The following is a 144,179-nucleotide window of genomic DNA, read 5'->3' on the forward strand; positions in this document are numbered from 1 at the left end:
AAAAATGGCTATCTTATATGCATTACAAATATAATAGAAACTAAATTAAGTATATATCACATATACTTAATATGAAAAAATCTACACATACATCACATGTATATAGAGAAAACAATTGACACTACAAAAGTCAATATCCAACTATGCAATTTTTAAATTATAATCCATCAACTAGATCTTATGCATACTAAATTTATATTAGTGAATCACATGCTACACTATATATCTCATCTTCTCTTTAATCCACCATAACATATGAGGACACTCAGGCATATCATACTAATTTATGTTATCATTTTAAAAGATACTATTGTAGGAGCATCCAAGGTGTAAGATCCATCTTGCATCACCCAAAAATAGTGTCCAATATTTCAATAAGTATATTTGGGGCATATTTACTATAATACCCATCCTTTTTTCCATCATGTTATATATATATGACCCTACTAGACCCTTTTGCAAACATGTTTGTTGGTACTTACTAGTATTAAGAGGGGAGGGGGGTGAATCAATATCATCTAAAAAAATGGTTATTCTCTTAACCATTTCAAACACACTAAACAACAACCACTTAAACACCAACACACCTATAAATGAAGTAAAGTAGAAGCATGTAGAATCACATGTAAAAACATTCACAATGGATGCACATATTTATATGTAGAGATGCTCGATGAGAGGATGAAAACCATAGTGGGGATAATATAACCACTAGATTTTTACTGAATGTAAAAGGTTTCCTAGTTAAGAGCTACAACTTATTCCTTCTAGGAACACATCTAGTTAAGAATGGCTACAACTATTAGGATTACAATAAGCCTATCAAGGCTACCTTGTTAGAGGATTTTAGCACTCCTTATGAGAGGCGCCTTGTTAGATGATTTATCATATGCTTGATACTAAAGCATGCTCAATCAAGAGCTTACAAAATGATTACAATGGTTAGAGAGAAATCAAATCTGATCTAGAAAGTGTAGCACATCTTCCTAATAGATTTTTAGTGTATACTTTTAGAAGATAACTTTATCTCCTCTGGCTGCTTGGGAGAATGTTGTAATAGTCTTTGTATCGCTTCTCTACTTTGTATTAGCTTACCCCTATCTATTGTGTACAGCACTACTTTTGGGTGATATAGCCTTTCATATTGGTCCTTTGTTCAATAACTCATGTTCTTCGTTCTCTTCTTACTTCAAACTAGTTTAGTGCATCATCTAACATTTCAAGTTTCTCTTCACAAATTCTCACGCATCTCCATGCACATGCAAAATTGCATACACACTAGCTCTTGCACCCAACAATTTTTAGATTTATGAAGTCTTTTAATTCTAGGTATCAAAACCCTAGAAAATTATCCCACTCAAACTAGTGAATTCAAAATTTTGATTCCACCACTTAGTGGTTCATGAACAAATCGTGACACCGACATCATAGGGTCTAGACTGGTATATCTTCTAGTTTGATCTATCTCTATATTTAGCTCTTTTTTCCTTTATATTTTCCATCATTCTATCAAAATACTAATCCATTTGAATGTTTGACATGCCTGCATCTTCCATGTCACAATGATGACTCTTCATGTTGACTGTAACAATCCTCATCTTGTCTTCATCACCTCTACAGACCGGTGTAGATTTCTACCAATACATGAGATGGTATACTCTTCTTGACTAGTTGCCAATTAATTACAACACTTAGGTGTGTAAAGTATTTACAACATGAACTGCCCTTCATAATGCCAATGCGACTAGTAGGGTCAACAATGTTAACTCTTAGTGATATTTGAAATGTAATACTTGATATAAGTATACTCTTCTTAACTAGTTGCCAATTAATTACAACACTTAGGTGTGTAAAGTATTTACAACATGAACTGCCCTTCATAATGCCAATGGGATTGGTAGGGTCAACAATGTTAACTCTTAGTGATATTTGAAATGTAATACTTGATATATATAGTAGTTGATTTAATTAGATAGTGATGATTGCTTAATTACAATGATGATATTTTACATGTGCAAGATTTGACCAATAAAAATCCACAAAGCCCGAAAAATACTTGCATGTAAAAACCTATCATAGAGAAGAAAAAGACAAGAAGAGGCAAGGGTTTTCTCTGAAAAATATGCAAATTTTATTCTTAGAAATGAAAAAGATAAGACATAATTACAAAAGATCAATCCTTATAGAAGGAGATCAAAACCTGAAATAGATTAACCAAAAGGTAAATGCTATTTAATAATTACTAATTAATTATTAAATGTGAATGCATAAGTGCATAAAGATAAATCTTAAGAAGGGAGAAAAGGTAATTTAATAAATGAAGTTAAATTAACTTTTTTCTCTAACACCCCCCTTTAAGATGAGCAACAATGCAAGGAAACTATAACGTTGAAAGAAAAATTGGGTCTCGACAACATGGCCTAATGAGGTATACAATCACAATCAAATCTCTATGAAATCGAGAAATAGAGAAAACCCAGTGGGAAAAACCCTACTCCAAAAAGACATAGAAAAGGATGCACACATGAAACATCTTAAGAGAATCTCTCAAGACCGTAAGTATAATGAAAGACCCCATTATAGAAGCTTGAGACACCATAGCCCCCCTAGAATCATAGAACTCCTGTGTCAATAAAAAATACCAATGTGGCTCCAATCTAAAGAAGAAAAAGGAAGTGGAAAAGGATGATAAAACCCATGTATGTAAGGTGCAATTGGAAGTCCTAGCTTATGCTCAAAGGAGAAAGTATGAGAATGTTGAAATGGAATCTCTAATAGAGGTGTGATAATAGGTCTTTTGAATCTATCATCTAAGAGGATATGTGTGTCCTTTGATATATCCTCAACAAATTTAGTAGGTGGCTCAATGACTAGAGTTTTAATAGTAGGTAATGTTGAAGAGTAATCCTATGCAGTAGATGTAATCTGAATAGGAGGTGGAGGTGTAGAAGTCACAACACTGGTCTCAGGAACAACACATAAGTTCAAGTGACCTAACTTTACCTCAGTGGACTCTCGTAAAAAAGGAAAGTGAGTCTTTGATAGTGGAGATGGTGGACAAAGATGTGAGATGGAATATAGGTGGGAAGCATGATCAACAATCCTTGTATCAATAATATTGACTGTCTCACTATCTCTGATGTGCACTGAATCTTGTGCAAACTCAATTATCTTCCTTGTCTCATTGTGTGTAATTTGAAAAATATAGAGAAGGTTAGAGGAAAAATATGGAACACAAAGTACATCATGAAATGTGCCTCATCAATGTCAATAGAACCTTTCCCACATATAGTCATAATAGTGTTGTTCCCCATCAAAATGTGTGGAGTAGGAGAAGCATCAAAGAAGAGAACAAATCTTGAGAAGATGCCATATGGTGTGAAGCACTAGAATCTAGTAACCATCTAGAAGAATGAGGAATATTAGTTTCACATAGTGCATGACACTTTCCTATATCTTAACCATCTAATTGAAATGATGATGATGGAGAAGAAGATTTTTGAGAAGTAGAAGGAATATCAATGTTGCTCTTCTGAAGGAGAGTTGTCAAATCTAAAGCTTGTTTGGCATAGCCATCTAACTTCTTCTCGTAGCAATGTGACACATCATAATTAGGCTTATTACAATAAGAACACTTTGATCTTTTTGGCTTTGGTTTACCCCCCTTAGGAGGAGATGGCCTCGATGAATTATGAGTGCTAGAATCAATCTAAGGCTTTTTAGAATGAGATTTATATGTCTTCTCCTTCATCTCTAAAGATGGCTGAGCTACCAATGCATAAGAAAATGATCGCAAAAAACCTCAAAGGATGGAATGGTAAATCTATTACCCAAAGCATCTTTGGTGGAATAGAAGGTAGAAGCAAAAATTAGAAAGTTTCCATGAAGCTTAGAAATAATAAGATAAAAGTACTTAATGTCAGTCTTGGTCTTCCCACAACTCTCTAATAAAGATCTTTGTTGATTGAAATTCATCAAGAAGTCCTTAATGGAAGGAATAAAATCTAGTAAAATAGAGCTCTACCTTAATTTGAAGTTCCCTAAACTCATTCACTATACTAAAAAAACCTTTAAACTTAGTCCACATAGCTAGAGGGGTATTGCACCCATCAAGATGAAACTATAGACTTTCATATACCTATAAAGCAATCAATCCTATTGCCTCATCAATCTTGTTCATGTGATGCATGACCTCAAAAGGCCTCTATAAAACTAGTTGCACTACATTTAAACAAGACCACAACCCTTTTGATCGAAGTAGCTATGCCATCAAGGTCTTCCATGTGTGATAGTTATGAGGGTCAGAAGTTCTAGACAACAAGAGGTCTTGGCCATTGTTTTAGGAGGTGTTGAATTATTTTTGAAAAAGTTCTAGTTTATTAATGTAAATAATAGAAATAAGAAGAGAGAAAAAATACTTTAGTTTAGAAGCACATGTACCTTTGAGTAATACTGATGAAAAATAGAAGAGAATTTGGATAGGTCTCGATAAGATCTTTCTAACACTTTTTTTGGATCAAAAAATGGAGCTATATCGAAGAAGTTACACCCCTTAGAAAATAAAAGTTATCAATAGACTTCAAGCACAAAAAAGGTGCCAAACTGGAAAAAAATGCCAAAATACCTACTTCATTGTCTCCATCTCAACACTAGCTTTCTAGCACTTCTTTTGGATTGAAAAAATACACATGTATGCTCAAGATATCTCAAAAAAAGTAATTGGGCCCCCGGAAGCACATAAAAAAAATAAAATAAAATCCACATAAAGCATTGGTGAAGTGGTGGTGGAGCTATGGTTGGTAGTCCACAAGTGGTGATAGGAGGCAGATGGAGCCGCTAGCGGTGGTGGCCAACAGGTGGAGGATGGGAGTGGCCAGCAGGGCAGCGACGATGGGAAGAAAATGGTGTCAAAAACTTTGCTGATGGTAGCCAATAAGGTGAGCATGCCAAATTTTTTAAAAGACCGCCGATTTGATTAAACCGTAGCAGTCTGTTTGAAAACACCACATGGTTTTTGTTAAATCACAATGGTTTTAAAAATTATTTTCTCCCTTTTTATTTTTTTATTTTTTTCTTTAAAAAAGCATCTCAATTTGCGTGCAGAGGCCGTACAACCTTATTGTGTAATTTTTTTTGCCTCCTAGGTCACTGTTGTCCAAAATTGACATCTAAAATCAACAAACTTTATATGAAAATGGGGGTTTTGACACCTTCTGAATCCAACCGCAATGTTTGTTTGGACTCAAAGTGCTTTGAAAATTAGAGAACCCCTTTTTCATAAAAAAATACTCAAAAAACACCAAATCTATTCTATCAAACCCTTATTCTTCTTTTTCTCCAAATATCGAAACAAGCTATAATAGATCTGATTTTGATACCATGCAAGATTTGAGGATTACAAATCCACAAAGCTTGAAGAATACCTGCATGTAGAAATTGTTGGAAATCTGATTGAAAAGCTCATTGTTGAACATCAAAGAGGGAGATTGTTGCAAAGAAGTGAGAATGTTTTCAATCATTGTTTTCTCATTGATGTCAAACTTGCTATTTTTAAGAATGAAATTTGCTTATAAGATCCAAGTACTATCACTTAGTTGATTGATGAAAAGGATTTAATCAACAAGATGTAACAAGAGAAACTAAGGGAAAGGTTGAGTTATGATGTTGTAATGAAGTGCAAGGATCAGTTAAGACAATGATTAAATGATGTACCGATAACATACTCAAAGATACAGAGTTTGGTCACACTTAGAAACATTGGAGGAAGAAGTTGTAACAAGGTTGACTACAAAGCTTAAACTAAGATCTTTAGTGGGTGCCGAGCAAGTTAGTTGAAGCGAAGAAAATTCTCAATTGGAGCTAAGTAACAAAAAATTCTAGTTGGTGCCGAGTGATCTTCAGGTCCTGAGCATCAAGAAAAACATAGTTGATGCCAAGTAACACAGTATGTGTTAAGCACCAGTATTTCAATAGTGCTGAGCTGCTGCATTATTTCAAATGATGAAGATTCACCAAATCTAAGCCAACAAAGTGGTTGCCTTGAAATTTGTGACTGAGTTGGAAGATAAGGATGATGACCTAGTGGCATAGAAATCTATGTAAACTATTTTTGGGCGAATTCTAAAGGATTATTCAAGAAGTTTCTAGAGGAAACAGAATACGGGTTGGATGCAATGAATCCTACCTAATCCATGTGAATTGAAATTAAAGAATGGAAGAACTGAGTGGGAAAAGAATTCCAGACTTAAATTTAAGGAGTCATAGACCAAGAAGCAAAGAGCTACTAATACTATTGTTGTTAAAGAGCTAAATCTGTGAAGTGGTTGAAAGGGTGTCAAGGAGGAGACATCTAAGAGAAAGAAGAGCACAGAGGCTTTGCTTCTACAAGTGGTCATGAAGAGATGATTGCACTGGTACATTGAGCATGGAGACTCAAGGAGACTAAGCTTGAAAGGAGGGCAAGCTATCATAGTTGCAGTAATTGAAGGCCAAGCAAGGGTATGAGTTGAGAAGTGATCTAAGATCTGCAAGGTAAGTTGTATGTTGTAGTTAGGTCAAGATTTTGTAATACTCTCTAGCAATTGTATTAGATATGGAAAAATCCTACGGACTAAGGTTGGTTTAATAACCATTTGTAAATCTTTTAACAAGGTGGCATTCCAAGTGAATGTTCTAAAGTCCTCTAACTAGGTCCACTTCTAACAAGATGGTCAAATCCTCTAACAAGATCACATTAAATAGTGTGTTGTAAGCCTTTAACAGGGTAGGCCTTTCACAGGGCATCACTTCAAAAGAGTGAGAATTGAGTAGCATGTTACTGGTGGTTTTTTCCAAATTGAGTTTCCATGTAAATCACTTTGTCATGTGTTGATTTTTTATGTGTTATGCTTGCATGTTGATTTATAGTAACTTGCTAGTTGGATAAGTTAAAGCTTGGATGAATAAATGATTGAATGGGCTCACTATACTTAGTGAAAAGTTTGAATATGAAATTTGGACCTTGAATAACTGATTCACCCCCCCCCCCCCCCACCCCCTTAGTTATTCTAAAAGAATTTCTAACAATTGGTATCAGAGCCATATGCTGATTTAGTTTCAAAGTACTAGAAGTAGGAAGATCAAGATGTCCAAGAGAGAAGTTCCCAAGCTCAATAAAGATAACTTTGTTGCATGGAAGAGTCTGATGAAATTGCATCTTGGATCAATAGTTGACTATGCATAAACCTCAATTGGAATAGAACATGTGAATCCAACAGGACCTCTTACTGTAGATGATTTGAACAAAAAGAAGGAGCACAATCAAGCAATGTTGGGGATTGCCTCTACACTTAACTATGGAAAATATGATGACATCAAAGATTGTGACACTGCATTCAAGATGTGGAAAGCCCTATCAGATATCTATGGAGGAGATCAGAATGTTCAGAGAGTAAAGAGAGAAAGTCTAAGAGGAAATTTTAATGACATAAAAATGGAGGAAGGTGAAAATGGTACTAAATATGCTGCAAGAATGAAAGAAGTGGTAAGTGCAATAAGAAGTCTAGGTGGTCAACTGGAAGAAGAATTTTTTTTTAGCAAATACTTAGGAACTCTGCTCCTTATCTATGCTATTAGAGTTTCAGCCATCCAAGAGTTGAGGTGTGTACAAGGAAACACACTAACCTTTGAAGGAATAGTGGGAAGACTTACTACATTTGAGCTATCCAATTTTGAAAACTATAGACTTGAGAACCTTGAATCTACTTTCAAAGACAAGATGATAATAAAAGACACTAAGGAGGAGACATCAAGCAAGAAGAGAAGAAAAGGAAAACATGCATCCAATGATAGCAGCACAGATGAGGAAGATGTGGAATAGTTAGAAGCACTACTGGCTAGGAGATTTCATAGAGGCAAATGTAAATTCAAAGGTAAGCTCCCTATCATATGTTTCAATTGCAATGAAGTAGGTCATATTGCTACAAGATGAACACAGAAGAAAAAATACAAAGAAGGAAACAAGTACAGGAACAAGAGAGAAGATGATAGCAAAGACTACAAGGAGAAAGACAAGAGATGCTACATTGTTGAAGAAGATTCTGATGAGAATGATGATGAAGTAGTCTATGTGGCCATGAAGGATGAATTAGATAATGAAGAAGATGAAGCAATAGCAATGGTTACCTATGTGAACAAGAATGATAAGTGGATCATAGACAGTGGATGCTCACCTCACATGATAGGAGATAAAAGTAAGTTCATTATCTTTACTCAATATGATGGAGATAGTGTTAGATTTGGTAATGATGCCCTATGTTAAATCAAAGGAAAAGGCTCTATTAAAATCATAGAGAAAATTTTATGTGATAATGTATATTATGTTGAAGTACTAAACTAAAACTTGTTGGGTGTATCACAGTTAGGCTTGTAAAGTTGAATTTGGAAATAAAATTACCAAGATCTATGATACTGATAGAAATTTGATAGGAAAAGGTGAACAAACTAGGAGTAATCTATTTTACCTGGATATGGAAGATGCAACATGTTTTGTTGTTAGACTTGATTATGTGTGTTTGTGGTATAAAAGGTTGTGTCATGTTAACTTTGATAATTTGGTCAGCATCAGCAAGAAGAACAAAGTCAAAGGGTGGCCAAAATTGAAGAAACCTAAAAACACAATGTGCAAACAATGTCAACTAGGGAAGATGACTAAGTCTAGTTTCAAAAGAAAAACATACACTTCCAATGAAGTACTAGAGTTAGTCCATACAAACTTATGTGGTCCAATAGAAGTACAAAGCTACCTAGGAGACAGATACATAATGCTATTTCTAGATGACTATTCCAGGATGATGACTACTATGTTCTTGAAGAAAAAATCTGATGCATTTCAAATGTTTGAGTGGTATTTGGCCAGAGTTGAGAAGGAAACAAGAAAGAACCTAAAGTGCCTAAGGTCAGATAGAGGAGGTGAGTTCACATCAAAAGAGTTTGAAATGGCAAGTTTGATGCAAAAAGTGATGAAGGAATATTCCTTAGATACTCCACTAGAAGAAAAGCATATATGTGTTTGAATACTAACACTAACAAGATTGTGGAGTCCAAGCAATCAAAGGATTATAAATCATTTGTATACTTCTATGAAGGAATGACTTTTGAAGACAATGTTGTAAATCAAGTTGGGAATCAACAAAAAATTTTAGTATATACTAAGTCTTAGCCTATGAATGTTGAGCTGCATTCAGAAGCTGAGCTACAGAATGTAGAGAATACATATTCTGATTCTGAAAATAGTATACATGAGAGGAATTATGAATTGCCAAATGAAGAAGAACAAAATGACTTTGAAGCTGAAGGATCAAACATGGAAAGAAGAATAGAACTAAGGTTAGCCAAGTATATGAGAGAACATCACCTTGCATATCAAATCATTGGTGACAAGGATGCCAAACCAATGACAAGGAATAGACTGAGGAATGAATCATGTCTGCTGAGCAAGGTTGAACCTAAAACAGTGAAAGATGCACTACAAGATGATGACTCGTATAAAGCCATGGAAGAGGAGATAGACCCAATTGAGAAGAACAAAACATGGTCTCTAGTTCCTAGACCAGCTGATAAGAATGTGATTGGTACCTAATGGGTGTTTAGAAACAAACTTGATGAGAATGGTGAGATAACAATAAACAAAGCTAGTTTAGTTTGCAAAGGCTATGCACAAGAAGAAGGACTTGATTATGGGGAAACATTTTCCCCTGGTACAAGAATGGAAGGAGTAAGAACATTACTTGCATATGCTGCATATAAAGGTTTCAAAGTCTACCAAATGGATGTGAAGTCTACTTTTTTGAGTGGTATACTAGAAGAGGAAGTTTACATAGAACAACCATAGGGATTTGTAGATGAGAAAAACAAGGACATGGTCTACTAATTGCACAAAGCACTTTATGGATTGAAGCAAGCACCTAGAGCATGGTATGAGAGATTACATAAATATATTATGAAGATAGGATTTGAAAGAATAGATGACAATAGCAACTTGTACATCAAAGCTAAAAAAGGTAAAGACATTTGATATCAAAAATATTTGTGGATGATATAATATTTGGAGGAAAAGATGTTCTATGCAAAGATTTTGCTGATCAAATGAAGCATGAATTTGACATATCAATCTTTGGAGAAATCAAATTCTTTATTGGATTACAAGTACATCAATTGAAACATGACATATTTGTGATGCAATCCAAATACATCAAGGAGATACTCAAAATATTTGGGTTAGAAGACTCAAAACTAGTCAACACACCAATGGCAACTGGACATGAGCTATCCAAGAATGATGAGTTTGTTGAAGTGAATCAAACATTGTATAGATCAATGATTGGAAAGATGCAATATGTTGTACATAGTAGACTAGACATTACATTAGCTATCAGAATAGTGGCTAGATTTTTTACAAATCCAAGAGAAAATCACTTAATGACAGTCAAGAGAATATTGAGGTACCTAAAAGAAATTGATGACTTTAGCTTGTACTATAAGAGGAGTGAAAAAATTGAACTAAGAGCCTACACTGATGTAGATTGGGGAGGTAACATTGATGATAGAAAAAGAACTAGTGGAGAAGCACTTTTCTTGGGAAAAAGGTTGATTACATGGACAAGCAAAAAACAAAGTTGCACCTCACAATCCACTGCTATAGCTAAATATGTTGCAGCTGCTATAAATTGTACCAATATTGTATGGATCAAACATTTTTTGTAAGGTATGAAGGAAGAGGTAACTGAGCCTATGCTACTTTATTGTGATAAAACAAGTCCTATCAACATATCAAAGAATCTTGTAATGCATGCTAAAACCAAGCATATTGCAATCAAGTATCACTATATAAGAGAGTTAGTGGAAGATAAACAAGTGAAGACGGAATATGTTAGCTCAAAGGAATAGATTGCTGACATCTTCACAAAAGCACTACCTAAAGATGCTTTTGAGTATCTTAGAAATAAGTTAGAGGTGATACCCCTTGCCAAGGCTACTTGAAGCAAAAGCAAGAATGCCCTACATCAAATAAGCTAAATGTTGAAGATATTACACATTGATGAAAAGGTTGTTTACTTTAGGATTCATGCTTAAAGTAGTAGAAGTGTTGAAGTTCCAAATCAGTCACAAGCAAGGTGACAGAGGGAGAAATTGAATGAACCTACAATGCTACACCTACATATTAAGATGCTAATATGTCTTTGGCATTGTTGTCAAAGACAGAAAAATCATAGAAAAATGATCAACATGAGAAGTTGACTGAAATAATCAAAAGTTGATTAGAACAACAGAAGTTGAACAATACAGAGGGAGAAAGACAAAGAACAAGGATACAACAACAAAGAGGGAGAAATAGAAATGAAGCAATCAGAATAGTAGAAAGAGATGTGAAATTAAAATTTATTTTTTGGCATTTGACTTATTGTTCTAACCTAGTTAGCTTGTGGCTAAATAGTGCAGTCTGATGGTTGATCAATTTGATTTGACATCAATGCCAAAGAGGGAGATTGTTGGAAATCTGATTGAAAAGCTCATTGTTTAAGATCAAAGAGGGAGATTATTTCAAAGAAAGGAGAATGTTTTCAATCATTTTTTTGTCATTGATGTCAAACTTGCTATTTGTAGGAATGACATTTGCTTATAAGATCCAAGTACAATCACTTAGTTGATTGATGAAAAGGATTTGATCAACAAGATGTAACAAGAGAACCTAAGGGAAAGGTTGATTTATGATGTTGTAATGAAGTGCAAGGATTAGTGAAGACAATGATTAAATGATGTACTAATAACATACTCAAAGATATAGAGGTTGGTCACACTTAGAAACATTGGAGGAAGATGTTGTAACAAGGTTTACTGCAAAGCTTAAACTAAGATCTTTAGTGGGTGCTGAGCAAGTTAGTTGAAGCTAAGCAAATTCTCAGTTGGAGCTGAGTAATAGAAAATTCTAGTTGGTGCCAAGTGATCTTTAGGTATCGAGCATTAGGAAAAATATAGTTGATGTCGAGTAACACAATATGTGTCGAGCCTTAGTATTTCAATAGTGTCGAGCTATTGCATTATTTCAAATGACAAAGATTTGCCAAATTTGAGCCAACAAAGTGGTTGCCTTAAGATTTGTGAACAAGTTGGAATAAAAGGATGATGAGCTGGTGGCACAAAAATCTATGTAAACTATTTTTGGGAAAATTCTAAAGAATTATTCAAGAAGTTTCTAGAGGAAACAAAATATGGGTTAGATGCAATGAATCCTACCTAATCCATGAAAATTGAAATTAAAGAATGGAAGAATCGAGTGGGAAAAGAACTCCAAGACTTCTATTTAAGGAGTCATAGACCAAGAAGCAAAGAGCTATTGATACTATTGCTATTGAAGAGCCAAATCTGTAAAGTGGTTGAAAGGGTGTCAAGGAGGAGACATCTAGGAGAAGGAAGAGCATAGAGGCTCTACTTCTACAAGTGTTCATTAAGAGATGATTGCACTGGTACATTGAGTATGGAGACTCAAAGAGACTAAGCTTGAAAGGAGGGCAAGCTGTCAGAGTTACAGTAATTGAAGGCTAGGCAAGGCTATGAGCTGAGAAGTGATCTAAGATCTAAAAGATAAGTTGTATGCTGTAGTCAGGTCAAAATTTTTTAATACTCTCTAACAATTGTATTAAATATGGAAAAATATGATGGACTTAAGTTGGTTTAATAACCATTTGTAAATCCTTTAATAGGGTGACATTCCAAGTGAATGTTCTAAAGTCCTCTAACTAGGCCCAGTTCTAACAAGGTGGTTAAATCCTCTAACAAGGTCACATTTAACAATGTGTTGTAAGCCTTTAATAGGGCATCACTTCAAAAGAGTGAAAATTGAGTAGCATGTTACTGGTGGTTTTTCCAAAATTGAGTTTGCACATAAATCACTGTGTCGTGTTGATTTCTTATGTGTTATGCTTGCATGTTGATTTATAGTAACTTGCTGGTTAGATAAGTTAAAGCTTGGATGAATGAATGATTGAATAGGCTCACTATACTGATTCACCCCCCACCCTCCTGCTGCCCCCTCGCCCCCCCCCCCCTTAGTTTTTCTAAAATCATTTCTATCAAAAACCTATCATAGAGAAGAAAAAGACAAGAAGAGGCAACGGTTTGCTCTGAAAAATATTCAAATTATATTCTCAAAAATGAATAAGATAAGTGATAATTACAAAATATCAATCCTTATATCCTTATAGAAGGAGACTGAAATATGAAAAAGGGTAACCTAAAAGTTAAATACTATTTAAGAATTACTAATTAATTATTAAGTGTGAATGCATAGGTGCATAAAGTTAAATCTTAAGAAGGGACAAAAGGTAATTTAATCAATGAAATGAAATTAACCTTTCTCTCTAACAACATGCTCTTGGTTAATGATTAGAATTATCTTCATGATGATGTCATATTATGTGTCTTTAGATCATGATTATAGTTATCCTCATGATAGTTAAATTCATATGTTAGGAAATGATGTTATTCATATTCATGGATTGTTAGACTTTGTACTTACCTCATACTTGCATGTGTATGGTGTATGTGTTTATCTTACATTTATGTTTAACATGTCTAATGTGATTGACGGAGAAATTTTTAGTTACCTACAAGTCAAGATCTAAATGATATACCAACCATCAACGTCCCCAAAGTACTAGGTTGAGTGTGCCCTATCACAATAGCTCAATGGAAAGAGAGGGAGACAATGTTAAGGTACAAATCTCATCCTAATACTAATTATCTCTTAAACCTATGAAGGATGACAAGTATCTGACTGGCTATCCATTCAAACTCATGAGTGTATGCTTGTGCATATTAGTTAATTATGGATTTGATCTATTTTTCTGATGTTGTAATCATGTGGTTTTTGTGGTTTCTTTATTTAATAAATTATGTAATTATTGCATTAAAATAATTGTATGATATTTGGATTATTAAATATTAGTTTAATTAAAAAGAAAAAATTGGAATATAATAATATTTATTCGATTGGGAATTGATTAAATATGGTTATTTAATTTCTAAACCTAAATTAAAAGTCTAAATATAAAAGCTTAGAAAAGTAATTAATTAATAAAGATAAAGTGATGTTTTATGCATAATTACTTAATACTAATAATTAATTAAGAGACACACATAACTAATGTGCTATAAATATTAATTATTATTTAAATAAAAATTAATCTATTATGATCAGGAAGAGGATATACCTCTTCTTAGTTAGCATAAATGAAGCTCCTTTCATGGAATGTCAAAGGCTACAATGCCTCTGACAAAACGTGTTTGATCAAATGAGGTCTTGATCAAATCTAGCCAAATTTGATTTTTCTTCAAGAGTCAAAGTTAAGTGGGGATAGTTTACAAGCCTTTGCTAAAAAGTTTAGGATGTGGAGGAGCTTATTTATAGATGCAAATGGAGCTTTAGGAGGTTCGTGCATCTTTGAAAGGAAGTGTCCTTAAGTGTGCAGATGATAGATTCTGATACACATTAACAGTTGATAAAAGTTCACTCTTTTCAATTGAGGATTGGTTTTTTTGCTTTCAATGTATATGGATCATGTCAATGATTTTTAAAATCCCAGCTTTGGGAAGCTTTATCAGATAAATGCAATAATGTTAAAGAAAACTTATTTTTGCTAGGAGGAGATTTCAATGCTATACTATCTCCAACATAAAAGCTAGGGGGCAAAGGTTGCCTCAGCCAAAGCCATGTGGATTTTGTAGACTTTATAATAGCTAATGGATTGCAAGATGTGGATTTAAATAATGGTATATTTACATGGACTAACTATCAAAAAGATTTTACAAATATTATTGAAATCAAGCTGAAGTGATGTCATTAAGTGGATCATATCACTTTCCTATATGTCTACGGGTTTGGGATGATGCAAACTCAAAGAGAGCCCCCTTTTGGTTTGAAAAAATGTGGCTAAGGGAGGATGAGTTTTTAGATTTAGTCCGAGACTAGATTTTATTTTCTTCAAGAAACTACATTTTGTGAAGAGTCAATTAAAGATATGGAACGAAGTTGTTTTCAAAAATATTTTTGATGAAAGGTTTAAACTTGAAAACAACTGGTAGATGTAAATGAATCAATTATGAAAGGTGGTATGGATGAAACCATATAAATTCAAGAAGTGAATTTGAAAAATTAGTATAATGAGGTTTTACATAGAAAGGAATCCTTTTGGAGACAAAAATCATGAGAGCTTTGGCTTAGAGAAGGAGATTGAAACAGAAAGTTTTTTCACAACTCAGTCAAAGGAAGAAGAGTAGTAAATAAGACATTGAATATCAAAGACAAAAAAGGTAGGCTTTTAGAGGAGGCAAAATCTATCAACAAGGAAGTTATAAGCTTATACTCTGATATCTTTACTAAAAACATTTGGGACAAGAATGATACAGATGATCTCTTCGATGGAATCCCCAACCTAGTCGATGAGGAGAAAAATGCCATGCTTATGAAACCTATTTTAGTGGAGGAGGTTTAAAATGTTATAATTCAGCTTGGGGAGTGATAAAGCTCCAAGGTCAAATGGTTTTTTGGCACTATTGTTTCAAAAGGCATGGAATGTAGTTGGAAAGGACTTATCAAAAGTGGTGGAAGAATCTCAAAAAGGGGGTTTTGTGTTTAAATATTTCAACAACATATTCCTAACATTAATACCAAAAAAAGGTGCCAAGGACTCATCTAAGGACTTCTGACCAATAGCCCTCTACAATACTACTTACAAAGTTATTGCCAAGGTTATTGCAAATAGATTGAAACTAGTTCTACCAACTATTATTTTAGGGGAACATAGTGGTTTTCCTCTAGGTAGATCTATCTATGAAGGGGTTATTATAGTGCCTCGAAGCAATTTGTTCTTTAAAATTGGATAGAGAAATGGGAATGATGACTAAACTAGATATAAAGAAAGTGTATGATAATTTCAACAAATCCTTCCTTCTTCAAGTCCTAGATTGGTTTGGTTTTTCCCTTGAATGGTGCATTGGATTTGTAGTTGTATTTCAACACCCAAGCTCTACATCTTGATCAATGGTAGTCTTCAACACTTCTTCTAGACTTCTATAGGTATTAGATAAGGTGGACCTTTATCCCCTTTTCTTTTTATTATCATGGTGGAGGTGTTGGGGCAGTCCATTAAAAAGATCATTTGAACAAGGATTGGAAAGGTTTAACAATTTCTAGGGGAATAGACTCAGTCACACATTTGCAATTTGTAGATGATACCTAGAGAAGTATAACAATACTTCAGGTCAGGTCATAAACTAGACTAAATCTGATTTATTTTTCTTTAATACCCCTCGACCAACCCAAAAGCACATTGGTAAAATTTTGGGTATGAATTTGTGCACTTTGCCTAATAAGTATCTTAGGATCCCTCTTTTCACAAGGGAAAATAGAGCCATCAGTGGAAATATTTGATAGACACTTGTATTTAAAGGCTTGATAGTTGGAAGGGGAAGTGGTTGACTTATTTTGGCAGAATTTTACTATTACAATTGGTTATCTCAGCCATTTTAGTCCTTACAATGAGCTACCTTAAGATTCCCCTCAAAGTTTTGAGATATATAGAACAAAGGATGAGGAAATTTGTTTGGAATGGAGCGCAAGAGAAGGAGAAGATTCCCCTTATTGCATGGCATATGATATGTAAATCAAAGAGGTAAGGGGGAGTGAGCTTGAGAAAATGGTACTTAGAAAAAAAAAAGCACATGGAGCCAAGTTGGTTTGGGATATGTATGCTAACCCTTCTTAATTATGGGTGTAGATCCTTCAAGCTAAATATCTTGATTCTAGGGAGGCCTCTAGAATACTAATGGGTAGAAATCCCCAAAAAGTTTAACTGTTTGGAATTTTATTCTTGATTGTAGATAGGTTATAACATAACACCTATCTTGGCAAATAGGGAATGGCAGAAAGACCTCCTTTTGGGAAGACTCAGGGAATGGAGAACTAGTACTAGCTAATTTAGATGAGATCCAAGAGGTTAAACAAATTTTAGTAAGAGAATGGGGGGATAAAGTAGTAGACTGCATGGAAAGAAAGGAATCTCCTTTAGGCCCTTAATGAGGGTGGAAGGAATGGACTCCCTTCATATTATGAGAGGATTAGAAAAGAGTGATTTAGAATATATTTAGTGAAAGGAGTGTAGTGATCATTATGGAGAAAGAAGATAAGGTTATATGGTGTGTAGTGAAGAAAAGTGACAGATACTCAGCAAAAGTGGAGTACCATTTGTTAGGTAGAGTAGAAAGCATAGAGGATTGACCCTCAAAATTATGTTGGGATAAGGATGGCCTATAGAAGGCAGGGGATTTTGCTTGGTTAGTAATACAAGGAAAAATTTTAACTTTTGAAAGAAGGGAGAAATATGGATTTATAGGACCAACCCGATGTATTTTTTGCCTGAAGGAGGTGGAAGATGTAGATCATTTATTAGTTCAATATGAATTTGCACAGGTATGTTGGTAAAATTTGAGATATCATATGAATTGGTACAAACCATTACCAAATAAGATATGGCATTTGTTTCAAGGTTGGCCAAAAGGCTTCAGGATTTTGACCTTTTCAAAATTATGGATTATCATTCCTCCAATAGTTATATGGGAGGCATAGAAGGAGAGAAACAAACAATTTTTTTAGGATATTGTAGAATTAGTGGATAGAATTTGCGATAGAATTTACAAAGCAATAGGAGAAACATTGCAATTAATTACTTCTTGGGGGGAAAGTTAATAGGATTTTCTCTTCATGGGATCGCTTGATGTAGAGAAACTAACCATACGTAAGAATTAATTGGTTTAATTATGGAAAAAAGAAAGTGAACAAAATAAAGGGAAGGGAGAATGTGATTTAGAAACCATTGAATGAAGGTTGGATAAAAATTAATTTTGATGGAGCCTCCAAAGGGAACCTATGAGTTTTGAGAACAAGGGCCATAGCAACAGTAAGATTACTAGATGGAACTAAAAATGTTGTAGAAGCACAAGTAGTTCTCCTAGCTATCTAATTAGGAGCCAAACTGAGGGTTCATAATTTTCATATAGAAGGAGATTCATAGATCATTGTTAATATGTTGAAAAGGAGATAATCACAAGCCTAGTATTTACAAGGTAAAATAGATGATATTATTAAATATTTGGATGAGTTTATGAATTTTAAAATTAGTCACACCTTTAGAGAGGTGAATTTGGAAGTAGATAAATTAGCCAACTTTGTGACAACTTTATCCAATATTGGAGAAATGATGATGGAGAACTTTAGTGATTTTCCTGGACATGAGCTATTACTGTAAGATAATGAAAATATTTATTAAGATGGCAGGAGATGTGTTGAAAGAAAGTAATTATGGGACATCATTAATGACACTGCCTAAAAGGACAAGATGGTGATTTTTGACAATATTGCTACACCCGAAAAAGGTGACAGACAAAGTGTGTGAAGGGAAGAGTGGAGAAAAAGTTAAAAGGACTATAATTACCATCTTCTATGATAGAGTTGGTAATAAAGTAAGGGATTTTTTGAGACAAGAGGAGTAGGATGAAGATGGAGGCCACATTCTCAGTAGATTCAAAAAGACAACTAAAGAATTTTAAAGGACCTATAAGATGAGAGCAAGTGAAAGGATTACTTAAAATAAAAATAGAGGAGATGATCACAATAGTGATGGAGGTTATTGGTGACTAGTTCCAAGAATAAGCAATAAAAAGGCACAAAAACCTAGGGACGTGATTTTAGTCTTCATCGCATGGGCTTTGTAATTTAATAAGAGCACATATGAAGTGGAGTCTGTAGCTGGAGCTTTACTTGCAAAAGACACGATTGATGCCCTGGAATCAATAATGGAGTGGTCAATTTCAAGTATTGGGCAAGATATAAGTGAGTGTTTTGCTAATGAGGATGATGCTCACTTTGACTATGTGCCCTTTCTATGTTGGAAAGATCAAGTTGACAAATCCTTAATGTATAGGAAAGAAGCATAAGCCTAGTAGAGAGTGGTGAGGGAACTGGGGCGTGTGGAATGGTCTAAGAAAGCAACAATCATTAGGCCATGGAGAAATGTCCCTTGTCATAGAAGAAGTAGTGGAGGCTCCTGGTCAAGATTGGGTGGAGACTAAGAGATAAGGAATGGGGGAAGAAGAACACATAGTCTTGAGGATGATAGACATGCGGCGGTGAGAAATGGGAAGAACATTTTGTATGTTTGGAGCTGACAAGAAGGATAAAGCATAGAGGGTAAAGAGCAATCTAGTCAACTATAAAAAATGTGAATGGATACTAGATTTGAATTTTGTAATGTCAGAATTACAAATAGACAACGATGCAACATAGGAGACAGAGCTCGAATTTTGATATTATGTATGAGCTCATATTTCTTTAAAAAAAAATTTCTAGGTGAATTCGAAGTATGTAAGAATTTAGGTCATATATTTCTAGACTAGAGGAAAGGCTTATAGAAGAAAATAAACTAAGAGGGCAGGGAAGGAATATAAGTCTAAAGGGTAGTAGAAGTAGTTGATAGTTGGACTTAATCCTTTGATGTTGTTATGTACATATGTTTTTAATTAATTACAAAAAAACTATTACCGATCCAAAAAAAAAAAAAGTGAGAAAAGAAATAAAGTAATAATTTAATTTAAAAGTGATTAAAATGTGCATGATGAGTTTAATAAATTAAAATATTTAATATTTAATTATAGTTGACTTCCTTTATATAAAATTAAAAGATCAGAAAACCCTAAGAGAAGTTAGGTTTTCTTTATTAGAGTTTCTTGGGTCATTTGAGCACACACAAGTTTTGGAGAGTGAAATTGGTGGATTCAAGTTAAAGAATATTTTGAGAGCTTAGGAATATTTTGGATTGTGAGAATTAACCAAATTGTTCCATAATTTAGCTATTGATTTTTGAGGTGGAATTTGAGAAAACATTGCAAAATTTTAATTGAAAGGACTATCTACCTCATAGTGGCTAGATTCCTTGAACATTGATTTTTGAATGTTATGGATTTGATTTTTGGAACATGATTGATTTTGTAAAAATTAGAAAGGAATTAAGTTCCTTAATGTTTGAAAACTTTGTGAGAGGAATTAGTTAAACCTCGTTGTAAAATTTTAAATTAAAAAATCAACAAATCTGAAAACTTCGTAGAGGAGTTTAGGAAACTATTAAATTAACATGCATTTCAAAACCTTACTTGAAAGTAGAGAATCCAACATTAAAAATTTACAAAAAAATGAATTTTAAATCAACTAAGGTTTCAATTAAAATTTATACTTCATCTCATAAAGTTAGATGAATTTTATTATTTGGAAGATCTTTCAAACAAAATTAAATTTTAATTGCTAGAATTTTTTGCCTATCAAACATTTAGCAAAAAATTTGTAATATATATTTAATTAAAATTGAATCAAGAAATTTTGATTAGGAGTATTACCCAATGTTGATGGCCCTAGCTACATTGCTAGGTAACCTGCACGACTACCTTGACATTGAGAACCAACCAAGGTTGTCATAGTTCCCAATGGGGTCTTATTATTGAAAAAAATTCTTTAAAAATATAGTATACTATTTACTTTATTTAAGATTAATAAGTTTTAATTTACTTAAAAATTAAATTTTAATATTGAAAAAGTATTTTAATTTATTCATTTAAATTCGTTTATAATTATTAAAAATAAATATTAATAATTAATAACTTTATTATTATTATTAATTTTTAATTAGTACTACTAATTAATAATAATAATTTGTTTGCTTTGGGATATTTCTAATTATATATGAATTCATGAAGGACAATATTTCTTATTTGAAAATGTTATAAAGTTTTTTCTTATAGATTTAATCATATTGATTTAATTATTAAGTCACTTATTATCTCAAGTTTACTTAAGCTAAACTTTGGGCATATAATAATCAATTCTTTTATTAATTCATATCATACAACCTAGGTTAGTTACCTATTATGGTTTTCATCTCCTTTATAAGGATTGATCTCTTTGTAATACACTGATTCACTTTTGATTATAGCAATCTCTATTTTTTCTCATCAAGGATGTTTCATCTATGGATCTGGGAATTCTAGCCTCCATAACTTTTGCTTCTCTCTTTTAGTGATAGGTGTTTGCATGCAGGTGATTCTCAAGAGCTATTGAGGTTGATGATACCATTCTTCTATTGGTTCTTATGCTTCCTTGGTTTGATGGAGTAAGCTATGTATTCAATTTTTGTTCCTATGTACTAGGTAGATGCAACGGTTGGGTACCTATGCATTTGGTGAGATGGATCATTTACCATATATACACTCTTCTTTTCATTCCTACTTTGGTAGCAACCTTCCATATTCAATTGATCAACTCTTTGGACTTTGGTGTTTCATGCCATCTGTATCTTCAAGTTCAATTATTTTCCTTTGTTTCCCTCTTGATTCAAGTAGTGTCTTCTGAGAGCACTCATGTAGATTATAATCTTCTCTACCTGGTCAGGCTCTATTTCAGCAAAGGTTCTTTAGATAAGCAATTAATTTTGATAGATATTTGTAGCTACTACATGCTTCAGTGGTGTTCTTCATGATCATCTTTTGTTTCTATCTTCTAGGACATACCCTAGTTTGGAGGCTTCTTAAGTCCTTCACTTGTTCTTTTTAGCATTATTTTCATGTATTTTTGGAGTAGGGGTTTTCCCATGTGGTTTTCTCTATTTCTCCTCTTTCCAAAGATTTGGTTGTGCTTGGGTACCTCATCAAGCTTTGTTGTCAAGACCAAAATTTACTTTCAATAGAAATTTTTAGGTTTTTAGCTACTCCCTAAGTTTATCTTAAGGGGGGATGTTAGAGTAAAAAAAAAAATTCTTAGTAATTAAATCATATTGATTTAAGTATGAAGTCACTTATTATCTCTAGTTTACTAAAGCTAAACTTTGGGAATATAATAATTATTTCTTTTATGAATTATTATCATGTAACCTAGGTTAGTTACATGTTAGGGTTTTGATCTCCTTTATAGGATTGATCTCTTTGTAATGCACTGATTCACTTTTTCTTATAGCAATTTCTCCTTTTTCTTATTGATAAAGTCTCATATGTGGATCTAAGAATTCCAACCTCCATAGCTTTTGCTTCTCTCTTTCTGTGACATGTGTTTTCATGTAGGTGATTCTAGGAATTTGTGGGGTTGATCTTTCATCAACCTCAACATGGTAACACAGAGTCAAATCTTCATGACCCTATTCTATTTATCAGTAGGTTGGCTTGGTTTTTCAGATCTATCATTTTTTTCTTCAAAGGGTTTTAGTTTTCAGAGGAGTTTTGTATTAGATTTGGGAGGGTCATTTTTTGGGGGGCACTTTGAGCACAAATAAACTTCACTGTTGAGCTCAGAGCACTCAAAAAACCCTATTTCCATACAAAATACATCTAGTTCCAATGTTGTTGAAATTTGAGGCAAATTTTCTTTGCACCCAAGTTGTTTTGACCTAAGCACACAAACTGAGACATCGATATTTTGATTTTATTTATCAAAATATTTTTAGGCTTACATCAGTGGAGGAGCCCATGTTAGTGATCTTTTTTGGACCTTGGTTAATGACCTAGAAAGCCCTTCATACTTGTGATCCTCTTCATGCACGTCATTATTTTGGCCTTTTGTGGTTATTTCCCAACACACAACCTTTGGTTGCTACAATGAACCCAAGGTCATCTCATGCATTGGGACTGTTGGGATGCATAAATCAACAAAGATCTGCTTATTTAGGCATGCCAAAGGATGCAAATTTTTCTAGTTTGTGCTTTACTATTTTTTCTAAAGGTCTTTAGTGTTGCTAAAGTAGATCGTGTGGAATCAGTTCACTTTTGGTAAATGGCCATCTATTTTGGTGGTTTTTTAATCTCCCCAATAGTACAATTTTTTTAATTTCACTTTCCAAGGCTATTGTGTAAGCTTTTTCAGCATGCCTGATGCCATGGCATCCAATTAGGCATGTTCCTTACTCTTTGTGGCACCTTTTCCTTGGAACATGCCTTGGATAAGGTGGCTTTTTCCTCAATTTATGGCCCCAAGCCTTGGACTCTCCTCTTCTTGCCTGTGATTTTAGTTTGGGGACATGCCTGCTCATCATTCAAACATCCATGTCAACATTTTTGGAGACCCCACATTTAATGGCATTGTGTGGAGACCCATGCCACATGTTTTCCCCTTTTCCATGCTCTAGCCAAGACTACAGAGTGGCTTCCCATTGGCAATTTTGTTGGTGGTTTGAAAATTAATAAAAGTCATTTATCATATGACATGGTGGCCTCACTAACACTGATGTATCACTAGACCTCAATGTTGATGTACCATCTTTTTTGTGTGTTTGCATTTGACTTTATTTTGACAAGCTTCTCAGACTAGTCAAACCCCAACGCTCAATGTTCTTGGAGGGTTCATTTTCTTGTTGGTGTTGTTTTCAACCTTGGTCTCCACATGTTTATATGGGGAAAGGGACCCTCTTTTAAACCTCAAAAGCTTGCATGAAGGTAGTTCCACTCTCTGGCTAATTTCCCTAAAATCTTGCCCACTAATTTTTTGGGAAGAAGTGATTTATATGCAAGGCCTTGTCCAATCTTAGGCACATGTATGGTTCTTTTGGTCTATAAACTATATTTTTGGTTGTTTGTGTTTTTTTTTAGCTCCACACAATTGGAGCACTTTATATGCAGGCCCTCTACCCAATGACAAACTTTTTCCTTAGTTCAACATTGTACAACAAATTATTGATGGAGGCATTTTGTGGCCCACATCAACCTCAAGTTTTTAGTTTCGCGTTAAATCTTCTCATTGTTCTTTGCACCAATCTAATGGTCCATCCAAATTCATGAGATGAGTTGGCATTTATTTGGGCTTTGGGAGCATTTTGATTGGGAGCCATTGATTTTTTCTAGTCCCTGTTAGATTCTCAGGCTTGTCCTTCGAAAATTGCAGTCTACATTTGGCCATGTCACTTTTTCCTACAATTGGTGGTTTCTTTTGTCACAACATTTTGTGGTTTTTTATTGCATATATTTTTGGCACATGTTAATTGGCCACTAATTTTTTTTGATAATGACTATTTTACTAGCGAGGTTTTTTGGAACTATAATCATTTTTTGGCATCTTAGTTATTTCTAGCAATTGGATTTTTTTGCAATAGGGATCATATTTCATTTTTTTTCTTTGATGGTCGTTTGACCCTCAAATTTGTGCTTGTCACTTACTAACATCAGCATTTCATCAACACTAATGTCACCCCTTCAAACTCTATTTGGACTTACCTTCACATTTTTGCTCATATCTCGAGCATACAGACTCCATTTTTTGCAAATGAGATATTACTAAAAATTTATTTCCAAGCCTATCACACTAATATAGGTAATTTTCATTTTTGATGCCATTTTAATGGCTTTTTCTATTTTCAAAGTCAGGGGTGCAATTTTGTGCTCTAGGAGACATATCTTGAGCATCTGATCTTTGATTTGGGAATTTTTATATCATTGGAAAGCTCTTTCTAATATCTTTCCATTGATGCTAATTGTTTTTCTAGAATCTATTCTAGGAGAATTATATTCATTCTTTTGATTTTTTTTATTCTGGTGGATATCTTGGTTATTTTAGGTTCAATGATTGACTTCATTACTTTAGATGATTCATCATGGGTTGTACTATCTATTGTATTATCCCTATGTCTCTTTTGGTCTATTTAGACATAGTTTGTATGCATTCTTGCAAACACACTAAGATAAAATGTTATATTCCATCTGTGTTTTCATTTCCTTTTTTTTCCTTATTTTTCCTTCTGATTCGAGTAGTGTCATCTAAGGAGACTTGTATAGATTATTTTATTCTTGGGATTCACCATATCTTGTTCCTTATTGTACATGCACTATTCTTATTAAAGTGTCATGCAGGGTTGATATTTTTCCTTTATTTTTCATCTTCCTTTGTCCAATGAGTTTCCCTTCTATGACAGTAGCCTCATTATGTGTTTGAGATTGATCACCTTAATACACACATATGTATTCTTTTGTGAATCTTGATCGTGGTTCCTTGACATGTAGTTATTTTGGCACATTTTTCTAGTTGCTTATCATCTCACCCTTGTTTGAATTAGGGGGGTTCTTCTATTGGTTCTTATGCTTACTTGGTTTGATGGAGTGAGCTATGTATTTAGTTTTTGTTCCTCTGTACTAGAAAAATGTAGCGGTTGGATACCCATGCATTTTAGTGAGATAGATCATTTACCATATAAACACTCTTCTTTTTGTTTTTACTTTGGTTGTAGCCTTCCATGTTTAATTGATTAGCTCTTCAGCCTTTGGTGTTTCATGTCATCTATATCTTTGAGTTTAGTTGTTTTCCTTTATGTTCATCCTTATTCAAGTATTGTCTTCTGAGAGCACTCATGTAGATTATAGTCTTCTCTACCTGGTCAAGTTCTATTTCAATGGAGGTTCTTCTAATAAATAGTTACTTTTGATGGAGATGTATAGCTACAACATGCTACAATGGCATTCTTCATGATCATCTTTTGTTCCCATTTTCTAGGGCATTCCCTAATTTGGAGGCTTCTTCAATCTTTCACTAGTTCTTTTCAGCATTATTTCCATCTCTTTTTGGAGTAGGATTTTTTCAATGTGGTTTTCTCTATTTCTCCTATTTTTAAAGATTTGGTTGTGCTTGGGTACCTCATTCGACTTGTTATGGGGAGCCAAATTTACTTTCAGTTGTAGTTTCTAGGTTTTTAGCTACTCCCTAAGTTTTTTTGGAATTTACAAATGGGAAGATTTACTTCTGAGGGGGGGGGGGGGGGGGTTGGTCAATCAAAAGTAACTAACTTTAACCTTTTAAAACTTTTAGCTGAGACCATTCACATGCATCTATCATATCTAATTAACATAAAAGTAAAGACATGTATGAAAATAGATAACACAAGATTTGGTCACCCAAAAACCCTCCAAAAAGAGAAGGTAAAACTGGGGTGGGGATGACACCCACAAATTATCACTACAACAATATGTAACTATTTAAGGTTACAAAGTTTGACCACTTACAATGGTCTGCCCTGTGAAAGGCCTACCCTATTAAAGGCTTTTCACCCCACTAAAAGTGACCTAGTTAGAGGTTGTACAAACACTCACTGGGAATGCTACCCTGTTAAAGGATTTAGCACCTTGATGAAAGGGTTACAACATGGCTATTAAACCAACCTATCTCCATAGGATTTTCATTCCTAATACAATGGCTAGAGAGTATTAGAATGTGTTGACCTAATAACTTACAATCTTCAATTGCTAATTCCATATCCTTGTCTTGCTCAATCTGATCTGATTCTTCTTGATTTGATATGTCTTTTCTCAAAGTGCTGATGCTTTATTCTAACCAACTAGATTTTGCAATATTTCTCTTCCTTCTCTAAGTCCTTATACCTTTCTAAACTTTGCTATCATTCACCCATACAATTCTCACACACACATATATAAATTATGGGATATCGACCTCCTTTTAAAGGCTTCAAAGGCTTAGGGTTAGGTATGAATCTACAATCAATATTGATCCTTCTTTTCCCACTTAAATCCTTACACTTTTCCTATTGGTTGCATGCTTTCTCCATTTTTCTTATTGGTTGCATGCTGATTACATAGGGAATGTAAAAGATTCAATCTTATCTTTAAGATCCTTCAAGATTCATCTTGAGTTGGCTTTAAAACGGTTTACATCTACGTTTTTGAAGGCAAAAATTCATATGTTGATTCTGTGTTACTCAGCACTTACTAATTACTAATGCTCGATACATATAGGAATTATGTCTTGCTCAGCTCCTATAGTAACTCTATCTCACTCGACATCTATACTCTGCTTGGCACCTATAGTGACTCGGTACCTATAGTGACTCAACACTTGAAACTTGCTCAGCACTTGATGTTTACTCAACACCTGTTGAATCTTTGGCTTAGCACATATTGTAGCTTGACATCTGTATTATACTTAGCATCATCTTTGAAATTGGTTAAGTGTGTTGACACTCAATTGTCAAAACCAATCTGAGATCAACAATCTCCCTCTTTGACATGAGTGTCAAAAACACTTAACTAAACATTATGAATTTGATCTCTATGAGTATAATACACATCTTGTTCAACATATGTATAAAACTTCAAAAAACTTGTTCAAAATTTTGTGGAAGACTATATACCTCAAAAACTTGTAACTCCCCCTAAGCTGATGTGCCATTTCTCTATCCAAAATTCCTTAAGCTGAATTTGTCTCAAGTTGTTTCCATTCTCTACCTTATCATTCCTTTGCCTATATTTCTATCTACTTTGTTTATGCTCCCCCTTTTTTTTTGCTCCCCCTTTCACACATCTCCTTGCAGTTTTTGTATCCTTTTTGCTATATCTCCTTATTTCTCCTCAAAACTCAAAATTATTATATCTCCCCCTTTGGGTATATCTCCCCCATATCTACATAGATTATCTCCTATCTTTATTATATCTCCCTCATTCTTTATTTCTCCCCCTTTCTGACACTTATGTCAAAGGGTCCTATGAATGAATGGAATACTTAGCTTAAAAAGTTTTATTTACCTCCATGATAATCTTCAAAGAAGCATCCCAATTGTCCAATGTTATTTCTAGTGCTTTGAGCTAGATAGTTGTCTCTGTTGCAAGGTGTACCAAACCTTCTAATGTAGAAATATTTGGATCTTTCTTCAAAACATTATCTGCATAGGCCACCTCTTTATGCAATACTTCCATGTGTGGGGTGATTCCAGACTATATTTGTATCAATTTGGCCTTAATATTAGCCTCTTTTTTTGTTAATACAACTAACTCCTTTTGAGTGTGAAGCATTGTGTCAAAATGCTTCTCACTTTGAGTTGGATCCTTTGGTAGCTATGTGCTTGATATCTTGAGGTTCCTCTCTAAGCTCAATATCCTGTGGCTTGTTTCTTGTGTGAAAAATAAGTAATCACACAATTTGGAGTACAATGAGAATATATTCTCAAGTACTGTTTTAACCTTCTCAACCTTCTTAGCCAGTTCCACTTGTGATAGTGCTATTTCACTAGATATCTTCTCATTCACCTTCATTTTAAACTTCTTCTTAAACCATTCTAATAATTTAACATTAGTATCTAGGTCTTCATTTTGTACCTAGTCCACTATGTTGGACAATTTCTCCATGATGGGCTTTGTTTCATCAAGTAATGGTAGGCTAAATGCATCAAGAAAGATGTCTTTGATTTCTATTAATGCTTGACTCTATCTATACTAATTCCTGGGTATTTCTTGCTTCTTCTTCCTCTCTAGTGCCTCTTGCACTTCATTCATCTATGCTAAGTTCATTTTCTTGTAGTCATAACTTGGTATGACTATCTCTTCATCAAGTGTAGGGTTTCCATAGTGAAGTACCCTTGCTACCTTGGTGGAGCTCGAGCTTGGTGCTGATATTTGCAGCAGTACTACATCAATGCTTGACTACTTAGTAGGAGTCCCTGTAGTAGGCAAATTAACTAACATTTGTATTGCCTTTTTCTCTCTCTCTTTAGGGGTTTTCTCCTCTTCCTTGTCTTCTTTAGTTCTTCCTTGATCAATTATAGTGATTAGAGGAGGTGCACCTTGGCTTTGTGCTATAGGAGCAGAGGTATCTTTCTGTCATGTTTTCTCCTTAGCTTGCTCCTCAAAAATCACCATGACTGTAGTGTCACCCTTCGCAAATGTGTCTTGTGTTGATTGCTCTTTTGGTTAATCACTTATAGCTATAGGAGGTTGTGAAGGTGGGTCTTGTGTGTTCACCTTCTCCATGGTTATTTCAGCTATAACCATGATAATCTTCAAAGAAGCATGCCAATTGTCCAATGTTATTTCTAGTGCTTTGAGCTAGATGGTTGTCTCTACTGCAAGGTGTACCAAACCTTCTAATGTAGAAATATTTGGATCTTTCTTCAAAACATTTTCTACATAGGCCACCTCTTTATGCAATACTGCCATGTGTGGGGTGATTGCAGACTATATCTGTATCAATTTGGCCTTAATATTAGCCTCTTATGTTGTTAATATAGCTAACTCCTTTTGAGTGTGAAGCATTGTGGAAAAATTCTACTCACTTTGAGTTGGATCCTTTGGTAACTATATGCTTGATATCTTGAGGTTCCTCTCCAAGCTCAATATCCTCTGGCTTGTTTCTTGTGTGAAAAATAAGTAATTTGGAGTACAATGAGAATATATTCTCAAGTACTGTTTTAACCTTCTCAACCTTCTTAGCCAGTTCCACTTGTGATAGTGCTATTTCACTAGATATCTTCTCATTCACCTTCATTTGAAACTTTTTCTTAAACCATTCTAATAATTTAACATTAGTATCTAGGTCTTCATTTTGTACCTAGTCCACTATGTTGGACAATTTCTCCATGATGGCTTTGTTTCATCAGGTATTGGTAGGTTGAATGCATCAAGAAAGATGTCTTTGATTTCTATTAATGCTTGACTCTATCTATACTGATTCCTGAGTATTTCTTGCTTCTTCTTCCTCTCTAGTGCCTCTTGCACTTCATTCATTTGTGCTAAGTTCATTGTCTTGTAGTCATAACTTGGTATGACTATCTCTTCATCAAGTGTAAGGCCTCCATAGTGAAGTACCCTTGCTACCTTGGTGGAGCTCGAGCTTGGTGCTAATATTTGCAGCAGTACTGCATCAATGTTCGACTGCTTAGTAGGAGTCCATGTAGTAGGAAAATTAAATAATGTTTGTATTGCCTTTTTCTCTCTCTCCTCAGGGGTTTTCTCCTCTTCCTTGTCTTCTTCAGTTCTTTCTTGATCAATTATAGTGATTAGAGGAGGTGCACCTTGGCTTTGTGCTATAGGAGTAGAGGTATCTTTCTGTCATGTTTTCTCCTTAGCTTGCTCCTTAGCAATTACTATGATTGTAGTGTCACCCTTCACAAATGTGTCTTGTGTTGCTTGCTCTTTTGGTTAATCACTTATAGCTATAGGAGGTTGTGAAGGTGGGTCTTGTATGTTCACCTTCTCCTTGTTTATTTCAACTACAACTTTTTGTAACTCTTCTACACTCACCAAAATAGGATTTGTACACAACTATGATTGTAAAGTTGTTTGGTGAAGGATCTTTCTAAGGTCCTCTATAGTTATTGGATTGATGTTCTGACCAGTAGTGTTAGGAAAATTCTTCACAATTACTTCTTCTATAGATGTAGTTGTAGCATGTGAAGGACTAGGTGGTGGAAGTTGTGTGTCTTGGACACTCTGTTACTGTTGATGCTTCTCAGTTGCTACCTCATCATCTTTCTGTGTTTCTTTCTCCACTGTTACTTCTTTTGTTTCCTTCTCTCCTTCCTCCTTTTCATTTTCCTCTTCTTCCTCATCATTTCTTTGATCAAAGGGATATTCTTGTCCTTCCTTGACTGTTTGGAGACCATATATAACTTTCCACATGAAAGTGGACTTCTTTACAACATCTTCAATTTTATTTTGTAGAATTTTGAAGGCTTTGTATTTGGGTGCAAACTTGCTCCCATGTTTCTTGCTAGCCTTTCTTATTTGACCTTTTGTAAGGTCAGGCATTACATGAGCTAACGTTGACTCCCTTATCTCTTTCTCCATGTTTAGGCAATAATGCCATTTATTTTCAACTGTTGAACTTAGCTCCTTAGGCATAGAATTATCAAGCTCAAGTGGAATAGTCTTGAACTTGGCCATCATAGTGTAGATAGATTCTTCCACTATGTTCTTCTCTTATCTACTTAACTTATTAAAATCAATATCTTTTAATCCTAATAGATCTACATTATCCCTAATATTATCACAAACATTTTCAAGCTTAGATTCGGTGGTGTGGCTTACCACTCTGAATTGTTCATTCTCAGATTCTATCCTCTGTTCATCTAACTCTGGGGGTGCTACATATTTTCTTATTTTCTTCTCTATTGGCCCTCCTTGATCTATGGATTTTTGCTTCTCCTATTCCTTTTCCACCTTAGTTGATGCGCTTTTATTTGTCCTAGTGGTAGGTTTGGCTAGGCTTGGCTTAGCCACTTTCTTTTTTCCTTTTGACTGTGCTATAGGTTGTTTTTGTGCCTTCCTCTTCTTAGGTTCTACTTTTGCTATTTCCTACTTGGCACATTCTTCTTCCTCTACATCCTCACCCATGCCTTGGGTTAGTGCTAATGACTCTTTTCCTTGTTCTTCTTCATCATCATTATCTTCTTCATCTTCTTCTGCCTCCTCTGCCTCTGTTGTGCCTTCTCCAAATTTAGCTTTTAGCTTTTTCATCAATTTATCCTTTTTCTTTAGTGTGGAGGTAGTTTTCAACTCCATATCTACTTTTGATCTTACCACATCATAAATACCAAAATGTGGTGCACTCTTATCCACTTCCTCTGCTAGTAAAGTTGTTATGGCTGTAGATGCCTCATCAATGTTTATTTCATATCCAAGAGGTCTAAGCCATCTTACTCTTGGTATGGCTGCTTGAATGTAGGTATAATCAATATCCACAAGAAAACATACATCATTTACATGTTGCTCAACTAGTTTCGTATCCTCAATCTCTATTTCATGGATTTCTTGAAATCTTCAAAATAGCTTGTCATTAGAGTTTCAAAATTAGCTCCCATTTGTTCAATGTATTCATTTACTTTAGCTATAATGGACCTATTGGTTTTCTAGCTAACTTTACCAAAGATTAAAATTCATTTTGTACATAGAAAAATATACAAATCAGAATTGCACCAAATTTACATTGCGCTCCCTTAGTTCTCCTTATTGCTCCTAAATTCTCATTGATTTGTTGCAATTGCAATCCTGCAAGATCATAAGTATGATCCTTTTTTACTAATTTGCAACCAACATCTACTACAATGCATGGAACACTGTTGAGTCTACTAGATTGATAAAATTTGTGTGAAATGACTCTAATAGTGAAGTTAACAAGAGGATCTTGAATGGTATCTATAATCATTCCTCTCTTGTTCCATTTGGTTCATGTATTCTTCTCAATGGCTTCTTTTGAGTCACTCCTGAGGGTCATAGGCTGATCTAGGGTTGGATACCCTGTTAACCTATGAATAATTCTCTTTGATATTTTAATTGGGCCATCTTCTAACCATAAACTTTTATCATGAATCCTACTTAGAACAATTCTAATCCATTTAATTTTGAAGATAGTGGGGAATTCTAGAGCACGAGTTAAACCCTTCCTTTCAATGATTTGGAACTCCTCCTTCAAGACTCCATTTTTGCACAACCTATCATCAGCTTCTCTCATCTCCATATCACCTATAGCAGAAATCTTGCAGTTATAACATCTCCTAACTTCTTGGACCATAACAACTTTAGGAGGAATTATAGATAGGGCTTCGACTAGGTCATTTTTGTATGCAACTTTAGGAATTGGCCAAAAATCTAGTTGCTTAACTTCATTTGACACTAGTTGGACCTCAAACAAACTATTTCTCTTGAGGTTTCCTAGAACTAGAGGCCATTTGTGTAATCTAGGGTTTTAAACACAAAGAAATTTGAAACTACATAGTTTGGCACTAGTGTAAATACCTTGAAATCGATGAAACTAAGCTGAATCTTATTTGAAATTGGCTCAAATGCTAGATTCTCTACTTGGAAATCATTATGTGCTATTCTTCATCTTTTCTCTTTGTTTACAATAAAGAAAAATGGTTCAAAATGCAATTGTATACCCTTATTTTGTAGCATTAAATGCTTAGTACATTTATAGTTGTCCACTTGACTCCTTAAACATTTCTACATTACTCGGCTTCCATTGTCTTTCAAAAACTTGGCATCCACTAGAGTTTCCCTTCACTCAGCTTCCACTATCAACTTGACTGCAACTAATCATTTAGCTTCTACCAACTTTAGCAAGCAACTCGACATGTATTGGGATTTTACTCAGCATTTGAAGGAAACTTTTCTTACTCGATAGTACAGGTGAAAACTTGAAGTTTTAACTTTGCATCTCTATTCATGCTCCTTTTCAATACTTGCTTGTCTTGGAACTGATGTATAATAAAGCTTTGTATATTAGCCCCATACACCTTATTTTTCTTAGTTGGATGAAGTGTGACCACTTGACCTTTTAGGTGAAGTGATCCCTTCATTGGATGTGCTACTTCCATCTTTCTTCTTCCAAATTTTATTCATTTCCCCTCTAATGTGTTCAACATCTACCTTCTCTTTTCCTTTGTTGAACTTTGAGTTGGGTGCCTTTGACCTTGTTGGGCAATTTTTGTTGATATGACTAGTCTTCAAACAACTGAAACATGTAGTTTGACTAAGCCATCTACTGTAGTTTCCACTGAAATGTGTTCTTATGCAATTTTTAGGGATGTGTCCATATTTTTGATAGTAGTGACAGCTATGTTTGGTGTTGTAGTCCCAATTGTAGTGATTTTGTTTAGCCCTACTGGTTGATTAGGTGTCCACATAGGATTTGATCTACACTCAAAAGCTCTATGTCCATACTTCTTGCAATTGTAACAATGACCTTAAAATCTTGATGTCCTGATAATCCTAGTTATGTAGTCATGTGCTTGATGTCCTTGCTTGTTGCACTTGTGAGAATGACCCATGTTTTTAGGTTTTTCATGCTGATGAGTGTTCTTGCTCTTGCACACATTAGAGGTATATCTCTTTTTACCACAAAAATGACAAGTAGGTTTAGTATTCTTACCTTTGTCACTTCTTTCTTTTGCAGTCTTTGATGATTCACTTTTCTCAGTGTTGGTGTATCCTAGTCCTAAAGTATCATTACTGGCTCTTGGTGATTTCAGTTGTTGTTCAAAGTACTTGATGGCCTCATTAGGTTTGTTGAAGCTCTCTACAATCTCCTTCTCTCTTTTCAAGTCATTTTTAGTTGCTCATTTTGCATCTTCAGTGTGGAGATCTCAATGTCCTTGACATTTAGTTTATAATGTGCATTCATCATTTGACTTAGGGTGTCTAGCTACATGCTGGAAATTCTTGCAAGCTCAATTGACATATAGGAATTCTATCTTGCTCGGCTCCTATAGTAACTCTATCTTGCTTGACATCTATACTCTGCTCGGCACCTATAGTGACTCGACACTTGAAACTTGCTCGGCACCTGAAGTTTACTTGGCACCTATTGAATCTCTGGCTCAACACATACTATAGCACAACATTTGTATTATACTCAACATCATCTTTGAAATTGGTTAAGTGTGTTAACACTCAATTGTCAAAACCAATCTAAGACCAACAAGTTTATCTTAAGGGGGTGTGTTAAAGTAATAAAGTTTTTCCTTAATAATTAAATCATATTGATTTAATTATTAAGTCACTTATTATCTCTAGTTTACTTAAGCCAAAATTTTGGCATATAATAACTAGTTCTTTTACTAATTATTATCATTCAACCTAGGTTAGTTATATGTTAGGGTTTTGATGTCCTTTATAAGGATTGATATATTGTAATACATCGATTCATTTTTTATTATAGCAATTTCTCTTTTTTCTCATCAAGAATGTCTCATCTATGGATCTAGGAATTCCAACCTCCATAGTTTTTGCTTCTCTATTTCTGTGACAAGTGTTTGCATGCAGGTGATTTTGGGGAGTTGCAAGATTGATCTTTCATCAACTTCAACATAAAACATACATAAATACATATATTATTTTATTATTTTATGAATAGATACATTCTTATCCCTCAAACTTGACTATTGAAAACATTTGGGTTGTTTATATTGTTGAAATTTTATGGTTATTGATCGATGTCTATGTTCTGTGATGGGTTATCATAGTATGACTTTGGGAAATTTAGTCAATCATCTAGGATTGTGCACCAAAGCTTGTGAATTATAGTTTTATCATGGCATTAAATTTGATAGCTTGTGGCCCGTCAATGCAAAAAAATATGCCACATGGATGCCATGTGGCAAGCACTAACGTGGCAGGGGTGATATGGCAGGTCCACGTGGCAAGGTGCCACATAGCACCCAGGCCACGTGTCACCCCCGTGGGCTACCAACTATTGGACCTGCTGACTATGCCACTAATGAAGTGAGATGATTGGACAAAATTTGTAGAGGTGGTGGCTGGGCTAGAGCTGCTTAGCTGGCTGCAATGGCCGATGAACGAAGCACGGGTGGCTGCTAGGTGGCGCACTGGTGACACAGTGTTTAAAATAAATTTTTAATTTATTTTTTTGAACCTACGTCTGTACAGTCCATATGACAGCCTGTAGGGCTAAAAAAAATTGCCTCCTAGAGCCCTGTGACCAAAATCGACAAATTTTTTATGGATCCTAGCTGAAAAGCACCTTTCAGATCTAATGGCAGCATCCGTTTGGGTCCGAAGTGCTCCAAAAAAAAAAATTTCCCTCGATTTGAAGAAAAATGCACAAACAAACTAGGGTTTGTGACTTCAAATCACTGCTTCAAAAAACTTTCAATGAAGCAGTAGTAGGGAGGCTCTGATACCATGTTGGAGTTGATGAAATACAATTTCGAAGACGCCCAAGATCACTTGCATGCAAAAACTTGTCAAAGGGAAGCCAAGGAGAGAAGAGCGTGGAGCAAGGGAAAAACCCTAAACAGACATGAGAGACAACAAGTATGCAAAAAAAATGAAATTGTATTTACAATGAGAATGTGTTGATATGAAAATACAAAGAGAGAGCTCAAATATAAAGAGCTCAAAGAATATCCTAGAATAAGCTAGAAGATGCTAGCAGATAAGTGTGACAACTAAGAATACACCATCATTAGGTGGAAAGTCCTCGAACAAGGTGAGACGATAAGTATGACTTAGGAGAGAAAAAACTCTCGTATTGTCAACAACTTATAACAAACTCCTAAACTACAATTAATTAATAAAATGAATTTACCTAAGTAAGATTAAGTAAATAGAATAAATTATTAATTATTAATTATTTACTCTAAAATGAACCTCACCGAGTTAGTCTTCAAAGCTTGAGTTTTCTACACTTTGGCTGACTTTGTAATATTTGTGTAAGCCTTTATTGTGGTTGACTTTGCATTTTTGTAATTGGATTGATATATGTAATGTATTGTATCAAACATCCAAAGAACGTATGGAATTGAATAAGGGAGTAATGTAATCATCAAAGAAGAGTATAAGAAAAAATTGCAAAGGCTACAATAGTATAAGGAGCAGCAAAGATTCATCTATCACAACAAGGTGATTTGTAGACTCAAAGGAATCTCATTTAGCAAACCAAGTTGTAGATCAAAGATTAGCTATTGTTTCATCTTAACAGGTGGATCAATCAAATCCTTTAACAAGGTAGACCTAATAGTATTATGTAAATCTCTTTACTGAGTGCATACTTCATTATATGTTTGTAAATCTTTTTGCAAGGTGGACCTAGTAGTCTGTATTGCTCTTAATAGGGTAGATCATCAGAAGTGATCATTGTAAGCCTTAATAGGCCAACATTATACTAAAATACTAAAGCTTGTGGGTATCATCCCCACCCCATTTTTACTTTCTATTTGGAAGGTTTTTGGGTCACTAGATCTTGTGTTAAAGTGTTGTGTATGCTGTCATATTTTTTAGTTTCTCATGCATCAAGTTAGATCAGGATTCATATAAAAGATTAATTACTATTTGGGGTAAAAGTTTTCGAAGTTATTGATTCACCCCTCCCCTCTCAGTGACTTAGCTTGTCATAATACTTTCAACAATTGGTATCAGAGCTTAGTGGTTCTCAATGAAAATTTTAACAGATAGAGGTATTCAGACTTGACAAGGCTATTGAGAATGAGAAGCTAGATTTGGAATTGGCCATTGGACAACTCAAGAAAGCAAAAGAGAAACTCTGTCAATCCCTAAAAAGAAGAAAATATCTTGCAATCCAAATGGATGATTCACTCTACATTGAAGAAAGAATTGAAGACATCATTTCAAGAAATTTAGATGAAGCTAATGAAGCAATCAAAGAACTATTGGAAAAGAAAAACACTCTTCAAGAAGAAGTAAGAAAACTAAGAAGAGAGAAAGAAATTCAATTAGTAAGATTATGTGAAGTCATGGAACAAAAAAAAAAGATAAGAGAAGAAATAGAAGGAAAGAACCATGAAATTTAGCACTTATCCCTTCAGCAAGCAGACTTCATTGATCAACTTACCAATGCAAATGAAGACATCATGAACTTGAGATTAGAGAATGAAAGATTGTAGAATGATCTAAACATTGAAAGGAAAACCAATGAAAGAATGTTAAAATCCCAAGAAGACATGAATTAGTTGAATGAGAAAATTCATTTCAGACAAAAAGGTAAAGAAAAAATTGGATATACAAAAGAAGGAGAATCATTCAAGCAAGGAGCTCAAAGGAACCAAAAAACTTCTTGCAATCACTGTGGTAAGATAGGCCATACTTAAAACAAATGTTGGAGCAAGGGAAAGAAAAATTCAACGGAAAATTCTACAATTGTAATCAACATGGTCATAGAGAAAATGAATGCAAAGAGAAACCAAAATTTGAAGGCAAATGCGACAAATGTAAGAAGCATGGGCATAAGTCATCAGAATAAAAAACACATATATTGAATTCAGTAGAACAAATCATGAAAGTTATATTTGGTTGGGACTATAACACCTAGTGTAGATGTCATTACTATTGAGAATTTGGACACATTGGTATGAATTTTGTAAAACATCACATGAGGAAAAGAAATACTACCAAAAGATGTTTCATCTGTATAGAACTTGGTCACCTTGTCAAGAACTGTATTAATACTAGAAGAATAGAAGATGAAAAGAAGGCAAAAGCTAACAACATCAGAAAACAAATGAGACAATAATGGGTTCCAAAGTCTATCGAGAATGCAAGCCCTATAAATGATGATCAAGTCACTCAAGAATTGGGTGACTCCAATATTTCCACTTAATTTTCCAAAGGAGAATTGGAACTAGGCTACCAAAGAAGACATCTAAATAATTTTCAGTTGTTAGGAAAAAAGATCCATATCAGCATTCAAGATGTGAAAGGGATCACCAAGTAAATAAAAATGGTACCAGTTACTATCGAGTTACCTTCCTCATCGAGTGAGGATGGGTCACAGACTCTACTGAGCAAGGTTAGAAGTAACTAAATATTATATGGCTACCAAATGATGGAAGACTCTACTAAGTAATCAATGTAAGAAAATTTGATGACAGTCTCTAAAATTCATCTAACTTTCATACCAAGCATTTATGGAAAATTTTGATAAAAGGAATGAAATCTAAGTCATTTTTACCATGAATTTTTGAGAGCAAATTGAGCAAAGCAATCTTCAAGAGAATTAAAGCGATTTGAGCGAATTGTTGTCAAAATTTTCAAATTCTCTCAAACCCTACTGAGTGAAGATGGAAGCAACCAATAGCAAAGAAAAGCGAGGGTCAGACATGTTAGTTCTTGGTGTAGAATGGAAGGCACTAGATTTTAAGCTCACTCCTATAGTTGCTGAAACCATAGATCCGAGTGGAGTGTAGTCACAAATGTCTCCTAGGGTATTGTTAATCAATGAAATTCATTCTCATTTTAAATGTGTGATTCAAGATATTGGTACACTTGAAACAGATGAATTTTTAAAGGAATTATGTATTGATGGTGTTTTGAAACTTGAGCACCAACATCTTGAAGCCCAAAGGATTAATCTGTATTCCTCACATGCTCCATGATTTCCAAGTGAAATGGATTAGGTATATTCTCAGCCATGTGCACAATGGGCAGTTGTGGTTGGAGCAACCAATTTTAATTACAAAGAAGATGATTCATAGGATCACTAGTCTCCCTATACTAGCTAAAGCTAAAATGACAAAAACCCTAGGTTAGGTCAAACTAGAGAAGAAAACCCTAGACAAGTGGGATGGTAGGGGAATGAAAATTAGCAATGTTATTGACATAGAGTTGAAGTTCAGTATTCATGTCATTGCACACAAGATCTATAGTTCAAGCAGGTTGAATAGTGTGTCATGTAAAGTAGTTGACCTGGCATACAAAGTTGTCAAGAATAACCTATCTCTTGACCTTGCCAAGCTATTGTTGAATCAATTCAAAAAGAACATGGAGAGCATCAGGACATCAAAGAACAATCCATGTATGTTTGGCTCACTTTTGACATGTTTATTCTTTTATGTTTAGAAATTCTTTCCATCAAAAGGTACTATTGTGTGGAGGAAAGATGTGCCAATACTATATCAGATAAATGAATACATTGTTGAGATGGGAGAAAATCATGCTAGTATTATGGATAACTATTTTGATGCATTCAAAGAGAAAATGAATAATAGATACCGAATCCCCAAGAAAATAGTTGAGCATTATAAGGATGATGTATGTTTTATGGTGGATAGTGATCAGGTATACATTTAGGCAATTAGGCCTAGAATTGTATGGGTGAAACCTCTAAGATATGAGGTAAACATTGGTGAAATAAAAGAGAGCCCAAGGCTACATATTTTAGTACATGTGATGAGGCCAAGGCCTAGATAGAACTGAAGATCAAGCTTCCTCAGGCAATTAGAAAAGGCAAGAAAAGGATTGCCAAATTGAAAATAAGTTCTACTCTCTTGTTAACCAAGGGAACAGGTGAAGATGAAGAATTAGAGGATGAATAATTAGAGGAAGAGGAACCACTAAAGAAAAAGGGCAAGGTAATCATTACTAAGCCTACCAAGACATCCACTATAGTATTCACAAGAAGATCCTCTAGGAAGAAGGCAGACAAAGAAGGCGGAGACATAATTTTCAAAGGTCTCCACCCACATTTGAAGAGAGGATGAAGGAATTGGAATCAGGTTCTAGAATAAAAAATTTCAAAGCATTAAAATATGAGACTAGAACAACTAATGAGCAAATGGAAATACTCTCCTGACCAGCTCACTTAGCAAATTCTAGATGCTTTAATGAAATAAAATCAAGCCAAGATGGGAACATGCAATGCAAACTGCAAAGGACATTCATGAGCAGACCCTAAGGAAACTTATGCCCAACCTTACTGACAAGGAAGTGAAGAAATATTTAAAGAAAAATGAAGAAAATTTGACTTTAAGATTTAATACTTGTCTAATTTTGTTAAAAGAAATAGAACATGTTGTGAAGAATGCAACAAACACATGGAAAAATGTCTATCTTCTTCACAAACCAAGTGATTTTCCAATTAGTATAAGTGATAAAGATGATGATGATGATCAAGAAAAGGATGAAGAGAAAAATGATGAAGAAGTAACACATTTTGATAATGACTCAACACACCAGTTCAACTTAGCATATCATTGACTAAAGTACCAAGTACTTCATCTACTGAGCTGTAGACTCCTCCCTCTTCAATAATTTTGAATATATTAGTTTTGGATACATCAATTTTGGCTTTAACAAGTACTTTTACTAGTATTTCTACAATAAGTGTAGTATCAATTTTTGCAGCAAGCCCACTATTTGAACTATCGTTTCCATTACAAGTTCACAAGCAATAAGTGCAAGGAAAGTTGAGACCAAGCCTCAACCAAGCACAAAATTTTTGGGTAAAAGAAAAGAAAAGGAGGAGGATGTAGATCTTGATGAGGAAATTGTGATTCCTAATTGGGATATTTCAAAACTCAATCTTGATCAAATGTAGACCTTTGGAGAATTACTTCAAAAGAAAGCCAAGTAGCAGAGGCTAAGAGAGGAAAGAGATAAAGAACTAAAAATCATTAAGGATGCCAAGAATATTTTGGTAGAGGTTACAAGTATAAAGGTTGATTCTTCTCAGCTAGTTTTGTATCAGCTGGCATAAGTGTCAACAAGTATAGTGAAGATCTAGATGGACAAGATAAGTTACTATACAAAACAGAGAAAAAGTTTGAGAATAAGGTCTTAGAACTTATTGATCAAAAGATTGCCATTTACCAACTAGAGTTATATACTATTTTGATTTCTCTTGAAACTTCTTGTACTAATGTAACTTTACTTTTTAGGAAATTATGTAATATTTCAAGTTTTACAAAAGAAATAAAAGAGAAATTGTCTAAGATTCATGAAGACCTTAAAGTTGAGTGCTCAGCAGTTATAGCTTGACCTGAGTTCAAGCTCTTCCTATTTTAACATAATCATATTTTTGATAGATATACAGGTAGAATTACTTAGATAAGAGGCCAGAATCAGATCTACATTGGTAGCTTTTCAAAATATTATACTCCCTAACATGGATGCACTACAAAAGCATATTGCATATTCAAAAACTCTCATCCATGATAATAATTTCTCTATTGCAAACCATATTATTGAACTTTCAGCAAAAGTGCAGGTGGTTTTGCACACATGCAAGGTCTTGGAAGAGAACTAGGATAAGACCTTAGCACTCATACTAATGATACATTCAAATTTCTTATCTCATTTTGGCATTTCTATGTAAATACATATAATATAAATCTTTCACATTAATGTCAAAAAAGGGGGAGAAGATATAAAATATAAGGTGATATAAATTGGAAAAACTATAGAAGTCGTAAGGAGAAAGATGTAAAAAGATAGGGGGAGAAGATTGTAAGAAAAGTATAAAGAAAATGTATATTTTATGTATAGTATACTGTATATTATCTATGAAGGAAGCATTACCATGTACAGAAATATATCCTTTACAAATAAAATTTTGAAAAATCTCAAAAAAATATATAATCTATCAGGTTGGAAATATAAGGTGATGGATAATTTAGTTTTGACTGATAAAATGTTTTTGTCACTAATGCCAAAGGGGGAGATTGTTGACATTCTAGTCATGTTCGTTATTAGTGACATACACTTATTTAGATTTTGAGTTCATACCGAGCATATTGTATAGTTAATAGTGTTCACCAAGCACTTCAGTTGCTCCCAAGTCCTACAAATAGATTTCAATTTGAACTGAGCAGTTACTATAGAGTTAAAGATTAGCAGTGTAAATCGAGCATTACAGTGTATGCTGAGTTTACCAGTGTAAACCAAGTTGTGTAGTGTTTACTAAGTCTTTAGTTGATGTGATTTGAGTCTAGTGTTGATCGAGCTATCTAGTTTTTACCAAGCTATGCAGTGTAAATCAAGTGATTCAGTTTATATGCAGAGTTTCACAGTATTCACTGAGTCACTAGTGCAGACCGAGTTCAAGACTACTTGAAAGTGATTAGTATGGATCGATCTTCTATATCTACCAAGTGCATGATGATATTGAGCATTGATAAAGGATGTCGAGTATCAGAACCTCGCCGAGTCAGTCTTCAGAGCTCGAGTTTTCTACAATTTGGACAACTTTGTAATATTTGTGTAAACTTGTATTGTGGCCGACTTTGTCATTGTGTAATTGGATTGATATATATGTAATGTATTGTATCACATCCAAAGAATTTATGAATCAAACAAGGAAGTAATGTAATCATCAAAGAAGAGTAGAAGAGTGAATTGCAAAGGCTACAACAATATAAGGAGCGGCAAAGATTCATCTATCATAGCAAGGTGATTTGTGCACTTAAAGGAACCTCATTCAAGAAACCAAGTTGTAGATCAGAGATTAGCAATGATTTCATCTTAACAGGTGGATCAGTCAAATCCTTTAACAAGGTAGACCTAACAGTCTTATGTAAATCTCTTTATCGAGTGCATACTTCATTGTATGTTTGTAAATCCTTTTTCAAGGTGGACCTAGCAGTCCTTATTGCTCCTAAAAGGGAAAATCATCAAAAGTGATCATTGTAAAGCTTAATAGGACAACTTTATACTATAGTACTAAAGCTTATGGGTATCATCCCCACCCCAGTTTTACTTTCTATTAGGAAGGTTTCTAGGTCACCAAATCTTGTGTTACGGTGTTGTGTATGCTTTCATATTTTTCAGTTTCTCATGCATCAAATTAGACCAGAATTCATATAAAAGATTAATTGCTATTTGGGATAAAAGTTTTAGAAGTCACTGATTCACCCATTCCCTCTCAGTAACTTAGCTTGTCATAATAGTTCCAACACAAAGTATGGAACATACTTTTCTATAGATACTTAGGGAGTTTGATGTAGGAGCATCTTGTATCACAAAATACAATGGGTCATAATTTAAATTTAAAATAAATAAATAAATTTGTGGAGGAGAGAGAAAGTAATGGAAATTAGAGAAATAATAATAATAATAATGGAGAAAAAAAGGGAAAAAGGCATTTCATTTACCAAGGTGGCATTTTACAAGTTAGTGGAAAGTTCCTTTTTTCATGTATCTAATTTTTGTTGCCAAGCTTACTTGTGGCTTGGTTTAGTATAAGTAGAGGGTATTGTAGAATCTAGATTCATTATTCATTTGGCATGGGATCTAGCATGGAGGAAGTAAGCTAGAGAGGAGTAGTCTAGAAGAGCAAAGTTGGTTAGTAGAGCTAGTAGCTACGGCTTGGAAGAATAAGAAGGTTTCTTGGTGGCTTGCAAGCACACATTTAGATTATTCTTGGGGTTTTCCACAAAATTATGGCTCTAGGCTAGCAAGGGTGTGAATCTTAAGAGATCTTGTGGAGCGATTGTAGTATTTTCTTATGTATTTGGACGTAACCCATAAGGCCTTACAGTCGGGTATGTTGGATATAAATCTTATGATTATATTATGAGAATTAACGTTATTTTGGCTCTAAATCTATGTGTTATTACTTTTCTTCTATTGCATGGTTATTTTTTGGGGGCTAGGACATCTCCTTTGGGGATTATCTTGCCTTGTACTATATCACAAGTCACTAGAGGAAGGAAGATTTCCCATAGGTTTTAATTCCAAATAGTGGGGACCACTTTTTATGGAAAGCATCTTCTCCACAATATTCATCTACTCAACATTGTCGCATAGGGCTTCCACCTCTTTCCCACCTAGTTCAATGGAAAACCCACCATCTTGTGGCTACCCATTCAAATGTGATCCCTCATAAGCCTCCATTAACTTAGCATTATCATTCCCTTCTACATTCACGTGCATCCCACATATGCTGGAAGTTTGACTTACATTAGTGGTATTATGACATGTTCTCCATTCAAATTCTAAGTTATTTCATCTTATTCTTCCTCTAATGTGTTGTTACATGTTGATTTGTTGATAGGATTAGCAGGATCCTAGAAGAATGAGAAATTCTTAGGTTTCTATACATAGATAAGTAAATTAAAAATTGCACTATATATAATAATAATTTTAAAGTACCTAGAACCTTATCCATCTTGATGGGAATAAAATCATTCATAACCACAAATGTGATTGGAAAAATTACTATACTATTAATATGAGAAGCTCTAGGAAATCTTGCTAAAGCATCACCTCTAAAGGTGTCTTCATCCCCAATCACATTTCTTGTATAGTAGTTGGTACCTGTTTGTTCCATGTTGTTGAAAATTGACTTGAAAAAATAGATGCAAATGATGGGGTTGATTTATGAGATTTTGTATGCACTGGAACATCATGGACATCACCTAAAACACCTTAAACAATACATTGCATATGCAATACATTAAATATATGAGAAATTTCCAATAAAATATTAACAAAACACGACCAACAAGTGAATCATCTAGAGCACTTGGATCATGGCCAATAGTATCATGAGGATGAGTTTTTTTTGTAATAAAAATACGTACATATTTTAGTCAATGACATAAAATAGAAAAAAGTATAAACCTTGAATGAACTTATGTTATAATTAAATATTTCATGACAACTTCCAAGTGCTATGATCTCTCAATTGCATCACTTTCTCTCGTATCTCAATAGTTTGAGGCTCCATGAATAAAAATGAAATAATTTCTTGATTTACTGTTTTTATCATTCCCCTTATCATTTAAATGGGGTTAGAGGAACATGTAACTCCATCAGCACATAATATTGTGTCCAGAGCTAACTTTAGGCTCTCAGGTATTGTAGGTCTCTTTCCTTTATCAACCACCAATTATAAGAATATTAGTAATGTCGTAAAAAATAATCAAAAATCATAAAGAAAATAACATAATAATCCAAAACCATAAATAAAAGAAAATAATAATATAACAATTACAATGAGGTTTACCTAATGGGAATATTTTTTTTGAGGTTCATTGACCTATGACAAGAATATTAGTAACTTTATAATAATTAATCCAAAACCATAAATAAAAGATTGTGATAATATAATATATGTTTTCCTATCTAATTCAAGTACAATTAGAATGAGGTTTACCTGATGGGAAGAAGTGGTTGGAGGTGCATCCTACTTTTTTGTATGGGTTAAATCATCCCCCTAAAACTAATGTTGGTATATGACCATATATATATATATATATATATATATATATATTAGTAAGATAATGTACTTTAACACAACAATTCTCATAAACCAACCTAGATTTAGAAGCAATCATGGCATGTACCGAAATTGAATCTAAAAAAGAAGAGGTGTTTTATGTCCATTAACTTAGCATTATTATGCCCTTCTACATTCATGTGTGTCCACATATGTTTGAGGTTTGACTTCCATTAGTGGTATTATGACTTGTGTTCTCCATTCAAATTTCCTAAGATATTTGATCTTATTCTTCCTCTAATGTGTTGTTACATGTTGATTTGTTGATTGGATTAGTTGGATCCTAGAAGAATGAGCATGAGATAGACTAGTAAGCATGAGATATATCAGCAATTTTTTAGATCATGGTATCTATTGAAATTGAATCTCAAAAAGAAGAGGCAAAATCCTTCAACACATCCTCATTCCAAAACTCCAAAGATAGTCTAGGAAAGTGAACCCAAAGTGGCACCATATGGAAAAATTATCACTAAAATCCATTTTAGCCCCTCTATAACAGCTAGCTAGGGAACCCAAAAGAAATTAACCTATTAAGTCACTAAGTTTTCCAAACATTTTCTTTGGAAAGATTAAAACAAACAAGAGATAACATAGCAGAAGCAATAACTCACTTACATACATAAACAATATAGTAGCAATTACATCTCTCAAGGGTTCCATGACAATGAATCACATACACAAGTTTTATTAAGATTAAATCTGATAAATAAACAAAGTACACATCATAGAATAATCATAATTATGAAATCATATGAAATAATATACAAGTACATAAGATGCGACATGGCATAACCAAAATGCATAGTCATCCTTTCTATAAGTCATAGGTTATGAAATGCTAAAAGAATATACATCAAGGGAAGATATAACATCTCATAGGATCGCAAATAATCAAAGTACATTAGATTAGAACATGATCATAGAACATAATCAAAAGATTAGAAGAATATAACAACTATACAAATACATCCGACATTGTCTTACAACTATCAGATCCCAATGGTATAAGAAACACTACCACCTGACCTCGTAGAACCTAAATGGCACACTCCCATTGCACTAAGGAGATAATCTCAAGTCCCAAATAGATAACAATTGAAAATTCGTAACAAGAATCTAGGTCAAGGAATCTTGATAGAAATCTATCTCAAAGGTACCAAGTACACAAGTAACACCTAAACCTAGAGGCAACAAAGACACATAGGAAACCTAATATGTAAGTGAGAAAGTGTCATTGCATGAACCAACTCTAAGGTTACCCCAGTAGCCTCTCTAGACTTTGGCCCCCTAGTGACTCTATGTGGCACAAGTATCCATTCTTATAGACAAGGCATAATAACAAGCCAAGGTCATAACCAATCATCCTCTCTAGTCCCATCCTAGCTTGTATTAGCACTTGAGGCATGAGTGAGGTAATACAATGAATCTTTTTAATTCATTTTAACCCCATTAATGAAATGTTATCACTTATTAATACAACTTACAATAGGTTACCTAGGAAACCTCTTTAGGGCTCCAGTCTCCATTGCAAACCACTTCCCAGCATACAGAAAGATAACTTACCCTAAGCTCATAACATAGAATCTCATAAAATCACAATGTCTACATTAGTCCTATACAAGCAATTGGAAATCACAATAATTACTAATCAATTCCTCAAGGGTTAAATCACAAAAATCACAACATTACATAACAACATCATATCAAACACCTCCCAAGCCTCTAGTAAACATACCTAACAAAATAATAGGTTTATTCCAAACCCCAACATGAAATAAACATAACATCTCATCATGTAATAAAAATAAGTGTAGTTATTTAGTTGTTTCAATTTTCAATAATAATTCTCTAAAATTTTGATTTGAGTAAAAAGTGGTGTTTTCATTTACCAAAGATATCTCTATTGATAAAGTTTCCAATTTTAGTTAGATCAAATCTAAGTTTCATTTCCATTGTTTAAGTGTCCACATTTTCCTACAAAACTATGTATTACCCTCTCTATTCGATGGTCAAATATCCAATATAGAAATGTTCCTTCAAACACACATCAAACTACAAAGAACCTATTTCAATACTATTTAATAAACAAATTTAAATTATATTAAATATTAATTATATTTAATTAACTAAATTTAATTAGCATTAAATCATTATTAAGATCAAAATATAATTAAACTTTAATTAAATACTATTAAAATAACATAATTTCATAAGTAAAAAATTAATTAATTTAAATGAAATAATAACTATCTAAACCTTAATTAAATTTAAATTAATTTAATTAATATATTCTTTTTTTTTAAGCATTATATTTTAATTTACTAATTTTATTTATTTATTTTATTAAAAGAGAAAAAAAGTATTAAAAAAAACTTTATAATAAAAATAATTTTCAAACCCCAAAAGGGGAGCCACTGTGCTAGTTTTAGAAGCCTAAACGCAATGATGGTCTACCAAGGTAGACATTGCTAGCTTGGGTAGCACGTGTATTGCCTTGAGCAACAATGACCTACTCTTGGAAGTTGTGCTACCTAAGGTGGCCATGGAGGTTGGGGGGGAGGGGAGTCATGGCCCTCACCTCCAATTTCATTATTTAATTATTTATTATTATTTTTAATATTACATTTTATAAAAAATGCAATTTATAATATATATATATTAATGTAATTCCAGTACAAGCTTGGAATACAAATTTTTCCAGGAAATAATTTCTTAATAAACAAAGATAAAATGGTTTTCTCAAATCAAATTGTAAATTCAATCCAAATAAAACTTCAAATGAAGCCCTAGCTATGTTTTGTTTAAAAAAAAAAAAACAATTCCCATAACAAGGGTTTCAATTTTCTTTTTCTCTTAGATGATTCAACTATGAAGAACGATTGTTTCTAGAATAAGGGTTTTGAATTTAAAGATATGATTTCCATAAACAAGGATCCATATAATAGGCACAAAGAAGACATAGATAAATCAAACGATTTATTGTGATAATTAACTCTACACAATTCCTACCTCAATCTGATGCTAGAATTTGTCGAACACTCGAAGAATGCAACAATTCCTATCTTCCACAATCTTTCTGAAAATTTGTCCTCCAAACCTTTGTGTGGAAAAATGAGCTCTAATCTCCTAATAAAGAATTTTATCATCCTAGGGTTTTGGTTTTATGAACATCCAAACATAATTTCTTTTATTATATATATTTTTTTAAATTGTTTGTGCACACTTTTTGGATCTTAATTAGAATAAAGTTCATTTAAATTATCTCCACTTTGTTATTATTAAAAAGAAGACGTATTTAGGAAATACATTTATTTTTATTGGTAAGAGGCTGAAGCCAAGGTTCATTATTATTATGTGTGATTATTGATTTGTGTAGAGTCAGACCCAAGACCTCTCGAATAAGAGGCTCACAATTTACCACTGTGTTTTAGGCTCTTGCCTAATTTAGAAAATACATTTATTAATTTAAATAAATATAATTAAAATATAATTTTTCTTTATAATTTTTTTGTTTAATTAAGTCATTGAATATATATTTATTTGATTTTAACTAAAACCAAAAATCACAATAGACCCAAAAACTTAATAAGAATATTCATCTCAATGAAAAAGTATGAATTCAAACTCAAAGGTCAAAATCTCAAATTCACATCACTTGACAAACTCAAAAAGGTAAATAACTTAGATACTTGTCCTATATTTTAGGAAAATTGGCTCAAGTTTAGGATTTGGACTCTAGAACTATCTCCCCTCTTTTACCATTGAGATATTGTGATAGGGTACATTCATCTTGGCAATTTAGAGAAGTCGATGCCCAGTACCTATAATCTGCATAAAAGCCAAACATGTACATATGCATACATATCTAAACTAAACAAGTAATGGCGGGGAGTGGTACATTGTGTAGATCCTGACTAGCAAATGACTATGACTCCCTCCCTCAACCATATCAGAAACATAAAACATGAAGTAAAGAATACATGTACACCATACACATACAAGTATGGGGTAAGTAACCATATAAACCGTATATAAATCATCCATCACTTGTCATCATGAAAATAACTGAAATCACCATATGAAACATAAAAAACATCATTATCAAAAGAATAACCATGAGCACATGAAATAACTAAGTATCAAGTAGCTCATCAAATTGATAATTTAAGTATGAAATAACATCAATCAAATAAGGTAACCAAGTACCACTAAATATTAACACATAACCATAAAAGAGGGCCTAAAATAATTCAACAATATAACATGAAAAGTAAACCAAGGGTAGGCACTAGATTTCCATTTTTTAAAATATGGAGTCAACTTTCAAAACATCCAAGGACTCCCTCAAATAATAAATTTAAGACCCTCATTGAGAAGAAAAATGGCAGGAAGCCCTTAGGGAGAGAAGCAATGTCAACTTGATCTTTGAGTTTCCATTTTTATTTAACCATTAATCTAACCACTTCTATATTCTATCTTAGTCCTAGAAAAAGACAACTACCATGAGCCCCATAATAGAGATATAATGATATATTAAATAATCAAGAACAAAGATTTAAAACTCAGCCTTTTGTTGATCCAATTGAGAAGTCCCTAGAGGAAGGAAGATTTCCGATAGGTTTTAATTCCAAATAGTGAGAACCACTTTTTATGGAAATCATCTTCTCCACAATATTGATCTACTTGACATTGTCACATAAGGCTTCCACCTCTTTCATTCCTAGTTCAATGGGAAACCCACCATCTTGTGGGTTCCCATTCAAATATAATCCCTCATAAGCCTCCATTAACTTAGTGTGATCATGCCCTTCTACATTTGTGTGCATCCCACATTTTTTGGAAGTTTGACTTCCATTAGTGGTATTATGACTTGCATTCTCCATTTAAATTGTAATAAATTTCATCTTATTCTTCCTCTAATGTGTTTTTAAATGTTTATTTGTTGATTGGATTAGTGAAATCCTAGAAGAATGAGCATTTCTTAGGTTTCTATGCATAAATAAGTAAATTAAAATTGGACTATATATAATAATAATTTTAAATTACCTACAACCTTATCTATCTTGATGGGAATAAAATCATTTATCACCACAAATGTGATTGGAAAAATTACTATGCTAGTAATATGAGAAGAAATAGGAAATGTTGCTAAAGAATCACCTCTAAATGTGTTTTCATCCCCAATTACATTTCCTATTACAGAAGACAGTACTTGCTTGTTGTATGTTATTAACAATTGACTTTAAGAAATAGGTGCAGATGATGGGGTTGATTGATGAGCTTCTATATGCACTAGAACATCATGGAAATCACCTAAAGCACCTTAAACAATACATTACATATGCAATACATTAAATATATGAGAAAGTTCTAATAACACATTAATAAAACATAACAAAAAATTGAAGCATCTGAAGCACTTTGATCATGGCTAATAGTATCATGAAAATTAGTATTTTTTTGTAATAAAAATAAGTACATATTTTAATCAATGCCATAAGATATTAAAAAATATAAACCATGAATGAACTTATGTTATACTAAAATACTTCATGACAACTTCCAAATATTGTGATCTCTCAAATTTCAATTGCATCACTTTCTCTTGTATCTCAATAGTTTGAAACTCCATGAATAATAATGAAATCATTTCTTGATTTACTATTTTTATCATCATCCTTGTCATTTCAATGGGGTTAGAGGAACACGCAATTCCATCATTACATAAAATTGTGTCCAAAACTAAGTTTAGGCTCTCAGGTTATGCAAGTCTCTTTACTTAATCATCCATTGATGACAAGAATATTAGTAACATTATCAAAATTAATCCAAAATCATAAAGGAAAAACATAATAATCTAGAACCATAAATAAAAGAACATAATTATATAAAAATTACAATGAGGTTTACCTTATGGGAATAATTTTATTGAGGTTCATCCACCTATGACAAGAATATTAGTAACTTTATCATACTGTGGAAATCATCTCCTACTTATCAATTGATGAGCTTAAGGGGCTTTCTAATGAATGGTTCATAAGGCACAACACTTGGTGAAGGTTTTGCAAATGGGGTTGCAAGCTTTGGGTTTAACTATGAAGGAAACTCCGCAGTTAAGCGCGCTCAGGCTGGAGTAGTATTGGGATGGGTGACCTCCCGGGAAGTCCCGGTGCTTCACCCCTGTGAGCATCACCTAGATCCAATGAGTGTTAAGTGTTCCATTTATTCTCATGAGAGATGGATTCATGTTGAATCACTACTCATGAAACATGGGTCATCGAGTTTGACTCAAAAATCACACAGTTAAATCCTGATATTCACATCACAATTTGACTAGCTGTGGAAATCATCTCCTACTTATCAATTGATGAGCTTAAGGGGCTTTCTAATGAATGGTTCATAAGGCACAACACTTGGTGAAGGTTTTGCTAATGGGGTTGCAAGCTTTGGGTTTAACTGTGAAGGAAACTCCGCAGTTAAGCGCGCTCAGGCTGGAGTAGTACTGGGATGGGTGACCTCCCGGGAAGTCCCGGTGCTTCACCCCTGTGAGCATCACCTAGATCCAATGAGTGTTAAGTGTTCCATTTATTCTCATGAGAGATGGATTCATGTTGAATCACTACTCATGAAACATGGGTCATCGAGTTTGACTCAAAAATCACACAGTTAAATCCTGATATTCACATCACAACTTTATCATAATTAATACAAAACCATAAATAAAAGATCATAATAATATAATATTTTTCTTGTACCTAATGTGTACAATTAGAATGAGGTTTACTTGATGGGAAGAAGTGGTTGGAGGTGCATCCTACTTTGTTGTATGGGTTAGATCACCCCCTACAATCAATGTTGGTCTATGACCATATATATATATATATATATATATATACAATAAACAAAATTAAGAAAAAGCCTTAGTAGTAAAATGTTAGATTATAGTCATTAATTGGAGATTTATTTATATATGGTATATGTTATGTACCACCCACATAATATTAAATTTTTTTATATCTATCAGATTCAAATTTTAATCGATTGTAAAAAAATTCCCCACACTTGTTTATTTTATCAAGTCAAGTCATATGAATACACAGTTTCCCAACTGTGCCTCAAATATGCAATTGTCTTTCCTGTTAGTTAACCCCGGTCATGTACTATTTATAAACTCTTCAATATTTCATGTTTCTTTTGGCCTTCTATTAATTTACATAGTCTCACTTTTACTTTTATCATCATCTTTTAGTTATATATAATTTATTTTTAGTACATATCTATACATAATTTTTGTATATCAAACCAATTGCGTTCAGTCTTTGTAAATATAATAGGGTCCAACATACTCCATTAGTTTAGTAACTTTTTTGTAATATGCCTTTATACTAATCATGGAGAATAGGCCAAAACCATGTAGTGATAATGATTTTATGTAATATACCCTCTCATTAACACAAACATTAGTGTTTATTGAAGGAAATTCATTGGATGTCCATTATTTCTGGAGATGCTTGTACCTCAAGGTCACCTCAATGTTTCCTATTCTCTTATCATCATAAGAACATGACCCCCTTTGAGAAATAGAATCTTCCATGCATTTTTTGAATTTTCTTCTAATCATTTGACCTTTAGTATATCTCCCTCTTTTAGACCTACTAAATGTCTCGTTTTCCTCTTCTCTTCCTAAATTTAAATCATTCAAGGAAGAGACATCTAATAGAAATCTATTTGGCGGTACCTATGCTTCATAACATGAGAGAGATATTTGGTTGAGGGTTTATTTTTATTGTGAAAGAGAATAAATTTTAGGATTCCATGGGCATGTTGTTAAAGGTCCAATGCATGGATTGATTAGAATGACTCGTGCCTTTTCCCCAAGGTTGTAGTGCCTATCCTAGTTTTATTTTTGTTGTATTATCAAATTCTTTTCTAGGCTAGTTTTCATGGTTATGTGATATGATTTAGTGATACTTGGTTACCTGATTTGGTTGATTTTATTTTCATACTTACATTATATATTTGATGAACTACTTTATACTCGGATATTTCATGTGTTCATGGATATTATGTTTATGATGATGTTTTTGTTGGAATTATTTAGAATAACTAAGAGGGGGAGTGAATAATTTAGCCAAGGTCCATATGTACAATTAAATTTTTTCACAGCTTAGTGAAATCATATCCATACAACATTTTTATCATGCATGCATCCATTAGATCATACATATACTTAAACTTGTAGGCTACTGTCAAATCAACTTTGCAGAAATGTAAACATGAAACATAACAGATTGAATAACACATTTGACATAATGATTTAATGTAGAAACCCAATTTGGAAAAAAGCATCAGTAACATCCTACTCAATCTCACTCTTCTGAAGTGATGCCTTGTGAGAGGCCAACCCTGTTAAAGGTTACAATGCAAACTATTGAATATGACCCAATTAAAGGATTTCAATCACCCTATTAGGTGTGAGCCTTGTTAGAGGACTTAAGATCTTTCACTTGGAATGTCACTCAGTTAAAGGATTTACAAATGACTGCTAGGTAAACCTTAATCCAAATGATTTACCCTAGACTGATACAATGACTAGAGAGTAATAGTAAGGCTTGATTTAATAACAACTTACAACTCCATTTCTAGATTACAGATCTCTATTTCAGTCCTCCATTCTACTTGGCTTTCACACACTTCAGCTCTAACAACTTGTTCACCCTTCAAGCATCCATACCCTTAAGCCTTCTTTCTTTTCTTGCCAATGCAGTCTCTTCTCTTAAGTCACTGAATTAAGAAACACCCTAGACTCCTTTTCTTCCTTAAGTTCTCACACATGACATCCTTTGCTTTTGATTAGCCATCTCTAAAAATAGAGAATTAAGATCTTTTTCTGTTCATCCTCCATTTTCCATTTTAGGGTTAGGTTAGATTAGATAGGATTCAATGAATCTACCCTCCTTTTCATTTATCCCCTTCTAGAAACTTCTCCTTCAATCCTCTTTAAATTCACCTCAAAATAGTTTATCTTGAATTGTGTGCCACCAAATCATCAAGCATTTCTTCCACATAGTTCACACAATCCAAGAAATCAAACTTGTCAGCTTAGATTCATTGAATTCTCGATCTTTCTCAAAATGCTGACACTCAACATTAACTATCTTTTGATGCTTGACACATACTATTTAGCTCAACATTCACTATCAAATCACTCAGCACAAACTAAAGTTTATTGGTGCTTGGGATCAACAAAACTTTACTCAGTTTATATTGTATCACTCGGCATACACTGAAATTTGACTTTGTTTGGCTCCAACTAATTTTCTACTCAGCTTACACTAACATTTCTCGACACCTACTATGCAGATTGTTAAGCTTGGCAAACAAAATTTGTTTAACTTGTTCTTTTGAACTTAATTAGTGTAACCATACTTTGCAACCTTAAGTAAATTATCAATGCATTATAATATCACTATCTTAACTGATTCTTGTACTCCTTTTTGATAGCATAACTCAACCTTTTCTCGAGGTGCTATTGTTACCTCATTTTTTTAAATCCTCTTCATCAATCAAACAAATGATAGTACTCAAATCATCTAAACAATTGTCTTACCAACAAGTAGTAGGTTTGACATTAGTGACAAAACAATGATTGAAACACGTATTCATACTTGTATCAATTTGTTTTCAACAATCTCCCTCTTTAGCATTGATGGAAAAAGCATTGATGGAAAAAGAAAAAAAACTGACCAAACTTAATCAATTCAACCAACAAATTACCAAAAAGAAAATAATTCTTTGTACTGAAATCTGTCCCTCTATCAACAACTTTACATCTTCTTAATAGGTTACAAAATTATGTTATGATCAACAGACAATCAAATCAACTCATCCTTATGACTCTCTCTTAATCACTTCTTATATCGCCTTTGACATTAAGTCCATCTGACTAGGTAGATGTAATCAATAGGTACACTTTCTCCCTTTGAATAGATATTCCATGTTTTGATGCAGAGATATGAAAAACAACAAATTTCTTTGTAAAACCCTTGGTTTTCAAGCAAATTCAAACCTTCAGTCAAAGATTTTATCATATCTCACACATCCTAGCATCTCAAGATTCAAATTTGATTCATTTGAAAGATACTCCAACACCCTAAACATTTATGAAGGATTAAAACCCTTATCCTTCCACACAAAAATGTGACAAAGTTGGAAACAAGAAAAAAAATGTGAAGAACAATACCTAGAATTTTAACCATTGCTCAGTAAATTTCAGTTTTCTCCCTCATCAAAAGAGTTAGAAACTCCAATATATTTTTTTGTAAAGATAATTTGAATATCTATCCAACCATATAAGTTTTAGACCTTAACCAGGTCACATATACAAATGGGAACTAGATAGTGGTAAACATTTTTTCAAACATCATAAAGTCTCTCTTGTTTCTATATCCAAACTTGTCAAAAAAACCCTTTTTGTTGTTCATACATTTTCCCTATAATATAATTCGACCAAAAAAGCATATATAAATTTGACTCTTGGCCTTTTGAGTTCTTGTGTATTTAAAGGACTCTTATACTTGTAAAATATCTAGAATTTCCTAGTTTTAAAAGTGCAACTTTGTATTATGCAAGCAATATTAAACTACCATACATTTCTATTTGTGTGACCCCTATGAAACACTTAGATGATCCTTATATTGAATTAAATGAACTAATTAAATGCTTATAAGCTAGTTGACAACTTGAACATGATGGCTTATAGGTGTGCCAAATCATGTAAGTGCCTTACAAAATAAGCCTTTATTATAACTAAATGCAATTAAAACACTAGATGACATGAACACAACCTATCAAACATGAATAACATGATCCATCCTAATGCATGATGGATATATGTATATGTGGAAATAAAATTTAAAAGCTCTTTATATAGGTGCTCCTACACCATACACCCTGGGAAAATTTATCTCAAGCCCATTTGAGATGAGCTCTTGTAGAATGGTACCCTTCTTCTTTATATCTTCCTTTGTCATCCACACAGCATCTATATCAGAATAGCCTCTAGTTTTTACCAAGTACTTCTTGTACTCCTTTCCTCTTGTTTCTTCACTACTTTCATGTCAAGTATCTTCTCTAGCTTTTATTCCTCCTTCAATGGTAGATCTTTAATGTGTTCTACATCAACAATATACCCTATATCAACTCCTTCATTGGTTGCTTTGAATGGTGTGAGGTCTGCTATATTGCAAATGGGAGAGATTCCAATCTCAGGCGGCAATTGAATCTCATAAGCATTGGTTCCAAACTTCTTCACTATTTGGCAAAGACATAGTTTTCCCAACATGAGCTTGGTATGTTTACCTTTTGGTAGCCTCTCCTTCTTGAGATTAGCCCACACGAAGTCTCCAACTTCAAATTCTAAGTGTCTCCTTTTCTGATATGCATGCTTCTTATACTTTTCAAAGGTTTATTGGAGTTGTCCTTTGACTTTATCATGGATCTCTTTTATGGTTGTAGCAAACTCCTCTCCTTATGCACTAACTTGTTCTTGTGAACTCATATCTCTTAACTGCAAGATCCCTCTAGGATGAATTCCATACACCACTTGAAATGGTGACTTTTCTATACTCCTATTGATAGAGTCATTACATGAAAATTCAACTTGGGGTATGATTGCATCCCACTTTTCTCCATGTTGCCTTGTGAGTGATCTCACCAAATTTTCCAATGTTCTATTAACTACCTCTGTTTGCCCATTAGTTTGAGGGTGATAGGCTGATGAGAAGGATAAATTGGTTCCAAGTTTTATCAATAAAGTCCTCCAAAGTGTCCCACAAACTTCACATCCCTGTCTGAAACTATGTTGAGAGGTAGCCCATGAATCCTTATGACTTCTTTGAAAAAGATATCTGTTATATGGGAAGAATTATTGGTTGATTTACATGGTAAGAAGTAAGCCATCTTCCTAAACCTATCCACTAAAACAAACATAGTATAATGCCCTTTTTGTGGTCTTGGCAGCCCCATTACAAAATCCATTGTTATGCTTTCCCATGGCTTAGATGGTATTGGAAAATGTTGATAGAGCCCTACATTTGTAGTCCTCCCTTTGGCTCTTTGAAAAATCATTCATGTTTCCAAAAAGTTTCTAACATCAGTCTGAAGTTTAGGCCAATAGTAATACCTCCTAACCAATTCTAAGGTTTTATCCAAACCAAAGTGTCCACCCATTGTTCCACTATTCTTCTCTTTTATAATATTTGACCTCATAGAGCAGCTAGGTACACATAGTTTCCCTACTTTGAAAAGAAGTCTATCTTGTATCAAAAAATTAGAAAGATCAACATGGTATCTATCACCAATCTCCATACATACCTTGTATATTTCACCAAAATCCAAATATGCTACATACATGTCCTTTAGTGCTTCAATTCCCACACTTTCTAGCTGAATTTGGGAGACAGTCATGTTCCTTCTACTAAGAGCATCAACAACCTTGTTTGCTATACCCTTCTTATGCTTTATGGTGAAGGTATTGGCCTACAAAGACTCCACCCATTTCATATGCCTATGAATTATCTTTTCTTGGCTATTCAAAAAGCTAAGTACTTGGTTATTCATATACACAACAAACTCCTTTGGTAACAAGTAATGTCTCCACCTTTTGCTGGCTTGAACCAAAGCATACATTTATATGTCATATGAAGAGTATTTCTTCTTGGCTTCATTTAGCTTTTCACTTGAGAAAGCCACTGGTTTTCCTTCTTGACAAAGAGAAAACCCTATAGCAACCTTTCTAGCATCACATTCTACTTGGAAAACTTTGTTAAAATCAGTTAAAGAAAGAATTGGCTACTCACTAACCTTTTCTTAAGTAATTTAAAAGCTTCATTTGCTGATTGACTCCATGCAAACTTACACTTCCTTCCAACTTTAATAGTTTCTAACATAGGAGCACATATATGACTAAATTTTCTTATGAATTTCCTATAAAATGTAGCAAGACCATGAAAGCTTGTTACGTCTCCATCTATTTTAGGGGGTGGCCAAGATAGTATAACACTTAGCTTATCTTTATCCATCTTCAAGATACCTTAGGAGATCACAAAACCAAGATATGTCATCTCCTCTTGCATGAACAAGTACTTTTCCAAGTTTATCACCAATTTCTCCTCGTGAAGTCTTCTCAAGACCATGTCAATGTGCTTTAGGTGTTCTTTCTTTGTCTTTCTGAAAATTAATATGTCATCCAAATATACTATGATGAACTTACCATTGAAGTCTTTGAGCACTTCATTCATAAGTCTCATGAAGGTACTAGGAGCATTTGAGAGTCCAAATGGAATTGCCTTCCACTCATACAATCCATCATTGGTTTTGAACACTATCTTCCACTCATCTCTAGCCCTTATCCTTATTTGATGGTACACACTCTTTAAGTCAATCTTGGAGAAATGCTTTGCACCTCCCAAGCAACCAAGCAAATTTTCAATTCTTGGCATTGGAAGCCTATATCTGATTGTAATATTATTAATGGCTCTTGAATCAGTGCACAACCTCCATGTTCCCTCCTTCTTGGGTGCCAAAATAGCAGGTACAATGCATGGACTTAAGCTTTTTTCAATTAAACTAGAATCTAGCAACTCCCTTACTTATCTAGCAATCTCCTCATTTTGTTGAGGTGTCATCTTCTATGAAGCCTTATTTGGTAAAGTAGCTCTAGGAATGAAATCAATACAATGACTAATGTCTCTTATAGGTGGTAAATATTTTGGCATACCTTCTAAAATCAAACCTTCATACTTATTCAAAAGTGTTTTCACTTCACTAGAAATTGCCTTCTTTGTTTCATCCTTCTTCTTGTCATTTTCAATTGATCCTTGTGTTTGTGGTCTAGGTATCAAAAGAAAACAAGGTTTAGGTTCATCCTTCATGTCTTGTAAGAACTCTTTCTTATCAACCATCATAATTTTGGCTCCCCTCTCTTTATTCTCTTCCACTTCTTCACGATTAGCAAATGAAATCAATATAATCACCTTTCCATCCTTCTTGATGGTGTATACATTAAGTTTCCCATTGTGTTGTGCCTAAAAATCATATTTCCAAGGCCTACCAAAAAATAGGTGGCATGCATCCATGTCAACTATATCAAACAAAATTTTGTCCTTATACTTTCCAATCTGAAAATCAACCCATGCTTGCTCATTTACAAGAGTTTTTTGACCCTTTGTTAGCCATAAAACCTTATAAGGAAAAGGATAAGGTACTCTCCTAAGTTTTAACTTCTGAACCATCTCAAGAGAAACTAATTTTTTAGTAGATCCCAAGTCAATAATGACTTTACATACCTTACCTCCTGATTTGCAAGCAGTCCTAAAGATGGTCTACCTTTGTGGTGACTCCATGGTAGTAGGCACTGTAGACACCTAAATTTGATTACATCGCTTTAGTAATCCTATTTAGTTATCTCTAAAGGCATCATTAATTAAATTCTTATTTAATTAATCCTTTGCCGTCCCTAGTTGATTAATTTAATTAATCATCTATAGTCCTAATTGATAAATCAAATAATCTATTATTTATCAATTAAATCCTTTTCTCCTATCTAATTCCAAAAATCCCCATTTATTAAATAAATCTATTTGATAAATGAAATCCTCAAATTCAAAAACCCCTAACCTATCTCTAATCCTCCATTTAGCCTAATCCACCCCATCCACCCATACTAACCAAGCTTAGCCACTAACTTACCCACCCTCATTAATGCCATCCACTTGCACATCTCTAACATCCCTATGCTAATCCTAAACCCAAGCCTAATCCACCCCCTAATGTTGTCACATTCCTTAAACAAGTTTAAGACTTTCCTAATCCAAACCAAAGTCTCCCCTCAAAAAAACCCAACCACTAAGTCATGAGTGCTCTTACAAAACATAAAGACTCTTACAAGCCCACTCATGACTCTTACACCCATCTTCCACACTCTTCCCTCTTCCACACTCATTCCTCTTACATCCCTCTTACATACTCAACCCCACTCATCATGACTTTAACCAACCCTTTACCCTACCCTCTCACACTCATCCTCCTTGTGACAAGTGTCACCTTCCCATTGGTGCTAAACAAGCACAATCCATGTGCTCTCCTTTGAGTGCATCCTAGCCCTCCTTAAGCCTTCATCCATCCTTGCATCTAAGCCCTCCATCCCTCTACCCCTTAGCCTATAAATTGAATCCCATCCCAAGCCATTTCATCAACAATCTTTGAGCTAAAGTTACCATGCTATTTTGAGAACCAAAGCCATCAATATTACCCTTATAATGCCAAATTGAGAGGTCACAAAGCTACCAATTTGCCATTACCCATCTCCATTGAAGCAACTTTTGAGCATCTTGAGCATACATCCACAGCAAAAGGACACATCTACAGAATCAAGAAAGCATGGATTTTTTTCTCTTGTGAGGTTTTCACTTCTTGTTTGCTTTCTTTGTCTAAGCATAATGTGAATTTAGTTTTTGGTTTGTGAATGTTTACTTTATTTGTTAATGTTCTTTGCATACAAATTCTTGTTCTACAGGCACCTTCAAAAGTGTTCTTCTCATCATAAAATTCTCTCCTCTTTTAGGTACATTATCTAAATCAACCATCTTCTTCTCTTGGTATTCATCATCTTGTACCAAATGTGTTCTTCTTTCACCTTGTGAACTTGAACTAGCTCTATCTGGGCACCTAGATGCATAATGTTCCTCCTTACTACAATTGAAGCAAGTTATTGGACTTTCCCTTCTACCACCAAACCTACCTCTTGAATTGCCTCTTCTACCTCTAAAATTTCCTTCACTTTCACTGGTTTCTTGCTTTGTCTCCTTATGATCTTTATGGATTTTTCCTCTTCCTTGGAAGTTTCCTCTTCCCCTTTGGTTTCTTCCTCTTCCTCGGCTATTTTTCTCTTTTCTTCTCTTTAATTTGGCTTCCACCTTCAATGCTAATTGATAACATTTTTGAACAGTATCAGGACACAACAGATTAAGTTCTTCTTGAATGTTCGACCTCAATCCATTGAGGTATCTAGAAACTTTTACACTTTCACATTCACTCTATTTTTCCCTTAGGCTCAATTTTTGAAATTCTTCAGTATAGGTTGTGACATCTAGCTACTTTTGTCTTAAAATTTGTCTTCTTCTATGTAGTTTTATTTCATAATCCTCAGGTAGGTAAATTTCTCTTACCTTGGCACTCATCCTACCCCATGAATTTAACATGTTCTTACCTTCTTTGACCCTTTCTTCTTGGGTGAAATTCCACCAAGTGAGGGATGCTACCTTTGACTTCGACTTGGCAATCTTTACCTTATCTTTTTCTACTACATTTTCACATTCAAAGTTGTTTCTCAAGGATTTTATCTAATCCACAATAGCATCAACATCCATCTTGCCTGAAAAGATGGGTAGGTCACCTTTGGCATCCTTCTTGCCAACTCTTTCAAGGGCTTCTATGAAGTATCTTTGGTCTGTAGGAAAGTTAACCACCTCATGCTCAAGGGTGTTTTCTTCTTCCCCTTCTTCCTCTTGCTTTGAGGAAACCTTTGCTCTTTTCTCCATCTAGCCCTTCAACTTCCCAAGTTCATCCAGTAACCACTTATTGGTTTTCTCGTGTTCATGCATCTTCTTTGCCAATTTAGCATTGGTGACCATGTTTGATGTCTCAGCTTTAGAATCTGATTTTGACATAAAACCAAATATTTTTAGGAGCTTTCCTCAAGATATAATACCAATAATGATGCAGAGATATCAAAAACAACAAATTTCTTCGTAAAACCCTTGGTTTTCAAGCAAATTTAGACCTTCTATCAAATATTGTATCTAATCTCACACATCCTAACATTTCAAGAATTCAAATCTAATTCATTTGAAAGATATTCCAACCCCCTAAACATTTATGAGGTATTCAAACCCTTATCCTTCCACTCAAACACATGAAAAAGCTGGAAACAAGAAAAGAAATATTAAGAACAATACCCAAAATTTTAACCACTATTCAGTAAACTTCAATTTTCTCCCTCATACAAAATAGTTAGAAGCTCCAACTAGATTCGTTAGAAAGCTAATTAGAATATCTATCCAAAAATATAAATTTTAGACCTTAACCAAGTTGCACATAAAAATGAGAACCAGAAAATGGAAAACATTTTTTCAAAAATTAGAAAATCTCTCTTGTTTCTATATCCAAACTTGTCAAAAAAACCCTTTTTGTTGTTCATACATTTTCCCTATGATATAATTCGACCAAAAAAGCATATATAAATGTGACTCTTGGACTTTTGAGTTCTTATTTATTTAAAATATTTTTATACTTCTAAAATTTTTAGAATTTCTTAGTTTTAAAAGTGCAACTTTGTATTATGCAAGCAATATTAAACTACCATGCATTTCTATTTGTGTGACCCCTATGAAACACTTAGATGATCCTAATTATTGAATTAAATGAACTAATTACATGATTATATGCTAGTTTACAACTTGAACATGATGGCTTATAAGTGTGCCAAATCATGTAAGTGCCTTACAAAATAAGCCTTTATTATAACTAAATGCAATCAAAAGACTAGATGACATGAACACAACATATAAAACATGAATAACATGATCTATCCTAATGCATGATGGACATATGTACATGTAGAAATTAAATTAGAAAACTATTTATGTAGGTGCTCCTACACCATGTATCTTCTATCTCCCTTTATGTCTCTCTTTGTGGTTTTCTCCTTCTTCTCCAGATTTTTTTTTCTCCCTAAACTCATATTTCTCTCTCTGATCTCAATGTTTTTGTTTTCCTCTTTGATAAAAATGCCAAAGACTTGTCATCTTTTTATGCAGATATAGATATTTTCAGTTTCTCTCTTGGTCACCTAGCTTGTGACTGATTTGTAACTCTAGCTCTTTGATTACTTTAGGTAGCTCCTAAAGTAAGATCCATTACATCAATGTGTAACATATGTATATCAACTTGTTTGATGCAGGACACTCCTCATGCTTCTTAGATAGTCTTTGATAGGGGTATCACCCCTAGTTTACCTCTTAGATACTCATGAGCATCCTTAGGTAATGCTTTTCTGAAGATATTAGCTATTTTCTCTTTTGTGTCAACATATTCCATTCTCACCTCTTCATCTTGAACTAATTCTCTCAAGTAATGATACTTGATTGCAATGTGCTTAGCCTTTGTATGCATCACATGATTCTTTGATATATTTATAGCACTTGTATTATCACAATAAAGTATCATAGGTTTTGTGATTTCTTCCTTCATACCTTTGAGTAGTAGTTTGATCCATACAATGTACAATTTACTACAACAACAACATATTCAACTTCAACAATAGATTAAGAGATGTAGTTTTGTTTCTTTCTAGCCCATGTAACCAGCCAAAAATGCTCCTCCACTGGTTCTCTTTCTGTCATCAATATTTCCAGCCCAATCCACATCAGTGTAGGCTCTCAATTCAAACTTCTCATTTTTCTTATAATATAGACCATAGTCTTCATTTCCTTTTAGATATCTCATTATTCTCTTAACTACCATCAAATAATTCTCACTAGGATTAGCGGTGAATCTTGCAACTATCCCAAGTGATAATGCAATATCAAGTCTACTATATACTGCATATTGCAATTTGTTAATCATAGACTTGTAAAGTGTTTGATTCACCTTAGTTGAATCATCATTCTTTGACAATTTATGGCTGATTACCATAGGTGTGCTTACTGGCTTGCAATCCTCCAATCCAAAAGTTTTCAATATCTCCTTAACATACTTTGACTGAGTGATGTATATACCATATTTCATTTGATGCACTTGCAAACTCACAAAGAATTTGATCTCTCCGAACATAGACATCTCAAATTCTTGCTTCATTTCATTTCCAAAGGCCTTACATAAAGTATCCTTACCTCCTCAATAAAATTTTTAGAAATTAAAATACCTTTGCCTTTCTCTATCCTCAAATATAGATTGTTGTTATCATCATTCCTCTCAAATACAATCTTTACAAGATAATTATGAAGCCTCTCATACCATTCTCTTGGTGCTTGCTTCAAACCATATAAAGCTTTGTGTAATCTACATACCATGTTTTTGTTGTTAGCATCAACAAATCCTTCTAGTTGTTCTGTATAAACCTCTTCCTCTAATATACCATTTAGAAATGAAAACTTAACATCCATTTGGTAAACTTTGAAACCTTTGTATGCAGATTAAGCAAGAAGAGTTCTTGCTCCTTCCAATCTTGCAATAGGGGAAAATGTTTCTCCATACTCAATCCCTTCTTCTCATGCATATTATTTTAAAACTAATCTTTCCTTGTTCCATGTGACTTTACCATTTTCATCTAACTTGTTTCTATATACCCACTTGGTACCAATCACATTTTTATCTTCTGGACTAGGAACTAGACTCCATGTTTTATTTTTCTCAATTTGTTCAATCTCTTCTTCCATGGCTTTACTCTAGTCCACATCTTCTAAGGCATCTTTCATTATTTTAGGTTCTTGCATGCTCATCAAACATGTATAATTTCTCAACTTGTTCCTTTTCATTGGTCTAGCATCTTTATCTCCAATGATTTGTGTAGCAGGGTGATGTCTCTTGACATACTTAGACAATCTTTGTTCTACTTTATTTTCTTCACTTTGTTTGTCAACATGTGAATCATTATGTACATCTCTATCAGGTAGTTCAACATCTCTTTCATGTACACTAACCTCTAAATCAAAATGTGCCTCAACTTCATTATGTAACTCAACACTTGAATGTAGCTCGGTTCCTAAATGTAACTCAACATCCACAGTATGTGAATCAACAGTCACTAAAACTTGTTGTTGGTTTGCAACTTGATTTACAACATCTTTATCAGTAGTCATACCTTCATAAAAGTATACAATGATTTGTATTCTTCTAGTTCCTTAGTAGGTTCAACCTCATGTACTTATGTATATTCATCAAATTTATCATTTGCACTTTCAAAAACTTTTTTAGTGTTAGTATTTAAACACTTATAAGATTTACTTCTTGTGGAATAATCAAGGAATATACCTTCTTCACCTTTTGCATCTAGTTTACCATTGCTAAAATCTTTGACAATGTAACACTTTCTTTCAAATACCTTAAAATATTTTACATTAGATGAGTATCCATACCATAGTTCAAAAGGTGTTGAATGAGTACCTTTCTTGACTTGCACACAATTCAAGGTATAGACAACTATACTTATAGCTTCTATCCAGTATTTCAAAGAACCATTTTTCTCCATCATGAGTGTCCTAGCATAGTCCATTATAGACCCGTTCCTCCTTTCAGCAATTCCACTTTGTGGAAGGGTTTTAGGAGTAGATGTTTATCTTTTGATTCCTCTATTATTATAGAACATCTCAAACTCATTTGATGTAAATTCTCCTCCTATGTCAAATCTCAAACATTTTAGACTTTTACCTATTTCCTTCTCAACTCTTTCTAAGTACCATTTAAACATTTGGAAAGCATCAAATTTCTATTTCAGAAACATAACTGGCATCATTCTAGAATAATCATCAACAAATAGCATAATGAAATTATCTTCTTTGTAGCTTTGTACTTCAATTGGTCCACACAAGTTAGTATGAACAATCTCTAATATTCCTTTAGAGGTATGAGTCTTACTCTTAAAATTTGACTTTGTCATTTTACTTAGCTAACATTGTTTACAAATTATACTTTTAGGTTTCTTCAACTTAGGAAAACCTCTAACTCTTCCCATGTTACTGATACTAATCAAGTAATCAAAATTAACATGATATAACCTCTTGTTCCATAGCCACACATCATCAAATTTTACAACTCAACAAGTAGTATTCTCTATATCAAGGTAGAATAGATTACCTCTAGTTTGATCACCTTTCCCAATTATTTTTCCATCAGTATCATATATCTTAGCAATCTTATTTTCAAACTCAACCTTAAAACCTGAATTATTCAATTGTGACATACTCAATAAATTATAGTTAAGTCCTTCAACATAATAAGCATTGTCACATAAAATCTTTTATGTGAGTTTGATAGAACCTTTTCCTTTTATCAAACATGGTGCATCATTATCAAACCTTACACTATTTCCATCATAATAATTCAAGGTAATGAACTTACTTTTATCTCCAGTCATGTGATGTGAACACCCACTATCAATGATCCATCTATCATTCTTGTTCGCACAAGACACTACTATAGTTGCCTCATCCTCTTCAGCAATGTAGCAAGACTTCTTTCCTTTGTCTTTGTAATCTTTGTTATCTTCATCTCTTCTACTTTTGTACTTGTCTCCACCTCTATAATTCTTCTTCTCTATGAATCTAGTAGTAATATGACCAACCTTATTGCAATTGAAACATATGATAGGTAACTTACCTTTGAACTTGCTTCTACCTCTATGAAATCTCCTTGCTAGTAGCACTTCAAGTTTATCTACATCTTCCTCATCTATATCACTGTCACTAGACACATATTTTTCATTTTTCTTCTTCTTCTCCTTAGGTTCTTTTAATGACAGTTTAGCTTTGAAAGTAGATTCAATATTTTCAGGTTTGTAATCATCAAAATGAAATAGCTCAGAAGCAGTGAGCCTACCTACGAGACCTTCAAGAGTTAGATCATTCCCTAGCATACATCTTAGTTCTTGTGTTGTATAAACTCTAATAGCATAAATGAGCAATATTTTTCTCAAAACTTTTCTTAGTACAATATCATCATCTATTTTACTAGTAGCTCCTCTTATTGCATTAACACCATCTTTTATCCTATAGAAATATTGAGCAATATTCTCTCTTCTATCATAGACTAAGTACTTGAAGGACTTGATGAAAATATTTGGTTTGGAAAGTTGTAAACATGTTGGTACACCTATGGTAATTGGTCATAACTTTCTAGAAAAGATGAGAAACCTACTATTGAGCAAAAGAAGTACAAATCCATGATTGGGGGTTTACAATTTTTAACTCATAGAAGACCAAGCGTAGCTAATGCAGTTGGCATTGTCATGAGATTTCAAGCTAATCCTAAAGAGGCACATTATAAAACAGTAAAAATGATTTTCAAATATTTGAAAGGTACACCTAATTTTGGGTTGTGGTATGACAAATCAAATGAAATTACTAAATGTTCATCTACTGATGTGAATTGGGGAGAAAATATGGATGATAAAAAGAGTACAAATGGTGGAGCATTTTTCATAAGAGGAAGATTGGTTTCTTGGCTAAGCAAGAAACAAGATTACATTTCACAAAGCATAACAAAAGTAGAGTATGTAGCAATAGAAAATAATTACAGTCAGATTGTATGGATGAAGAAAATGTTGAAGGATATTGGAGTTTAGTTTACAAAGCCTGTTGTCAAACATTGTGATAACACAAGTACAATGAGTATGTCTAAGAATCGTGTGTTACATTCTAAGACAAAGTACATATCTATTAAGTATCATGTTTTGAGAGACAAGGTTGCAAAGAGATTAGGCTGGAGTACATTAGTACAAAGGAGCAAATAGAATATATTTTTAGAAAACCTTTTTTGATGGATACATTTGAGTATTTGAGAGGTATGCTTGGGGTTATGCCCCTACCAACGTTTGAGTAGATCATGCAAAGATTGCATCAGTCTAGTGGTATAGATCACTATTTTTTATCTAGACAGGATGCTCATGCTTCCTGTATGGGGGAGTATGTATGCTTGAACTGAGCCAAGAAGGACTCTTGGTAATTGGTACTTAATAGTGTCTTTGGACACTTGAACTTGATGTAGATATTTTTGTAGTAGATTGACATAATGATGCCTTTTTTGTTAATGTCAATGGAGGAGAGAAGTACATAAAAAAATCTTCTGGATATAAGGGAGAAGGTATTTTTGTTATTGGAAGAGAAGTGTTACTCAGAGATGGATGAATATTGATGGAAATATATCAATGGGGGAGAGATGTTTCTATGAGATGCATAATAAATAATATAGCCGAAGCAGTAGTGCATGAAATTGCATAAATAATAATTTAATTAAATTCATTAAAATCCTCCATTTAAAACCTTTGTTTGTATATAATAAGAGTTTATTGTAGGAACAAAGAAAATGTCTATAGCTGAGGCACATCAACTAGAAATCTAATAATGTCCATCATATAACCATAAACATAGTTTATATCTAAATAAAAAATAACTAGATATCATAATAAAGCATCATGTCACATCACTAGCATCATCATGTAGATATGATCATGCTGAACACTATAGAACCTAACAACTATTAGCTATGATACAAGAAATCAAAATAATGTCAAATCATCAAAGCCTTTCAAATGCATATATACAATAATATCATAAAGTATATGTTGAATAAACATAGGTCATTGTACAAAATGAAAACATAGGGGGCACTACATAGGCTTGATGCCCTTCTCCATTGTAATGTAAAAAAATTACTCTAAAACTACCTCTCCTTGGTCCTTGTCCACGCCTTCCTTTTTTCCTCCTTTCTAGTCTCCATAGTTTTGATCATGGCAGCAGTTGAAACACTCACTCAAGAGAAAGAACTAAACACAATAGACAATGAAGTTGCTATTATATGAAATAAGAAATTATTACATGCATTTTAGTTTTAAAAACCTAGTTAAATGCCCTTTGGGCTATGATATTACCAAATTTTGAAGGCCCTTCTAACAATACCTGTTAGCCAAAAATGCCCTCCTGCTAGAAAATCAAAATTAAATGATAATTTGTTCAATGGTCACCTATAATTTTTTATGGAATAATTTAACATTGGCTATATCCCTTATTTCATGTTATGCCTTAGAACATATCGAGTCATGATTGTGCAATTCATACAGTCGCAGTTGGTTAAGTGCTAATCGACATCAAGATGGTGAAGGCACAATTGCTTTATGTTTGCATTATCATAGAGTTAGTTGGCTTAACCAAGGTCAAGATGGCGAAGGCATGATTTCTTTGTGTTTGCATCATCACAGTGCTAGTTGGCTTAACCAAGGTCAAGATGGAGAATGCTCAATTTCTTTGTGTTCGCATCATTGTAGAGTTAGCTAGCTCAACCAATGTTAGAGTGGCGAAGGTGCCTTTGCTTTGTTTTCATCTAGTCACAAGGTTATATTGACATACTATGGTTTAAGTTGTGACTGTGTGGAAAGGGAAAGTCTTTCGTGTTTCAATGATACATTTCAAACCGTTAAATGTTTTAGATCTATGGCCAGTGCATGGTCGTAGTAGGTTAAGAAGAAGCTAAGATTAGAGTTACAATTAGGTGATTTCCCTTATTTTTCTTGGTCACAATGTTAGAAAGTAAACCTTGAGTTTAGATGGCGACAGTGCAGATGTAGTCAAGATCTCAGTCTTTGCAGAGTCACAGTGGTTAATGAAAGATGTTAGGGGTGGGTTGTGAAGCAACGATAACCAATTGGTCAAGGTTTCACAAGAAAGAACTATTATTGAAGAAAGGTGGTGGTGAAGCTACGATGACAGGTGGTCAAACATAAGGTATAAAGTTGAATGCTAACATAGTGGTAGAATGGTAAGAGATGTTTGGTCCATGTGGAAAGGTTTGATGGTTGACTCCAATTGACCAAATAACATAAATATTTTGGCAAGTTGATAATAGTGGAAGCAACTCCTTGATGATGGATCCTTTCTTTTTGATATCCTGCAACCACTTTCATTGTTCCCTAGATCTGATAAATGTGAAGGAATACATCATTATCGGTTGATCCATTTACTCAGTCAAAAGTTAATGAACGCTATTCATGACCTTTTAAAGCTTTGTTTGGTGAATAAGTGATCTTCTCACGTATGGATTTGTGTCGTGATCAAATATTTTCTAGTTTTGCAGTGATTATTTTCTATAGATTTGGTTGTAGTGGTTGAATTTCATCTTAGGGTGGAAGCTATCTAAGTTATGCTTACACTATAAAAGAAGATATTGTACTCTTTCTTAGGGTTAGATCTTCTCTATTTTTCTAGTATTACCTCAGTAGACAACTATTAATTCCTTCTTTGCCTCTGAATTATATGACATCTTGTCTTATATCCTTCAACCACTAATGTACTCTACAAGCTTTTTCTGCCTCTCTTTGATGTAATATGGATATCTATAATCTACTTTTTTGTATCTCTTTTGGCCTATGAATGATAAGAAGTGAAGCCTTTTTTTCCTTGTATCACTCATTTGGTTGTTTTATCTATATGTAGCTAATAGATTAAAGCAAGTCAGAATTCATATATCCTTGGATTGTCATGATAATGGTACTGTGCATGTATGGGAAGAGATTAGTTTGGACACCTTATTTTGGTGCATCACCTCCTTAGAGTAGATTAGGTAGTTACTCTCATGTGTTCCTTCTCCCTTTTCTCTTCAAGAATAGTTTAAGTGCATCTTAATAGTAGAGGAAGCTAGCCTTCTCCGAAGACTCAACCTCATAGTTCAAGTCTCATAGCTTGGAGGTTGTTTCCATGTTTTGCAAGGTTGTCCTTGGTAAAAAATTTGGACAAGGGTGTAAGATTTTGTGACAATAGTTTTTGGCTCACCTTGGCAAGGGTGTATCACTAATTTCAATTATAGATATTAGAAGACATGAAACAAAATATCTACTACAATGAAGCCCTCTCCTGGTAATGGATTCTTGTATTATCTTAGAACCTTCAATAGTGATATTACTACCACTCTGTAATCTATGGGAGGAGACACTCTACCAAATGCCTATGAGGTTTCCATAAAGGTAGAAAATATTTTGATACAAGGAGGGAAGTTAGCTCCAAGACCCCCAATGCATTTTTTCCTTCACATGCCCAATCATCAACCTGCTACAGCCCCTATTCATACTTCCTCTGCAAGTCAGCCTCTTGCTGTGATCCTGATAGCCTCTACATCCTCTAATGGAGTTGATAAGATTGAGGCCATGATGTAGACACTAATGCAGAATGTGGATAAGAGGATGTAGGATAAAGAAAAGAAGATGGAGGACAATAGTGTAGTAGTACAAAAAATGGGAAATGAGTTGGTAGTTATGAAAAGCCAGCAAGCTCAAAATAATAGGCCTCCCCAACTCCAGAATCAAGGTCCCATTCATGGTAGACCTCCAAACCAAAGTCATGTCCCCTAAAATTAGAATAAACCTATCAACCACCCTCAATATCAAAATAGACCTATCGACCACCCCTAGACTTCAAACACCAACCTAAATAGGGCCTTAGTCCCTCAAAACAATCTTTCCCAAGATCAAAATTTCTACCCTTCTTGTAACTACTCCTATGGATATTGCATGTGTTAGAAGGCAAAATACTACTTTCCTTTAACTATACTAGAGCAAGCAGTTGCTCAACAACATAATGGTGATCAACCTGCTGGTACTTTTTAGAAGGATGGTTGTTCTTTCATGAATCATTTGGCAGAAGAGCATTGTAATGTAAACCAGGATTCCTATGCTTACAATACCAGGAGCAAGAGAAGAGTAGTGGAAGAGGTTACTCCTTCTCCTCCTAAGTAGGCCTCAATATCAAGTGCAGTGCCTCATGTACAAACACTTGTCCAACAACATAATGCTAGTCAGCCTACTAATGTCCCTTGGGAATGAAGACAAGATGGAAGCAGAGGAGATGTGAATGACCCTCAAATTGTTCCATCTCAACCTTCTACATTTATGGTCTCTACTAAGACATCTAATGCATCTTTTAGTGTGTAGAGCAGATGAAGAGAAAAAATGTAAAAATTTCTATGTGGGATGTTGTTGGTACTATACCATCACAAAATAGCCTGCTACAAAAAGAGTTGGAAAGCATTAAACTCAGAGATCAACTGGCTATCATGGATAATTTCATGAGTTTGGTAAAACCATCAAAAGAGGTAGAAACAAGAAAAAAGATTAGACCTCCTCCATTTTATATTTCTTTGATTATAGGAGCTAAGCTAGTCCACAACTGCATGATTGATTCAGGGGATAGTAGTTCAATAATGCCCAAATGTGTTGCTGATATTTTAGAATTGTTTCCCAAGTCTTATAAACACAGAGTGTGGGATTTGCTCAAAAATTTCAATGCTTTTAATATTCAGAGCATCCCTAGAAAAGGAAATATACATGTTGATAGATTGGTGGCAGTGGGAGCATCTTATGATGTCCCAAGGAGCCTTGAATATGATAAGAAGCAGAAAATTAAAGTGGAAATTAGACCTGTTGTCCTAGATAATAACGTCAATTAGCAAGTCTTTGATTCTGATGCACAAATTGTAAGTTTCTTGCAGAATGAAGTAGAGTTCTCAGATAGAAATTAGTCAAGATTGCATGACCAGTATGGTGATCAAATCATCAAACTCAGCTCCAATGATTTGCCTAAGGGTCTTATTACCTTAGAGAGTGTCTTCAATCCTGATGATCAAGCAAGGGATAGAGGCATGAATCATGCTGCAAACAAAGGAGATCATATGCTAGTTGCAGTTGTTGATGGAAGAATGCTAAACATGGGGAAGGTATGTTCTAAAACTGAGCAAGAAATTTTTATTCATCTATGTCAAGAATTTAATGATGTATTTTCTTGGACATATGATAATTTAAAGGGGTTCGACCCTATCCTATTTTGACATACCATAGATCTAGTTGACAATGTCAAGCATGTTAGGCAAAAGTAGAGACCAATAAATCCCAAGATCGAATCACTAATGAGAAATGAGTTGTCCAAATTAATTGAGGCCAATATGATTTTCCCTATTAAGCACTCCTCGTGGGTGGAAAACCTTATCCTTGTTAGGAAAAAGAATGGAGAAATTAAACTATGTGTAGATTTTAGGGATCTTAACCAAGCCTCCCTTAAAGATCATCATCTCCTTCCTTCCACAGAACATATATTGTCCAAAGTTAGTGGTTTAGAGAGATTCTTTTTCTCGGATGGATTATTGGGTTATAAAAGCAATACTTACACTTTCCCTTCCTAGTCACAAGAAATGTCTGCAAAGTTTTCTTGGTTGATTAAATTTTGTGAGGAGACTTATCCTTAATTTAGCTACCATGGTGAAACCTCTTACAACCATGCTTAAAAAGAATATGATCTTCTCATGGACCAAGGAAGGGAAAGCAAGGTTTGAAGAGACCAAAGAAACCATAGCTTCAACTCCTAATCTCATTAATTCAAATTTTGATAAGGATTTCATTCTTTACACCTTAGGAGGTGAGTCAAGTATTTCTATTGTTTTGACTCAATTAAATGATAAGAATGAAGAGCGGCCTATTGCTTTCTTTAGTGAAGGGCTGAAAGAATATGAAAATAAGTACAACTATGTGAAAAGCAAGCCCTTGTAGTCATAAGATCTTTGAAGAAATTTAGACATCTTCTATCCCACAATAGGATCCACTTCTTAGTTGCTCATGCAACTGTTAAAGATTCCATGTTGAGCAGAGATATTAGTGAGAAATAGGCAAGTTGGATCACTAATATGATGGAGTATGATGTGGACATCCAGATTACCAAACTAGTAAGGGGGAAAGGGTTGTGTAAATAGATGATCTCATCTTGCAAACCTAGAACAAAAAAAGGTGAGCAATGATAACCCAAGGAGTTGGATAGAAGACATGAAGCCATTCTTAGTTGGGAATGGATATCCTCAAGGGTTGGATAAAGCTAAAAGAAGATAGTTCATATTGCAATCCATTCCTTATGCTATAGTTGATGGTGTTCTTTTAAGAAGGACTTCAGTGGAGCCTTGCTAAGATGTATTGATGCATATCAAGCAGAGAGAATGATTAAGGAGATCCATGATGGTCCTAATGGTGGCCACTTTTCAACAAGAACCACTATAATGAAGATCATGAGAGCCAATTACTACTATCCATCCATGTTCCATGACTACCATAGACATGTTAGGAAGTGTGAAAAGTTTGTTTTCTTCTCAGGTAAACAAAGACTTGCAACCCTCCCACTTCACCCCATCTAGGTCGACAGCCCTTTGCCCACTGGGAATTAGATTTTATTGGTCCTATTAATTTGCCTTCTAGCTCTGGTCATAGGTGGATTTTGGCTGCAACAGACTAGTTTACAAGGTGGATAGAGGCAATAGCCTTGAAGGATTCTACAAAAGCTTCAGTTGTGGATCCTTAATGGAATTGCTACAAGGTTTGGTGCTCCTTCCACCATATCAGATAATGCCAAATCATTTGTAGGAGCTCAAATTTGTGAATGGGCAATTGATCATGACATTTACTTGAGCACATCTTCTAATTACTACCCTAAGGGTAATGGTTTGGCTGAGTCATCCAATAAGAATTTGATCAAAATCATCAAGAGGACTATTGAGGATAACCAAAGATATTGGCAGCAGAAATTGAAGACAACCTTGTGGGCTGACAGAATAACGCCTAAGAGGGCTATTGGAAATTCTCCATTCATGTTAGTATATGGCATGGAAGCTAGACTTCCTATCTCATTGGATTTTTTTGTCCTTGAGCTAGCTCATCAATTGGAACTAATAGAAAATGAAGCTATGTCTATAAGAATGGCAGATTTGATGGAGCTAGAGGAGAAAATAAATTAGGCCGCATAGACCTTCGAAATACATCAGCAATAGATGAAGAGGAACTTATACGAAGGCTAAGTCCAAAATTTTTAGAGAGGATGATATTATGCTGAAGTGGGATGTAGACAAAGAAAAAGAAGCGAGAAACTCAAAATTTGATGCCTTATGGAGTGGTCCTTGTGTAATCATCAGTTGCAAGCAAGCCAATGTTTTCTAGTTAAGTAGGCCTAATGGTGAGATCTTGCCTATTCTAGTCAATAAAATATATCTCAAGCCCTATTTTTTATAAGAATAAATGTCCATGTATATAGTTAGTTAGTTTTCTTCTTGTTCTTTCCTATTTTTCGAGAAGTGCACGGGCACATGTTTTATTTTTTTTAGCAGAGAGTTTTGGTCCCAATTTTTTGCAAACCTGCAGAGGTAGAAGGGCATGCTTTATTGCTTCAAATATGACAAAGGTGATGAAATGGATAAGTTTTCTTTCAAATTCAGAGACTCCATAGCCCAATGGATCTTTTTGTGGTCACTGGTCATATGCCAACTAGGCTTGCATCCCCTTTAAGTTGCTAGAGATGTTAGCCAAAAATGCCTTCCCACCAAAAAATCAAATTTAAATTATAATCCATTCAATGGTCACCTAGAGTTTTTTATGAAATAATTTAACATTATCTATATCCCTGATTTCATGTTATGCTTTAGAAAATTTCAAAGGTCACAACCATGCGATTCACACAGTTGTGGTTGATTAAGTCTTAAACAAGGTCAAGATGGCGAAGGTGCAATTGCTTTGTGTTTGCATCATCACAGAGGTAGTTGGCTTAACCAAGGTAAAGATAGCGAAGGCGTGATTGCTTTGTGTTCGCGTCATCATAGAGTTGGTTGACTCAACCAAGGTCAAGATGACAAAGGCACAATTTCTTTGTGTTCGCATGGTTGCAAAGTTAGCTAGCTCAAGGTTAGAGTGGTGAAGGTGTGTTTGTTTTGTTTTCGCCTGGTTGCAAGGTTATATTAACATACTATGGTTTAAGTTGTGACAATGCAGAAAGGGAAAGTCTTTAGTTTTTCAAGGATACATTTCGCACTATTATATCTTTGATATCTATGGTTAGCACATGTTCACAATAGGTTAAGAAGAAGATAAGGTTAGAGTTTTGATTAGGCAATTTCCCTTATTTTTCTTGGTCGCAAGGTTATAACGTGAATGTCAAGTCAAGGTGGTGATAGTGCAGATGCAGTCAGGATCTCAGTCTTCACAGATTCATGACACTTAATGAAAGATGTTAGGGGCAGGTTGCAAAGCAACAATAACTAATTGGTCATAGTTTTGCAAGCAAGAACTATTATTGAAGAAAGGTGGTGGCAATGCTGCAATCATGGGCAGTCAAACATAAGGTATAAAGTTGAATGCTAACAGAGTGGTAGAATAGTAAGAAATGTTTGGTCGACGTAGAAAGACTTGATGGTTGACTCCAGTTGGCCAAATAACATGGCAAAATTGGCAAGTTGATGATAGCGAAAGTAGCTCCTTGATGATGGATCTGAGCTTTTCAACATCCTGCAACTACTTTCATCATTCCCTAGGTCTGATAAATGGAAAGGAATAATCCATCACAGTTGGTTGATCCATTACTCAGTCAGAAGTTAATGACCATCATTCCTGACCTCTCACAGCTTTGTTCGGTGAATAAGTGATCTTCTCACGTATGGATTTGTGTTGTGATCAGATCTTTTCTAGTTTTATTGTGATTATTCTCTATAGATTTAGCTGTAGTGGTTGAATTTTATCTTAGGGTGGAAGCTATCTAAGTTATGCTTACACTATAAAAGCAGATATTGCACTCTTTCTTAGGGTTGGAATTTCTTTGTTTCTCTAGTATTGCCCCGACAGACTACCATCAATTCCCTCTTTTCCTTTGAATTATATGACATCCTATCTTATCTCCTTTAGCCATTGATATATTGTGCAAGCTTTGTTTGCCTCTCTTCGATGTACTGTGGATATCTATAATCTATATTTTTGTATCTCTTTTGGCTTTTGAATGATAAGAAGTGAATTTTTTTTTTCCTTGTGTCACTCATTTGGTTGTTTGATCTATATGTAGATAATAGATTAAAGCAAGTTTGAATCTATATATGCTTGGACTATCATGATAATGCTACTATGCATGTATGGGCAGAGATTAGTTTGAACACCCTATTTTGGTTTATCACCTCCTTAGAGTAGATTAGGTAGATACTCTCATGTGTTCCTTCTCCCTTTTCTCTTCAACAATAGTTTAAGTGCATCCTAATAGTCAAGGAAGTTGGCCTTCTCTAGAGACTCAACCTCATGGTTCAATTCCCATAGCTTGGAGGTTATTTCCATGTTTCACAAGGTTGTCCTTAGGTCAAAACTTTGGACAAGGGTGCAAGCTTTTGTGACAACAATACCTCTTCCCTAAAACATGCCTTTTCACTACAAAGATGGGCCTAAATAGCCTATTTTATGGTTAGGGTCAAGAATGAAATTTAAACTATGACATTTCGCAATTAGATGCCATAATATTTTTGGTAATTTGCTTAAGTTGATAGGTGTTATCATTTATGGAAACATTGTGATATATTCAGGCTATTAATGATACGAGTTAATTTTAGTATGAAGTAACTTATAAATTCTCTAGTTATGAGGCAACGATACAGTGCACAATCAGGCTATTTTGTTCAGTGAGCTTCACACTGAGCATATATAAGATTGTGAGCTTAAAAGAAGTTATTTTGGAAATCATAGAAGATGTTTTTAAGGCTGCTAAGTATTATATTTGGATTTGCCTATCTTAACTCCTTCAGCCACCAATGTATTGTGCAAGCTTTGTCTGCCTCTCTTCGATGTACTGTGGATATCTATAATCTATATTTTTGTATCTCTTTTGGCTTTTGAATGATAAGAAGTGAATCTTTTTTTTCCTTGTGTCACTCATTTGGTTGTTTGATCTATATGTAGATAATAGATTAAATCAAGTTTGAATCTATATATTCTTGGATTGTCATGATAATGCTACTATGCATGTATGGGCAGAGATTAGTTTGAACACCCTATTTTGGTGTATCACCTCCTTAGAGTAGATTAGGTAGTTGATCTCATTTGTTCCTTCTCCCTTTTCTCTTCAACAATAGTTTAAGTGCATCCTAATAGTAGAGGAAGTCAACCTTCTCCAGAGACTCAACCTCAAGGTTCAATTCCCATAGCTTGGAGGTTATTTCCATGTTTCACAAGGTTTTCCTTAGGTCAAAACTTTGGACAAGGGTGCAAGCTTTTGTGAAAACAATACCTCTTCCCTAAAAAATGCCTTTTCACTACAAAGATGGGCCTAAATAGCCTATTTTATGGTTAGGGTCAAGAATGGAATTTAAACTATGACATTTTGCAATCAGATGCCATAATATTTTTGGTAATTTGGTTATGTTGATAGGTGTTATCATTTATGGAAACATTGTGATATATTCAGGCTATTAATGATAAGAGTTAATTTTAGTATGAAGTAACTTATAAATTCTCTAGTTATGAGGCAATGATACAGTGCACAATCAGGCTATTTTGTTCAATGAGCTTCACACTGAGCATATATAAGATTGTGAACTTGGAAGAAGTTATTTTTACCATAATAAAAGATGTGTTTAAGGATGCTAAGTATTATATTTAGATTTGCCTATCTTATCTCCTTCAACCACCGATGTATTGTGCAAGCTTTGTCTACCTCTCTTTGATGTACTATGGATATATATAATCTATATTTTTGTATCTCTTTTGGCTTTTGAATGATAAGAAGTGAAGCTTTCTTTTCCTTGTGTCACTCATTTGGTTGTTTGATCTATATGTAGATAATAGATTAAAGCAAGTTTGAATCTGTATATCCTTGGATTGTCATGATAATGCTATTGTGCATGTATGGCCAAAGATTAGTTTGAACACCCTATTTTGGTGTATCATCTCCTTAGAGTAGATTAGGTAGTTACTCTCATGTGTTCATTCTCCCTTTTCTCTTCAACAATAGTTTAAGTGCATCCTAATAGTAGAGGAAGTCGGCCTACTCTAGAGACTCAACCTCATGGTTCAATTCCCATAGCTTGGAGGTTATTTCCATGTTTCACAAGTTTGTCCTTAGGTAAAAACTTTGGACAAGGGTGCAAGATTTTGTGACAACAATACCTTTTCCCTAAAAAATACCTTTTCACTACAAAGATGGGCCTAAATAGCCTATTTTACGGTTGGGGTCAAGAATGAAATTTAAACTATGACATTTCAGAATCAGATGCCATAATATTTTTGGTAATTTGGTTAAGTTTATAGGTGTTATAATTTATGGAAACATTGTGATATATTCAGGCTATTAATGATAAGAGTTAAGTTTAGTATGAAGTAACTTATAAATTCTTTAGTTATGAGGCAACGATACAGTGCACAATTAGGCTATTTTCTTCAGTGCGCTTCACACTAAGCATATATAAGATTGTGAGCTTAGAAGAAGTTATTTTTGACATCATAGAAGATGTGTTTAAGGCTGCTAAGTATTATATTCAGATTTTGATATGTTTTGGATAGATTTTTAGTTACATATTTGACATTGCAAGAACATAGAAGTCAATAATATATTGACATTTTGGTCAAGGAATTGATTTAATTTGTCAAATCAAGAATTTGATAAGGTAGGGATGATATCCTATATGTTAGCCCTCACATGGAAGATTATGATTTGTTTAAAATTTGTTTCTACCAACCTCTAGCTGGCCATGTGTGGGGTCCTCATGAGAACCTAGCACTTCAAAAGCACTTGCCTTTGAGACATCCTATGATTTGTGTGTTATTATATTTAAATCACTCAAAAAGTCTTCTCCCACTCAATGTGGGACTAAAGACTTAAATGGATATTGATTTTTCTCTATTCAAAACAGTTGCCCCTGTTAACACATTTTTATTTTTTTCTTGTGAACTTGTCTCTGACTGATGTTCCCTCCTTGTTAACATGTGCTTGGGTCTCCTCTTTTCAAAGCATGGACACCCCTATTTTTTTCATGCCTACACATTCTAGTTGTACATGGAGCTTCTTTACAATCATGGTGCAGATGTATTACTCCCCTATTTATGCTTCCTCATAAGCCATGAGGTCTCATTATTAACTAGAGCTACTTCTAACAAAACTTGATTTATTACATCAATAGAAGCCAGATTTACAATTCTTCACACAAACCTACAAAACATGCTACTCTTAGAAAGAGCCCACCATAGTGTAATTCAGTTTGAGACAGACTAAAATCCATGTTCGATCCCCACTAGATGCTTCAAAGCTACTACATTAATATCTTAGCAGTCAGACACATACCCAAACTATAGACTTATATGTTGCAAAAAACTATTAAAACCCAAATACTATTTCTTATTGCGACCATCATGATCACGAGCATTTTGATCATTTTCTTGCTAGTTGTTATAAAGTTTCCATCCCCAGTAACCAACAAAAATAACAGCAGAACCTTCATCCTAGGGCCACAAGTCATGGAGGATGGTGGGATTTGAACCCTCAATATTTCACCTCTGATGAATCATTGCTGATAAATTTTACACTAACCGACTCAACTCCGGCCTTCCTTTAAACTATGGGCTTTCCTTCATTCGTGGGCTAGAGTTTGCTTATTAACATGGACAACTTTCTCTTTTAAAATGCGTGGATGGTCCTTCGTATGGTGCTATCTTTTAATGTTTAGCATGACTATTCTTTGAAATTGTTGGCTCCTTGTTTGATGTGCATGGAACTTTGCTATTGACAATGTGGGGTGATTCCTTGATTTGGTGGCTTCCCCTTTGGTGTAGGCTTCTCTTTTGACTCCCTTGTTCCTCTTTGCATTTCACATGTCTATCTTACATAGAGTGGGCCTTTGATGCATTTTCCCCTTCCTTTACATGAACCTTGGATACCAAAATAGTCAGCAAGATTGAATGGTGGCAGATGCAACTTAAACAAATATATTTTCTCAATATATCTATTTTGTGCATATTCAACAACCATGGCAATTTTAGAATTTGTGAGACGTGATTGGGAATCCCTCCATTGATTTGTAACTAGACAAAGCATTTTCCTTCAAAGTGCCAAAATCTAAACTCCAAAAATGCCTTCTAAAGCTGATTTCTTGGCTATATTTACATTCTTACCACTGTCATTACTAAAGGACTCATCACCATGATTTTCTATGACTTGCATTAAAAACTCTGTAGTCTCAATATAACATTCTGATTAAATAAAATTATTATGACTCATTTTAGCCCCTTTGAAATTTCCACAATAACCTATCACTTTGACAAGATTAGTCGGACCCAGAAGTGGGTTCGGCTAAAAAAAAATTCATTTCCAGGCAACTGAATCTTAAAACTAACTCACTAACTACCTGATATTGATTCAAAATAAATTCGACCACTGCTATGTCAATTGAAACTCGTTTCAACTCTCTTTGTCAAATTGTCAAATTGGTGTCAGGAGGTCCTTTGACTGGCTTTGAAAACTAACCCAAACCTCTGACCAAGCTCTGAAACCTGACCCATTGATTCTTTGCTCTACATTCTTGAGCCCTATCAAATTTCATTTCATGACAAATTTGAGGTCAAAAGATATTTGCTATCAAAGTTGAGCTCTTAGAACTTCTTCCAAGAAAATATGTTAGAAAACACTAAATTGGGTTCAGAATCGGCTTTAGAAATTGGATAAACTGACTTGGGAAGATGAAAGCTAGGACATTGGTTCACTGTCATGATTCGATTTTGCAAATTGGAAACACTGGTAGAAAAGTGATTTTTGCAAATGGAATGGACCTGGAAAAGTATGCAAATGGATTCGTCAAGACTTGAAACTAGGCATACTTAAAGTATTTTTAGAGGACAACATAGTGGTACAATCCATTTGATCTAAGAAATCATAGATTAGGAGTTATAACATCACGAACAAGGGTACTAACAAATTTGCAAATGTTGACACCAGTAAAAAGATAGAAATTGTGTTTGGAATCGCATTTGAAAACTGATCAAACAAATTCGTCATGAGCTGAAACTTGAAACATAACAAGTCTCTAACATCTATAATGCAACACAAAAGGAATTTTAGCATTTTGGTCAATTGGGTCAAAATTATAGCAAGTCAAATAGGCCTTCCCATAACTATGAACATTTCATATCAACATGACTTTGATAAATGACCAACTTTGAGGGATTCAAAACCTAGTCAAACAGATTTGAAGCAACTTGAAATCTGAAACATAGGCTTTTAGGTAAGGACACTAGACACTCCCAAAGTGGTGAGTTATGAAACGTTTTTGGGTATGAGATATTCATTTGCAAACATAGCCTCCTATCATTGTTTGACACTTAGGGTAAAAAGCAAATTTGGCAATTTCTCAAAATGGGACTTCATGAAATGGCTCAGAATCTCAATTTTTCTTCATGGAATGCTTATATAGGCTGAATTTAGGGTGTTAGAAAGATTAAACACCTTAGGGGCCTCAAAGGTACAATCGGGTACAATCCCATCAAAAAGCATTTATAGGGCTCAATTTCTTCAACGGTGCTCAAAATTTGGGCTACAATTTTGAGTGCCAATAGAGGTGTTGGCATTAAAAGTTAGGAACAACTCTTTGGGCTGATAGGATTACACCTAAGAGAGAAATTGGAAACTCACCCTTCATGGTAGTATGTGGAAGTGAAGAAAGGTTTCCTATTTCACATGAGTTTCCCTCTCTTGAATCAGCTCATCAATTGGAACTAATTGAAAATGATGCCATGATAGTAAGGATAAAAGAAAACAAGCTATGTAGACACTTGAGGCACATCAACAATAGATAAAAAGGAGTTTTGATAGAAAGGCTAAAGCTAGGGTTTTCAAGGAGGGAGACCTTGTTCTCAAGTAAGATGAAAATAAAGATAAATTGGGAAGACACTCCAAGTTTTATGCAATATGGAGTGGTCCATATGTTAGTACTAGCTATAAAGAGGCCAATGATTTTTAGTTATCTAGGCCTAATGGTGATATTCTACCAATTCTAGTCATTGGAATTCACCTTGAGCTTTGCTTCTAGAGAAGGTTAAGGTTTTTATACATAATAGAGTATTTTTATGTTTTCAATAAGTGCATGAGCACACGATATTTCTCTGTGGAATAGTGAAGCTTTGAGGTGTTTTAGTTGTAGAGGTTCCTTTTTGGTTGCAAAATAGAGCTCATTTTTGTGACTCTATAGCCCAATGGATTTCTTAAGGCCCCTAGTCCATGCTCAGTAGGCAAGCATCCCCTATGAGTCACCATAAATGTTAGCCATTCTAGCCCCCCCATTTTTTCCAATATTGTCATTCTCATAAAAAATCCAAGGTGATACCATGTCACACATTCATTGAATTATCCATAATTGTCATGCAAGCATGTAAGGGATATGTGAACACCTTGTTCTACCTTTATATGTCCCTAAGTCCTTAATTTATTCACATCATATGACCATCTTATAAGTGCCTCAAGTTGTGATGATGTGATTCCCTTTCATTTTCTTGTCGCTTTAGTTTGTTGCTTAACCATCAGATGGGTTGCAAATATGTGAAAGTGTTAGGTTCATGGGCTAAAATTCAAGTTTGGGTTGTGAAGTTGTGATCTATAGCTATAGTCAAGTTTAATGGCTTTCGCATCTTTGCACATATGGTTAAGGGTAACCCATGGTCAAGGCTGCAAAGCAGTAAATATGATTTTGTCACATTTCTGTAGGGTTAAATGCTGAACTTTAGTTTTAGGTTGTGAGGAAGTGAAGAGTTAACACCTACCCCCATGGGCCCCTCTCTTGTTTCTAAGAAATATAAAATGTTGCATCTTCCCAGCCATCAGATTTCAATAGATTAATACCTATCACTTTCCCACTTTTAAAAAATTGCATGAAGTTTGGCCAATACAAAAAAATGATGTCATGATGTGTGTCATGATAGGACTAGGTGCATATGAGCCCCTTCATTTCATCTTCATAGGGTTAGGAGATATTTAATGTAATCAATTTTGAAGGAGTATCTTTTTGACAAATGTAGGCATATTTCAATTGTTTCCACTGCATCAATAAGCTTCAATCTTTCAAGTTGCAATGATGTGAACCCCTTCATTGCCCTATCATTCTAGTTTAACATCTAACTATTAGATGGGCTAAAAAGGTGCAAAATAGTCAAATTCACCATTACCATGGCTTCATATCTATTTGGGTTAATATTCAATTTTAGATCACGATAGATAAAAAGCCACCGATCGCATGAGTGTAGATCGACTATGCATTAGGGGATTTGAGTTGTTTGGTTACAATGGAATAAAATAGTTAACCTTAAAGGGCTATTACAACATCATAGGTGAGAAAGCATTGAACACATTCTAGGTTGTTAGGTTGTGATTCAGAGTAGATGTTTTAATTAAGTAAAAATAGGTTTTGAAAGGACTTGAAACCTTATACAAAGGGAGAAGAAAGATATAACAATGAGGACCATAACACAACTATGGAAAACCACTTGAAAAACTAGAGGGACACACCCAAGTTCCCTACAAGAGGGGAAATAGCCCAAGAAACCAAAGACTATCAAAATTTACATCTTGGTCCTAACCTTTAAGAACCTAAGGCCATATCAAATGAGGGTTTGGTGGACTTTCATTTTTTTTCCTTTACTGATGTCCATCCATCCTCCACCTTCCCAGTAGCCTTTTCCAATCCCCACTAACCTCGAAAACCCCAGCTACAAGAAAAGCACTAGTAGCAAAGTTTTGGCCAAAATCAATGGTAGAAAAAGGGCCAACATCAACTTTCTGACTCAAATCCACCAAAGGGATAGCAAATGAATCAACAGAGTCAGTAGTAAGAGAAGAGCCATCAGTAAGAGAAGTGTCAATAGTTAAAGGGACAACATTCAAATCACTAGGGGCAGTTACCAAAATCTCATTTGAATTAGCAAGAGAACAATATGACTCATCTACCACTATGGACACTTTTTGAATAGTATAGTGATCATCTAAAACCCCCAACTGCCAAGAAGGTGATTTATTTTAACAAACTTTTTTAGAGGAATAGTGTGCTGCTAGATGGCTGATCATATGAAATTTCCTACATCTAAAATGGATACCCTCATAATCAAGAAGTTGAATAAGCCAACTTTATATTTTTTGGGCGCCCCTTAGAGACATCAATTTCCACAAGGATGGGAGAATATGTTATCCTATAAATTTTTGAGGAAGCTACATCAACCATCAGAAATCCCCAAGGGCCTCACCCATAATCTCCTAGACTAAATCCTGCCAAAGGTGAAGGGGGAGGTTGGGAAACTGAACCAAAAGAGGAATGCAGTTAAAGGTTTTAGTATTTAGATTAAAATTCAGATACCAAGGCTTAGCCATAAGGGGGAACCTTTCCTCCTAAGAGAAGCCACATCCTAGGATGGAATTTATTTCATCAACATTAGCAAATTTCACAATAAAAAAACCCCTTGCCATAGGGTAAATCAGAGCTGAATCTAAAATGATTGGTTCCCAAAATTTAGAGATCCAACCATGCAAAGCTAAAAGAGAAGGCCAAACACCCCTAAACCTAAAAATAAGAGTAGTGGAAGAATAATATTCCACATATGAAGAAACCTCATCAACTATATCTGAATCAAATTGAATCTTAATTGATTTACTTACAAGAATAGGCATTGCTAAATGAAAAATAGAGGGCACAACCATATGGGACCCCAACTTCTAAAAAAGAGCACCAAACCCACTTCAAATGTAGCCACATGCACAAAGGAAATACCCTGGTAGCCACCAGAGGATGAAGGGTAGAAGAGGCAACCAGATGAGCCCCAATATGAGTAGTAAGGTCAGAACCAAGTGCAAGATTCCAAACAATGCCAGACACAAGAACCCGATCAAAAGTAGGTGCTTGAGCAAGAGCCACAATAGGATTCATGAGGGTGGGTTCCACATGAGAAGATGTAGTGGGGAACTAGGCCATGACAACCTTCACACCAACATTGACGAGAGAGCAATGGGCAGGAGTAGGAGTTTTATACATCATGTGGGTAGGAGCAGGAGCCACTGGGAAGCTAGCTAAAAATGTTTATGAAGCTTAATTCATAGCAGATGTTAACTCTAAGAGGTTATCATCATTTGGTAGTAGTTAGTGGAAGGAAGTAGTAGGTGGTTGTGATAAGGTGATCAATAGTTAAATGGTCATTGCAGTATCACACGATTAACATATGAATAGAGATTTTGAGTTGCAAAGCCACAAAAATGAACCATGTAGTCAAGAGATAAGACATCACATCTTCATTGGGAGCTAAGGCTAACCTAGGGTTAGGGTGGGAATGATGCAAAATTCTTTGATCATACTTTTGTAGGGTTAAAGGATGAGTTAATGTGAGTAGATGTGAAGCAATGATAAATGAGAAAATAGCAAAATGTTTAAGGAAATCACATTTTCACATGCATTTCAAGTTAACCTAAGGTTTAGGTAGCAAAGTGGTGAATTCGTTTGCCACATATTTGTAAAGTTAAGAGTTTAAGTCATGAGAGCACAAAATGAATCAAAATGCCTGTTAAGGGCTAGGCACAACTTTTCAATGTTTCATTTGTAATTAGATTTTTTTAGTTGTGAAGCTATGAAGTAAGGTGACAGTCATCTAGGGTACCAGTCACACCATCACAAGATTAAGAAAGATATATGTCTAGTGGTTGTGAAGAGGTGACATGATTGAAGGTAAAGGTATTATCATAGGTAAAGGAAGTGTTGAATACTAAACTACCACAAGAGTGTGAGAAGTTCAATTTGGTGATGTTCATAGGGCCTCCATAGTTAGTGGGCTAAAGTGATTTCAAGCTACAAAGCAATAATAGGGCATAATATAAAGATGTCACAGTTTTGCAAGGTCATGCAACTAATGAAGATAATGAGTTTTGAAGCCACAAATAGGATAGGATTAGGTCAACCTAATAGAAAGAAAGCTAGATGAGGTGGAAAAATTCTTAAAATATACGAGGCCATGTGGCATGATTAACTATTGAATGATGACATAACTAACCTAGCATTGTCATGAACATGAAATCAAGTAGCTCTCTAACAAAAAATAGGTCCTTGATCACTTGCAACCACTATTTTGAGAGTTCTCCATGCCCAATGACTTAGTTTTTATCCTTCCACCCCCTTGGTTATCTATCTACCAATCAAAGAAATTATGACCATTGTTTCTGTCTCTTCAAGGCTAGAATTGCATGTGAAAATTAGATTTTTTTCATATGAATGTGTCTCCAATCAAATCTTTCTTTGATTTGTAGTGATTGCTCTCTACAACTTGAAGGCAATAGTTGAGTTTTGTCTTTCAATAGAAGTCCTCTCAGTTATGCTTAAGCTATAAAAGAAAGTTTTGTGACTCTTTGAAGGGTTGATCTTTTCTTTGATTCTATATCAACTATATTTGCATGCTCTACTATTGTAATTTCCTTTTGCCTCTAAATGGATATAATTCTCTTTTATATCTCTTTCTTCCATTAATATATTGTGCAATAGATTTTTCCTTCTATTAATGTATTTCCTCCATTCCTCAACTTGAAGCATTCAATTAGTTTTTGATCTACATATGGTCGTTGAGTGAAAGAAAGGATTGAATCTATCTTTTTTGGGATTTTATTAATGAATTGTGCATTTCAAGGTAGAGATAAGACTGAATGTACTATTTTGGTGTATCACCCCTCTAGATTACATTAGGTATTTTGATCTTCATGCATTTCCTTCTCCCTTTTCCTCTCAAGAAGTAGTTAGGTGCATCATAACAGTACAAAAGTCAACCTTCTCCAGAGACTCAATCTCATTGTTCTAAGTCCCACAACTTGGAGATTGTTTCCATGTTTCACAAGGTTTCCTTTAGGTCAAAATTTAAGCAAGGGTGAAAACTTTTGTGACGACAAGGATATTTAAAGATAATATCATAGAGGATAACACTTTGATTGCACATTATACATTCTATTACACAGCATTGAATATATATATATATATATATATATATATATATATATATATATATATATATATATATATATATATATATATATATATAACAGTTAAGTTTTAGTTTATCAGATCACATATGATACATATTATATAATATTGCAACATATATTCTCTCATATATATTGAAGGGGATTGTAGAATACAGATATAAGATCTCATTAATTTTGATAAAAGGTATTGCAAACCTAGGGAGAAAATCAACATGCAAATAGTTGATCACGAGTTTTCAAAAAATAGAAAAAACCAAAATTTATCTGGAAGACAAGTTATTTGAAGTTCTTAATACATATATATATATATATACATATATATATATATAGATATATATATATACATATATATATATATACATATATATATATACATATATATATATATACATATATATATATACATATATACATATATATATATACATATATATATATATGTATATATGTATATATATACATATATATATATATGTATATATATATATATGTATATATATATATGCATATATGTATATATGTATATATATATATGTATATATGTATATATATATATGTATATATATATATATGTATATGTATATATATATATATATATACATATATACATATACATATATACATATATGTATATATATATATATGTATATATGTATACATATATATATACATATACATATATATATATATACATATATATATATACATATATACATATATATATATACATATATACATATATATATATACATATATATATATATATACATATATATATATATACATATATATATATATACATATATGTATATATATATGTATATATATATATGTATATATATATATATATATATATAATAGTTAAGTTTTAGTTTATCAAATCACATATGATACATATTATATAATATTGCAACATATATTCTCTCATATATATATTGAAGGGGATTGTAGAATATAGATATAAGATCTCATTAATTCTGATAAAAGGTATTGCAAACCTAGGGAGAAAATCAACATGCAAATAGTTGATCATGAGTTTGCAAAAAATAGAAAAAAATCAAAATTTATCAGGAAGACAAGTTATTTGAAGCTCTTGATACATATATATATAACAGTTAAGTTTTAGTTTATCAGATCACATATGATACATATTATATAATATTGCAACATATATTCTCTCATATATATTGAAGGTGATTGTAGAATACAGATATAAGATCTCATTAATTTTGATAAAAGGTATTGCAAACCTAGGGAGAAAATCAACATGCAAATAGTTGATCATAAGTTTGCAAAAAATAGAAAAAACAGAAATTTATCAGGAAGACAAGTTATTTGAAGTTCTTGATACATGTAAGAAATGATATGCATTGCTTTGAGTTCAATGACACAAATTAAGTCATTTTCAAGCTTCAAATAACAAGTGACATAAATATCCACACTTCTCTATGACAAGTTCTAGTCTTGAAAACAAATTTTTATTCCTAGATTTGGTTAATAATTATTTTAAATTATTATCTACAAAAGGTATAAGTTGTTAATTTATAATTATTGATTAAAAAATAGGTGCATATATATATTTAGGATAAAAATTAGTATAAATTACAAAAGCAATAATTCCTTCGCAAAAAAAATGAATCTAGTGAAATCTACATGTGTTTGTTCTCTGTGAACCAAGTAACTAGGGATAAATTGACAAATAATATTTTATCTTTTTACAGACTAAATATGTCCTCCCTTTTTATTGCAAATAAATTCTAGACTTGGTTCCCCAAAATATTTATAAATCAACAAAGAATGAGTCTGATAATGAAGATTGGGTTACTATCAAATCTAAATGATTCAAACAAAAATGAGTAATGTTTAATCCCCAAAAAACTCAAATTCCTTCCCAGCCAATCCTCAAAACTCATATAGGTCAATGTGTCCCTCTACAAGAAGAGTAGGATTGACTATGTCTAGACATCACTCTGATTTTAATCCTTTCATCCCTTTGAGAAATTTGGTTCTATGATACCCTAGCCTAAACACAAGATAGATCCTAAAGATGAAATAGACAAGAAGGAAGCCCCATCAAGCCATTAGAAAGAAATTGTCCCTAATTCAATAATGACTAACAAGGAGGAAATCCTCACTCTAGATCTTCAAGGCTATAAAGTGGAATATACCCAACAACAATGCTGGAAGTACTGACTCTATGTCAAATGGATGGAAATAGGTATAGAGGTAGAATCTATTGTAAGATGGTTGAATTAATATAATGGTAATAAATTAAAGTAACTTCTTGGAAACATGATTTTACTTATATTAATTATTGAAGCTCCAATTTGAAAAAATAATTTTTTTTTAAAAATGCCATAGCTTTCAAATGAAAATCTTTTAAATTCTTTGACTGAAAACCTTTCTTTAACCCAAACTACCTAGGATTCTTAATATCTATATTAGTTTTTCAAATATCCCTATTGAACTACTAATATAAAAGATTATTAAAGTGATAGGTAACAAGTTAGGAAAATAGGTAGGTTTTGTAGAAACTAAATTGAGGTTCTCTAGAACCATTATCATAGTCACTATAAATGTCAATATCTGTAAACATAAGCCCTTAAAGGTCTACATTAAGGGAATATCAATCATGATAGAACCAAGATTCGTAGAAGGGTCTTTCATAAAGGACCCATCATTAGCTTCTCTAATCTTAGATCAAATCACTACAATATTTGGGGTCAAATTATGATAACAATTTGTGGTGATTTTCATGGTTTTATTTTTCATTGTCCCTGACACCATTGGAATACAAAAATTGGCATCACAATTGTGATGCCATCATAAGAATAAACAAAAATAAATAAATAAATGACATAAATCATTTTCCATCTATTTTGATTGTGGACAGTTGTGTGCAAAAGAGGTGGAGAGATGTGAACATTGTTGTTCCCTTGTGATCTATGCATTTTGTTGGTGTGCCCTCATGATCTCTACATTTCATTGCTGTGCCCTTGTGATTTACATGCCCTTGCTCTATGATTTTCTTCTAGGGCAAGAAGAGGTACGTATGTAAATGTTCTTTTCTTTTCCTTCTAAACATGTATGTCATTATATTTCCTTCTAAACATGTATCTCTTTATATATTCAAAGAGATTATTTTTAAGGTGCTTATTACATATTATCTCATAATAGAAAAAAATGGTCTAGCTACATACATATTCTAGAATCCAAATAATAAAACAATAAAAAACACTTAACTAATGCTAAGTGACTTACCTCAAGATCCTACACAAAAATAATGTAGACCACAAAAAATGGGCAGAGTTTGCAAGAAAGTTTACAAAAACATATCATAACAGATATTTTTAGAAAGAAACAAGCTATAACCCAGTTAAATTGTTCTAGTTGCTAATTAGTTGAATTTATTACAAATTCCTATAGAATTTTCATTAGATTATGTTGAATAAAGTGAACAATCAGATGTTCCCAGCTAATAGGATCAAATATAGTTTTTGAAGGTGATAAAATTGAATATGCAAATGCATCACTTGCATGCTAGGCATGAAGTGCATTCCCCAACTTATAAAAAATGGTTGGATATGAAGGCTCAATATGTTGGTAAAACAATGGAAGCCAAGGATGTAACCATGCATGCATTGGAGTCTCCCTATGAGCATCCCAAGTATCTAGTTCCAATTTTAATTATGGATGGTTTCATTTTGAAATGTGGGTTGAAGGTAATGGTTTGCAAGCATGGATACTCTCTTTTTTCTAAATGAAAAAATATATGGAGTCTAATTTTTTATTTTATTATTCTTACACATTATTACAAAATAGATTCAAAAATTTTCCAAGTTCAAAATGAAAATACTAGATTAATGGGCACAAAAATCTGTAAGTTTTATCAGAATTACATTCATGAAAATTACTTTTATATGTCCTAACAAATAGATTATGTGTTATATGAACATCAAATATTATAAAGTATTATCATTTTCAAATTTTGAATACCCTAATAAATTAAATTTTATTAGTAAAATTAATATCTCAAATTTTATCAACCAAACTCAAAGTAATCTAAGTTTCAACATGAAAAACTAAAATGTAAAATAGAAGTAATAAACATATTTGAACCATCTTTTGATAGGGAACTCTAAATTTCAATAGTAGTTTCCTATTGCTTATGATTGTACACTCATTCTATCAATCATCTTCATAATAGTTGGACACTCATTCTATCAATCATGTTCATAATAGTTGGATTCTTCCAAGGCACTTACATACTTCAAACATACATAATTTATTTTGATTTTTATAGTAGATTACATACATAATCTATTTCTATTTGTATAATAGATTTATTTCTAGAACTGAAATTTAGAAGAAATGGTGATGTTTCTTGCTTATTTTTTAATTTTAATATTTTACTTCCTTATTTGATTATCTCATAATAGTATTTACTTGAGCTTTCTCTTATTTTATTTTCTAAACCTTAGAGATATCTAGCCTTTCTCTTATAATTTATTTACCAAAATTTACTACTAATAAAATAAACTCGCCTTTCTTATGTTGACAGTTCATATTTGTTGATGTGGGTACTATTTTATCTTATCTAATAGCCACATGAGCTCAGGCATAAGGATGGCCTATTTTATTATTGGTTTTCTCTTTTACCTTATGTCCCTAAAATCATTTTCTTATTTCATTTTTTTTCATTGTTGTTCATTATGGAGTATATCTATCTGCATTTATGCTACTCCTATTTAAATAATATTTGTTTGTATCTTCTTCTCTCTCTCTCTCTCTCTCTCTCTCTCTCTCTCTCTCTCTCTCTCTCTCTCTCTATATATATATATATATATATATATATATATATATATATATATATATATATATATATATATATATATATATTATTGGCTTCCACATCGATTCTACTAGAAAAATTGCATGATATATGATTGTAGATATTGGAATGTTGTGTCATTCATTTTTCAAAACTTTATGCAGGACATAGATTTTCCAAGTTAGTCTTTCGAGTGAGTGAGATACATATAAAACTAATGTAATCTTTAAAATTAATAGTATGATATTCTCTTTCTCATTGTCCTATTATTGATTTTGGTGTGGACTAAAAAAAATACATAGAATGATATTACATTATAAATAGTGTTGTATTTGATATTATGTTTAATTGATAATTATAGTTAGATATTATATGACTCCCTATTTGAATTTTGTTCCCTCAATTTTTTGCTGAAATTTTATGTACCAAGATCATACTTTGTGCATACTTTGATTGTTATAAGTATATAATGATTAGCTGGTTTAGTAGTTCATTAAATAGCATTAGACACACAAATTATTTATTTAATTGAACTCCTTTTTGAGTTCTTTATTCATATATTTTCAGCCACTTTCTTTAGTGGTATCCTACGATGATATGGGCTTTTCTATGCATCATAAAAACATGGAGAAAGAAATTGAAAATATATTCTAGAATATATAACAATAGAGAAACAAAGTTAGGAGAAGCAAGGATTTAGGTTACTTGATGATGGAGAAATAAATTTTCAATTGAAAATAATTTAAACAATCAGTTATTCCCAGCTAGTAGCATCAAATACAATTTTTCAAGGTGATAAAATTGCATATGCAGATGCATCACTTGCATGCTAGGAATGAAGTGCATTCCCTAACTTATAATGAATGGTTGGATATAAAGGATCCATATACTAGACCAATAATGGAATTCAAGGATGTAACCATGCATGTATTGGCACAGTCTCCCTATGAGGATCCCAAGTATCTATTGCTACTTTAATTTGGGCATCACTATATGATCCAAAATGTTATGAAGTACTAGATTTGGTAGTAAATTCTCTAATGGCTACAAAAAATATAACATAGGTTCAGGGTCCCTTGGCTCCTAGGAATTTGTACTAGCTATTCTCACTGCTGGAAGAATAACTTCAGTGAAGAGTTGAATTAAAAGAGTAGAAAAAAAAAGTTCTACTTATGTGTAAATTCTATAATCACAAGGCTCATTCCCTTGTAGAAGCCTCTGCCACAATGGTAGTACCTCTAAACCATGTAAAGGTTGTTGAAGTGGTTTCCAACTTTGAAACACTCTTATAAATAATGTCAAAGCAAATGTAGATACAATACATGTCAAATTCCAAGGTGATCAGATTTTATTTCCAAGGTGATCATGATGAATCCTAATATCTTAATATCTTGAATACAATAAATTAGAGGGTAAGAATATTGTGAAAAGTGTGTTTTCTTTGAAGATCCTATGCATACAAACTTTTAAAGGAGAAACTAGATTAGGAATATACATAAAAATTAGCAAAATGTTTCAAATGAACAAATATGATAAACCAACATTTAAGACATTAGGATATGCTAGTTTAAGAAAATGTAGATGCTGATGCAGAGCCACACCTTGGAAAAATTAGGAGGAATCAGTCACTCAACTGAGTTGCTTCAAGGGGCATCTACAACCTTCAGGATCACACATTAAAATCAGATTCAATAAACAAAACTTTGAAAATAAATCTCCCAAAATTTCTTCTTGCTGCCTCCAGATAGACCTGTACTCAGACATGAATAACTTTTGAACCAAAAAATATTTACTCAATCAAACTATTGAGATTTGGCGTAACTAGATTTCAAACAACATATAAAAATTTGAGAGAAATCCAATGGTTCAAACCCAAGATATTGACCAGGCATCGGAGTACGTTTTTTTGCAAAACATTGCTTCTTGTTGTCTCTAGATAGACCTGTGAACAGACATGTATAACTTTTGAACCAGATCAAAACTCTTCAATCACTCTAGTGAAGATGGGCATAATTAGGCCTATAATAACATATCCAAAGCTCATGAAAATCCAACAATTCATTTGGAAGATATTACCCATGCACTGAGACTAATTTTTTGCAAACATACCGAATTCGACCCAAAACTAAAACTTTTTAATCTTCTGCAAACTATCAACTTGTTTCCAATGAGAAGATAAGAAAAATCCGTTCAAAACTCAGACCATCAAAAACTTTAAAAAAACATTTCATATCTCTCCAAATTCGATTCGTATCTTACATAGCCGACTGGCTTCTTTTTAAAACTGACTCTCTTTTTCTAATTAAAGGATGTAAAACGTTTTCTTCTTATTTTAGAAAAGAAGAACGTCTTCTATCCAAAAAAAGGATAAGAATCTAAAATTTTTTTCTACCAATATTAGATAGTCGTTTTCTAAGTCAGGAATATTCCAAAAACTGCCTACTACCTATTATTGGATTCTAAAAATCATTAAACACTCCACCTACGAACTAAAAAAAAACTATTCTAATTTAAGATCCACACACTTGGTCCTGGGTGGCTATATCTGGAGAGCTTATCGAACTGCTACTCTAGGTATGCCACCACATGTAGGACGTTATTACAAACTTCAAAAACTAAAAGCATTTAAAACATAACATTAAATTTCCTATTACATTTTCAACAATGTTGCCTCCTGTAGCATTTCTCTTCTCTGCCACTGCAGCAGATGCTATTTCCAAGGTGAGCATGACAAAAAAAGAAAGAATGTAATTCTTGCTATAGTTTGGTCGAATAAAGATAAATTTTTGACACACTAATGACTCATTTTTTACACCATTCACTAACACACGAATAAAACAATAGATGACTAAGTTGAAAGAAGAAAAAATTCAATTGAAATATGAACTAATGAGGAATCATGTGAACAAGTCCCTAAATTTTCAAGAAAACAAGAAGGCAAAAATAAGAGGAAGAATGGAGGTAGTGACAAGGAGTTACAAACAAGAGGAATGTAGAGGAAGGGAATAGAGGACAAGGGGCATAGGTGTTTGATCCTTGATAGCTTTCAACTTTACATTGTGTTGTAACTCTGGCATAGGTGTTTGATCCTTGATAGCTTTCATTTCAACATTCAAGCTTTCAAGATTGATCAACATCTTCATTTGTGGACCTCTCATGTCAAACATTTTTTGTACTATTTTAATACCATATTCATGCTTCTAAGCTAACAATTCTTTAGGTACATTTTCTTGTAAAATTTTATGTATTGTTTTGAGACCAAATGTTTACTTCAAAACAATATGTGCAAATATAAATATTGAATACAACATGTATAATATTTTTTAAGATATAAACATTAATTACACCAAATTTTTCTTTCAAAACCATATGTGTAGATATAAACATTAAGTATAACATGTCCAATATTTTTGTAGATATGCACTTAATTACACAAAATGTTTCTTTCAAAACCATATGTGTAGATATAAACATTAAGTACAACATGTACAATATTTTTGCAAATATACACTTTAATTACACCAAATGTTTATTTCAAAACAATATGTGAAAATATAAACATTAAGTACAACATGCACAATATTTTTGCAAATATACACATCAATTACACCAAATTTTTCTTTCAAAACCATATGTCAAGACATAAATATTGAGTACAACTAACTCAATAAGGGTACATGAATAATTCATTCCTATGAAGAAGAATCATGTCATATAATACAAGGGCATTAGATTAAAATAGGGAGACAATGACAAATGTTGTTGTCCTTACAAGAATTATAACGGCTTAAAGACAAGAAGGATCAAAATTAAAACAGCTAAGAGACATTGTAGGGAGAATGGTCACACTGAAGGGTAGTTTGATTATTTGTTATACTATTTTTTCAATTAATATACATATGAACCATAGATTTGGGGTTTTATTATCATAATTTTTATATAGGTTGATCTCCCTAGGGTAGTACTATTGGAATTCTTTTAGAATAACTAGGGGAGGCGAATAAATTATTCAAGGTCCAAATGTACAAATAAAACTTTTCACAATTCATTGAATCCATGTAACATTATTAACCATGTATGCATTCATTATGTGTTAACCAAAACTAATATGTTACTGTAACATTAACATGCAAAAGTATAAACCATAAAACATAACACATCCATTAGTACACTTGACACAATGATTTAATGTAGAAACCCAATTTGGGAAAAATTGCTAGTAACATGCTACTCCTTTTTCACTCTTCTAAAGTGATGCCCTATTAAAGGCCAACCCTATTAAAGGTTACAACACACACTATTAAATGTGACCTGATTAAAGGATTTGATTTGCCCTATTAAAAGTGAGCCTTGTTAGAGGACTTTAGGCCATTCACTTGGAATGCCACCCTATTAAAGGATTTTCTAATGACTATTAAGTAAACCTTTCTCCAAAGGATTTACCCTAATCTGATACAATTGTTAGAAAGTAACAATAGAGCTTTGATCTAATACAACTTACAACCTTACTTATAGATTACAAATCACCATTCAGTCCTCAACTCTACTTGGCTTCCAATCTTTGCAGCTCTAACAACTTGTTCACCCTTCAAGTTCATCCTCATTAAGCCTTCTTGCTTAGTTCACCATTGCAAACTTATTCTCTTGAGTCACTTAATGAAGCAAACCCTTTTCTTTCTCCTTGTTAGATTTTTACATCCAAAACTCTCCAACCTTTTTGCTTCATGACTAGAAGTCCCTACATATAGGAAATTAGAACTCTTTTCCTACTCATTATCCATCTCATATATTAGGATTTTCAATGGATTAGGTAGGATACAATGTATCTACCCCATATCCTATCTTCTCTAGAAACTTCTCCTAGAATCCATTTGAATTTGCTTCCAAAACAGTTTACATAAGATTTTGTGCCTCCAACTCATCAATCTTATCTTCCTCCTGATTCACAAGTTCCAAGAAAACAAACTTGTCAACTTTTTATTTGGTGAATCTTTGATCTATTGTAAAATCACTCGGCATCAACTAGATTTTATTGGTTCTCAGCATCAATTGAAAATCACTCAGCTTCAACTATCTTGCTTGGTACCTCTTAACTTGCTCGACATCCACTATAAATTGCTTTCACTTGGCTCCAACTAAATTTTTTATTGGCTTGCACTAACTTTGCTTGGCACCTTCTATCAACTTGGTCAAGCTTAGCAAATGAACTTTTTCCAACCTTTTTTTTCTAAACTTTCTAAGTGTAGCCAATCATTTTGCAACCTCAAGTAGATCATCAATAAATTATGTTATCACTATCTTAATTGATTCTTACACTTCAATACACAATATTAACTCAACCTCTCGTCTAGGTACTTTTGTTACATCTTGTTGATCAAATCCCCCTCATCAATCAACTAAGTGATAATGCTTGAAACATATAGCAATTATCTTACTAGTATGTAATAGGTTTAACATCAGTGACAAAAAAATGATTGAAAACACTTCTTTAATAGTTCTCTTACTCAAATGATCTTTTCAATCATATATCTATATATGCTAACATGTTAGCAAGAAATACTAATCTATTAAGAGAAAAAAAACATTAACTAGCATAAGAACCATAACATATGAGATAGACAAAGTGAAACCCTCAAATGAAAATATGAGCCATGGAATGGCTCTCCCAATGAGGATGGTCACTTGATTTAGGGATGAGTCTATTTGATAGGATTTGGGATGTATGCTCAAGCTTCAAATTTTCTTTGAACAATGGTGGGGATGGGTAATGGAAATTTGGTAGCTTTCTGAGCTCTCAAATTGGCATTATAATGGTATGGTTAAGGGTTTTTGTTTCTCAAACTAGCATTATAACTTTAGCTCAAAGGTTGTGATAAAATGGCTTGAGAGGGGATTCAATTTATAGGCTAAAGGCTTGAGGGTTTGAGGGCTAAGATGAAAGGAAGAGAAAAAGCTTATGGAGGGCTTAGATTGCATGAGAGGAGAGAACATGGATTGTGCTTCCTTATAGCTAATCAAGGAGTGACACATGTCACAGAGTGAGTGGATGGAGGAAAGGGCAAGGATGAGTCAACAAAGGAGGCTCAAGGGATAATATCTTCATAAAGACCCTTCATAAATGGCTTGTAAGAGCAATGAATGGGCTTGTAAGAGTCTTTATGGCTTTTTAAGAGCATTGAAGGCTTAGTGGTTGGGATATTTTGGAGGGAGTTGAGATTGTTGACTTTGCTTGGCTTAGGAAAGTCTTAAGCTTGCTTAGGGAATGTGACAAGGTTAGGGGTGGATTAGAGATGGTTTAGGATTAGATTAAGCTTGTTAGAGATATGCAAGTGGATGGCATTCAATGAGGGTGGGTGAGTTAGTAGCTAAGCTTGGTTAGTATGGGTGGATGGGGTGGATTAGGCTAAAATGGAGGTTTAGAAATAGGCTTAGGGTGAGGATGAAGACCTTCTAGAAGAGTCTAGAATTTCCTAGGATGAGAATGAAAGGTTTTTTAGAAAATAAATAAAGTTTTATTCATTTCATGGGTTTGGGTTGAGGAGATATTCATTAAAACATTTTTAATAAACATGAGGATTAATATTTAACCTTAATTAAATATTTTGAGTAGAGATTAAAGGTAGAAAATGATGGGATTAGCCTTTAATCAAAATTAAAGAAGGATTAGAAGATTTTGGAAGAGGTTAGTGATCTTAAAGAAATTGGCCAAGTTTTGTGTAAAAAATAAATTAAATATTTATTTTGAGATTTTTGGTCAATTTATTAATTAAATAATTAATAAATAATGTTTAACTAAGATTTAAATATTTTTGGGAGGGATTCGTTAATTAAATATTTTTAATTATGACAAGGGGATTTATGGCATAAAAATAAATTAATTAATTAAATAAATAATTAATTAATAAATGATGATGTCATTAGGGACTTTTTAGAAAATAAAAATACTTTATTTTCTAAAGGATTTTAGGTGTCTACAATATCAACTATCTCCCTCTATGACATTGACAACAAACCAAACTAATCAACCAGTCAAACAAATGATGAACACCTTGTTCTATCAAACTAACTAGGTTAAAACAATAAGGCAATACCAAAAAGAAAGATTGTGAGTAAAAATTCTCCCTCTATACAAAAACTCCTTCTTAGGTTACAAAATATCCTTCTTATCTAATTCTTTTTTGTCATGGATCAATAGAATATCTGAATATCTCCCTCTTTTATACTTTTACTTTCTCCCTTGATTTTTTGCTTTAATCATCTAATCATCTCCCTCTTGATCAGTATGCACTTGATCAGTTTATTGTACTTTCTCCCTCTTTGACAACACTGTCAAAGATAAATACTCAACACTTGGCATCTTTGGTATATGCAAACATAGGCTTTTGCAGGCTCTTCAATTTTCTCCCTCTATCACCTTGTTTGTGACTAATTTGAAATCCCAGCTCTATGATTACTTTAAGAAATTTCATAAAGTAAGATCCACTACATCAATTTGTATGAAATGAATGTCAACTTGTTTGATGTAGGATACTCCCTCTATCTTTTACATAGCCTTTGATAGGGGTGTTACCCCTAATTTACCTCCCAAATACTCATAAGCATCCTTAAGTAATGCTTTGGTGAAGATATCAACAATTTGCTCCTTTGTGTTAATATATTCCATCTTCACCTCTTTGTCTTGAACCAACTCCCTTACATAATGATACTTTATTACAATTTGCTTTGTCTTTGTATGCATTAAAAGATTCTTTGATATATTTATAGCAATTTTATTATCACAATAAAGTGTCACTAGTTTAGTGATCTCTTCCTTCATTCCCTTTAGTATCTATTTTATCCATACAATGTTTGTGCAATTGATAGCAATAGCAACATACTTTGCTTCTGCAATAGATTAGGAAGTACAACTCTACTTCTTGCTTATCCATGTTACAAGTCTTCTACCTAAGAAAAATGCTCCTCCATTGGTGCTCTTTTTGTCATTAATATTTCAAACCCAATCAACATCAATGTAGGCTTTCAGTTCATACTTTTCATTCTTCTTATAGTATCAACCATACTCTTCTATTCCTTTCAACTATCTCATTATTCTTTTCTCAGCCATCAAATGATTCTCTCTAGGATTAGTAGAGAATCTAGCAATTGTCATCACAACTAATGCAATATCAACAATTGTCTATATAATATTTGATTGATCTTAGTTGAATCATCATTTTTTGATAGCTTGAATGTTGTTACCATAGGTGTACTTATTAGTTTTGAATCATCAAGTCCAAATGTCTTCAATATATCCTTGATATATTTTGACTGAGTGATATATAAACCATACTTCATTCAATAGACTTGTAATCTCACAAACAATTTAATCTCACCAAACATTGACATTTCAAACTCTAGCTTCATCTGATTTGCAAAATCTTTAGATAAAGCATCTTGTCCTCCAAATATGATGTCATCAACAAATATTTTAGATAATAGTATACATTTTTCTTTATCTATCTTCATGTGTAAATTTATGTTATCATCTATTCTTTCAAATCCAGTCTTAACAAGATAGGTATGAAGTCTCTCATACCATGCTCTTGGTGCTTGTTTCAATCCATATAGGTCTTTATGCAATTTACATACCATGTTCTTATTGTTTTTATCCACAAATCCTTTTGGTTTTTCTATGTAGAATTCTTCTTCTAATATACCATTCAAAAATGCAGATTTAACATCCATTTGATAAACTTTAAAACTTTTGTATGCAACATAAGCAAGCAAAATTCTTACTCCTTCCATTCTTGCAATAGGAGAAAAGGTTTCACCATAGTCAATTCCTTCTTCTTGTGCATATCCTTTGCAGAACACTTTCCACAATTTTGTTAGTGTTAGTAATTAAATACTTATAAGCTTTACTTCTTGTGGAGTAACCAAGGAATATAACTTCTTTTCTCTTTGCATTAAACTTTCCACTTCTAACATATTTAAGAATATAGCATTTGCTTCCAAATACCTTAAAATATTTCACATTAGGTGGATGACCATACCATAGTTCAAAAGGTGTTGAGTGAGTACCTTTATTTACTTGTACATGGTTCAAGGTGTATATTGAAGTACTTACAACTTCTCTCCAGTATTTTAGAGCAATATTTTTCTCCATCATGAGTATTCTGGCACGGTCCATTATTGACCTATTTCTTCTTTTAGAAATTCCATTTTGTGGAGGGGTCCTAGGTGTTGATGTCTATCTTTTGATTCCTCTATCATTGCAGAATATCTCAAACTTATGTGAAGTGAATTCACCTTCTCTATTTGATCTCAAACATTTCAAGCTCTTACCTATTTCTTTCTCAACTCTTTCCAAGTACCATTTAAACATTTGAAAAGCTCTGATTTTTGTTTTAGAAACATGACTATCATCATCCTAGAGCAATCATCAACAAGTAGCATTATATACATATCTCAAGTCAGCATGAACAATTTCAAGTATTTCCTTAGAGGTATAAGCTTGACTTTCTCATCTTGCCTAGCTAACATTGTTTGCACATTATTTTTTTGGTTTCTTGAATTTAGAAAAATCTCTAACTCTTTTCATGTTGCTAATTCTAATCAAATTATCAAAGTTAACATGACATAATCTCTTGTGTCAAAGCCATAGATCATAAAATTTTGCAATAAGACAAGTAGCATCTTCTATATCCAAATAAAATAGATTACTCGAGTTTGATCATCTTTTCCAATCAAGTTTCCATTTGTATCATATATCCTGGCTGATTTTCTTTCAAACTCAACTTTTCACCCCAAATTATTCAATTGTGAAACACTTAACAAGTTATAATTCAATCCTTCAACACAATAAGAATTATCACATGAAATCTTGTATGTGAGTTTGATGGACCCTTTTCCTTTTATCAAACATGGTGCATCATTACCAAATCTTACACTATTTAAATCATAATAGGTTAAAGTAATGAACTTACTTTTGTGTCTAGTCATGTGATGTGAGAATCCACTATCAATGATCCATTTATCATTCTTGTTCACACAATTCATAAGTTAGTAGTTTCATCCTCATATGGTTCATTCTTCATTGCAGCATATACCACTTCATCATCATTGTCATCAGAGTTTTGTTTATCAGCACTATAACATGACTTCTTGCCTTTGTCTTTGTAGTCTCTTCCATCATCTTCTCTTCTATTTTTATGCTTGTTTCCTTCTCTAAAGTTCTTCTTTTGTGTACATCTTGTTGCAATATGACCAAATTCATTGCAATTAAAACAAATGATAGGCAACTTACCTTTGAATTTACCTTTTCCTTTATGGAATCTTCTAGCAAGAAATATTTCCAACTGTTCAATGTCTTCCTCATCTGTACTACTGTTACTAGATGTATAATTTATCTTTCTTTTCTTCTTCTTTGGCTTTACCTCCTTAGAATAATTTAGTAAAAAAGTTTCTTTGAAAATTGATTCAATACTTTCTAGTCTATAGTTGTCAAAATTAAATAACTCAAAAGCAGTGAGACTTCCTACTAGTCCTTCAAGGGTTAGATCATTTCTTGACATACATCTTAACTCTTGGATTGCAGATACTCTAATGGCATACACAGGAAAAAATGTTCTTAAGACTTTACTTAGCACACTATCATCATCTATTTTACGAGTAGCACCTTTTATTATACTAATAACTTCTTTTATTCTAGCAACATATTGAGAAATATTCTCACCTTCTTCCATTCTCATGTCATCAAACTTACCTCTGAGGCTATCTGACTTGGTTCTTTAAACATTTTAGTCTCCCCCATAGATGGTTTCTAGGGCATCCCACATCTACTTTTCACTTTTAAGGTCTTTGATATCATCAAACTCAACATAGCTTAGAGTAGAGGCAATCTCCAACATTGTCTGATTGTGTTATTCCTTTTTCTTCAAATCTTCAGCAGTTAGGGCTCCTGCTAGATCAATATGTTCTACTAAAATGCAAGATTGTGCATAATCTCTAAATCCTCCAAGGTGTAGCTTCATCAAACTTTTCTATGAAAAAAAATTATCTCCATTTAGCTTGGGTACCTCTCTTTTTGACATCTTGATCTTTGTGCTTTTAGTATCTTAAAACTAATCTTCTTAAGCAACTAGGCTCTAATACTAATTGTTGAAATTCTTTTAGAACAACTAAGAGGGGGGAGGGGATGAATCAATTATTCAAGGTCAAAATGTACAAATGAAAAATTTCACAATTTAGTAAACCCATATAACATTCTTGACCATGCATGCATTCATTGTGTGTTAACCAAAACTAATATGTTACTATAACATTAACATGCAGAAATATAAAGCATAAAGCATAACACATCCATCAGTACACTTGACACAATGATTAAATGTGGAAACCCAATTTGGGAAAATAAACTAGTAGCATGTTGCTCATTTTTCACTCTTCTGAAGTGATGCTCTATTAAAGGCCAACCCTCTGGGGTCTATTTAAGGACATTTCTAGCATTGTAAAAGGTAGTTTGGAGTGGAGTTTGAGAGGAGATACTGAAAGGAGAAATTATCTCCAGATTTATGCTATTGTAAGCCCATAGGGCATGTTTTAAAGTCTATTTTCTCTATACTGAATGTATTAGCTTATTTACAAAGTTAAAAAAATTTCCCTTTCCTATTGTGTCCATTCTGTGCTTGGGTTGTGTCCCTATCAAGTGGTATCAGAGCTGATTTTCCTGAGTGTGTAGATAGAGCGCCGACTATGAGGCAGTTTGCACCAAGACTGTGTGGTTGTTGGTTTGAGTTAAGAAGATGCCTCCACAAAGAGAGCATGGTGGAAGGGCTAGAGTTATTAAACCTAAGGAGGTTAGAGCCCTCCAAAGGTAGGTTCAAGCATTGCAAGAGGAACTCCATAGAGGAATAAATGTTGTCATAGGCGATGAAAGTGAGGACTACAATGAAGAAGAAGAAATTGGACCAGAAGGGGAATTTGACGGGGAAGTTTTGAATCAGGCAGAGGAAATGCTTTTTAGGGACATTACTAAGTTTTGAAAAAGACCTTCAATTGATGTGGGTGTATTTTTAGGAAATTTGAAACCAAATGAGTTGATCGACTGGATCAATGAATTGGAAGAGTACTTTGAGTATGAGGATATGAGGGATCTAGATAGGGTTAAGTTTGCAAAGGCCAAACTGAAAGGCCATGCCAAAATATGGTGGCAAGAGGTTCAATTGGAAAGAAATAGAAAGGGAAAGGAGAAGATCACAGGTGGGATCGCATGGTGGACAAATTGAAGAAGCAATTCATTCTTGTTGATTATGAGCTTGATTTGTTTAAGAAGATGCATGGGTTAAAGCAAGTAGGAAAATAAATCCAAGAATACATAGAGGAGTTTTACCAACTTCTGATTAGAGTAGGGCATGCATAAGAAAACAAGGAGAAGGTTGCTCATTATATCAGTGGGTTGTGACCTAGCATCTAGGAGGAATTAAATCTGGTAAGAATGACCAGTGTTGAAGAGGCATACCAATTTGCCCTACAAGTTGAAGAGAAGCTAAATAAGAGGTTTGAAGGGAGACAAAGAGGGCATGGTCAAGGAGGAAGGGGTAGTGGTAAGTAATCTAGAGGCCGAAATGAAACTCAAAAGAAAAATGAAGATGTTGTTACTAGCAGAAACTAGAGGAACGAGGGTTTCAACTTCTCCTGTGATCAAGACTTTGGAAATCAAAGAGTAAGAGGTAGAGGACGTGGACAAGGAAGAGGAGGCTTTTGTGGACCTATTTCCATTGCAATGAAGAAGGTCATCATGCCTTTGAATGCCCTCAATGACAAGGAAGGATAGATAGGAGAGCTGAGGGTCAAGCTAGGGATAAATGTAAGGATAAATGTTGTGACATGACCATTGATGGTGGTAGCATTGATAACTTAGTATCAAAGGAGATGGTCTCTAAGTTGAATCTCAAAAGAGAGAAACACCCCCAGCCCTATCGGATTGCTTGGGTGAAAAATGATCATAAGGTCCTGGTATGTGAACAATGTTTAGTGAAATTCAAAATTGGGAGTTACCATGATGAAATTCTCTGTGATGTTATTCCAATGGATGTTTTCCATCTATTATTGGGAAGACTATGGCAATTTTATAGGCATGCAATACATGATGGTCATGCAAACACATACTCTCTAACAAAGGATGGAATTTGCCACAAATTGAAGCCCATGAAAAAGGAAGGTGAAAAGGTATGTAGTAGTGCTAGGATTTGTCTTGTTGACGGAAGGAAGTTTTTAGATGGCATGAAACATCAGTGTATGTGTTATGCTTTGATTCCTAGGAAAGATAAAGAAGGTAGTAGTGAAATACCACTTGAAGTTTCAGATTTACTAGGTGAGTTTGGAGATATTATCTCTAATAATGTTCTAGAAGGATTGCCACCAGTAAGGCAAATCAATCATCAGATAGATTTGATCCCAGGAGCTAGTTTTCCTAATAAGGCTGCTCATAGGATGACTCCTACTGAAACTGAGAAGCTAAATAGACAGGTTTAGGAGCTATTGAGCAACGGCTTGATTCGGGAGAGCCTAACTCCATGTGTAGTACCTACAGTATTGGCACCAAAGAAGGATGTAGAGTGGAGGATGTGTATAGATCCTCGAGCTATAAATAGGATAACCATCAAGTATCAGTTTCCTTTGCCAAGAATGGATGATCTTATGGATTGCTTGAGTGGAGCTCAGTACTTCACAAAGAAAGATCTCAAGAGTGGCTATCATCAAATATGGATACGAGAAGGAGATGAGTGGAAAATAGCCTTCAAGACCAAGGAGGGTCTTTATGAGTGGTTAGTCATGCCCTTTGGATTGACGAATGCCCCAAGCACCTTCATGTGGCTTATGAATGAGGTACTTAAGAAGGTTTTGGGAAAATTTGTTATTGTCTATTTGGATGATATTTTAATTTTTAGAAAGACTTTGGAAGAACATTTATTGCATATTTGTAGTGTCCTTGAAAGGTTAAGGGAAAAGAAACTGTTAATTAATCTCAAGAAGTGTATCTTTGCAAAAAGGAAGTTAGTCTACTTGGGATTTGTTATATCACATGAAGGTCTCAAAATGGATCAAAAAAGGTAAAAGCCATCTTGGAATGGCCTACTCCAAGGTTTGCTACTGAGGTAAGATCATTTCATGGTCTGGTTAGTTTTTACAAGAAGTTCATTAAGAATTTTAGTGGCATATGTGCACCCCTGACTGGCACAATAAGAGGGGATAGAAAAGAGTTCAAATGGACTGCGACAGTTGCAAGAAGTTTTGAATTGCTGAAGAAGAAGGTGATAGAACGACCTATGTTGGTACTTCTAGATTTTAGAAAGGTGTTCTAGGTGGATTGTGATGCTAGTGGTAGTGCTATTGGGGCTGTATTAAGCCAAGAAGGTAAGCCTATTGCATATTTTAGTGAAAAATTGAATGATGCAAAAAAGAAGTGTTATGTTTATGATCAAGAGTTCTATGCAATAGTTCAAGCCTTAAAGAAATGGAGTCATTATTTGTTGCCAAAGGAATTTGTTTTGTATATTGATCATCAGGCATTATAGTACCTAAATAGCCAAGGTAAATTGAATCAAAGGCATATGAACTGGGTAGAGTTCTTGCAGAGCTATACATTTGTGTTGAAGCATAGAAGTGGAAAATCTAACAGGGTTGCAGATGCACTAAGTAGGAGACAGGTGTTGCTTAAAATAATGCAGGTTGAAGTAGTTGAGTTTGATGAACTCAAGAATCTATACTCAAAGGATCCTAATTTTGTTGAAGCATGGAAAGCTTGTAAAGAGCCTGTTGTTGTAGACAAAACTAAGTGGTTAGACTATTTGATTCAAGATGGTATGTTGTTCAAGGGTAGTCAATTGTGCATTCCAAGGAGTTCCGTGAGGGAAAATCTGATTAAGGAGAAACATAGTGGAGGGATGGCAGGACATTTTGGTCGAGATAAGACCATTTCCATTCTCAAAGAACATTATTTTTGGCCTCAGATTTCATAGGATCTGAAGAAGTTTGTATAGAGTTGTTAGATTTGTCAAGTTGTCAAGGGATTTAGTCACAATACTGGATTATATCAACCATTGCCTGTTCCATTAAAGCCATGGGAGAACATAAGTATGGATTTTGTTCTTAGATTCCCAAGGACACAAAGGGGTAATGACTCAGTATTTGTGGTGGTTGATAGGTTCTCCAAAATGGCACATTTCATTCCATGCCACAAAACTCATGATCTTGTCCATATTGCAGACTTATTTTTCAGAGAAGTGGTAAGACTACATGGTCTTCTAAGGAATATAGTTTCTAACACAGATACTAAATTTGTGGGGTATTTCTAGAGAACATTGTGGAAGAAGTTGAGAACAGATTTGAAATTCAGTTCCACACATCACTCGCAGACTGACGGCCAAACAAAAGTGGTAAACAGAAGTTGGGCAATTTGGTGAGATGTTTAGTTGGGGATAAGCCCAAGGGATGGGATTTGATTCTACCACAAGCGGAGTTTGCTTACAATAACTCTATAAATAAGAGTACTGGTAGATCACCATTCCAAATTGTATATGGAAATAGCCCAAGGACAACACCAGAATTGAGGAAGATAGAGCAAGGGGAGAGGACAAGTGTTGAATCTGAAGAATTTGCTGAACATATCAAGTGTCTACATGAGGAGGTTCAGGCACACATTACCAAGATGAATCAAGAGTATAAAACTAAGGCTGATCAAAGGAGAAGACATAAGGAATTCCAAGTAGGGGATCTAGTCATGGTACACTTAAGAAAAGAACGATTTTCAGCCAGTACTTACAACAAGCTGAAAATAAAGAAATTTGGCCCCTGCAAAATTCTGAAGAAACATGACTCAGGAAATGCATATGAAGTAGAGTTGTGAGATGGAATTCACATTTCTCCTATTTTCAACATTATAGACTTAACAGAGTATCATGATGATGGTGTAGAAGAGGAGTTGATGTTAGAGCCATGTCAAATTCCTACTTCTAAGAAGGAGGAGATAGAAGACATTCTAGATCATCACGTGGGTAGGAGTACCAGACATAGGCAGTATCAAGAGTATTTGATCAAGTGGACAGGGTGGTCGATAGAGGACTCAACTTCGATTTCAGCAGCTGAGGTTTCCCATTTGAGATTTCCTCTACTATTCATAAAGTGACAAGGTCACTTTTCAATCTATTTTGGGTGTCTGATGCAGTTGCATCTAGAGGTGTAAGGGCAATCCTGTGTCAACCAAAAAAATGTATTTAGACTTAGTTTGTGTTTCATGTGTTTTCATTTTTGGATACCCATTTGGGTCAAATAAAGGTTCCAACTCTCACAGTTCCACTATCAGTGTTCCAAGATAGAGTATTTGAACACCTTGGGATACGTGTAAATGCCAAAAAATAGGAGTATGCAATTGAGCCATCATTTTGGTAAACTAGAAGGTCTAGATTGGTTGGATGAATGTAATTGTAATTTAGAGCATTCCAGAAGAAGAATCAGGTCAAAAGGCCCCACAGTTTTGAAGTTATTGTAGTTTTTCAATTTTTGGAGACCACCTAAGAATGCTTCAAAGTTAGGTTAGCGGTGTTAAATGACCTCAAATAGGGCCAAAAAATGGGAGATGAGTGAAGCTAGTCCATAGTGCTATAGAGCACTTTGAGAGCTTTTTGAAAATGTAAACAGTTCGTCAATCGAAGCTACGATTCAAAAGTTATGCCTCCTGGAAGTTCAGTTACCATTTTTAGATTCTTCTAGATTTGTACCAACTTCTAATGTGGCTTATGGAACTTTCTACTTGGTTGATGGATGCCTACTAGCACTTTCTAGGATGTATTCCCAATCCTTAACCCTTTGGGGTCTATTTAAGGACATTTTTGGCATTGTAAAAGGCAGTTCGGAGTGGAGTTTGAGAGGAGGTACTAAAAGGAGAAATTATCTCCAAATTAATGCTATTGTAAGCCCATAGGGCATGTTTTGAAGTCTATTTTCTCTGTACTAAATATATTAGCTTATTTATAAAGGTAATAAAATTTCTCTTTCCTGTTGTGTCCATTCTCTGCTTGGGTTGTGTCCCCATCAAGTGGTATCAGAGCTGGTTTTCCTGAGTGTGTAGACAAAGCGCTGACTGTGAGGTAGTTTGCACCAGGGCTGTGTGGTTGTGGGTTTGAGTTAAAAAGATGCCTCCACAAAGAAAGCATGGTGGAAGGGACAGAGCTATTAATCCTGAGGAGGTTAGAGCCCTCCAAAGGCAGGTTCACGCATTGCAGGAGGAACTCTATAGAGGAACAAATGTTGTTGCAGGCGACAAAAGTGAGGACAACAATGAAGAAGAACAAATTGCACTAGAAGAGGAATTTTATAGGGAAGTTCTAAATCAGGTAGAGTAAAGGCTTTTTAGGGCCATTATTAAGTTTGGGAAAAGACCTATAATTGATGTGGGTGTATTTTCAGGAAATCTGAAACCAGATGAGTTGATCGACTAGATCAATGAACTGGAAGAGTACTTTGAGTATGAGGATATGAGGGATCCAGATAGGGTTAAGTTTGCAAAGGTAAAACTAAAAGGCCATGCCAAAATCTAGTGGCAAGAGGTTCAATTGGAAATAAATATAAGGGGAAAGGAGAAAATCACAAGGTGGGATCGAATGGTGGACAAATTGAAGAAGCAATTCATTCCTGTTGATTATGAGCTTGATTTGTTTAAGAAGATGCATGGTTTAAAGAAAGCAAAAAAATCAATCCAAGAATATATAGAGATGTTTTACCAACTTTTGATTAGAGTAGGGCATGTAGAAGAAAATAAGGAGAAGGTTGCTCATTATATCAGTGGGTTGCGACCTAGCATCCAAGAGGAATTAAGTCTGGTAAGAATGACCAGCATTGAAGAGGCATACCAATTTTCCCTACGAGTTGAAGAGAAGCTAAATAAGAGGTTTGAAGGGAGACAAAGAGGGCATGGTCAAGGAGGAAGGGGTAGTGGTAGCTCATCTAGAGGCTGAAATGAAACCCAAAAGAAAAATGAAGATTATGGTACTAGTAGGAACCAAAGGAATGAGGGTTTCAACTCCTCCTGTGATCAAGACTTTGGAAATCAAAGAGGAAGAGGTAGAGGACGTGGACAAGGAAGAGGAGGCTTCCATGGTACCTATTTCCAATGCAATGAAGATGGTCATCATGCCTTTGAATGTCCTCAACGATAAGGAAGGATAGATAGGAGAGTTGAGGGTCAAGCTAGGGTTGCTCATGTGGATGAGGATGCACAATCATCACATTCAGAAGATGCGAAAAGAGGAGAGACTTTAGTAAATAAAAGGGTCCTACTAAGTGGTGAGATTGAACTCAAACAAAGGAGGATTTTATTCTGTACTAGGTGCAAGTGTGAGGATAAATGTTGTGACGTGATCATTGATGGTGGTAGCACTAATAACTTAGTATCAAAGGAGATGGTCTCTAAGTTAAAGCTCAAAAGGGAGAAACACCCCCAGCCCTATCGGATTGCTTGGGTGAAAGATGATCATAAGGTCCTGGTAAGTGAACAATGTTTAGTGAAATTCAAAATTGGGAGTTACCATGATGAAATTCTCTGTGATGTTATTCCAATGGATGTTTTCCATCTATTGTTGGGAAGACCGTGGAAATTTGATAGCCATGCAGTACATGATGGTCATGCAAACATGTACTCTCTAACAAAGGATGGAGTTTGCCACAAATTGAAGACCATGAAAAGGAAGGCAAAAAGGTATGTAGCAGTGCTAGGATTTGTCTTGTTGACAGAAGGAATTTTATAGATGGCATGAAACATCAACATATGTGCTATGCTTTGATTCCTAGGAAAGATAAAGAAGGTAGTAGTGAAATACCACTTGAAGTTTTAGATTTACTAGGTGAGTTTGGAGATATCATCTCTGATAATGTTCTAGAAGGATTTCCACCTGTTAGGCAAATTAGTCATCAGATAGATTTGATCCCAGGAGCTAGTTTTCCTAACAAGGCTACTCACAAGATGACTCCTACTAAAACTAAGGAGCTAAATAGACAAGTTCAGGAGCTATTGAGGAAGGGCTTGATTCAGGAGAGCCTAAGTCCATGTGCAGTACCTATAGTACTGGCACCAAAGAAGGATAGAGAGTGGAGGATGTGTAGATTCTTGAGCTATAAATAGGATAACCATCAAGTATCGGTTTCCTTTGCCAAGAATGGATAATCTTATGGATTGCTTGAGTGGAGCTTAGTACTTCACAAAGAAAGATCTCAAGAGTGGCTATCATCAAATATGGATACAAGAAGGAGATGAGTGTAAAATAGCCTTCAAGACCAAGGAGGGTCTTTATGAGTGGTTAGTCATGCCCTTTGGATTGACAAACGCCCTAAGCACCTTCATGCAGCTTATGAATGAGGTACTTAAGAAGTTCTTGGGAAAATTTGTTATTGTCTATTTGGATGATATTTTAATTTTTAGAAAGAGTTTGGAAGAAAATTTATTGCATATTCATAGTGTCCTTGAAAGGTTAAGGGAAGAGAAACTTTTAATTAATCTGAAGAAGTGTATCTTTGCAAAAAGGGAGTTAGTCTACTTGGGATTTGTTATATCACCTGAAGGTCTCAAAATGGATCTAGAAAAGGTAAAATCCATCTTGGAATGGCCTACTCCAAGGTCTGCTACTGACGTAAGATCATTTCATGGTCTGGTTAGTTTTTATAGGAAGTTCATTAAGAATTTTAGTGGCATATGTGCACCCCTAACTGACACAATAAGAGGGGATAGAAAAGATTTCAAATGGACTGCGACAGCTGCAAGAAGTTTTGAATTGCTGAAAAAGAAGGTGACATAACAACCTATGTTGGAACTTCTAGATTTTAGAAAGATATTCCAAGTGGATTATGATGCTAGTGGAAGTGCTATTGGGGTTGTATTAAGCCAAGAAGGTAAGCCTATTGCATATTTTAGTGAAAAATTGAATGATGCAAAAAAGAAGTATTCTGTTTATGATCAAGAGTTCTATGCAATAGTTCAAGCCTTAAAGAAATGGAGTCATTATTTGTTGCCAAAGGATTTTTTTTTGTATATTGATCATCAAGCATTACAGTACCTAAATAGCCAAGGTAAATTGAATCAGAGACATATGAAGTTGGTAAAGTTCTTGCAAAGCTATACATTTGTGTTGAAGCATAGAAGTGGAAAATCTAACAGGGTTGTAGATGCACTAAGTAGGAGATAGTTGTTGCTTACAGTAATATAGGTTGAAATTGTTGGGTTTGATGAAATCAAGAATCTATACTCGGAGGATCTTGATTTTTCTGAAGCATGGAAAGCTTGTAAAGAGCCTGTTGTTGTAGACATAACTAAGTGGTTAGACTATTTGGTTCAGGATGGTATGTTGTTCAAGGGTAGTCAATTGTGCATTCTAAGGAGTTCCATGAGGGAAAATATGATTAAGGAGAAACACAGTGGAGGGATGGCAGGACATTTTGGTCGAGATAAGATCATTCCCATTCTCAAAGAGCATTATTTTTTGCCTCAAATGTCACTAGATGTGAAGAAGTTTATACAGAGTTGTCAAATTTGTCAATTTGCCAAGGGATCTAGTCACAATACTAGACTATATCAGCCATTGCATGTTCCATTAAAGCCATGGGAGGATATAAGTATGGATTTTGTTCTTGGATTGCCAAGGACACAAAGGGGTAATGACTCAATATTTGTGGTGGATGATAGGTTCTCCAAAATGGCACATTTCATTCCATGCCACAAAACTCATGATGTTGTCCATATTGTAGACTTGTTTTTCAAAGAAGTGGTTATTAGAATTTTTTAGAATAACTGAGGGGGGTTGGGGGGGGGGGGGGGTGAATCAGTTATTCAAGGTCCAAATGCCTTATTAATACTTTTTTCACTACTTTTAATGAATCCATACACTTTTCATCCATCCAAACTTAAATCAACCATATTAGCAAGTTACAGTAAATCAACATGCAAAGATAAAATTTGCAAAATCAACACATGACACAATGATTTACGTGGAAACTCAATTTGGGAAAAACCAATAGTAACATTCTACTTGATTCTCACTATTCTGAAGTGATGCCTTGTTAAAGGCTTACAACACACTATTAAATGTGACCTTGTTAGAGGATTTCACCAAATTCTTAGGAATGGGCCTGGTTAAAGGACTTTAGAACATTCACTTGGAATGTCACCCTATTAATGGATTTATCTTATGGCTATTAAACCAACCTAAGTCCATACGATTTAAACTAACTGTTACAATTGCTCGAAAGTAACGATAATGGTCTTTTGATCTGACATAACTTATAACATATTTTGCAGATTTCAGATCACACTTTCAGTTCAATCCTTATGCTTGGCTTCAATTACTTCAGCTTTGACTTCTTGTCTTCTTCTCAAGCTTCGTCTCCTTGAGTCTTCCTACTCATCATACCAATGCATCCATATCAGGGGTCTTCTTATTGAAACATAGTAACTATGCTCTCTTTCCTCCTTAGCACCTCCTTCAGCATTTCATGCTTTCATGCTTGACCGCCTCTCTCTCTTTTTCTTCATGAACTTATGACTCCTTAAATAGAAATCTGATTTCCCTTTGCCGCTCAATCTTCTTTCTCCAATTTTAGGGTTTCAAATGGATTAGGTAGGATAAATTGTATCTACCTCATATCTTGTTCTCATCTACAAACTTTGTCAGTTGTATCCTTAAAAATTTTCTACATGGTGTTCTATGCCACCAGCTCATCATTCTTATCTTCCATTTAATTCACAAACTTCTAGATAACAACCTTGTTGGCTTAGTTCTAGTGAATCTTCAATTTTCAAAATAATGCAGAAACTCAGCATTATTGATTTACTGGTGCTCAACATCTCTGTATTACTCGACACTATTGGTTTTACTGGTGCTCGGCATCTTTGTGTTACTCGACACTATTAGTTTTACTAGTTCTCGGCATCTCTGTGTTACTCGAAACCTATATCTGCTCGACACTTGAAGTTTACTCGGCATCTGAACTTACTTGGCATCTGAAGTTTACTCGACACTTGAACTTGCTCGACACTTGAAGTTTACTCGGCATTTGAACTTGCTCGGCACTTGAAGTTTACTCGGCTTTAACTAGAAATTTTCTCAGCACATACTAGCTTTCTCATCTCCTTCTCTCTAATGAACTTAGTTGAGCTTTACAAAAGACTTAGCTAAAACCTTACATCTTTGATATGTTTTAATTTGCCCATTCTTTATATCTTATAGTATGTCATCAAATACACTTTTTCATCAATGGCTTAGCTGATTCCTGTACTTCATTACAACATCATGACTTCAACCTTTCTCTAGGTGTTCTAGTTACATCTTATTGATTGCCTCCTCCTTGACAATCAACTAATTGATAGTATTTGGATCACTAAACCAATTGTCATTCCTACAAGTAGCAAGTTTGACATCAATGACAAAATAATGATTGAGAACATTCTTTACCAGTTCCATATATCATTCCAACAACTTTTCTTATGATCACTTCAATCATTTCCAACAATCTCCCTCTTTGGCATTGATGGCAAAACCAAACTGATCAATTGATCGACATAGTTACCACCAAGATTGTATACGTTATCTACTACTTTTCTTTGTTGCTGCATCTTATATATCTCCCTCTTTCATATATATATCTCCATCTTGCTTTGTATTGATCAGGTTTCACATTTCTCCCTCTTTGACATAAATGCCAAAGATGTAGCATCTTTACAAAATATAAGCTTTGGCTTCTTGTTGTTTTCTCCCTTTGTCACCATGCTTGTGACTAATTTAGAGTTTATGCTCCTGCTATTATCCTCTGCATCAATCTGTTGATATTTCAATGATTTATTCCTGTTGATGCAGGACAACTTCCTTGTTGCTTTAAACTACTTGAGTTTAGGGTATTACCGCCAACTTGCCTCTAAGATATTCATAAGCATCCTTGGGGAATGGTTTGGTGAAGATATATGTAGTTTGTTCCTTTGTGTGAATGTATTCCAACTTCACTTGTTTGTCTTCTACCAATTCTCTGACATAATGATACTTGATTGTGATATGCTTGGTTTTTGCATGCATTACTAGATTTTTGGATATATTTATAGCACTTGTATTATCACAATACAATATCACAGGTTTTGTTACCTCTTCTTTCATTCCATTCAATAGATGTGTGAGCCACAAAATGTTTATGCAATTGACTATAGCTGCCACATATTCTGACTCTGTAGTGGACTGGGATGTGCATGTTTGTTTCTTGCTAGTCCAGGTAACTAGCGTTTTGCCTAGAAATAATGCACCTCCACTTGTGCTTTTTCTATCATCAATGTTGCCTCCCCAGTCTACATCTGTATATGCATTGAGCTGAAATTTTTCATTCTTTTTTTAGTATAGACCAAAGTTATTAGTTCCTTTAAGATATCTCATTATTCTTTTTACTACTATGAGATGATTTTCTTTGGGATTAACAGAGAATCTGGCCACTATTCCAACTTCTAATGCTATGTTTGGTCTACTATGTACAACATATTGTAGTTTTCCAATCATGGATCTGTACATTGTTTGATTGACTTCAGTTGATTCATCATTTTTGGACAACTTATTTCCTGTTGCCATTGGTGTGCTGACTAGTTTGGATTCTTCCAATCCAAATGTTTTAAGAATCTCTTTGATTTATTTTGATTGTGTCACAAATATATCATGTTTGAGTTGATGTACTTGTAATCCAACAAAAATTTTGATTTCTCCAAACATAGACATCTCAAATTCATGTTTCATTTTGTCAGAAAAGCCTTTGCAAAGTACTTCCTTTCCACCAAACACTATGTCATCCACAAAGATTTTAGATACAATAATGTCTTTACCTTCTTCTACTTTGATGTACATGTTGCTATTATCATCAGTTCTTTCAAATCCTATTTGCACTAGATACTTGTGAAGTCTCTCATACCATGCTCGAGGTGCTTGTTTCAAACCATAGAGTGCTTTATGTAGCTTACACACCATATCCCTATTGTTTTCATCAACAAATCCTTTTGGTTGTTTAATGTATACTTCTTCTTCTAGTATGCCATTTAAGAAAGCAGATTTTACATCCATCTGATAGACTTAAAAATCTTTGTAGGCAGCATATACAAGTAAAGTTCTTACTCCTTCCATTCTAGAAACAGGGGTAAATGTTTCCTCATAGTCTATTATTTCTTCTTGAGCATAACCCTTGCATACTATTCTAGTTTTATTTTTGGTAATCTCACCATTCTCATCTAGCTTATTTTTGAATACCTACTTGGTGCCAATCACATTCTTATCAACTGGTCTGGGAACCAAACTCCAAGTTTTATTTTTCTTTATTTGATCAATTTCTTCTTCCATAGCTTTATACCAGTCATCATCTTGTAAAGCACCATATACTGTCTTTGGTTCAGATTTGCTAATTAGGCATGATTCATGTCTTAGTCTATTTCTTTTCATTGGTCTTGCATCTTTATCACCAATTATCTGTTCAGCAGGGTGATGTCTTTTCACATATTTGGATAATCTTGGCTCTATCCTTGTTTCTATGTTTGATCTTTCAGATTCAGGATCACTATGCACTTTGTTGTCAAGTTGTTCTTCATCATGTGTACTATCTTCAAAATCAATTTGTACATTTTCTTCATTCTACAACTTGACTTCTGAATGCAACTCGACATTCACTGGTTGAGACTTGGCTGAGACTGATACTTTTTGTTGAGTTTCAATTTGATTGACATCATTCTCATCAATAGTCATTCCTTCATAAGAATACACAAAGGTTCTATACTCTTCCATTTTCTTTGGTACTTTAGCTCAGACTTCTATGTGCTCATCAAAGTTTACATTTGCACTTTCCACAATTTTGTTAGTGTTAGTATTCAAACACTTATATGCCTTACTTCTAGTGGAGTAACCAAGAAATATGCCTTCATCAAATTTCTAGCATCTTTAAGGATAAAGAATTTGTAACCAAATACTTTGAAATGTTTTACATTGGGTGAGTGACCATACCACAATTAAAAAGGTGTTGTATTTGTACCTTTCTTGACTTGTACTCGGTTCAATGTATGAACAGCTACACTTACAGCTTCTCTCTAGTATTTTAGAGCAATAGTCTTTTCCATCATTAGTGTTCTAGCACAGTCAATCACAAATCTGTTTCTTCTTTCAGCAATTCCATTCTGTTGTAGAGTTCTAGGAGCTGACGTTTATCTTTTGATTCCTTTATCATTACAGAATATCTTGAATTCATTTGATGTGAATTCACCACCTCTATCTGATCTTAGGCATTTCAAGCTTTTTCCTGTTTCCTTTTCAACTCTAGCCACATACCACTTAAACATTTGAAAAGCATTTGATTTTTGTTTTAAAAACATAACAGTCATCATCCTGAAATAGTCATCAACAAACAACATTGTGTATTTATCTCCTCTATAGCTTTGTACTTCCATTGGACCACATAAGTCAGTATGAACTAACTCAAGTATCTCTTTAGATGTATATTTTTTGCTTTTGAAGGTTGACTTTGTCATCTTTCCTAGCTGACATTGTTTGCACATGATATTATCAGGCTTCTTCAATTTTGATAAACCTCTGAATTTCTTCATTTTACTGATGTTAACCAGATTGTCAAAGTTGACATGACATAATCTTCTATGCCACAACCATTCATCATCAAATTTTGCAATAAAACAAGAAACATCATCCATATCAAGGTAAAATAGATTACTCCTTGTTTGATCTCCTTTTCCTATCAGTTTACCATCAGTATCATAGATTTTTGCAGTTTTGTTTCCAAATTCTACTTTGCATCTTATATTGCCTAACTGTGAGACACTCAGCAAATTGTAGTTTAGTCCTTCAACATAATATGTATTATCACATGAAATTTTTTCTGTGAGCTTAATGGAACCTTTTCTTTTGATTTGACATGGAGCATCATTACCAAATCTAGCACTATTTCCATCATACTAAGTAAAGTTGACAAACTTACTTTTGTCTCCTATCATGTGATGTCAACATCCATTATCTATGATCCATCATTTTTGTTGATACATGTTACCAGTGTTGTGGGCTCTTCTTCATCAGATTGGTCCTTCATGGCTACATAAACAACTTCATCATCATTGTCATCAGAATTTTCTTCAACAATGTAACACTTCTTACCTTTTTCTTTGTAATCTCTCTTGTCATCATCTCTTCTGAATTTGTTTTTGTTGTCTTCCTTTTGATCCTTTTTCTATGTACACCTAGCAGCAATATGACCTACTTCATTACAATTGAAACAAATGATAGTCATCTTACCTTTGAATTTTTTTTCACCTCTATGAAATATTCTAGCAAGCAATGCTTCCAATTGTTCCACATCTTCATCATCAGTGCTACCGTTACTGGATACATACTTCATTTTTCTTCCTTTCTTTGATTTCACTTGTTTAGCATCTTTTAGTGATAACATGGCCTTAAAAGAAAATTCAACATTTCTCTGGTCTGTAGTTGTCAAAATTAGATAACTCAAATGCAGTGAGTCTACCTATTATACCTTCAAAACTTAGATTGTTTCCTGGTATACATGTTAGCTCTTATATTGTTGATACTCTAATAGCATAGATAGAGAGAAAGGTTCTTAAGAACTTACTATTAATAGTATCTTCATTCAATTGACTGCTCAAGCATCTTATTGCACTTACCACTTCTTTTATTCTTGCACCATACTGAGCAGCATTCTCATTTTCCTCCATTTTCATGTCATCAAACTTTCCTATGAGACTTTCTCTTTTTTCTCTTTGTACATTTTGATCTCCTCCATAGATGTCTGATAGGGATTTTCACATTTTGAATGCAATGTCACATCCTTTGATATCATCAAATTCAGCATAGTTGAGTGCAGAGGAAATTTCTAGCATTGTCTAATTGTGTTCCTGCTTGTTTTTCATGTCTTCTGCAGTAAGAGTACCTGTTGGATCAACATGTTTAGTAACAATTGAATTTTGGGAATAATCTCCTATGGATCCAAGATCTAGCTTCATCAAGCTTTGTCATGCAACAAAGTTGTCTTTGTTGAGCTTGGGGACTTCTCTTTTTGGCATTTTGATCTTTTTTGCTTATAGTCCCTTTAAATTGAATCAACAGTCTATTTCTGATACCAATTGTTAGAATTCTTTAGAATAACTGAGGAGGGGGGGGGGTGAATCAGTTATTCAAGGTCCAAATGCCCTAGTAATACTTTTTCACTACTTTTAATGAATCCATACACTTTTCATCCATCCAAACTTAAATCAACTATATTAGCAAGTTACAGTAAATCAACATGCAAAGATAAAACATGCAAGATCAACACATGACACAATGATTTACGTTGAAACTCAATTTGGGAAAAACCACTAGTAACATGCTACTTGATTCTCACTCTTCTAAAGTGATGCCCTGTTAAAAGCCTGCCCTATTAAAGGCTTACAAAACACTGTTAAATGTGACCTTGTTAGAAGATTTCACCAAACTGTTAGGAATGGGCCTAGTTAAAGGACTTTAGAACATTCATTTGGAATGTTACCCTGTTAAAGGATTTATCTTATGGCTATTAAACCAACCTAAGTCCATAGGATTTAAACTAACTGTTACAATTGCTAGAAAGTAATGATAATGGTCTTTTGATCTGACATAACTCACAACATACTTTACAGATTTTAGATCACACTTTTAGTTCAATCCTTATGCTTGGCTTCAATAACTTCAGCTTTGACTGCTTATCTTCTTCTCAAGCTTCATCTCCTTGAGTCTTCTTACTCATCATACCAATGCATCCATATCAGGGGTCTTCTTACTAAAATAGAGTAACTATTCTCTCTTTCCTCCTTAGCACCTCCCTCAGCATTTCATGCTTTCATGCTTGACCACATCTCTCTCTCTTTTTCTTCATGAACTTATGACTCCTTAAATAGAAATCTGATTTCCCTTTTCCGCTCAATCTTATTTCTCCAATTTTAGGGTTTCAAATGGATTAGGTAGGATACATTGTATCTACCTCATATCTTGTTCTCATCTACAAACTTTGTCAGTTGTATCCTTAAAAATTTTCTACATGGTGTTCTATGCCACTAGTTCATCATTCTTATCTTCCATTTAATTCACAAACTTCTAGATAACAACCTTGTCGACTTAGCTCTGGTGAATCTTCAATTTTTAAAATAATGCAGCAACTCAACATTATTGATTTATTGGTGCTTGGCATCTCTGTGTTACTCAGCACTATTGGTTTTACAGGTGCTCAGCATCTTTGTGTTACTCGGTACTATTGGTTTTACTGGTGCTCAGCATCTCTATGTTACTTGGCACCTATATCTGCTCGGCACTTGATATGACTCGACACTTGAAGTTTACTCGGAATCTGAACTTGCTCAGCATCTGAAGTTTACTCAGCACTTGAACTTTCTTGGCACTTGAAGTTTACTCAGCACTTGAACTTTCTCAGCACTTGAAGTTTACTCAGCTTTAACTAGGAATTTTCTTGGCACATACTAGCTTGCTTAGCTCCTTCTCTCTAATGAACTTAGTTGAGCTTTACAAAAGACTTAGCTGAAAGCTTACATCTTTGATATGTTTTAATGTGCCCATTCTTTGTATCTTATAGTATGTCATCAAATACATTTTTTCATCAATGGCTTAGCTGATCCTTGTACTTCATTACAACATCATAACTTCAACCTTTCTCTAGGTGTTCTAGTTACATCTTATTGATTGCCTCCTCCTTGACAATCAACAAATTGATAATATTTTGATCACTAAAGCAATTGTCATTCTTGCAAGTAGCAAGTTTGACATCAATGACAAAACAATGATTGAGAACATTCTTTACCAGTTCCATATATCATTCCAACAACTTTTCTTATGATCATTTCAATAATTTCTAACAGTGGTAAGACTACATGGTCTTCCAAGGAGTATAGTTTCTGACAGAGATACTAAATTTGTAGGCTATTTTTGGAGAGCATTGTGGAAGAAGTTGAGAATAGATTTGAAATTCAGTTCCACACATCACCCGCAAACTGACGGCCAAATAGAAGTTGTAAACAAAAGTTTGGGCAATTTGCTGAGATGTTTAGTCGGGGATAAGCCCAAGGGATGGGATTTGATTCTACCACAAGCAGAGTTTTTTTTACAATAACTCTGTAAATAGGAGTATTGGTAGATCACCATTTCAAATTGTATATGGAAGTAGCCCAAGGATTGCACCAGAATTGAGGAAGATAGAGCAAGGGGAGAGGACAAGTGTTGAAGCTGAAGAATTTGCTAAACATATCAAGCATCTACATGAGGAGGTTCAGGCACACATTACCAAGATGAATCAAGAGTATAAAGCTAGGGTTGATCAAAGGAGAAGACATAATGAATTCCAAGTAGGGGATCTAGTCATGGTACACTTAAGAAAAGAAAGATTTCTAGCCAGTATTTACAACAAGTTGAAAATGAAGAAATTTGGCCCCTATAAAATTCTGAAGAAACATGACTCAAGAAATGCATATGAAGTAGAGTTGCCAGATGGAATTCACATTTCTCCTATTTTCAACATTGCAAACTTAACAGAGTATCATGATGATGGTGCAGAAGAGGAGTTGATGTTAGAGCCATGTCCAATTCCTACTTCTAAGAAGGAGGAGATAGAAGATATTCTAGATCATCGTGTGGGTAGGAGTACCAGAAATAGGCAGTATGAAGAGTATTTGGTCAAGTGGAAAGGGTGGCCAATAGAGGACTGAACTTGGATTTCAACAGCTAAGGTTTCCCATTTGGGATTTTCTCTACCATTCATAAAGTGACAAGGTCACTTTTCAATCTACCCTGGGTGTCTGATGCAGGAGCATCCAGAGGTGTAAGGGTAATCCTGTGTCAACCATAAAAATGTACTTAGACTTAGTTTCTATTTCATGTGTTTTCATTTCTGGATACCCATTTGGGTCAAATAAAGGTTCCAACTCTCACAGTTCCACTATCAGTGTTCTAGGATAGAGTATTTGAACACCTTGGGATACGTGTAAATATCAAAAAAATAGGAGTATGCAATTGATACATCATTTTTGTGAACTAGAAGGTGTAAATTGGCCAAATGAATGTAATTGTAATTTAGAGCATTCCAGAAAAAGAATCAGGTCAAAAGGCCCCACGATTTGGAAGTTATTGCAATTTTTTAGTTTTTGGAGACCTCCTAAGAATGCTTCAAAGTCAAGTTAGGGGCATTAAATGACATTAAACATGGCCCAAAAATGGGGAATGAGTGAAGCTGGTCCATAGGGCTATAGAGCGCTTCGAGAGCTTTTCAAAAATGTAAACAATTCGTCAATTGGAGCTACGGTTCAAAAGTTATGCCTCCTGGAAGTTTGGTTACCATTTTTGAATTTTTCTAGATTTGCACCAACTTCTAATGCGGCTTCTGGAGCCTTCTACTTGGTCGATGGATGCCTACTAGAACTTTCTAGAATTTATTCCTAATCCTTAACCCTCTAGGGTCTATTTAAGGACATTTCTAGCATTGTAAAAGGCAGTTCGGAGTGGAGTTTGAGAGGACATACTGAAAGGAGAAATTATTTCCAGATTTATGCTATTGTAAGCCCATAGGACATGTTTTGAAGTCTATTTTCTCTGTACTGAATGTATTAGCTTATTTACAAAGTTAATAAAATTTCCCTTTCCTATTGTGTCCATTCTGTGCTTGGGTTGTGTCCCCATCACTAATATTTTTTTCTGTAGATTCATAGGTGACTATTTGTTACACCATCATATGTTCTCCCTCACTCATATTGATAATTATGTTCCACTATGAAACATATTACAATGGAGTATCAATCAATAGATGCTTGTCTTGAAGATCATGTAATTTATCATAAAGAACATGAAAATGCCCCAAATGTCATATGAGCAGATATCAAGATGATCAAGTGACATAAAAGTTGCCTCTCAAGATTCTTCATTACATCCCCATTATTCCATGTCTTAAATGATTATTCAGGTGCATTAGCTTGGCACAATTTATGGATTAGCATGCACGCAATAGAAGTTGAGATGACATTATTCAATTTCTTATGGATGGTTTAACATTTATGGACATAGAGGAAAAGTGGTCACACTTTAAAGAAGAATGGGCAACTGGCAATGTCAATCCATATAGAGAGATGAGATCTATTTGCTTGGTGTGGCCTATTTTTGTTATCAACAATAACCTTCCTCCATGGATTTCAATAAAGAGGGAGCACATTATGATGGCAATGATTGTTCCAAGTATTTTATTAATTTATTGTTACCTACATGTAATTATAAGTCTTGGAGTGAAATGACCACAATAATTATCTGATGTTGTTCATTTAGGTAAGTACCATGTGAAAGATATGAATGTATATATTGTGCCTCTTATCAACGAGTTGTTGGTAGTATGGAATAGTTTCACTATGTATGATAACCCTAGACCAATTAAACAAAGATAATTTCAATTCCATGCAATGCTTGTGTGGGCAATTCATGATGCCCCATAGGTTACACATTTCTATGGTATGTTATGCTAAAATCTAGTTGTACACAATAATACTAATTCCAAAAATGAACATGTTTAATTCAACTGTATCATTATCTTATAGGTCTTCAAATGAAGGTAAAATTTGCATGTCCAATGTATAGTCCAAAGATGAAATCTCATCATTCCAAAAGTTTAAGAAAGCAAGTGTTTGATGATAATAGACACTTGCCCTCCACAAAAAACATAACTATCAAAGTGTCAAAAAACATCTTTTCAATGGAAAGAAGAGACTACATCAAAGCCACGAAGAATGACACCTCATCTATGGCAGTTGGAATATAATACAATTTGAGGCCCTCAAGGCATTAGTACTCACCACCTTCAAAAGGGACTAAAATGTTATCCTAGTTATCCTAGAGAATCTAGTAGGCTGCCCTACTACAAGTAGCTACAAATTGTGGATTTGTTTGATACTATGCATATTGGAAAAAATGTAAATGAGATACTATGGAAAATATTGGATGGAAGGCATGACAAAAAAAAAAAATTCAAAATTTGTAGTGATATTCATGATTCAATGAAAAATATCATTGAATCAAATAGCAATGGAGACTAGATTAATGCAAACGCCCTTGCTTGATTGTTAATGGAGCAACAAAGTAATTCCATAAAAGAAGTCATATAAAAAAACAATTTCCTATAGGATTTGTTGTGAATATAAGAAATCTCATATAAAAGAGAAGTGAATTTGGCCCAAGGCTGAAAAATGCATGATTGTCATACCTTCATCAAGGTAAGTCATGGTCTTTTGTATTTACAATGTATTTGTGAAACTGCATTCAATTTTATTGTATTATGTTAGAAAAGAATGAAATAATCAATTGACAATTGTTGCAATATATGCTAACCCCTACCACTCTCAAACAACTTTAACAATAATATCAAACAAATGATATATGATCTTGGAAAATGAATGAGTTAAGTAGCAATATTTGTTCAATATATCAAACAAGTAGTATATTGTATGTTGAGAATAGATTGAAAATAATAAAAGAGGGAGATTGTTGAGATCAAATTTAAGAAAACTATCAAAGAGGGAGATTGTCAAGAACATACAAATATGATCAATATGTTTCAATCATTGTTTGTCACTGATATCAAACCTGCTATTTGCTGATAAGACAACTGCTTATATGATTTAAGTACTATCACTTAGTTGATTGATGAAGAGGATTTGAAAAAGATGTAACAATAGCACTTAGAGGAAAGGTTGAGTTAGATAATGTAATGAAGTACAAGAATTAGTTAAGACAGTGATAACATCATGTATTGATAATCTACTTAAGGTTGGTTAGACTAAAAAAATTTAGAAGAATAAGTTACACAATGGTTTTCTACCAAGCTTGACTGAGTGTAGAGAAGGTACCGATCAAAGTTAGTACAAGCCGAGTAGAAAATCAATTGGAGCTGAGTAAAAGTTCATTCCTGTGTATGCTAAGTAGAAAAATGGATGCTGAGTAAAGTTTAGTTGATGCTGAGCACTAGTAAACTTTAGTTCATGCCAAGAAAATTCATAGAGGATGCCAAACAATGCAACATGTGTTGAGCATCAAAAGCTAAGAATTATTTTAAAGATCATAAAATCGATGAATCTGAGTCAACAAGTTTGTTTTCTTAGAAGTTATGAACCAAATGGAAGATAAGATTGATGACCTAGTGGTACAAAATTCAAAGTAAACCATTTTTAGGTGAATTCAAAGAGGATTCAAGAAAATGTTCCTAGACGAGATATGAAATGTGAGATAAATTCATTCTATCCTACCTAATCCATCCTAAACCCTAATTTGGACAATGGAGAATGAGCAAGAAAAGATCTTAATTTCCTATCTATAAGAATGGTTGGTTAGAAGAAAAAAGGGTCAAGTGTGAGAAAGGGTTTTGCTTCATGACCTAAGAGAAGAGACTGCATTGGCATGTTAATCATGAAGGCTTAAGGATATATATGCTTCAAGGGTGAACAAATTGTCAGAGCTGAAAAGTAAGAAGGAAAAGTAGAATGGAGAACTAAATCAATGATCTACAATCTGCAAATGAAGTTGTAAGTTGTTATTAGATCAAGCCTTACTATTACTCTCTAAAATTATATCAATCTACGATAAAATTCTTTGGATTAAGGTTGACCTAATAATCATTTGTAAATTCTTTAATTGGGTGACATTCCAAGTGAATGGTCTAAAGTCCTCTAACAAGTCTCACTCCTAACATGGTGATTGAAATCTTTTAATAGAGTCACATTTAACAGTATGTATTATAACCTTTAACAAGTTTTCTTTTTATAGGGCATCACTTCAGAAGAGTGAAAAAGAGTAGCATGTTATCAATGGTTTTTCCCAAATTGGGTTTCCACGTAAATCATTTTGTCAAGTGTTGATGAATTTTTTATGTTTCATGTTTACATTTCTACAAGTTGATTTGATAGTAACCTATAAATTTTAAGTGATTGCATAATCTTATGGATGCATGCATGATGAAGAAAAATGGTTTATGAGTTCACTAAGCTATGAAAAGTTTTATTAATACATTTGGACTTTGGATAAATAATTCACCCCTCCCTCTTTAGTTATTCTAAAGTATTCCAACAATTGGTAATAGAGCCATCTACTTAATAGGACTAATTTGAAGGAACTAGAAGCACAAAGATCAAGATGTCAAAAAGAGAAGCACCAAAGCTCAACAAAGATAACTTTCTTGCATAGAAAAGTTTGATGAAGCTACACCTTGGAGGACTTGGAGATCATGCACAATCTACCATTACCATTGAACATGTTGACTCTGATGGAGCCCCAACTATTGAGGATATGAGAAAGAAGAAAGAACATAACGAGGCAATGTTGGAGATTGCCTCTACTCTAAGCTATGTTGAATTTGATGATATCAAAGGTCTTAATAGTGCAAAGAAAATGTGGGATGCCCTAGCCACTATCTATGGAGGAGACACCAATTTTCTTAGAGCCAAAGTTGAAAGTCTCAAAGGTAAGTTTGATGATATGAGAATGGAAGAAGGTAAAAATATTGCTCAATATGTTGCAAAGTAGTTAATGCAATAAGAGGAGCTAATTGAAAATTAGATGATGATGTTGTGTTAAGAAATTTTTTAAGAACACGACTGTCGACATATGCTATTAATGTCTCTGAAATTCAAGAGCTAAAATGCATTCCAGGGAATGATCTTTCACTTGAAGGATTGGTAGGTAGACTTACTGCTTTAGAGTTATCTAACTTTGATAATTATAAACTTGAGAGTATTGAATCTACTTTCAAGGCCAAAATTTCATTGAATGAACCTAATAAGAAGAGGAAGAAAAAGATAAAATATGTATCCAGTGATAGTCATACAGATGAGGAGGATGTTGAACATCTTGAAGCACTATTCACAAGAAGATTCCACAAAGGTAAAGCTAAGTTCAAAGATAAATTGTCTATCATTTGTTTCAATTGAAATTAGGTTGGTCATGTTATTGTTAGATGTTCATAAAAGAAAAATTATAGAGGTGGTGACAATTACAAGAGTAGAAGAGATGAAGAAAATAAAGACTACAAATTCAAGGACAAAAAGTTATGCTACATTGTTGAAGAGGAAACATTTGATAAACATGATGATGAAGTGGTATATGTTACAATGAAGGACAAATCTAATGAAGATGAGGCAACTACACTTGTAACCTATGTAAACAAGAATGATAAGTGGATCATTGATAGTGGGTTTTCACATGACATGACTGGAGACAAAAGTAAGTTCATTTCCTTGAATTGTTATGATGAAAATAGTGTAAGATTTGGTAATGATGCACCAAGTTTGATAAAAGGAAAATGTTCTATCAAACTTATAGATAAGATTTTATGTGACAATACTTACTATGTTGAAGCACTTAACTATAATCTCTTGAGTGTGTCACAAATTAAAAAATTTGAGATGTAAGGTTGATTTTGAAAACAAAGTTGCTAAGATATATGACACAAATGGAAGATTGATTGGAAAAGTTGATTAGACTAGAAGTAATCTATTCTATCTTGATATAGATAACACTACTTGTTTAATTGTAAAATCTGATGATATATGGTTGTAGCACAAAAGGTTATGTTGTGTCAATTTTGACAGCTTGGTTAGTATTAGTAACATGAGAAAGGTTAGAGGATTTCCTGAGTTGAAGAAAAATTATAATGTAATGTGCAAACAATGTCAATTAGGTAAGATGACAAATTCAAGTTTTAAGAGTAAAACTTATACCTCTATATAAATACTAGATATTATCCATACTAACTTGTGTGGACCAATTGAAGTGCAAAGCTACAAAGGATATAAGTATATTATGCTATTTGTTGATGATTAATCTAGAATGATGACAACTATGTTTCTAAAAAAGAATTTTGATGCTTTCCAAATGTTTCAATGGTACTTGGCAAGAGTTGAGAAGGAAATAGGTAAAAATCCGAAGTGCTTGAGATCTAAAAAAGGAGGAGAATTACATCAAATGAGCTTGAAATGTTCTGCAATGATAGAAGAATCAAAAGATAGGCATATGCTCCTAGAATGCCTCCACAAAATAGAATTGCTGAAAGAAGGAATAGATCTATAATGGAATGTGCTAAAACACTCATGATGGAAAAAAATGTTGCTTTGAAATACTAGAGAGAAGCTATAAGTACAACTATCTATACCTTGAATAGTGTACAAGTTAAGAAAGGTACTCATTCAACACCTTTTGAATTATGGCATGGATACTTACCCAATGTGAAATACTTTAAGGTATTTGGAAGGAAATGTTACATTCTTAAAGATTTCAAGAATGATAAACTTGATGCAAAAAGTGAAGAAGGTATATTCCTAAGATATTCCACGGGAAGTAAAACTTACAAGTGTTTAAATACTAACACTAACAAAATTGTGGAAAGTGCAAATGTGAATTTTGATGAATATATAAAAGTACATGACGCTAAACCTATGAAAGAAATAGAAGAATACAAATCATTTGTATACTCTTATGAAGGTATGCCTACTAAAGAAGATGCTAAAAATCAAGCTACAAACTAACATAAAGTTTCAATGACTATCGAGTCACATACTATGAATGTCGAGTTACATTTAGGAATTGAGCCACATTTAGAAGTTGTTTTACAAAATGAAGTTGAAGCACATTCAAATTTTTGAGATTATTAGAGATGTTAAGTTACATGATAGAGATGTATAAAATGATTCTAAAACTGAAAGATCAAATGAAAAAAAAGAAGAGTCAAACCAAGATTGTCTAATTATATCAAAAGACATCATCCTATTGCACAAATTATTGGAGATAAAGATGTTAGACCAATGACAAGAAATAGATTGAGAAGAAATACATGTTTGTTGAGCATGAAGGAACCTGAAATAGTAAAAGATACATTAGAAGATGAAGATTGGAGTAGGACCATGAAAGAAAAGATAGAACAAATTGAGAAAAACAAGACATGAACTTTAATTCCTAGACCAGAATACAAGAATGTGATTGGCACCAAGTGGGTATTCAAAAACAAACTAGATGAAAATGGTCAAGTAACAAGGAACAAGGCAAGATTAGTCTACAAAAGATATGCACAAGAAGAAGGAATTGACTATGGACAGACATTTTCCCCTATTGCTAGATTGGAAGTAGTGAGAACTTTACTTGCATTTAAGTTCATTAAATGGATGCTAAATCTATATTTTTTTGAATGGCATATTAGAAGAAGTTTACATAGAATAGCCACAAGGTTTTTTTGATGTTGAAAATAAGAATATGGTATGAAAATTACACAAAGCTCTATATGGTTTGAAACAAGAATTAAGAGCATGGTATGATAGACTTCTTAAGTATCTTGTGAAGATTGGATTTGAAAGGACTGATGATAATATCAATCTATACATAAAGATAGAGAAAGGAAAAGGTATTTTATTATCTAAAATTTTTGTTGATGATATCATATTTGGAGTTCAAGATGCCTTATGTAAAGCTTTTGCAAATGAAATGAATAAATAATTTGAAATGTCTATGTTTGGAGAGATCAAATTCTTTGTGGGTTTACAAGTACATCTGATGAAATATGGCATATACATCACTCATCAAAATATGCCAAAAAAATATTGAATATTTTTGGATTGGAGGACTCAAAACCAGTTAGTACACCTATGGTGACAAGATTCAAGTTGTCAAAGAATGATGATTCAACTAAAGTAAATTAAACATTGTATAGGCCTATGATTGGAAAATCATAATATGTGGTAAATAGTAGACCTGACATTGCATTATCTATAGGGATAGTTGCAAGATTCTCTGCTAACCCCAGGGAAAATAATTTGATAACTGTGAAGAGAATAATGAGATATCTAAAAGGAATAGAGGAGTATGGTCTATACTATAAGAAAAATGAGAAATTGAATTAAAATCCTACACTGAAGTTGATTGGGCTAGAAATATTGGTGACAGCAACAGCACTAGTGGAGGAGCATTTTTCTTAGTTAAGAGACTAGTTACATGGACTAGAAATAAACAAATTGCACCTCACAATCTACTACTAAAGCAAAATATGTTGTTGCTACGATAAATTGTACAAACATTGTATGGATAAAATAGCTACTCAAAGATATGAAGGAAGAAATCACAGAACCAGTGATGCTTTAGTGTGATAATACAAGTGCTATCAATATATCAAATAATTCTATAATGCATACAAAAACTAAGCATGTTGCACTCAAGTATAATTACTTCAGAGAATTAGTTCAGGACAAAGAAGTGAAGATGGAATATGCTAACACAAAGAAAAAAATTGTTGATATCTTCAAAAAAGTATTACCTAAGGATTCTCATGAGTATCTAAGATGTAAGGTAGGGGTGATACCCCTATCAAAAGCTATCTAAGTAACAAAAGGAGTGTCCTGCATCAAACACTGGTACTTTTCAATACTAAAAATTGATGCAGAGGATCCTAGTTTATGAACTACCTAAAGTAATCAAAGAATTGAAACTTCAAATCGGTCACAAGCAAAGTGACAAAGGAAGAAACTGAAAAGCTTATATTTGCATGTTGAGATGACAAGTCTTTGGCATTGTTGTCAAAGAGGGAGAGATTTTTGATCAAAGAGAATGATCAAGGGAAATAATTGCTAAGGGAGCTGAGAGATTCCTGATCAAGAAGAAGATATCAAGAGATAACTGCCAAGAAAGATGGAGAGATTTACTAATCAGAGTAAGGGAGAGATTACTAATCAAGAAAGAAAATTGTTGATTAGGAGCTATACAAAAGGGAGAAGAGTTATCAAAGAGGTAGAAATCCTAATCTACCTAGTATGAGGGAGATATAAGGTGAAATATTTAGAGGGAGTTATAAGAATGAGTTTTGTAACCTATTTAGAAGATGAAATTTGTTGATAGAGGGAGAGATCTCAAATACAAGGAATTATTATTTTATTTTTTTGGTGCTATCCTACTATTTTAATCTAGTCAGGTTGGTTAGCGTGGTTTGCCATCAATGCCAAAAAGGGAGATTATTGAGAACATAGAAAAATAATCAATATGTTTCAACCACCATTTTGTCACTAATGTCAAAATTGTTATTTTTTGATAAGACAATTGCTTATATGATTTAAGTACTATCATTTAGTTGATTAATGAAGATGATTTGATCAAAAGATGTAACAATAGCACCTAGAGGAAAGGTTGAGCTATGATAATATAATGAAGTACAAGAATTAGTTAAGATAGTGATAACATGATGTATTGATAATCTACTTAAGGTTATAAAAGGCTAGTTACACTAAGAAAATTTAGAAGAACAAGTTACACAAAGGTTTTCTGCCAAGCTTGACCAAGTGTAAAGAAAGTGCCACGAAAATTTAGTACAATCCAAGTAGGAAATCAGTTGGAGTTGAGTAAAAGTTTATTCTATTGTATGTCAAGTAGAATAGTGGATGTTGAGTAAAGTTTAGTTGATGTCAAGCACTAGTAAACTTTATTTCATGCCAAGAAAATTCACAAAGGATGCCAAGCAATGTAGTATGTGTCAAGCATCAAAAGCTAGATAATTTCAAGTTGTTATATTATTTTAAAGATTATAAAATTGATGAATTTGAGATGAAATTTTTTTTTTCTTGGAATTTGTGAAATAGGTGGAAGATAAGATTGATGACCTGGTGGTATAGAACTCAAGGTAAACCATTTTTAGGCAAATTCAAAGAGGATTCAAGCATAAGTTTCTAGAAGAGATATGAAATGTGAGATAGATTCATTGTATCCTACCTAATCCATCCCAAACCCTAATTAGGACAATGGAGAATGAGTGGAAAAAGATCTTAATTTCCTATTTATAGGAATGTCTAGTTAGAAGCAAAAATGGATAAGTGTGAGAAAGGCTTTTGCTTCATCAAGTAACCTAAGAAAAGAGACTGCATTGGCATGTTAAGCATGAAGGTTTAAGGATATGTATGCTTGAAGGGTGAACAAGTTGTCAGAGCTGAAAAGTAAGAAGGCAGAGTAGAATGGAGGATTGAATTAGTGATCTAAAATCTGCAAATGAAGTTGTAAGTGTTACCAATTTAACATACCTCCTAAATTGCTATGTTATATGTTGAACTATGTGTATTTTAGTTGCCGAGAATACATATTATAGAATGAAAAGAATGCAAAAAGTAAAGTACAAGAATCAGCAAACAAGAAAAATGATCACTTTTATTCAGAAAACAACTACCAAAATGGTAGATTTTTTATTCAAATATTCAAAACTATTTTGACAAGGTACAAAGTGTTCAAGTTTTACACAGTACTTAAATACAATGCATTCAAATATCACACAAGCATTCTCAACTCCTAACATAATATCTAAATAAACACATTGTATAAATAGAAAAGTACTATAGAAGATAAGAGGAAAGACATCCATTTCCTCAATGAAAGATTTCTTGTGCTAATTGTTGAAGGGTTGAGCCCACATCTCCATCTAAAAATAAACCTGCAAAAAATGAAAAAAGAGATTGGTCAATTCATATGAACTAAGCGATGGAAATCTTTCTAGTCATCTATACTCTACTATTCCTACAACATGGTTATTTAGATAACTATGTTAAAAGACAAGAAGGAAAGAGATAAATCTGAAAAATAAAACATTTTTATGCTAATGAGTTTCTTCCATGTGTAGATACAGGTAGCAAGTTTGAGGTTCTTGAAGGATCTTGCATAAATTATATTCTTGAAGCATTTTGACTGAATCATGTAGGGGCCAAGACTAAAAGGCTAAGGAGGCTATCAAAGGGAGACACATAAACTACAAGTGTGAAACCTTATGGTTAAATCATGTAGAGGTAAAGACTAAAGACACGGGGAGACTGTTGAGGGGGCATACATAAATTACAAGTATGTGACCTTCTAGCTGAACCATAGCAAGAGATTGAAGACATGAGGAGATTGTTAAAGGGATGTACATGTGTTATAGGTATGAAACCTTTTAGTCAAATCATGAAGGGCATATGGTATTTTTTATGTATAGGTTAAAGGATTTGGATCTTTACAAATATACGAGTAAGGAATAAATGTATGCATGTATTTGTGCACCTCTAAACCTCACAAACATTTCACCATGGTCCTTACCTATAGATTCATTCTAGAATGAACATGGGATAGTTCATCCAAGAGGTCTGACAGTGTGACCCATTACCATCTAACTAGAAGGATTTTTCCTATTTATGCTCTTAGAGTTGAGATGTAGGCAACCAGACCATCTAGTGCGAAGGGTTTAAATGCAATTAAGTCTATATGATGTGCAATTAATCTAAATGTATATGTGATTAATCTAATAGCATATAAAACAAATTAGACTATATGTGTGCATATTAAAACTATATGATATTAAATCTAAGCAATTAAAAGCTATGATGATAGCAAGCAAGTGAGTGCACAATTCAGCAGAGATTCAATGCAAATTCAATTCAACCTCTGTAATGAGGAATTATGAGTCTCTTAAATAGAGTTCTTGGAATCCATCAATAGTTGAGATCAACTCAGATCGATGGTTAGGATTGAAGCCAAGATTAAGTCAAAGTGGAAGATTCCCAATATAGATATAGTTAACTAATTTAGATTTTGAGTGCAAGAAACAGTTAACATAGATTCACTTTAGTGTGAAAGTGAGTGAATTAAGTCATTTCTAATTCAAGAAGTAGTTAACTGAGAATTTTTATTTTGAACTATGAAATAGAATTTGGGAAAGATGGGCGAGGGCCCTAGTTCAGTTGGCTAAATCTTTCCTGTTGTAGGGGGTTGGTCACGAGTTCTAGTCTCCCCCGTCCCCATGGTACCGGTGGGCATGTCGTGCCAGCACTACCAGTCACGTTAAAAAGTTTACCTGGCACATTGCAGTTTGGAGGGGGGTCGTGCTGCACTAGATTCCTGCAGTCTAATAAATAAATAAATTTGGGAAAGATATTCAATTTTAAAAAATGAGATATGACCTCATAAATGCCTTTTCTATTTAATTGAATAGTTATATTCAATTAATTAAAATAAGTATAGTTATTAAATTAAATATTTTTTAATTCCTTGATATATTAGCCTTAGGAGATAACTTTAATTTAACTAAAGTACAAATACTTTAAATTAAATTAAATCTTAATCAATAGGTTTAATGTGACTAATATGTGTCAATATTTTAGGAATTAAATAAATAGCATGATTAATGTGGATTTAGGGTTTTCTACATTTGGAAATTAAACCAAGAAGCAAATATCAAAATAAGAATTTCCTAGTGACATAGGACTTATGATTTATTGAAATAGACTAGAATTGGTGATCATGGCAATGAGCCAATTTTGGGGTATTACATTTTGCCCCTCTTTGAATGAATGTGCAAGCAGCACATTTGATTCAAAGAAAATTAGAAAGCATGATGTGAGGATCAAGAAATGAGATTGGTTCTGAAATTGATGATATGGAGACCAATTGATAAGCCCTTAAGGACCATCTCTAGAATGGAGCTTAATCCCAAGGAATCCAAAGAGTACCTAGATACCTAAAATTGATAGCATTTCAAAGATTATCTCCAAAATGGAGCTTAACCTTTAAGGATCTAGATAGAACATCTAGATACCTAAGATTGATAAAAATTAAAATATTATCTCCAGAATGGAGCCTAATCTTTAAGGATCTAGATAGCACATTTAAATACCTGAGATTGATAACATTTAAAAGATTGTCTCTAGAATGGAGCTTAATCTTTAAGGATCTAGATAGAACATCTAGATACCTAAAATTGATAGCATTTAAAAGATTATCTTTAGAATGAAATTTAACCTTTAAGAATTTAGATAGAACATCTAGATACTTGAAATTGATAGCATTTAAAAGATTATCTCCATAATGAAGTTTAACATTTAAGGATCCAGATAGAACATCTAGATACTTGAGATTGATAAAAGTCAGCAAGATCAAATTATGAGTCATAGAATCATCCCCAGAATGAGGCTTATCATAGACATAATTTACATTAAACTTCACATTGTAAGGAGCTAAAAAACAAGATCCAAGATCTCTTTGACAATGACATAATTCAAAGATCTAAGCTCTCATCTACTATAGATTATACTCTCAAGAAGGATCAACCTCATAAAATTGTGTCTAGTAATGGTTCAAATACTTCTAATTCTTCCAACATGTCATCACCTTCTAAAGAGTCTGAGCTTTCCAACATATCTCCGCCAAACAAAGCACCTAATTCTTTTGCTATTGACTATGTGTACCCTCAAGGACTACCTCTAAAAGAAAACCAATCTATTCTTGACTTGGCTATAGACCTCTTCCATATTACTAAGACTACATATCTTCAACCTTCATGTGATTTTATGCCAACTACACCCAATCCAACTATCCCTTCACAGTCTCTTCAAGAACCTACCATGAAAACTCCACATCCTACCTTCTCCTTACAAGTGGATCCATGTCAAGAGGATCTAAAAAAATCTAAAGATCAAGATCAAGAATTCTCTCATATCCCTCAAGAGTTCACCCCTCCATCTCAAGAGTCACATAGTCCTCCATCTCCCATATCATGCACCTCTACTTAGAAAGATCAAGATATTGCTTCCACCATCCCTAAGGAGACTATTAAAGACCAAGAGAAGGATACTTTTCCTATACTATCCAAAATTCCTTTTGAAGATAAAAGTGCTCCCTCACCCTCTTGTTCTACCTCATTACATTGAATTTAAAACTATGCTCAAGCTTTAAATACTCCTATCAAAGGTATTCCTCCTATAACACTTACTCATAAATCTATTGATGGTGTTGGTCATGATTCTCACTCTAAAGATGTTGATATCCCTACTCATGGTCCATTCACATTTTCTAAATTTATCCTTGGTCCCTATCTATCTTAGCTAAAACCTTCAAGTCTTCCATCCATATTTGGATCTTATGTTCCTCTATCTCCTACTTCCACTCTTAGCTCATTACATGTTCCTCCTACCCTACCCCAAGATCAACAAAGATACACATACTTGAACTCTTCACATTCACCTTTCCATCTAAACTAGTCATATTGGCCTCATTCATCCACAAGTCCCAAGTCCTTTGGAAGCAATTTGGATGATCAACTCAAACACAAGTGCATGAATCCATCCTCAAGAGTTCATTATGTCTCCTCTAATTGATATGTGAATGTCAAGTAAGAAAATACACAAAAGAGACCGCAAAGGTCCACTATTCAAAGATCTCAACCAAGGAAAGTGTGGGTTGTTAAATCTATTATTGAAGGAATGTATTCTAAAGCATCTAATGAAAAATCATAATCTATATGGATTCCCAAGTCTCTTTTGAAGGACTTGAATATTGAAAACAAATCAATGTTGACATTCAAGTTTCAAAAGACTTCCACTCCATCTTCTTCCCAACATCTTCCTAAAAAGGTTTCAAAACCTTCTACTTCACCCCTCTCCAAAATGGCTTTGCTACCTCATACATCTAGACTTCATACTATTTTGTCCATATTTCCTCCATCATTCCACTACCCTTCAAGGTGTGTGTCAGTGTTGATCTTGCCCACTTTTTCTTCTACCCTTTCACATCCCTGTCAATACCCTATCAACTCCACCTTCTATCCTCCACCTTTTATCCTTCCATCCCATTTATCTCATCCATAGCCTAAAACCTTATCCTCCATATATCTTTTCTACTATCTCCCTTCCATTACCTTATCAACATCTTTGAGTGTACCTTGCTATGGCCTTGGCTTATCATAACTTATCTTTCTTATAGAACATCTAGATACCTGAGATTGATAGCATTTAAAAGATTATCTCTAGAATGGAGCTTAATCTTTAAGGATCTAGATAGAGCATCTAGATACCTAAGATTGATAGCATTTTAAAAATTGTCTCTAGAATGGAACTTAATATTTAAGGATCTAGATAGAACATCTAGATACTTGAAATTCATAGCATTTAAAAGATTATCTCCAGAATGAAGGTTAACCTTTAAGTATCTAGATAGAACATCTAGATACTTGAAATTGATAGCATTTAAAAGATTATCTCCAAAATGGAGCTTAACCTTTAAGGATCAGATAGAACATCTAGATACTTGAGATTGATAAAAGTTAGCAAGATCAAATTATGAGTCATAGAATCATCCCCAAAATGAGGCTTGATCCTTAGGAGTCGAGATTTAGATTATCCTGATACTTGTCCATAGGACTCTTTATAAGATGTGATAAATGAAAAAGATGCCAGAAAGAGGGGAATAAGATGCCCCAAGTGATGAGATGCCCTAAGTGATGAGGAAATAATATGGGGGAAAAATGCCCCAAGCAATAAAGATTCAGATATATTTGAAATTCAAGTTCAATATGTAATCATCCTACCCCCTCAGGAGTGAAATCAAAAGATGACACAATAGAAATATGATGTAAGTAGTATGTGGGGAGATATAGAAGAAATAAAAGATGTAGTAGAGTGTAGAAGACATCAAAATGATCAGCAGAAGATTCAGAGTCAATTCAGCATGATTTCAAGGTCTAGAAGACCAAGTTTGACCAAAAGTTGACCAAAATTGACCACAGTTGACTTGAGTTGACTTTTTCAAAAATTAACTTTGAAAACATGAAGAATTTGGAGTTGGAAAGATTCCAAGAATCACAAAGTATCAGAAAAATGTGGACTGCACAAGTGTTCGATCGCATTAGTCCCAAAATTTTAAAACGTGTTTTTGAGCCACTTAAGTGTGTTAGATTTCGAATTCAATCCCAAAAATTGATTCAGCATTATCAAAGTAGCCAAGAGGGTGATTGATCAATCATTTGTGCCGTTGTAAAGAACAAGATGTTTTGAAGAGATCAACAATCCCTCATCATAGAAGGCGAAAGTAGATTTGCAATTAAATCATATGCTGAACTGAGTAATGCAACCCTATGCTAGATGCAACCCTAGGTTTAGTTACCAAGCCTTGACAAATATTATCATTGAGCATAGGAAAAAATCTCATATTTCATACAAATTCCCACTGAAATTACAATCATAGGAATATGAATAGGACATATGTTATAGGTTTGTTGGGATTAAATATAAGTATTTGAGGCACAAGAAGCTAAAATGCCTAGAACATTTGTCCCTTTTGATGTAGCAAGTCAACATAAGCATCAAAGCATAAACACTAGATGACCATAATGTTACTTGTGTGCAAACACACCAAGCACATGAGAGATCCATCTCATGCTAAGTATTTAGTAAGTATTATGTTTGCAATGACCCTTGCATTTGTAACCTGAGATAAAAATGTGCTAGATATACTCACAATAACCCGTATGTTCACTTAGCAGGATGAGTATCATTATTTATTGTAGCATGAAGAGTTCACTCCAAAAAGAAAGGAGAAGAACCAAGCTCACAAATTTATCCACATAAAAGGATTTGAGGTACACACGACTACCCAATATGAGATGGAGGCTCTTATAATGGACACCCCTATTATATGGATGCTTCAAATTATTTGGAAGTAAACCACAAATAGAAAGAAAAAAAAGATCATGCCCCTAGTCCTTGCTTCTCTAGTCAAAAAGGACATCATCAAGTTGGCCAAAGAGACATGATAAAGAAAAAGCAAAATGAACAAAGAAAAGCTCAATACATCCAAACAAATTCATCATTTTGAGTTCAATTTTTGTCATAGGATTGATGTCAAGTGTCAATCTCCAGAATGTGGATGAAAGAAATCCCTTCAATAAAGTGACAAGAGTAGAGAAACATAGCCAAAATGACTGGTGACTAAGGTCAAAGAGGAATCTTCAAGGTGAAGGACCTAAAGAGAATCGAGCAACAGTAGACAGACACAGCTAGAATAATTGGTCACTGGTCACTGATGCAAGAAAGATCTTCCATAAAAGAATCTCAAAACATGACCCAAGCAATAGTAGGCAGACATAGCTAGAACAACTAGTGACTATTGCAAAAGAGATTCTATGAAGAGAATCTTGACAAAAAGTAACATTAGCAATAGTAGGTAGACACAACTGAAACAACCAGTGACTGTCGTACAAGAGATTCTATGAGGAGAATCTCGAAAAGAGTGAAAATAGCGATAGTAGGAAAACATAGCTAAAACAACTGGTGATTGTCATGTAAGAGATTTTGTGAGGATAATTTTGAAAAGAGTGACACTAAAGGGGAATTCCCCTGAGCTATCATGAGACTCAATCCATGGATACATGAGCAAAAGCAACAAACTAAATTAGGAAAGCAACTGTATAGGAAGCCAGAAGATGCACTACAAGATGGAGCAACAGGAACAAGAGGCACCTATTTACTAGGTTTTCACCTTCTTGGTAGAGATTTCATTTTTTTGCTACCATGATGCTTGTTTCTAGGTTTTCATCAATGGCACTTTTCTTGTTTTTCATTTTTTTTGGTTTTTTTGGTATTTTTCTCTTTTTTTGATTTTTCAATTTTTTTGGTATTACCAAGGTGCCTATTGCTAGGTTTTCACCAAGATAATAATTTTTTAAAGGATTTTTTGCAATTTTTAGGTTTTTTTCAAGATATTTTAAAATTTTAGAACTTTTTTTAGAGATTACTAGTTCTCAAGAAGGATTACCTTGATTTTTCTCGAGTGTTTAGCAAGGTGTAGGATGAGATGTAGTAGCAAGCTGGTGGAGAAGTGGAGATGGATAGGCAAGGAGTATGAAGCAGTGAATGTTACCCTCAAAGAAATTCTTCACGAGATTACCCAAGCTAGGGAAAAATATATAACAATATAAGCTCATGGTGTAATGAAGGGTGTCATGTAAGTAGTCCAAGAAAATGACCATGTCAAGAGATTGCTAAGAACTAAGTTTTCTTCTTTCTTTCATTGATCAAGACCAAAGGGTTAAGTGAATAGAATAGCAAAGTTTGTTATGGAGGTTATGAGTGAACGACTTTGGAATGAGGACATCTAAAGGATAAGCAAGATCATGATAGGATGTCATGGATGGAAGAATTATGCATGACACCTATTTACTAAGTTTTCATCATGGTATTTATCCAAGGTGCCACAAGAAGTGGTTTTCACCATAGGATGGATTTATTTATCATTACTTTTGCTACCAAGGTGCTTGTTTCCAAGTTTTCACCGAGGCACATTTTTATTTTTATTTTGGATTCTTAGAGTTTTTGGAAGGAATTCAAGCCTTTCTCAAGTTAGATAGCATGCCTATAAGAAAGATAAGTTATGATAAGCCAAGGCCATAGCAAGGTACACTCAAAGATGTTGATAAGGTAATGGAAGGGAGATAGTAGAAAAGATATATAGAGGTTAAGGTTTTAGGCTATGGATGAGATAAATGGGATGAAAGGATGAAAGGTGGAGGATAGAAGGTGGAGTTGATAGGGTATTGAAAGGGATGTGCAATGGTAGAAGAAAAAGTGGGCAAGATTAGCATTGACACACACCTTGAAGGGTAGTGGAATGATGGAGGAAATGTGGATGAAATAGTATGAGGTTTAGATGTATGAGGTAGTAGAGTCATTTTTGAGAGTGGTGGAGTAGAAGGTTTTGAAACCTTTTTAGGAAGATTTCAGGAAGAAGATGGAGTGGAAGCCTTTGGAAACTTTAATGTCAACTTTGATTTTTTTTTAATATTCAAGTCCTTCAAAAGAGACTTGGGAATCCATATAGATTTTGATTTTTCATTAGATGCTTTGGAATGCAATCCCTCAATAACTGACTTAAGAACCCACACCTTCCTTGGTTTAGCTCTTTGAATAGTGGACCTTTGCGGTCTCTTTTTCATATTTTCTTTCTTGACATTCACATGTTGATTAGAGGAGACATAGTGAACTTTTGAGGATGGATTCATGAACTTGTTTTTGAGTTGATCATCCAAATTACATCCAAAAGACTTGGGACTTGTGGATGAATGAGGCCAATATGACTAGTTTAGATGGAAAGGTGAATGTGAAGAGTTCAAGTATGTGTATCTTTGTTGATCTTGGGGTAGGGTAGGAGGAACATGTAATGAGCTGAGAGTGGAAGTAGGAGATAGAGGAACATAAGATCCAATTATGGATGGAAGACTTGAAGGTTTTAGCTTAGATGGATAGGGACCAAGGATATATTTAGAAAATGTGAATGGACCATGAGTAGGGATATCAGCATCTTTAGAGTGAGCATCATGACCAATGCCATCAATAGATTTATGAGTAAGTGTTATAGGAGCAATACCTTTGAAAGGAGTATTTAAAGCTTGAGCATAGTTTTGATGTGAATGTAGTGAGGTAGAACAAGAGGGTCAGGTAACACTTTTATCTTCAAAAGGAATTTTAGGTAGTATAGGAAAATTATCCTTCTCTTGGTCTTTAATAGTCTCCTTAGGGATGGTGGAAGGAATATCTTGATCTTGCTTAATAGAGGTGCATGATATGAGAGATGGAGGACTATGTGACTCTTGAGATGGAGGGATTAAATCTTAAGGGATATGAGAGGGTTCTTGATCTTGATCTTTGGATTTTTTAAATCCTCTTGACACAAATTCATTTCTAAGGAGAAGGTAGGATGTGGAGTTTGCATGGTAGGTTCTTGAAGAGATAGTGAAGGGATAGCTGGAGCAGGCATAGTTGGCATAAAATCACATGAAGGTTGAAGATATGTAGTCTTAGTAATATCGAAGAGGTTTGTAGCCAAGTCAAGATTATCTTGGGTCTCTTTTAGAGGTAGCCCTTGAGGGCACACATATTCAATAGCAAAAGCATTAGGTGCTTTTTTTGGTGGAGTTATGTTGGAAAGCTTAGACTCTTTAGAAGGTGATGGCATGTTGGAAGAAGTAGAACTTGCATTTGAACCATTACTAGACATGGTTTCATGAGGTTGATCCTTCTTGAGAGTATATAATCTATAGTAGATGAAAGCTTAGATCTTTGAATTATGTCATTGTCAAAGAGATCTTGGATCTTGTTTTTTAGCTCCTTACAATGTGAAGCTTTATGTAAATTATGTCTATGATAAGCACAATAGTTACTCATAAAGGAAACTCTTGCCAAAGTGACCTTAAGTAAGACAATGAGTTTCTTTTGAAGAAGTTCTTCCAAGGTTGATTCATAAGATCTTCCCAAATGGGGTGAAATCACACTTTGGTTTAGCTTCCCAAGGTATTTCTTCCAAGATATTTCTAGATTTCTTGGGTGTTTGTGAAGTTTTCTTCGATATCTTGGATTCAAGATCACAAGAATTTGATTTTTGGTTGTCATAGGAGGAAGGGAAATTTTCTCTCAAGGATAATTTGTTTGATGATGTTTCATCTTCCTCCTTCAATCTTTGAAGTTGAGCACTCATTGATTGGATTTTTTGCTTCATGTTTGCAATAAGTAGCTCTTCTTCCTCACTAGGAACATTGGATTTAGTGCATTTGTTGTTAGCCATTTTGATGTACTATGTTTCAAGTAGTGACAACCAAGTTTTAGAATATAAGTCAATTTTCCATAGTCATAGACAATGACAAAAAGAAAAAGCTTAGAAAAGGACCACAATAGAATGTAGTCTCAAAAAAGAAAGATAAGAGTATTGTATACTTAGGTACGAGTTGTCTAAGTAATGGCTAGAAGAGCCAAGGTTTATGACTATCATGACACCATGTATGACTAACATAGAGGATAATAACAAGATAACTAAAAGATGAGACTAGTCAAAGTATGGATCACAAGTCATCAGCTAACCAAGAAATAGACCAGGCTTAGAGCACAGATAGCTGTGACAGACCAGTTTGACAATTTTGACTCACAGGAAAAAACTTAGATGCATAGAACCACGTGAAAACATGCTAGGACTTGCAAGTGAAATAGAATCAGACAACATGACAAGACTGCAAGAAATGATAGGACAAAAGCTACTCGCATGAAATTTTGAAAACTATATGCAAAAATGGAGACCTGACTGATAATTGAAATTGGATTTTGAAGAGACTTTGAAGATTTCAGACAATTTTGGACAGATTGTTGGTTCATTTGATAGATTTTAGATAGATAGCAAGGTTGATTTTCAAGTGTTTAAACAAAATTTAGTTTTGAACAAGGCAAGTCTTTTCAACAAGACATAGGAAGCAAGTAGTAGTAAAAAACAATCCAACTGAGAACAAAGCAACTTAGAGGGAGATGGGAGTCTTAACCTTTAGTTTTTTTATACAAGTTAGGACATGTTTAAGACTCAATAACAAACACACTTTATCCCTAGAAATAGAAAATGGTAGAGAAGGCAAAACCTTTGTCCCACAACTTATGCACATGTGTGCACCTCACATAGCCATG

Source organism: Cupressus sempervirens, chromosome 3 (assembly GCF_028749045.1).
Source record: "Cupressus sempervirens isolate cs-2001-9-10 chromosome 3, ASM2874904v1, whole genome shotgun sequence".
In the NCBI taxonomy this organism is placed as follows: domain Eukaryota; kingdom Viridiplantae; phylum Streptophyta; class Pinopsida; order Cupressales; family Cupressaceae; genus Cupressus; species Cupressus sempervirens.